Genomic DNA, 144,179 nt, shown 5'->3' on the forward strand with positions numbered 1-144,179 from the left:
GAACTTTGCTTCAGGATGAGAACAGAAATTGCACAGTGGAGGTGCGGCGGCAGCAGGAGGCCCCATTAGCTGAAGTGGTACCTCAGGTTAAGAATAGTTTCAGGTTAAGAATGGACCTCCAGTACGAATTAACTTCTTAACCCGAGGTACCACTGTATAAGCAATTGCATTTATTGTTACTTAATTAATTGTTCTTTGTTTACACATTTATCAAAATGTTTATGCCACTAAACATCAAGATATCCAATTGATGTGCAAAAAAGGAGAAAAATCCATAACATAAAAAGAGCATATCAAAAAGAGAGAGAGCAAATTTGGCAAAAGCTTAAAATTGCAGGAGCACAGCACATTTCAAGAGGAAGGAATTTACGGAGAATTGGTTACATAATATATTAGGCCCTGTTCCATGTAGAGGCCCACCAAGCCCCAAAATTATTGTGAACTCTTTTTTAAATTGACAAATAGATTGAAATGTTAAAATAAATCAAATGTGTGCATGTTCATTCTTCAGTACTTTTTCTCCTCCCGCCCTGTTGCTTTCCTAATATCCATTTAAATTGTAAGGTCCTTGGGGCAGGGACATGTCTGCTTTTGCCAATGTACAGTGACAGCACTCTATAAACACAAAACCATTCAAAAGTTCTAGCTCCATCTTTTGTTGAAGGTACAAACTGTACGTAATAGTTTTCGATATATCTATACAAAGATCACATCCAATACAATATTATTTCTGGCAGCTCATCTGGCAAAACGCCACTTGATACATTGCCAGAAACTTCTCTTAGAGGCTTTCTGCTGAGTTCATGTTCACAGTCTTGTGGATAACTCTTAAATATCTGTGATGTTTTGGACAACTCCACCTGGACATCTGATCAAATATTGTAGTTTACTCTCAGCAGCTTTCAGGAGTCATTTTATTTTCAGACTGCACCCTTGTTTTATGTCCTGTGGGCTGCTCTTTATTTTATTGACTGTGGGTCTTTCTAGCAAATCTGATGGCAGATATGAATTCATAAATTTCCATAGGGAATTTTATTTTATGCAACTCATTTTAGCTATAAAGATCTGTGTTTTGTAGCACTGCAAAGCTAGGAAGGGCATAGGCATCATCAATGCTATGAAAGCCACTCTGACAGTTTTTCCTTCTATTTGTAAATTAATGCAGCACTCTAAACAACAGCAACATTTTTAAAATGAGAATCACAAAAGTTCAAATTTATTTAGGTGAAACCTAATAGGAACCACCAGTGTCCAGTCCTTTACACACCCTTTTACACACTACCGCCACAGAAAGCAGAGCTACAAAAGGAAGCAACAGAGGTGATGGTGAATGCAATGGAGTGTGTAGGCAATAAGAACAGCTGGGGATCACTCACAAGAGTGGCTTCAGAGTCTCTGACACCATACTATCACTTCATGCCCCAAAGCCCCAGGGGTCTTGCAGCACCTGTAGCACAGAAGCAGAGTTGTAATGAGTATTGTGGAGGCTGTCACTGTAATCAGGCTGGTTAGCCATATTTCTAATTGTTATTTTACTTGGAAGCATGTTCCAGTTAATTAAAAAAGAACTGAGAAAATTTGCTAAGGAACAGGCTTTATGTTGGCATGGTTAGTATCAGAACTGTCCATACTTGATTCAGCCACTATATAACTTGTTTTTTTTTAATAAAGAAAAACCTTGACAGCTTCCATCAACAAATCTTTTCTGCTCTATAATGAATTGCATAACCTAATAAAACAACAAGGTCTTGCAGTATCACTGGATGAGCACTGCCGAGAAAGACAGCCTAGAAATATTTTAAATGACCATTGGCTATACTGTCTGGGACTGATTGAGTTAAGAGTCCCAATATCTGGAGGGTCAAAGGTTACACGTCTCTAAGTCCTAGAGCAGGGATAGCCAATGTGGTGCCCTATAAATATTGTTGGGATATAGCTGCTACCATCCCTGACCATTGGCCATGTTGGCTGGGGCTGACGGGAGATAGAGTCTATCAACTTAGGTGACCTTAAAAAAGCCTTACCCTTCAACCCCAATCATGCAGTTCCCTTGGCATCTCGTTACCATGGCGGTACACAAGCAGCAACCCAGTAATTGTTTCTCAGGCTGAGAAATTGGGACCTGTGGTACCTGCTGCTGACATAACTTTGCTGTTGGCTTGGAAGCCAATGTAACAGCAGCAACTCTAATGGGTAGTAATTAAAGGCTAAGTTCTACACACAGTACTTTCTATCCCTAAAGAAAGTATTTGCATGTTATGTTTTTGGCTTGATAATTTCTCAAGTGTAGGCCTTTGTTCACACTCATTAACAAAGGTCTGATGCAATCACCTCAAGTGGAAAACTAGTACCCTTCCATTCTCCAAAGGTTCTTGAAAAACTTTAGTGGCTTTACATTTAATAACTTCTTCATTTTAGAATTATAGCTTCAGTTTACCCCATTCCAAAATCTCATGGTGCCCTACCTTTTTTTCCTTGTTGAATTACATTACAAAAGAAAAATTGAGGAACCATTGTTCAAAAGAATCTCCTGCAGAAACCAGTGATGCTCATAAACCTCTGGCTCTCTAAGAGCATCAATCCATATAATATGGAAAGCTCAAGATCTGCTAAAGATTCCAAGGCCAAAATATATGTGGTTTCCAGAGAGGTTACATGGCCATGTATGAATTGATTATAATAATAACTAGTGAACATGATGACATGCTTCTGCATTGATACATATCTGTGCTGTTTGAAAAACTGCTGTCCTCGTGTGAATTTTGTTGTTTCTATTGCTAATATTATTATTATAAGGAATACTCATAATACAAAGCAGAATCTTGCAGTTCTGATGTGCTTTCTCTTCAATGTGATATTTCTGAAATTCCAGATGGCTTCATTTTCTCCATCTGTGGGCAGACATTTAGTGGATTTGTTTTGGAAGGAGAACCTCACCATTCCAAGCCGATGTGATCTGGACATTTGTAACAGACTCTAAGTCTATATGAGTAGAACGCCACTGCTGATGTAAATAGACCATGAATGAAATAACAGAGAAAGTCAGCATGGAAATCTTTAAATAAAGAACCACTTAGCTGGAAAGGGCCTCAGAGGTAGTCTAGCCTAACCATCTGATCAATGAAATATCTGCAGCGCAGGATGAAAGTGCAGCTTCTCTGACAGATGGCCATCTAGCTGCTGCTTATACCTCCAGCAAAGGGGAGCCCTGCACCTAAGCAAACTGTTCCACTGTTGAGCAGCTCTTACTACTAGTGAGTTTCTCCCAACGCTGAGTAGAAATTCACTTCCTTGCAATTTCCACCCACTAGTTTTCATGCTGTCCTCTGCAGTAACAGAGAACAAGTCTGTTCCATCTTTGGCATGAAAGCTCTTCAGCAATTTGAAGATTTTGCTCAGCACTTCCTGCAAGGTGGTGGCATGGAGCTCCTGAAGTCATGCAACCAGCATGGTATAGTTAACTACTATATCATGCTGGTTGCATGACTTCAGGAGCTTCAGGAGTCCTGGACTAGGACCTGGGAGACCAGAGTCACCCACCTTGGATGAAGCCCACCTTGGATCAGTCACTATCTCTCTGCCTGACCTACTTCACAGGGTAGTTGAAGGGATAAAATGGAGAAGGGAAAAAGTGTGTGTGTCACCTTGAGCTCCTTGGGGGGGAGGTAGGATATGAATGTAATAATGCAGTAAATAAATCTGGCAGCAGCTGCACAATTGCTTTCAGGTACGGGAACAGCAAGAAGGGCAATATATGAAGAGGGTGTATTGGGTGAGGCTAGCACAAGACAGTTCTCAAAAGCTCCACCTGTTGTCATTTATTTGCTGTGTAAATTCTGGGTCTGGAGGGAAATATTATGCTACCCTTAACCGTCTTGCTTCCTTCTCTGCCCACCCACACCCTCAAAAATGAAATTTGACAATGGCTGTCTTGTCTCTTCCTTAATGTTCTCCAGCTCTTTCAATCATTCCTCCTATGACTTTTTCTGGGCCTCTTCCTATCCTTGTCTCCCTGTTCTACAATGTCATTCTTAAAATGTAGTGCCTAGAACGAGACAGAATACTCCAGAATATCACTGTCCTACTTGCTTCTTGCTTCAAGGGTTTTCAAGCGGGCTCCCATGCCTTTAACAGACAGGAAGAAATTCAGTAGGTGAAGCTTTCCCCATCACATCACTTCTATGCTGGCAACAAAAGTTTAACTGCTCAGCTTATGCATCCTATGAAACTGTTAAGGGTTAAGAAATCAAGTAAGGGGAGAAAACGGACAACTTTACTTCTGGGATTTTCAAAATGCTAGCCTGGGTGGTTCTATATACTTTTAAATGTTTGGCATCTTGATTGCCATTTAGGATCGTCTGCAGTGCAAAAACAAGTGTACCCTTCAAGTGCTGGTAGCAGAATGTTCTCTGTGCACAGCATTTGATTCTGGAAATTGTTTTCTAAAAATGTGTGTCCAAGCCAGTCAAAGCTGCTTCCCTCAGTGAACTGGCCAAGGATCATGTTTTTCTCCATCTGTGTAACCACATAACACAAGTATACTTGAACAACATTAGTGTTATTTATTCCAATGAACACAATGATTGCTGTTATTGCTGTAACCCGTAATACGCATGACAACAAGGCAGCACTGCAAGAATACAGGAAGCTCCCTTGTACAGCGTTAGACCATTGGCCCATCTGGCTCAGCAACTACTTATACTGACTGGCAGTGGCTTCCCAGGGGTCTTTCCCAGCCCTACCTCAACCTAGATTGAACTTGGAAACTTATGCATGCAAAACATCTCCTCTAACACTAACTTGCAGCCTTTCTGCCAAGGAATCATAAGCTATAGCACTGGCAAAGTTAAATCCTTATCATCAATCAGCTCACCTTTCTGCATTAATTACAGCTCCTTTGCCTTCCAAAATATGGTCCCTTCTATGCTGTGGTTAGCACAGCATGCCAATTTGGTTTCATTGCTTCATTTTGAGTGGTGTGAAAGGATTCTGCCATATAGATCAGAACACCATCTTCATTCATTCATACTAGAGATGAAGGATTAAGGTATACTATGGTGTATATCAGAGCCTATTCTGCCCAACAGGTATGCATTGGGCAGAGCCGTAGCTATGCGGGGAGGGAGGAGCTGGGGATTTTTAGCCCACGAAGGGTGCCAGCCTATGTGTGTGTGTACACAAATGTGTGTGTTGGGGGGTGCCAAGCTGCATCATTGATCCGGCCAATAGGGCTGGCTTGGGGGCGGGGTTTAGCCGCATTTAAGCGGCTGCGGCAGTGCCCCCGTTGACATCAGGGGAAGCTTCCAGTTGTATTTGCATCAGCAAGCTCCACCCGCTGGTTGTTAACCCTCGAATGACTCCCCACTGAGCAGGGTGGAATCATGTATAGATTGTTTGATCCAGTGCTTAAGCCAATACCACTCACATGCTGTAACCAATAAAGTTGTGGCCTTCTTTAGCCCATTAACCTAAAATACATGTGTTCTTATTTATCTCTAAGCGGGTGGCGGGTCCTCGACTCACAACCAATCAATGCAATACATGTAGATGCCTTTCTTACAAAACCTTTTCAATTTAGAAAAGGCAGCAATTCAGATGCGCTACACATTAACACATTTCAGACATGAGGTTCAGTTGCAATTTCCTTATGGGTGAGAGCATCTCTGTTCCGCTGCCAGCCCTAAAGAACTGACTGCTCCCCATGTCATGCTTCAAGGAACGTATGTGGGACTGCCTCTGAAGGCAGTTTGGAAAATGCAGCTACTGCAAAATGCAGCTGCCAGAGTTTTGATGGGCCTAATGGTACAAAACCATATGACACCAATGCTTAAACAGACACCACTGGCTGCTTATTTGCTACTAAGACCAATTCAACTTGGCTGTGAGTTCTGGAAGACCTGCAACCTGTTCTCTGCTTTGAGGACCTTTTCCCACCTGGCCTGGGAGGCTGCAGCCCTGATTGGCTGTCTCTTAGTGTAGACCCAGGACACTGAGTCTGAGCTTTTGTAGCTGCTGCCTGCCATGAAACACCACTGGCAGGATTGGCAGAAACAACAGCAGATATTTTAATATATTGTAACCTGCTTTGAGATGGCTTCTTAAAAATATAAAGCAGTATAGAAATGAAATTAATAAAAATACACAGCTTAAGGCCTAATTACATGAAGGAACACCTCTTCCTATGATCTGATATCTGTTGGGAAGGCCCGCCTGCTACTTCCAAAGCTTAGTGACTCACCAGAAAGCCTTCTCAACAATAGCACCCGGGTTATGGAGTACACTTCCCCCAAAGAATCAGCTGTTGCCGATTTTTCAGTGCCAGCTAAAGACTAGCAGTTTTCCTCAGGCCTTTCAAACACTAAGGAACTGGCCTGCAAAGTGATATACTGACAGATGGTTGAAGTTTTATTTAACTATACTGAATGGTTTGTTTTGTTTTAATGTTTAACTGTTTTATGCTTTATAGCTGTTATATCCTGCCCATCTTCAAAAGTACCCAGGCTGGATAAATCTCAAACACAAATTGATTAAAATAACAACCATAGTCCATGTTGTATGAATATTAGTCAAAGAAACCTAAGTACCGACTTTCTGGATCAAACCAGGTCCACCATTTTCATTCTAGAAATAGCCAGCCAGATGCAAGGAGGTGATCACAAGTGGGGTATGACAGCAAAACACTTCATTTGTTGGCTGTACCTTCCTGTTCTCATGGAAGCTGGGATAGCTCATTGTTGTAATTATTCCCCATGAATTTCTCTACTTTTTTAAAAAAAGATCATCTAGTGATAGCGAAACCAAATTTGTGATTGTGAATTCAGTACGTTGGATTAAGTGTTGAACACAACACAACCTTCCTGAACCTGCAGCCGGCCAGTTTCATTGGGTGACTCTGAATTCCAGTGTCATGTTTTTAGGCATGTTAGGCAGATGTGTCACAGGTGGCCTTTAAGGGCAAGTCTCCATTTTTCAAAAGATTTTTGAAAACATTTTTTAAAGTCAGCATTTCCCAGGTGATAACTGGTGCATTAAAGAACAAAAATTCTATTGTATTTGCAAGGGGCTACAGAGAAGGTATGTGTATGCAGCGAAACGAAAAGGGGTATAATTTAAAATTTTCACCTGCTGCAACACCCACGTGTGTAAGGCTACCCCAACCAATAACTCGCCCTGCCCAAAAGTGCTATCCATACTTTGTATTATGGCTGGTTTCAGATGCCAGCATGAATGGGTCAGGTTCCTGCATGCATTCCTTGGAACGAGTGGGGCCGACTCCTTTGCATGAGTAATCTTGACCAATCAATCTGTGGTCAACACGTCTTTCTGCAAAGCACCTGTCCTTTTGCCCGTGGCACCCCATGATCCAGATGGCACACAAATTGACCTAAATCTACATCTTTGCGGTAGAAGGCAGAATGTAGGAGCGGAGGGGGAGGGGGAGAGAGAGAATGTGAAATAATGGGTCACAGCGCCTTGCATACTACCAGAAGTGGCTTGTTGTGATGTCCTGTCATGCAGCGCGGTCCCAAAACTGATCCCAAATTTGCAAGGGCCAATTTTCAAACCTTTTCCTGTTTTGATTCCCAGGGTTACGAAGGACCGTTGGGGGATGGCGCTGGGGTCGGGGGGGGGGAGTTCCGCCTGCATTTGAGTAGCGCCAAATCAGGCACAAAATAATCTGGAGAGCCAGCCCAATCCTCTCTCTCTGCAAACCCTCCCGCAGGGTTTCGCCCTGGGGATCGTTGGCCAAGGGAGCCTTCTTCCGGAGACGGGCTTAAGGCGAGCGATTAGAGCCGAGCAATTCGAGCCAAGGGAAAACGAAGCGGCCCACCTCTCGGCGTGCGCCTGCGCGCGCCCAACTCCGGCTCCTATACACACGCACACATGCACCCGCTCCGTCTCTGCTCTGGCGCGGCTGTTGCGGCGCGGAGGGAGGGAGTCGGCGAGCCAGAAGCTGGGCGCGGAGGACACAAAGAAGCGGCTCGCGGGCAGCGGCGCAGGGCTTAGGGACGAGACGGGAGAGAGGCTGCTGCGCTCCTGAATGGAAGCGCCGCTTGCGCCAAGAAGCGCCCTCGGATTTCTTACTCTGCCTGGAAATCGCGGCGGGGAAGAGGAGGAGGCGGCGCAGGAGACCAGGAAGGAGGCAAGCAGGCTCCGCGACTGCTCCAGGGATTGAAATGCTGCCGCCGAAGGGAAGAAGTTGCTTAGCATCCCCCGCGCTGACCTCGCTGCTGTAGCCGGAGGAGAGCGATGCTGCAACGAGGCGCGGCGACCGCGTACCCGGCTGCTCCCCTGCAAGCGGAAGGCGCCCAGGACCCGCAGCAGCCCTCGCGCTTGTGAAGCGGCAGCCGAGGGCGAACCACAAGAGCCCCAGCGGTTCTGGGTCCCTCGTCGGGCTCATCGTCGACGACGACGCGCCGCCGCCGCCAGCGGCGCTTGGGGGCCGGCGTGCTGGAAAGCCTGTGCCCGCCCCGGCTGGGATCCGCGTAGCAGCAGCAGCTTAGTGGATGTGTATGAATGAGTTCTGCACCGAATGGGCGCAAAAAGCGCCCCAGGTCCGCGGGCTCGATCTTCCAGATCAGCAAAACGCCGCTGCACAGCAGGGACGGTGAGCGCAGAGGCAGCGCCTCGGAGGGCGCCCCCAAGACCCAGAGACTAGCCCTGGATGACTGCAAGATGGTGGGTAAAACGCAACGGCTCTCCCCCCACCCCCGTTTCTTTTTGAATGCATTTGGCTTGTTCGTGGTAGGGACCACTCCTCTCCCCCCCAACTTCCCCCCCTTTTTCGCCTTGTCTATTCTGATCACGTGCAGTTGCACTATTTGTAAAAACTGCAGTACGTATTGGAGTTGACACCCTTTTCTCCCCCCCCCCCCCCGGTGAAGTCGTCGCGGCTTAAAAGACAGGCGACATACAGACGACATGGAGAAAGAGGGGAGGCGTACTGGGATCTTGCTGGCGCTCGGGCAAACGTTTCTGTTGATGTCTGGCGGGAAGGGAAGGAGGAAGGAGAATGGGGTTAGGAGCCAGGGTTGGATCGTCGAAGAAACAATCTCCTGTGATGTGGAGGGGATATTGTGGACTCCGTGCATTCAGTGCACCCGAGGCTGCAAAAAACCGGACTAAGCACCTGTAACTTAAGCGCAGGCAAAATCCCAGCCCAGGAGCTAGCTGCGTGTTGTAGGAACTACACAGGAAGCGTGTATTCGTGTGTGCAGCGAGGGGAAGAATATGCTTCCTTGTATCCCGCGCAACTGTGCTAACTGATCTGACACAAATATATGCTGAATTCTGTTTGCAAGCCTCCCAAGACCAGCCCGAAGTGAATCGGGCCAAATCTCAGTGCTAAGGAACTGCTCTGAAAACTCCCCGCAACTGGATAAACAGCTGCTGACTACTGCAATCTCATAAACTAGTTTCCTTTTGAGCAGATCAGAATTGCCCCCCTCGACTGGGTATGGCAAAGCTGCTGCTGCTATTTTTAAAGGAAAGTGTTTTGTGTATGCACAGCCTAAACCTCAGTGCTAGGCTGTTCTAGACCTTATGTTACTGGTGAGGGGGAATGCCCTAGGTTTTTAACTGCCCCCTGTTATATAGCTGTCTTATACTATGCCACTTTGGGTGGGTCTTCTTTTTCCCTGTTTTACTGCATGTAAGGAGAATAATTTTCAACAAAGTGTGTCAAAGCAGACACTGACATCAACTAGAAATGAAGCCTTTCACAAGTGGTTGTAAGGCTGTAATCCTGTATACATGTTACCTGGCAATAAGTTCTGTTGAAAACAGCAGGACTTACTTTTGAGTAAATGTGTAGGGTTGCATGGTAAGCCTTTAGTTTCTCTTAAACCTTGAACTTGTAACAAGTCATGGAAGTTGAAATAGAGTTAGAGAAGGCTTGCTTTTTTGCAGATGAGCAAGGGGAATTTGGGAGCTCTTACCTTGACAGGTGGCCCAAATAGCCTGGACCCATTAGTAGACCTCTTTTGTGTCGGATGTGGACTGTGTTGGTACCAGATACGTTATGTAGCCAAGTAAGAAGCACATTTGTCTTCTGTTTAGAGTACTTAATGCAAATTCCTGGTAGCTCTGTTGAAAGTGTCCAATTCAGATATTTACTGGGCCTGTAGTTATTACTATTATTATGAACACCTCTGTTCAGCGCAAAGGTCTAAGAGGCCTAATTTAAGCTAATGTAGATACATGAGATACATGTAATTAGTACAATTTGCATACACTTTTCAAGATCTATCCTAGTGTCAGTTGGTGGGACAGTTGAATTTACATTGAAGCATTCTTACTCCAATCCTTTGCATGTTTACTAAGAGTAAATGCCATTAAATTCAGTAGGGCTTACTCCCAGATTGTTTCACGATCGTATTCTTAAATTTTTTTATATACTCCATCGTGAAAAACTTGAATTGATCATTGACTTTTCAGTTTATGGATTGAGCTCTGAAACGAAATTAATTTGAACCTACTTTTAGCAGCATCCTTGTTTCAGTCTAGCAGATTTCTTCTTAATCCTTGCACTTTGCAAACTTATTTATGCAACGATGAGGGCTGGTAACTTAAACTTTATTAAAAATGAAAGCTGGAATTCACAGGACTTTGCCAAGGCCCTGGAAGCTTCACAGAAGAGCTTTAGGGGATAGCATTGCCGAATCCTAGCTTGGGCGATCTGTCAAATACATATTTTTGACAGTCCAGTGGATTTTTAGGCTGGAAAGAAAAGACATGGAAGATTAATTTTCACTCCACAACGCTTCTGCACAATAATACCTTGGAGCCTGAACATACTGGGTGGATTATCCCTCTTTATAGTAATTCCTTGTAAAAAAAAATGTAAAAAGCCAAAATTACTACTAGATAATATGAGCTGTCTTTTAGTTATGTGCTAATAGCAGCAATGATTTGTGCAGTAGGAGCAAAACTGTTTTGATACTGCAATTTGAGATTATGGCCCAACATTTGGCTTTCAGATCTAGGTTTTTGATGAAATTAGGATCCATGTTACCATCATGCATTTGGTAGGGATGCAGTTTCCCCCTGTTTTATGGTAAGTTTGAGAATTAAGGTTAAAAGCTGGGCAAACCTGGGAGGATCAATATTGTTATTTCTCTCGCAAGGAGACATTTTGGAAAAATCTGTTCATGCTTTCCCTTGTTTCACATCATAAACAAATGCATTTTATGACCACAAAATAAAATGAAGGTTAATCAAAAGTAAATTAGCACTTGAACAAAATAGTAGTCTTGATAGTGCTCAGCTTGTAATGATTTTCCAGAAGCGTAAAGATGAATTTGCTAGTTGAATGCTGGTTTGAAGTATTTCAGGTGGGGGAGGGATCTGTTTTTCCATCTTGTTTGTTTTGCACAGTCCAAAGAGCTTGCAGGAATACTAAACGGCGAGGGCCTTTTCTAATAGCTCTTATTAGTCAGCAAGTTCAGATTCTTGAGTCTAGTGAAAACTGCGTTGGAGCCAGAAGGAAAATAATTTAACAATAAGTTAGCAATCTCCAGTACAGAAATGAATGGCACATTCCACTCCCTAGATGGGCAGTAAATTGCAAATCAGTGGGGGGAAAGGAGGCAACTATTTCTGGCAACATTATCTTCTTTCGTGATAAAATAATCCCTTGGTTCTGAGAGAAGAGAAGCTGTTATTTATGCTTGCTACAAGATTTAAAAAACACTTTCAAATATTTAGAGCTTGCAGGATATTTTTTTCCTACTGAAAATGTATACTCTTGAGTGTACAGAGGGCAGATCCCACAATATCCTTAGCTGTTTATGACATCATTGAGGCTGAGCCTGGTCCTGTTTAGTATCCAAGAGTGCAGGCTCCTGCTGGGGAAGCCACACACACACACACACACACACACACACACACAAATGTCCTTATCTCTGAAGCACCTTGCATTAGTAAATAGGCATATAATTTATATTCTTATTTTTCAGCTTGTCCAGGATTTCAACACCCAGGTGGCTCTGTACCGTGAACTGGTCATTTCCATTGGGGACGTCTCGGTCAGTTGTCCATCTCTGCGTGCCGAAATGCAAAAAAACCGAACCAAAGGATGTGAGATCGCCTATCAGGCCCACCAAAAGCTATCAGCAATCTCTGGGTAGGAGGCTTCTTCCATTTCTTCCCGTTCCATACATGTAGAAGCTTCTGGGTGGCTGATAATCCTGTGCAAGTCTCAGCAGAGATGATCGAGGGCTGTGGTGCATTTAGGTGGCACAGAATACTTCTGAATTCCTGTTTTGACTCACTGCACACCCTCAGCTTATCTACTGCTTGGCCTTAGTTTCCCCTTGGGACCAGATGAATGTGTAGTCTCTACAGTGGTAAAGGACTACAGCAGTGTTTAAGAGTGTTACAGTGATTTTTTTATGCCTTGATTATGACTGGTCTCCTCATACTTCCAAAATGGCTCCAAACAAGAGGGTGGCAAAGAATGTAGCCAGGGTTTAACCTACTTTTAACATACTCCTTCTCCCGTAGAAACTCTAGATGTTGTGTTTTTGAAGGAGATACTGAAAAATCTATAACAGAATTCTAAGTAGTTCAACAAAGTGTGGTTCCCAGGACTGAGTGGGGGATAGCCTGCTGTGGACTATCCTGGTTCAAAATGCATGTCTGTCTGTCTATCTATCTATAGCTATCTATCTTATCTGTCTATCTATCTATCTATCTATCTGTATCTACCTATCATCTATCATTTCTATCATGTAACTAGTAGGTGGAAATGCTAATTCACTGAGACTGTTAAACTGTGAATTGATGAATGCAAAGAAACATGCTACAGAGAGTGGTGCTAGATCAGTGGTAGCTAACCTGTAGGAAGAATCTGCAACTCCCTTCAGTCCTGACCATTGGCCCTGCTGATTGAAGTTGATGCAGGTTGGGAGTCCAGCAATAGCTGGGTGACCACATTTTAGCCATTCCAGATCATATTTTGTAAATATGAAGCCACAGAAGGAAGTTACTGGACCACAGCTATGCATGTCTCATAAGCCTTTGCTAACCAGACAATGGCATCTCAGCTAATGTAATTTGCTGCCGGGTAGCTGGACTTTTGTGTGTCTTTACAAAGAACGAAAGAAAGAAAGGTAATTGCAGCTGAGACAGCAACTTATACCAGAGAAATTCAATAAGCAATACCCTGTTGAAAACGCCATTTCCCTCTTGCAGGTACAGTTTGCATCTGTAAAATCTTCACTTTTGTTTAAATGCCCACCTTTTATATCTGAGGTGCAAGCAGAATTTGGAACACATTTCATTTACCTTGCCTGTTCGTTTTTATGTATCAAAACATACAGGTACTAATTGCACCTGCAAAAAGGAGGCTAAAAATCTATCCTTTTGAAAGCTTATGCCAGGTAAGTAGTGACTACTCAGTTTGTACATTAGATACATAGAGTTTGATGCCCGTTAGGGTCTTTCTGATAAACATTTTGAAATGCGCTCCCAATTTGCACCGGTACTAATAACTAAATTGTTCTACATGCCTTAGCTTGGCATGAAGGAGGCTGAACATACCCCATCTTGTCACATTCCAGAAGTAAAGAGGAATCAGTGCAACTGCTGTGATATATTTTGGAATGAGGGCAAAATGTTTCTAATTTGCAGCGCCAAATGCCCACAAAATGGCTAGAAGCAAAATATTTGCAGGTCCCATTATTCCACTGTTTTATTATTGTGACAGTTACAGGAAATGCATGGTAGTTGCCATTCAGATATCATGTACACTAGTTCTTAACATCAACTATGACTGGGGAAAGAAGATTAGGTGAAAAGCAAACCACTGTGAACTAAATTGAAAGATCTACCACAACCATTCGGAGAAGCATTATTTGTATTAATTTTATTGTGCTTGTATATTTTCTCAAATCAGACCATGGGCAAATGTCTTTCCTCTTCTGCACTAATTTGGTGTTTGGATTAGCTCTTTAATGTATCAGGGACCATTGGATAGATGAGGGGAAGAACCCCCTTTAGAACTGTTAGCCACACTGGTTAACATTACTGTAGCAACTGCAAATTAGACTTTAAGAAGAATCTGGAGCTAATTAGGCATAAGCAATGGGCAATTGCAGTAGTTTATATAATAACTCATATAGGAAAATAGCTTCCAGGTGTCTTTAATACAGACTTGCCCAACCTGGCGCCCTCCAGAGTGCAACTCCCATCATCACTGGCCATTGGCCAGGCTGACTGGGATTGGTGGGAGTTGCCGTCAAAAACATGGAAGGTATCAGGTTGAGGAAGCCTGATTTAATATCTAGATATATTAGCTGTTTGGAAAATTATTTTTTTTAAAAAAAATAATTTTTGTTAACTGGCCAATCACATCAAATTAAATCACATCACATAAATTCCAAATTACAAAGCCAAATTTTTAAATTTTGTTGGGGGAACCCATACTTCAAGATCTAAAGGGGGATTCAGATCATCTTCTTATTACTGCGTTAATGTCCAAATCAGTCCCAATCAGTCCAAACAAAATTCATAATTCTATCCAGTCTTATCTTGGTGTTTCCACATCATATCTTGTTCATATAATTTCTATTTTTCCTTTACGATCTCTTCTGTTAGTCTCCTTAAGCCGATAAGCAAAATAATAATCCTGTGTGGATTTCCCGTTCCACTAAGTCCAGATGGTTTCCATATATCTCCTTCGTAGATAACATCGCTCTTTCCATCATAAATTTGGCATTTGTCGCTCTTAAGTCCCACCGAGAAGTTGATCCACGATATGTAAACAACTCTATTTCTCTCTTTCTCCTCCCAGACCCAAGAGCTCCAACAATGCCTCCCAAAATGGCGACGGCATTTTTAACTGCGTCATTCCAAAACTCTTAGCTTTCCAGCTTCATCTTGAAACATTGCTTTGGTTCGAAAGTTTATCTCCACACAGCCTTAAATCCACAGCTTAAGTCCTTAGTTTCTGACTCATTAGGGGAGGGGATTCTTGTTAAATCACATAAGAAAAAGGAAGGCAGGTTTTTTTCCCCCCTCCCCCCTCAGTCATACCGTATCTTGACGTATCTTCTCATATTTTATTCTTGTCTTGTTATCAGAGATCTCTTCTGACAGCAGTCTTTACTCCCCTTTTTCCTTGAAGCATGTGCAATTTATCTCGTCCAAATTGTTTCTTTTGAAGATGCTTGCAACTAGCGGCGCGAATCAGGGACGGCGTCCAGGAGTGCCGGAATCCCACAGGAGGGCTTTGTGCCTAGTGCCCCCACCCCCACAAATTTGGGGGTGGTATAGGGCACAGCAGGCAAGGGCCGTCCCCCCACAATCCTGGGGGGGTTAAGGAGGCTAATTACCCCCATCATAGCCTCCAAATTACCTTGTGTGGGTCAGAGAGATGTTATTGTCAGCCATCTTCTGATGCGCCACCTAGTGGCCCCCCTAGCTGTTTGGAAAATTAATTGCAAATTTTCTCTTCTTGAATTAATCTTTTCATGTCTCTGCTGTTTCTCTCAACTATAAAAAGAAATTCAGAAAATGCTATTCAGAAAACCAGTATTTTCCTAGACTGTGGGACCATTCAGAAAAAGGAATGAATTTGTAATGTGGGAAGTGTCAGAACTTGCAACCGTCTACAAAACATGTTATCTGTCCTAGAAGCCTTGCCCTGCAATCTCAGGTGCCTGGGAGCAAGCACTCTGAATATACTGAGAAGCACTCTTTCCCATTATTACCTTGCATACTCATTAGCTGCATTCATGCTCTCATTACAGACACATGCCCTGAAGGAGTGACCCAAAGCAAACTGACCAGCCTGTGCAATGTAGTTGCATTGTGCAGTACTCTGGATAGTGCTACAAATGGACCAACCACAGCAGCTTTAGCTCCTGCTCAGTTCTTGCCATGTCCCCCCATCTCCCGATTCTCAAAGTTTCTTGTATTACTTTGTGGGTAGAACAAAGCAAATTTTGCAACCTCTGCCTGTCGCTAGGTTGCCTGAGTAATTTTGAGCACCCCTGTCATGCTATGTTTCTTCATAGCCATAATGTTTGGATGAAGTTTTCATAGTTTTAGCACCAAGGAGGTAGAAACATACACTGTTATCATCAAACAGACATTATTATCATCACACACAGGCAACAATTCCATTTGCTTCAGTGAGCATTCACTGGAGGCATTTGCAGTCAATTCAGTAAGCAGCAATAAAAAGATGCAAAAAAACAACAACCACCCTTCCTTCAAAAACGTAGATTTTTTAAAAAATAAATAGGCCAGACATTTTGTGGCAAGGAAAAGCAAAGCCACAGAAATCACGAGTAAACACTGACAACAGCCCATTGTACGTATAATATAGGAACATCGGAAACTGCCTTATACTGCCTTCAGACTATTTATCCATCTAGATTGGTGTTATCTACTCTGCCAGTGGTCTTCTAGGGGCTCCAGCAGAGCTCTTTTCCAGAATGTTCTACCCATAATCTTAACTGGAGACACCAGGGATAAAATTTATGACCTTCTGCAAGTTGAGTGTCCTTTGCCGCTTTGCTTGGGTTCCTTTCATATATGTGTGCTTAAGCTCCTTTGGTTTTAACAGGACTTGGAGTTCCAGTCCTAAGCATGTTTACTCAGAAGGAAGTGAGCTTAGTAGGATGTAAAGGTAAAGGTAAAGGGACCCCTGACTGTTAGGTCCAGTTGCGGACGACTGGGGTTGTGGCTCATCTCACTCTACTGGCCGAGGGAGCCGGCGTTTGTCCACAGACATCTTCCGGGTCATGTGGTCAGCATAACTAAGCCGCTTCTGGCAAACCAGAGCAGCGCACGGAAATGTTGTTTACCTTCCTGCCGGAGTGGTACCTATTTATCTACTTGCACTTTGACGTGCTTTCGAACTGCTAGGTGTAGTAATTAGATTTCGGGTTGCAACCTTACACCCCATGCAGTTAAGTCTCATAATGTCCAAAACTTGTTTCGGGCAAGAAAATGTCTTTTTGAGTCATCACTCAAACGTTTAAGAGCTGCATGGGTACTCGTGATTGTGCTCAGAACTTTGGCAAGGCATTTATGAATGTTCTAATTTATGGATAAATTATAAAGTGTGCCGTATTAGCCAGGCTCCACACTGTGGGCCTGGGATGTGTGTTTTGGCAGCTCAACTGAGTGCATCCCATTGCATCACATGGGCATCATGCTCCTAGTAGTGAGAGGGGCATGAAACTACCTAATCCATGACTGATGATCCACACATTGCACTTTGGATTAACACCAGTGTATTGTTACATGCCACACCAATGTTTGAGCAGTGCGAGATTCCAGGTGCGCTTTACCAGGGTCCGTGTTTCCTTTTGGAAAATGAGGCACAGCAGAGACTGTGGTGTCTCTATGATATATGGTTTATATTCACATACAGTGGTACCTCGGATTAAGAACTTATTTCGTTCTGGAGGTCCGTTCTTAACCTGAAACTGTTCTTAACCTGAAGTACCACTTTAGGTAATGGGGCTTCTCACTGCTGCTGCGCTGCCACAGCGCAATTTCTGCTCTCATCCTAAAGCAAAGTTCTTAACCCGAGGTACTATTTCTGGGTTAGCGGAGTCTGTAACCTGAAGCGTCTGTAACCTGAAGTGTCTGTAACCCGAGGTACCACTGTATATACAATCTATGATGGAGGAGTTCACGGCATTGACACTCCAAGTGGTTCTGGCTTCTCCCATAGACATAGCAGCCATGGACTTAAGCAGGCCCCAACCATCACTCTTAAACGTTGCTCTCTAACTCTCTCTAGCCCTCTTTCTATCTCTGTTGCATTGCTCTTAATACCCTACTCTAAGCTTCTGGGTTTTATCTGTTGAGAGAGGGGGAGGGCCCATTCATTTGCATCTCACACTTAGTCCTTTGACCCTGTGTACTCTTAATGGCCCATTCACACAAGCTATTACCTCAAAAAGAAATTAGCCTGACCTAATTAGCTTTTCAAACTTGTTGATTCCCTAGAATTAAAGAGGTGTCTGACATACAACTTAATGTGCACCAATCGATTCTAACACGTGGGAGTCTGACACACAAGTCTTAATTAAATTCGAACACTAGCTTGATCTGGAATTTAGGGTGTTTTGCACCCACAAACTCATAAAAGTATATTCAGTGGGAAGTCCTTTTTCTGAAATGCTTAGGCTCACCTTAAAGAAAGGAGAAAAACCCCAACCACAATAATTATTAGAATAAGTAGAGTCTTCCTGTGTAGTTTGACCACAGTGCTGGTTTTTATTATTTATTTCTATAGCGGTAATTGCCATTTCTGTATAGTTCTCATCAGTTTGCTGCATCTGTCACCCAGTGCCTTGGGCAAAGCAATTGTAGCCCTGGCTGAGCAGCAGTGAAGCATGACAGAGAGGTGTAGCAACTAGCACATCTGCAGCCCTGCTTCTCATTCCAGCTGGGGTGGAAGACGAGCAGGAGGCAAAACCCTGCTATACCAGCCTGGAGCTGGCCTAGTGTTCAGGCCCCATGCTGTCATATGGCAGCAGTGAAGCCAGTTCAATACCAGTGGATCCCAGTCCAGTTTAGTCCCTCCCTTCTTCCCTTGCAAACACAGGTGCACTCCACACACTCGCAATCTTGCAGCAGTGTCTGTTAAGACACCAGAAGCTGGAGACAACCAAGGTCAGCTTCATGCATTATATACAAGCAGGGAGCTTTAAGTGTTTTGGATTTCTTTTTGCAATTCTTGTGCAGTGTCTGAATAGTGGCGGAAATACATTCTGGTTAGAAGCATGAGCTGGATGCCCTTACTGCGCACATTCATTTTGCTGTGGATGAGATGTGCCTGTCCATCATTGGGATGGAACAAGAAGGAACATTGGGATGGAACACAGAAGGAACAAAAAGGAAGAGTCTTTGTGTTGCGCTTCCTCTGCCCCTTGTTTGTGTTTAATGTGCCACACTGCACTAGCTGATCCTGAAGTGACTGAATTAGCGTGACTGTCCTGGAAGATATTCTCATCATAAAACAGCAACACCATTTGCACTCTGTCTTTCAGATAGGAACATAGGAAGCTGTCTTGTACTGAGTCAAACCACAGTCCATCTTGCTTGGTGTTTTCTACAGGGGCTGCCTATCCAAGGTTTCAGCAGAGGGCATTCTTACCCTACCTGAAGATAAATGCCAGAGATTGAATCTAGGACCTTTTGCATGTAAGGCATGCTTGCTCTGCCACCCAGCATGTATACTTCCTTTGAACTCAGGAATTTCCCCTAGAAAAAGAGTTAGAAATTGGATGCCTGGTTTCCTTTCTTGGTTTTGAGGCAGTCATGGTGGTTTTTCGTTTTGTAGGGTTTGCGTTCCTTTGGTAACGGATGAAGTATTGAAAGAAATGAGGACAATATATTTCATTTGTGACAAAACAAATGCCAGAGGTGCAGTATAGAACAGCCTAATAGATGTTGGGTTGAAATAACGACAGACAGGTAGCGAGTGTCATCTGGGAGGCATCTCCTGAGCAAGTCTCAAGGAGCCTCTTTTATTGAATATTACAGCATTGCCACATATGTGCTTATTGCTGATTGGTTAACACAAGTACAAAGCAAAGGTTGCATATAGGCATTAATCACCAATAGATTAAAGGGTGGGAAAGGGAACACAGAATTGGACAGGCGTGAAAACCTCCTTATTAAACTTTTACTAGTGATTGATATAGCATTCATCCGTAGATATGGTCAACTATGCATTAAGAACAAGTCAGGTACGAACTCAATGTGAACTGAACATTCTAGGAATGTTTCAGCTTAGAACGGTTTGCGCAGCATCATATGCAGAAGCGAAGCTTTCCTTCAGATCAGGCCAATGGCCCACCTAGTCCAGCATCCTGTTATCACAGTGACCAACGAGATGCCTGTGGGAAACCTGCAAGCAGGATTCAAACACAAGATTACTCTTCTCCTGTGGTTTCCAACAACTGGCATTTAGAAGCAACAGGATGCCAAGCATAGCCATCATTACTGGGAGCCCTCGATAGTCCTCTCCTCCATGAATATATCCAGTCCCATGGATCACTGCTTCCAATGGAAGTGAATGCCATACTTAAACCATTCTTTGTGCAGAAGCACTATCTGTCCTGAATATTCCAACATTCAGCTTCATTGCCTGCCCATGAGTTCTAATGTTACAAAAGAGAGGGAGAAACCTTTCTCCATCTTCTTTCTCCTTGCCATGCATAATTTTATAAACTTCTATCACATCATCACATGTTTGTCCTTTAGCTAAACTAAAAAGTCCCCAAATTCTGTAGCCTTTCTACACAGGCAAGTCACTGCATGCCTTTGATCATTTTGGCTGCGCTTTCCTGAACTTTTCCCCAACTCTAGTGTATCGCTTTTGGAGATGAGGAAAGACAAATGAATTCCAAATTCCATATATTCATTTGCTGCTCATTTTGAGCAGTTTGTTTTCCTCTATCAATCTGAATATGTCAGGTGAGGATTACTGGGAGATGGGGAGAAAATGAGGGAAAGCGACCATGTGAAAATCCAATCTTCAACTCAAAACACATGTTAACAAAAGTGTTCCACATTCTGATGCGTCTTTTTGCCACACTGAACCTTCCAGTCACAGTGACAAGGAGAGGGATTTGTGGAAGCATATAAAAGATGGAGATGAAGCCTTTGTTTGCCTGTGAATTCTTTGTCCTTAAACACTGATCATTTTCAGATTGCTCTGATGCTCTGTTCCTTGTCTAGTGAAAATCAGTTGTCATACAGTCATCTCTTACCATTCCTTTATGCATTGACAGTGAATTCCACACTGTTTTCCTACCTTGTCCGTTCCCTTGTTCTTGGGTAGCTAGTGGTAGTTTAGAGACATATATCAGTGAGATCAGACAATGTGCTTGACATATTCTTTATTCACCAAAGCATCTAGTCTGTGTGAATGTGTCCCTTCACATTCTATAAAATAGGAGCCCTTTGTACTATGTGTATGAAATTGGGTGGATGGTGATCCATGGTCGATTGTAAAATGCCTAAAAAAGTAATGCCATTTTTGTGGGAAATGTGTAAGTCAGGCCAATGAGGAACAGGTGCATTATGCATTGTAAGCACTGGAAAACAAATGGTAGTAATGAAAACTAATGTGATTTTGATGAATTAATAACTGACCGAAAGAGGTTTTAATAATAAAAGTAAATGGATGTATCCATTACTTAAAATGTTTTCAGCTAGCCAAAATAGCTTGATGTACAGATGTGACAAAGTGATAATTTTTGTCTCAGTGCTATAAAAAGCTTCCCCTGCTAATCTCTGCGTATCACACTGTTTTTAAGGCACAGGAGCAGCTTAGGCCACCATCCAAAGCTTTGGATAGCTATTGTCATTCCAAGTAGGTAGGAGAGGTACGTACTTCCTATGTACTTGAGAAACTGTTAAAGGAGGCACATTTGGGCAAATGTTAAACTCTGGTCGAATGAAGGAATAAGCTTTGGGTGCATTTGACCCTGCACTGCCCTGGCACTATTGCCCTCTTCGCACATACTTTCTGAACACATTTCATCCCATTTTGAATCTTTCCAGCAGTGCAAAGGAAATACTCAAACATAAATTCCTAGTTTTGTCACATATATTTTTGTATCCTTGCTATTATTTTTTATTATATTTTACTGCATCTTATTGCCAGAGGACATTGTGTGCAGGAAATACAGTCAGATTTCTTTATAATAATGCTTCTGCTATATTCAAGGAATTTATGCTCTCCATCTATTTAATGTATAGCGTAATCTAGTTTAATAAACTGTGTTCAGAATCCTTTTCGCTTCTTCTCTGACTCCACCCCTGTCTGCAAGAATACAGCAACTTCAGAAGCAATAAATATATACTACAGATTGGATATAATACGAATGGGTGAAATGCACCCAGTTTTCATTTGAGATTAGCTTGTACGAGAGAACATATATTAAAATGTAGAAAAGTACGTTTATAGCTTAAAGGCTGTATCCAGCATAGTACTAAGTTAAAGTCACTCAGCAGTATACATGCTGCTTTGGTGAAATGTTCTGTGCCAGCAGAATGCTGTGCAAGAGAATGCATTGTTGTTGATTATTTGGTTGTACAGTTGGTTGCACAATCCATTGGTTGCATGTCTGTTGTGCAGTGAGTTTCTGCTAATGCACCTGGAGTGTTGGATTCCTTTGTTGCACAACATTAGCACTCCCCTGTCTACTAGTGCAAGAGTATTGGATACGGGCCTATATGTTTAAAGAAAACAGCATTAAACTTGAGATTTTTACAAGTCAAAGTAACAGATTTCCCCCCAACATAATAATATATCACACTTTATATTCATTATAAGGCGTGTGGTTGGCGCTGTGGGTTAAACCACAGAGCCTAGGACTTGCCGATCAGAAGGTCGGCAGTTCGAATCCCCGCGACAGGGTGAGCTCCCGTTGCTCAGTCCCTGATCCTGCCAACCTAGCAGTTCGAAAGCACGTCAAAGTGCAAGTAGATAAATAGGTACCGCTCCGGCGGGAAGGTAAACAGCGTTTCCTTTTGCCAGAAGCGGCTTAGTCATGCTGGCCACATGACCCGGAAGCTGTATGCCGGCTCCCTCGGCTAATAAAGCGAGATGAGTGCCGCAACCCCAGAGTTGGCCACGACTGGACCTAATGGTCAGGGGTACCTTTACCTTTACCTATATTCATTAAGTGTGATGACCGCTTAGATCAGCTAAGCTATTTTAGAATACCTTTTTATATTATTTTGCCATCTTTTAAAAGTACTCTTTTGTACTATTGGATAATAATAAACACTTTTAAAAATAGATTTATTTTTTTAGACCTCATTGGAGTCTTTAGGAAAAACAACTGCAGAACTGTTCCAATAGATTCTCTAGAGCCCTGGTCTGAGCATATTGCAGAGTTTTAACTTGCAAATCTAAGCATGCTATCTTGGGATTAAGGACTGTTGAAACAAGTGGATTTTATTATGTTTAGGATTTTGTTGCAAGGTTCTGGTTGGTTTGGCTGTTTTTACTAAACAGGAATATGATAATGTGTACGATGGCCAAATTCTCATATCTGTAAAAGCTTCATCTGTTCCACTGAAGTGGTGGATTGTATATGTTTACGATAATATTATCTGCCCGAAGTCTTTCAAATGGGATGGGCCTTAAATTGAATACATATGCTTACAACTAAGCTGTACTGGAAAACTTTGCTTGTCCTACTTAAATGTTGGAATTATTGCATGTCACGTAGTTGAAGTATGCAGGATTACTGCTAAGGAATTTTGACAACCTTTCTTTAAATATTGTGTTGATGGCGTTTCGGTATAGAAAAAGACATTCCCATGTGTTACTGGGGGAACTATTGGGGAAATTCATAATTCTTTGACCCCCTGGCTCCAATAGTTTCTGAATCCAAGTTTTACCAAAGTAGCAGAATTACAGTGATAGTGAAGGATGCTGGATCCATCTCTGGAATCATGGCAAAGAATACAAGTACAGTGGTACCTCGGGTTACATACGCTTCAGGTTACATATGCTTCAGGTTACAGACTCCGCTAACCCAGAAATAATACCTTGGGTTAAGAACTTTGCTTCAGGATGAGAACAGAAATCGCACGGTGGCAGCAGGAGGCCCCATTAGCTAAACTGGTGCTTCAGTAAGAACAGTTTCATGTTAAGAACTGACCTCTGGAACGAATTAAGTACTTAACCTGAGGTACCACTGTATAAACTGTTGTCCTCATATGAACGGGCTCACACCATCAAGCTGAACATGCCCCTGACAGTTCTAGCTAAGTGCATCTCTCTTGCTAGGGTGCCTTTTCAAGCTGTGCCTGGAACACATGCGTCCATTACTTCAATGGAAAAAGTGCCACAATAATGTGCACCAGAAATCAGAAGAGACCACTGTGAAAAAAAGCAAGAGAGTTGGATTTTTAAAGAAACTGGTATCTGACACAATGGCCTGGCCTATTACATAGCAATCTATTTGTCGTATATCAAGTGCCACCCATGTCCACAAATTGCTATTTACCTCTGATGGGCCTATTCTGTCGAGAGTAGATTGGAAATCTCTCCATTTCCCAACTTTTACTTCCACCTTCCTGGGTTCTTAGAAGTTGCCAGTGGCCCAAATGTCAAATATTGCCCCTTAGAGCCCACATGGCCATACCTGATTGGAAGGGTCCTCTCTCTTGTCAATCCAACCCTTGATGAGACGGGAGTTTTAAAAAATGGGACTATATTTCCTAGGGGAAAATGTCATTGCTGAAAATCATGTGCAAGTCTTCTTCATGAGTAAGTTTGAGCCTCTTCTTTTTGGTTGTCTAGTTTACTCTTTAAGGAAGACGCTTTCAAGGATCCCTTGGTCATCAAAAATGTACAGAAATCCAAGCTGACGAACAGTAGTTTTATTAAGATGATGAGCGGAGATACAAGGGATAAGATGAAAGTTAATAAAATGGTTTTTTAATTTAGAAGATTGGATTTTGCTGTATACTTTAGACAAAAGAAGGATTTTTGTTGTTGTGTGCCTGACCGCATTTCTAGCCTAAATACTTAGATCAAGCAGAGGTAGGGAGGAAAACAGATGGAACTTACTCGGTGGTGACTACAGAGTTAGCTCCTTGTTGCCCCCTTCCAGGCTGAATATCTTGGAGTTCCTCACTCAGGAGTTGGGTGAAAGGAGAGGTGATTGCAAATGTAAATTGGGATTTTACAAGCCAGCTGTGGCCTTAAAGCAGCTGGGCAATCGCTACAACCAACACCCTGCTTTCTACAAGTTGAGCAGGAGATGAAGGAAGATGGACAAGTAGCCAAATCCAAGAGTGCTATTGACATGTTGGGTGACCTTGGCAGAATGTTAAGTGACCTCACTGGCCAGCTGGCTGCAGAGAGAGCTGGTATATAATCCCAGCAGACCCCAGGATGTCTTGCAGGTACAAGGACAAACAGATCTCCCTGAATCTCTTTCCTACATTTGCAGCTTGATCAAAGAAGATAAGTTTACCTTGGGATTGTCTTACAAGGCTCTGAAATACTCATATAATGTTTCCACTGGGAGTGGTTTTGCTGCCGAAAATAAATATATATCCATTGTTTTGATTCTACATAAATGCTAAATGGCTTCAGGATACACAAGATGACTGCAGTAAACAAAGGCAAAGGTCAGCATACTTGGCTAAGGGTAGGAACCTCCATATCTGTTAAATGAATGCTTTCATTAGGCCCTCCTTCAAGTGAATGCTTCAGTGATGTTATCGTTGGGATTCCTGCATTACAGGAGGTTGGACTAGATGACCCTTGGGGTCCCTTCCAACTGTACAATTCTAGGATTCTATGAAAATGCAGTAAATGGTGATTTAAGGCACTGTCTGCCACTGGCAAGAAAGAGCAGTGGACTGCACATGAAATCTGATCTGACCAGCCTGTTGAGAAATGACATGTACTGCTTGGCTTCTGGTAACCTGAAGCGTCTGTAACCCGAGGTACCACTGTACATGTATTTATATTCTGCTTTTCATCAGAAAATATCACAAACTAGTTTATTTTAATAAAAGACAATAAAACCCCTCAGAATCCGTAGGATTCCATTCACTCATTAATCACACAAATTCCACACCTAACTCAGCCATACCTCTACCTATTCTCACACACAACACTCTCACCAATTCTTGATCCCAGTAATCCCCTAGGTACATGTACAAAAACATTACAATAATGCATTTTTAATATTATTTTAAAAATTAGAATTGTGGGGTGAAACCCTAGCTGAGTTTTGGAGCGAAAGTGCAGACACAGAAGACCAAAGCTTTGACCTCTGGCATCTTTAGTTTAAAAAGGAGCTGATAGCGGGTGATTTGGCATGAGAGCATAAGAGCCCAGTGGGATAGGCCAGAGCCCAGCCTAGCCCAGCATCCTGCTCCCCAGAGGGACCAGCCAGATGCTTATGGGAAGCTTGCAAGCAGGAACCGTGCCAGTAAGTGTAGTACTTGGCTAGATGAATAATGCCTGACCTAAGGCAGCCTCTTATGCCCCTGTAAAAAGGTCTGAACATGAGGAAGCACTGACTTACTGTCAGTTATATAAAAGCAGTAAGTGCTGCAAAGCAACAGAAAGTACTTAAGTGTGAGAAATGTAAGTGAGAAGGCAGGATTCTGGTGGGCCTACTTGCATGCCATCTTAATGACCCTCAGGGAGTCAACTGTCTTGACATATAACCCATACTTGAAAGAGAAATGATAGTTAGCTGGTTCTAATAATTTAACGAAGGAAAGCTCACCTTTCTCTTTGCTACATGTAGGATGCTGCTTATGTCTGTGTATATTGCTTTGTTTACCTTGTGAATCTAAGATTGTAAAAATTAGGAGTCTTTTAAGGTTTCTTGAATTCCTTCTTAATTGTTGTGTATCAATCAGTTCTTTCGTTGTAGGTTTTGTAGTATATAATTTCTGCCATGCTTTGTATACAAATACCAGTTTCTTTTGCTGTAAATCGGCAATCTAGCATATTCCAAGTGCATCTTGGCTGAAAATATGAGCATGAGCTTTTTATGCACGACAGCAAGTGACTTTTATTTTATTTTTTTTGTCACCTGACAATATCAATCATTATTCAGATGTATTTTTGTCAATCAGTCCAAAATTGGACCTAAACCTTGACTTGTAGGATCACTATCAGATGTTCTTTGAGAGCTGAAATATGAAAAGAGTTTTGCTTGGCCGGTCTTAAGTTGCAGGAGGAAAAGAAAACAACCCAAAAATAGCCATCTGTGGTTTCAGACACTTTTAAGAGTCTTTCCAAGTCTCAAATCTAGGGAAGCAATTAATGAAGTAGAAAACAAGGTCACTTACCTATAACTTGTTCTCAAAATATATATGCTCCGTGGATTCACTTTCACCTCTCAATCCACTGCATCTCTTGAGGGACTTGCTCGGAAGTTGCAGTGCAAGGGTAGAAAGCGCTGGTGCTTCCTTTTTTAAAAATAGATATTTTTTTCTGAACAAGTTGGAGCCTGTTCCTTTGCTCTGCCTGCTTCTCACAGGCATTCTGGTTGATTTAGAGACATGTGCAGTAACATATATTTTTAGGACCCATCTTATTTATGTAAGTTGTTCTAAACTGCTTTTAATATTCTGTTGTAATGTTATGTTGTAACCCACCCTGGGACCTTCGGGTAAAGCTTAATAGGGACTGAAGTGACTGAGTTTAAAAACAAGACCACTTATCCTACAAATTTCTTCCTAGGCAAACAATACTCTCCAGGCTTGTTTTAGCAAAATAAGACTTGGTTAATGACGAGAGAGAGAGAGAGAGAGAGAGAGAGAGAGAGAGAGAGAGAGAGAGATTGCAGCAGATGAATGGAGCCTTAATCTACATGAGCAGTGCTTATTTGAAAATGCTGTTGAATTGCTTTGGACTAGAGAGTGGAGGTTGGGCTACAGCGACCATGTTTAAAGCAAACACAAATGTTCCTTTAAGAATGTGGAAGGAAACCATGCCATTGCATCATTCTTTGCACACTCTGTATTTCCTTTTCCTCTGACCTCACTCCTTACCATTTCGCCCTCAACCACGGCTATATACTTAGGTGTTATACTTGTAACTCAGGATAATACCTTCATGCACCTGATGAAATAGACTGTAGCTTATGACATAATCCATTTGCTAGTCTTTTTAAAGTGCTGCAAGATTCTTTGTACAGTGGTACCTCGGGTTAAGAACTTAATTCGTTCTGGAGGTCCGTTCTTAACCTGAAACCGTTCTTAACCTGAGGTACCACTTTAGCTAATGGGGCCTCCCGCTGCCGCCACACCTCTGCTGTGCAATTTCTGTTCTCATCCTGAAGCAAAGTTCTTAACCTGAGGTACTGTTTCTGGGTTAGCGGAGTCTGTAACCTGAAGCGTCTGTAACCCGAGGTACCACTGTAGTTATTCCTGCAGCATGGCTGCCCTTCCAAAAATAGTTAGAATATTCCCATCTTTCTTCAGGTGGACTGCACAGGGACACTTCACAATGATTCCAATCTCTGATATTACTGGCAGTGCTAGCTTTATACAGACGCCATCTAGCTTGAGTGGTTCAGCTGTGGCTGCACCTGCACATTTAAAACGGTATTATGCCACTTTAAACCTGCAGAATCCTGCAAACTGTAGTTTGTTTAGGGTGTTGTGAGTAGTTAGGGGACTCCTGTATCCGTCACAGAGGTACAGTTCCCAGAGCTGTTTAACAGTCAACCCTTTCCCTAGAGAACTCTGAGAATGGTGGCTCCAGGAGGAGAATAGAGGTCTCCAAACAATTCTCAGCACCCTTAACAAGCTACAGTTCCCAGGATTCTTTAGAGGGGAACCATGATTATTTAAAGTGCTGTGGTACTGCTTTAAATGTACAGTGCAGAGGTGGCCTCAGTTTAGGTTTCTGTCAGGGAGTGAGGAGAAGAATTTTCACGAGTTTCAAACTTGGGGGTGGTAAGGGGTGATTGGACGTGCGGTGGATGGGTGGCACTTTGTCCATACTTGTTCGTTAGGGGCTGACCTTTGTTGCATTTTTATTTTATTCCCTGGCGTGCTGTGCAAAGATAAAGTATTACTTTGGTTAAATGAAGTGCAAGCCAATTGGCAGTCCTTACCTTGATTTCTGGGTGCTCAGACTACTTTACCCAGGAGTCAGGCAGGGAACAGACCTCTCAGGGTCAGTGGCAGAGGGCAGCCTAGCAAGCAGTTTGGCTGGGGAGAATCTCAACCCCCAGGCGAAAACCGTTGGCTGTTCTGATTTCATCCATTTATATCCCACGCTATTCCTAGTGCTTCATGTCAGGCAGCAATTTTCTCCACAGCTATTTCTCTTTGCAATAACCCCATGAAGTGAATTGCTACTGTTCCTATTTTAGAGATGTAGGAAGTATGGTAAGACTGAAAACTAGCAACTTAGCAATGCCTGCGGCAAGAGTTGGGGGCCACATTTCTGTCAAGTCCAATGCCTCCTATGGTTCATTGGCATCTTTGCTGAGAAGACTAGGCCTGTGTTTGTTGCATTGACTATTGCCCAGTAGCACGTTGTTCTAAACAGCAAACTCAAGAGGGTGGTGTCAACAGAAATGGAGCCATTAAAAAACCAGATGAATTTGATTTTATTTACTGTATTTCTATGCTGCTTTTCATTCAAATGAATCTCAAATCAGGTTACAAACAGTAAATAACAATAACATAATGGAACGTAATAGAACATCACAAATACAGCATAAATCATATAAAATAGCTAACAACCAATTAAACAGTTACAGTGTATAAAATACTATTAACAAAGACCTTATTGTTGAATTCTGAGGTGCACCTGTAGGGGGCAGAGTTTGTGTCTACTCACAAAGCATGAACCAGCAGCTGACAGAGTTCTCCACCATAGAAAAATTATGTGCAATATGGATGGAGCCTTTTGTGTATTGTTGACCTTTCCTTGCAACGGAAGTCAGCAACCTTTAGAGTCTAGACCAGCTCTGCTGGCCAGCTAGTAGAGGATTCAATGCAGGTTGTAGGCAAGATTGCATGCATTAACCTTTGCTTGGGTGACTTCAAGGCAATATTTGCACCACCTGCGTGCTAGTCTGTGGCTTGCTTCATAGGCCATAGCTCTCCAGAATACCAAGGAGCCACTTGGGCTCTGCAACACTGGAGAGGACCCCATTAAATTTGGCACAGGCTTATTTCCAACAGTGGAGTTTGTGTAAAGAAACCTGTTCTGCCCATGTGTGGCCCACTGTTTCGATTACAAGTTTTTCAGGTGCCTTAATTATTATTTTTTTAAACCCTGTTACAGCCATAACCTAATCCTAATATGAATATGTGTATTAATCTGTACAGAGAGAGAAAAAAGAGAAGAAATCAAATTTACATAACATATCTACATATCTTAAACAAATTCTTAATAAATTAGCCATAAATCATTTTTAAACATTCAGTATGAAGTTCATTATTATCTACATTGTTTCTAATGGATGTTTGAAAGTTTGAAAACATTGATGAACACGTCTCTCTCCATCTCTTCCTTACACTCTGTCTGTTACAAGTAATTGTCTATTAAAAATGTAATAATACTTACATCCCACCCAGAGGTATTGTGAGAATTACTTAATACTGTAAAACACATTTCAAGCTGTGGAGGGAAGACACAATTAACTGCTAAGTGGCACACTTTTATTATCCTGATTGTTCCTAGATAGGACCAGCAAAGTTGTCCTTTTTATGATAATATTATCCCTAAAGAGGCAAGTGGGATGTATCAATTCAATGTCATGTTAAACAGGGTGTAGGTGTAAAAGAATGAGCTTTAAGTCTCGTCCCAACTTCAAAGCGGTTCAGTGTTTCGCAGAAAGTCTTTTTGTAGCATTGATCTTCCATTTTACGTCGTGAAGTATATAACTGGCAAAACTATGGTCTAGAATCCTATAAATATAAGCAGATAAAGCCAGTTTTCTTTCTTTATTTGTATTCTCAGGTTATCTGAATGTTTCTAGGGAATTTGTCATTGTGTGAACAATAGAATTGGAAGGGGTCCCGGGGTTTTTTTAGGCCAGCCACCACCAACGCAAGAATCTCAACTAGATCATACATAACAGATGACCATCCAACCTCTACTTGAAAACCTCCAAGGAAGGAGAGTCCATCACCTTCAGAAGGAGTCTGCTGAACAATTCTTAATGTCCAAAAGTTAAATCCTGGTGTTTAGTTGGAATCTCCTTTCGTGAATCCATTGGTGCAGGTCCTAGCCTGCATCTTACACAGTGAAACCCTAATCCTGTCTACACAGTTGGGCTTTCTCCTGCATAAGTGGGGTTCAGATTGCAGTCTTTCTGTACAATGCCAAGAATCCTATCCATGGCGCCACACACTTTCCCCTCTGCCCTCCCCCCCCCCCGAGATGTGGCCCCTGAAATGTTGCAGAAGATGGAAGGCTGCCCTTAGCATTGTGACGCAACAAGCCAGCAAGCCTACTAGCTACATTCAGTGGCCAGAAAACAACTACTCTTTGTTTTTTTCAGTCCCTGGCAAGCAGCAATAAAAGGAGGTTTATTGAGCCCTTCGCAAGGTACTGTACACCAGGAGGGGGCAGAAGATTATGTTGGACTACAACTCCCTTCAACCAAAGCCACCATAGCCAGCGATCAGGGATGATGGGAGCTGTAGTCCAACAGCAGTGGAAGAGTATTGCATTGCTTTCCCCTGCAATAAGGAATCAGAACTGAAAAGAAACATTGGTTGTTGTTGGGGGGGGGCCTTGCAAATGGTTCTTTTCCAGCTAAGAGGTAGAATGACTGGAGGCAGCTGCATTTTAGAGAATACAAATCTACTTTTAAACTTAGGACACAGTACATTTTTGGCATTTCTATTTTGTGCCACCCTCAGGCAAGGACAAGATGATATAATTCCCAAAAGCCAGCTCTGTTTACAACTGTGGGCTGGAAGGCCTGTCAGCCTATCACAGTAGTCATTAGCACATTGTGAGTTTGGGCCATGCGTGTTTTTTAATAGACTTTTAACTTCAGTTTGCGCTGACTTTTATCATACCAGAGCAGTGTAATGGAAAATGAACTCCGACAGAGAAATAATGTTTGTTTACTAGCAAAACACTGAGGTCCATAATGTTCATAAGAACATACGTTTCGGAAGCTTTTAAGCTTCTCAGCTCAACCTTGGCTCCTTTTCTAGCTGTAGTATTTTTCAGCGGTGGAAATTAGCAGGTTTTGTTTCTTTGGATCCTCAGGGATTAAAAAAAAACCAATGCCCTGCAATTTTAGAGAAGCAAAAAGCCTTTTCACTCACTCTGATCTTGTTCATCTTGATGCCTTTAAGGTACATTCTCTTAGGCTTTTACTCAAGGGTGGGGAATCCTTGTCAAGTCAAGGTCCACATTTCATTATGAACAGCCTTCTAGGGCGGGTGGCGGCCAGAAGGCAAAGTGAGTGGAACATGGGCATGGGCAAGGGGGGCAGCTGCGCCCCCTAAACCAAGTCAGTAAATAAAAATAAATAAAAAACAGTTTCTACCCAAATGCAATTCTGGTTCTAAACGCAGTATAAGGAGTCTATAGTATATTGTATTTTAAAATGGGGTTTCAGAGTTTTTAGGGGTTTTTGAATGTCTTACGTAGAATTTTCAATTTCATTGTTCTGTATGGGACAATGACAATAAAGATATCGTTAAAAAAAAAACTTTACGAACTGGCCAATCACGTTCCAGATAGCTCAGTTCTCCCCCCCTTTTCCATGCATCCTTTATAAGGACCGAAGAAAAAAGGGAAAGAAATCCATTATGCTGTATATACACAATTATATTTGTCAGTATCTATGTCCCCTCCTAAAAGAAGAGAACAAGTTAGAACAATGTAAGGTAAAGGGACCCCTGACCATTAGGTCCAGTCATGGTCAACTCTGGGGTTGCGGCGCTCATCTCGCTTTATTGGCCGAGGGAGCCGGCGTACAGCTTCTGGGTCATGTGGCCAGCATGACTAAGCTGCTTCTGGCGAACCAGAGCAGCTCACGGAAACACCGTTTACCTTCCCGCTGGAGTGGTACCTATTTGTCTACTTGCACTTTGACGTGCTTTTGAACTGCTAGGTTGGCAGGAGCAGGGACCAAGCAAGGGGAGCTCACCCCGTCGCGGGGATTCGAACCGCCGACCTTCTGATCAGCAAGTCCTAGGCTCTGTGGTTTAACACACAGCGCCACCCGCGTCCCTTCTCCACCCGCGTCCCTACAATGTAGGGTGGGCCAAATCCTCACACAGTTCACAAGTCATGTGTGGCACCTAACAGGGAGCTCATTATACCTTCCGTTTCTGCTGTCTACTAAGGGCTGGAAAAAATTGGGTCGTCCAGAAGCAGATGGGTTCATGTGCTGCAGTTGGCTTGGTGTTCCCCGCATTGTGCATGTTTGACATATGGCAAAAGAAATATTATTTCACTCTTTTTTGTTTTTGTTTCTGTCAAGCTCAAGAGATTGACGCATTCACAAATCCTGCTCAACAAGGTTTTAAAAAGACGTCCAAATTGAAACCCTTTGGATTCTGGCTGCAGTCCACAAACCACTTATTCCATCGTAGGTCCATTGAAATTATTGGGAGTGTTTGAGAGTAAGTGGGTTTTGGCTGTTAGCCCAGGTCTTTAAAGGCATTTGCCTTTTACAGTAACAGCCCATATTTCATCTTCGGTCAGTAAGCAATGGTGGATTTTCTTTTTTATTATTATTATTTTGTGTCATTTTTTTATGGGACGCAGCCCCATAAAGAAGAATATTGAAACACATGTTGCAGATATTAGAAGTAGAAATTAAAATTTTCCTGTGCCCACTGCTAGGGTAAATTCAACCATTTGTTCAGTCACTTTGTGTATACTGTATACCATCTTTCTTTTCTGTGGAACTCAATGCAGCATATAAAATTTTCCCAGGATATCCCCATCTACCCAGGCACAGAACTAGACCGTGGCCTGTTGAGTATTAGCTGCATCATGTACCTTAATACCATGCCTGATGCCTGTTTGTTCTGTTTTGCTCATTTTTGACATTTGAAGATTTTAAGAGTGAGATGTCTTTATATTTAGGGTTCTGTAAGATAACATACTATTGCATGTTGTCGTATATGAGAGTTTGCTGTCATCCATTTCCATATAGCTTGCTTCTTTGACTACCAAAACAGGAAATTGATGTCTTTTGTTAGTAATTGATCCAGGTAGTGTTTCTCCCCAGCAAATTCCCTAGAAATTATTGAAGCATGTGTCACACACATGCTTGACAGATAGTTCCCAGCACATTTTTCCTGATTATCCATCCAATTTTTCTATGCAGCGTAATATTTTTGTGTATTGAAGTTGCATTTAATGACAAGGCTGCATAGATGGGAAATATTATACCAAGCCCTCTTTTTCTCTAGCTTTCCTTTCCTTTGTAAAACAAACAAATAAATCTCTTCAGTGTTTATTTGACTCTCTTGCCATTCAAAAGACGAAGTGGGAGATATAAGAGGAGTGAATTATTGTGGGTTAGTGATACCTGAAAGATATCTCATTCCTTATATACACAATTGATCACCATGTTCTGCAGATAACTATTTTATGAGGTCTGTTCCACATAACGTAGGAATGTAGTGCCTTTAGGAATGTAGTGGCCCCCACCCTTTGGAATTCCTTCCCCTTGAATATAAGGCAGATTCCATTTTGGTTGTGTTTTTGACACCTGCTGAATACTTTTCTCTTAGGACAAGCCTTTTAAATAGAGATCTTTCCTAGTTTGCATATGGTTTCTAGACTTTTAAATACCTTTTCATTGTTCTGTCACTTGTTGTATTACCCCTAACCCCCCCCCCCCCGGGCCGGGGAGGGCTGGGAATAAAAGAATGAATGAATGAATAAACAAATAAATAAATAAAATTATTGTTAGTATTATTATTATTATTATTACTTTGACTAATGATCTAATCTAAGCAGTGAATGTGGGTTTTTCTCCCAAACAGGCTTTTTTTCTCTCTCCAGGGTCATTCCACATAAAATCAACACAAAAAACAAGGGTTTTGTCACCCACCTTCTCGGATTTTGAAGAAATCTGGTGTACACCCTTCCCTTATGGTTGAAAGAAAACACCTTAATTTCCCCCCCTCTATCTCAAATGGTTTTAATTTTATAGCACTTCAAAGTTTCGTGAAATCTGCGCTGTCTGTCCCTGTTGAGACCCTTGGCACATGTACATTAATTTTTTTTCTCCATAACCAATGGTCAGATCTCTTTGAAATTTTACACAGAGCTCAATAAGAGGATGAGAATTTCAGGAAAAAATACACCAGCACTCAAAAGATTTTATAAATGCCTAAAAAGTGCATTATAAAAGTCCTGACAGAGAGAAGATTATCTCATCCCATTGCATTGTTTCTGATGATTTAAAGCATGATGTTAATATGGTATACAAAACTTTCCTATGGATTGTAGGAAAGTTGTATCCAGTAGCCACTTTTTTCCCACAATGTCCAAAAAACGTAAAATTATCGTTAAAAGGAATAAAAAAACCATAAATTTCATTCTTTGTCAAGAAAGAGCATGTCTTTGCAATAATTTTCAACATCAGAAACTTTTGGTTGCATCATGACCACACGCTGAAAATTGAGGTTTTCTAAACCTAGGTTTTCCATCAAAAAAAGTACATTTATAAAAAAAAATAGGCATTTATAAAATATTTGAGCGCTGGTGTATTCCCCCCCCCCCCCCGAAATCCTCATCCTCTTATTGAGCTCTGTGTAAAATTTCAAAGAGATCTGATCGTTGGTTATGGAGGGGGGAAAAAATGTACATGTGCCAAGGGTCTCAAGAGGGACAGACAACACACATTTCACAAAACTTTGAAGTGCTATAAAATTAAAACCGTTTGAGATAGAGGGAAAAAAATTAAGGGGGTTTCTTTCAACCGTAAGGGAAGGGTGTACACCAAGTTTCATCCAAATCCGAGACGGTGGGTGACATGACTACGTTGCCAATGACATGGAATGACCCTTCATGCAAAATTAAAATGGGTTTTGTATAATGTCAGCTCTTCATTGGTGATTTTTAAATTTATTTTTATTTTTATTAACAGTATTTATATGCAGTCCAATAAAAAAGTTTTCTGGCCAGCTTATAATAATAATAAAAACATTAAAATGTTGTTATAAGCCTTAAGAACAAGAAAAATTCTAACACAGCATACAACTTAGCAATAGAGAATAAAGCTGGTATGATGATGATGATGATGATGATGATGATGATAATAATAATAATAATAATAATAATAATAATAATAATAGATTCATCTGACTGGGTTGTCCCAGCCACTCTGGGTGCCTTCCAACAAATCAAAACATCAAACACAGTAAATACGTAATACATTAAAAGCTTCTAAATGTCTTCTAAATGTCTACTAAAAGTCAAAGAAAAATTGTATCTTTAAAAGGTATGAGAAGATTTTTAAAAAATGTTTGTCTGGCCCCAACCAGAGCACAAAGAAGGCGCTGGGTAAGCCCTTTTTTGGGACAACATCCCACACCATCAGAAAGGTTCTCTTATCCCTGTATTCACAGTCTGCACCCCACTTCCTTAGGGCACTTGGAGGATTAAGGGCCTTTGAGAATATTTTCAAGGTCTAAGTAGATATTCGTGAAAAAAGGATTTTTTTCAAGTTAACATTGACCCGTCAGTATTTTATTTTTACTATACACCTATCGCACCACTTCCTCTCTTAACTAGACAAACACAAAGGGAATTGTTTTGGGGGGTTTTGCACTGGGGGAGCCTTGAAGCATTAGAGAGAGTAAATGGTGCTGCTTGGCCATAATGGACCAGCTTTGCAATGGTGGTACAGCACCTATATACCGCAGGATTTGCCCTTAAATTCTCTGTAGCCTTTTTTTGCTCTCCTATAATATTTGCTCCCTCTCCCTCTCCCCACCTCTCTCTCTCTGCTATTCTTATCTTGAACAACTTTTCTGGTTGAGCAATATTTTCCAGCAAGCAAACATGTGAGCAAGAGTTCAGACTTTGCCATTTTGTGTTAAGTGATGTGTTCAAGGTGGTTGAAAAAAGCATCTTACGTTAGCAGAAGAAAAAGAGTTCGGATTTTTCTGTAGGCGACAGAAAAGTTGGTACTCTCAGGTTCATGCAAGCACAGGCATCCACTATCCTAGTACAGGCCACTTCTGGTGGTGAGCTTAGATATTGTTCTACTGTTAAAAGGACTTTTGCTTGAAGTTACCTTCAAAGGAGAACAAACTAAGGCAGCTTTTAATTGGGCTTAGGTGATTAAAAATTAAAATATGTTATAAAGGTAAAGATAAAGGGACCCCTGACCATTAGGACCAGTCGTGACCGACTCTGGGGTTGCAGCGCTCATCTTGCTTTATTGGCCGAGGGAGCCGGCATACAGCTTCCGGGTCATGTGGGCAGTATGACTAAGCCGCTTCTGGTGAACCAGAGCAGCGCACGGAAACACCGTTTACCTTCCCGCCGAAGCTGTACCTATTTATCTACTTGCACTTTGACGTGCTTTCGAACTGCTAGGTTGGCAGGAGCAGGGACCGAGCAACGGGAGCTCACCCTGTCGCAGGGATTCGAACCATTGACCTTCTGATCGGCAAGTCGTATGCTCTGTGGTTTAACCCACAGCGCCACCCGCCATATTATTTGAAGCCTGGCATGCTGGAGTTACCCAAAGTGTGCAGTCTTTGTCCCTCCCTCGTTTCCCTGTCACCTTTTTATGTGTTGGATCCTGAGAACTCTGAAAAGAAGGAAGCTTGTGGGTGGTTCCTCTCCTGTTATCCCATTGTCACTTTTAAAAGACCCCTTGGAAGTTTGGGGGACCCACCTAAGCAACAAGGGTTCTGAGGGCGCTAGGAAAGGTGGAAGGGGTCAAAATTGGTCAGAGAGGATGCTTGTAATTGCTGCCCAGTTCTGAATTGAGCTGTGAGTACAGTTTACCTCGTACAGTGGTACCTCGGGTTACATACGCTTCAGGTTACATATGCTTCAGGTTACACACTCCGCTAACCCAGAAATAGTGCTTCAGGTTAAGAACTTTGCTTCAGGATGAGAACAGAAATCCGGCTCCGGCGGCACGGCGGCAGCAGAAGGCCCCATTAGCTAAAGTGGTGCTTCAGGTTAAGAACAGTTTCAGGTTAAGAACGGACCTCCGGAATGAATTAAGTACTTAACCCGAGGTACCACTGTACTACCTATTTCTTCCACCTGATATCCCGATAACTGGAATACCATTTAAAATTGACAAGCATCACAGCAGTGAGGATGCTCTCAGGAAGGAAGGAATGGAAGGAAGGAGAAGTACCAATCAAAGAGGAATGGCAGACCAAGCTAATGGAATATGCAGAAATGGCAAGACTGACAGGAAAGATCAAAAACCAGGGAGACCAAGTATTCCTAAAAGATTGGAATAGCTTCTTAATATACTTAAAAGACCACTGTAGACAGTTAAAATCATGGGCAGGGATACAATGACACGGGTAATGTGAAATGAATTTTGGTAGCTATGATTTTTTAATAGGTGGATAATCGTAAAAGATGCAGGGGAAAAAAGAAAAAGATCATTTTGGGGGAAATTGAACCCATGGAGGGAGGGGAGGAGGCCTGAAGTTTCGAAAGAACCTTTTTATTTTTATGTTTTTGAATCGTTATACTTATTGTGCATAAATTTATGTAAAACCAATAATTCGGGGGGGGGGAATAAAGTTGACAAGCATCATCATTCAGTTTATTAAGATTAATCATAACATCCACAGCTGCCTGATGAGCACACAATTGAATATTCATTTTTCAAAATTTACAAAAAGTACACCCCAGTTTTCAACTTAGCCAGTTTCCAGAGTTATATTTAAAATGTCAAAATACAGCAATAAATAAAAACTGAACAACAATCCAAAGATTAAAACAACATAAACAAAAACAGCAGATCTACTGAACAGCAGATAAAACTCAAACAAATGAAAAACAGAAAATAAAACCAGCAGGCACGAATGAAATGTCATGCCCCACTTTGTTTCAGAATCAAATTTCTGTCTTCCTATGTGAGTAGGAACCAGGGACTGATGTAATATCCGGGGTCGAATATGTGCATCATTTCTGAAACACCCTTCATACGGAAAACTAGAGGGTCATAGAATATTAGAGCTGGAAGGGTCATTTAGGCCAACTCCTGGCTTAATGAATGAATCTTGTAACTACAGTATAGCGTCTCTTGGTAGCTGTAGCAAAGGAGAGTCCACTAACTCTGTCTGCAACAGCTTGTGCCATTAGGAAGCTTCCCCCAACATTTATATTTTCTGTGGTGGCTCCACACTTGTGGAATTCTCTCACCTTCGTTACATATCTTTAGGTTCCAGGCAAAAACATTCCACTTCTCCCAGGCCTTCGGCTAATAATAATAATAATAATAATAATAATAATAATAATTTATTTATACCCCGCCCATCTGGCTGAGTTTCCCCATCCACTCTGGGCGGCTTCCAATCAAGTGTTAAAAACAATACAGCATTAAATATTAAAAACGTCCCTAAACAATTAATTAAACAATCTGTAGCCTTTTAAACTTGCAGGGGTTATTGTTTTTGTTTGTTACTATGTTATGTATTTTGTGTTTTTATGTTTTAAACAGCCCTGTGATCCTCAGATGAAGGGTGGTAAATAAATAATAATAATAATAATAATAATAATAATAATACTTGAAATTTGCTTTCTTGAAATTTCCACCCATTGCTTCTAATTCTGCCTCCGGAACAACAGAGAACAAATCTGCACCATCTTTTGCTTGACAGCCCTTCAGCTATTTGAGCACAGTTATCAGGTGTCCCCTTAATTGTCTCTGGACCAAGAGCATACCCAGCAGTATAGGCAGATGCAAGATTAGAAGGCAGTTCTTGCTTTTGTTTAAGAACATTAGTCTCTGACCATATCCAGCCGTGTACAACTAATCATGTGCAATAATGAATGGGAAATAAATGTCTCCATTTGCATCCATTCAGCTCTCTGGAGTCCAGCTATCTATAGCAATGTGAATTTGAAAGTGCGTTCAGAAGTGCATTGGCATCTGCACTGCCCAGTTCTACAGAAGTCCATTTCTATTTGTTGCTCTCCCATGCTAGATAGGGATGACTATATTATTTGCCATTTTTCTTCCCCTGATCAGATATTAATGAAGGCAGTTTTTCTTATTACATATTAATGAATGCTATGAAATGAGAGCTCTTTTTTAAGGGAAACTTGCATGAAAAGCATAACTTACTTATTGTAAGTTCCTTCTAGCAATAAACTTTACAAAGGCAGGTTACAACTTGCCCCAAGTTTGCCCCTAGGCAGTAAAACTGTGCTGTTGATAGTTATATAGCTTCACCTAGTTCCAAAATGCTTGCTCCCTTATATAGCCATTACTTGAGACTTTGGCATTTATAAGCAATGGTATTACAGAAAGCTTACTTTCATGACAGTTAATAGCTAAAGGCAAGTTCCAAAGAAGCATGAAGGAAGAACTGTGTGGAGCTTTTCTTTATTCTTTTTGCTGTTTGTTTTTTGCTGCAGCGGTTCTCACTACTAGAGACACAAGTCTTTTAGTAGCTTTCATCTTCGGAGGTTGGAAATGCCACATTAAAAAGAAAACACAACAATTCCTTTGCATGCAGTTTCACACAATTTCTGGCTGAAGTGATTTCAAAAAACAAAATTGCACATCTATCACAAACAATTTAAAAGAAAATACAGGCCGCACAAGCTAAAATGCTGTGTATTTTAGCTTGATGCCCATACGCAGGGCTTTGGGTTTTTTTCCTCATTTTTACAAATCCCAGGACAGAGATATCACAAATAGTATTACTGACCTCAGATGGAATCTTCTTGGGCATTCTTTGTGGGACATACTCAGTTCTTGCCAGACATCAATGTATTGGAGGGGAAGATGGTTAATGGTGAAAATGTGATCTCTTGGAAAGTTTTACTGCTATTATTTTATTTACTGATGATTGCTTCAGAACTCTGAGGCTTCCTTGTCCATATAGGATGTTTTATCGCACTCTTGAGCAGCGTTATCATGCATCATTGTAGGAAATATGACCAAAAGATGGAAGTTTTTCAAAGGGTGTTTTTTTTGTGTGCAGCTAAACACAAAATGTAGAGTTGGGGGGAATTAATGGAGTTGGAAAGCTGATAATGTGCAGTTGGGAAAATGAGAAAGTTGACACATTAAGTATATGTGTATATTAAACAATTAAATGACAGTCAGTGTCAGGGACAGCATGTTCACAAATTATATAAAAGTAGAATGTGTTCCTGCAGTTTCTTTTTGGTCAGAACCTCCTTCACCTTACATCCTTGTAAATACCTGTAGAATGCTTTGGTATCTATTAGTTACTGAACTAAGCTAGATTAATAAATGAAGCATTGCTGTGCAGTAGATAATAACTGGTGACTTCTATGGAGAAAGCTTCAGTGATACAAGGTTTAAGGAAGGAGCAAAGCATGCTGGGCAGCTGAGGTTGGTGGGGCAGTGCCCCATTTGCTCTTTGGATCAGCCCCCACTGCCCTGAAGACACCTGTGTAGACAGCATAGTATGTACCAGAATCTGGGAAGTAGAAGAAGAACCTCTAAAAGCTAAAACATCCTGCCTGAAACATATGCTGCTATCTAATCTCTTAAAATTAGAGACATTTGGGTTCATCCAGATTCTGGAGCATTGATTTTGGACATCCAGTGTGGCCAAACTGTCTCCTAAAACAACCGACTGGGTTGATCTTTCCCCAACGAGAAAAATACCATCATAAAGCTGTTCACTGCAATCCACCACTTCCTTTCAGGATCTGGGGCTCCTGCTGCTTGCTTTTCAGAGACATTAGAAAAGGTAACTAGAGCATCGGAGCTTTGAATGAATTTGGGGTCTGGCCCTGGTCTTTGCTCACATTTGGGTGATGATACTTTCCATGAAGTGTTATTGGGGTTGGGGGTTGGGGAATAACTGCACCAGGGCCTTCCCCCAAACCACCACCCATTCTTCCTAATATTGACTTTAAATTAGAATATTAGGGGGGGAAATTATCTGGATTTCCCCTAGCATAAGCCTGTTCAACTCCAGATTTATATTGACCAGATTACGACTAGCCATCTGAAACTGAAAGTTTTACATCAAGAAGCAAGTATGAAAATCTTGCACTTTAAAGACTGGCGTTCATGGCATATGCTTTCTGGTGCCTAAAAAACAGAAGACTTTTTTGTGAATTAGTGAAGACTGGTAAGATTATTGGGGTTTTCTAGCATTTTAAGCAACTTCAGAAAAGTAATGTGATTTAACAAGCGAATATCCCAGCCACATGCCACAAATAATTTAAATTAACACTTCCATTTATGGTCTCATATTTATTGATTATAACTATATATGCTCTCCGGCTTGCTATTGTCTTTTTTTTTTAATGATATTTATTGGAAAAAAGGTTTGTTTTTTTAAAAAAAAAATTACACACACACAAAGAAAAAACAAAACAGAAAAATAAAAATAAAAATAAAACCATCATTCTCAGATTCCCCACTTTCAATACCTTCTTTCTTTGACCTCCTCCTCCTCCCTTTTCTTGTATCCTGGTTAATAATAATCACAGCAAATCCTTTCCTTAATTCATAATATTCTGTCATTACATTACCTTAATCTATTTTCATCTTATCATATAGAAACCTTAAAGTTTAAAGCTTAAATCTTATTTTTACCAACTTCTCCTAACCATAACATTCTTACCTAATTCTTTAGACATTTTTACAAGAGCCAAGTAATTTCATTTCAACATTTTTCTAACATTCATTAATTTTATAGAACAATCCTAATTATAAAAAAAAAACAACAACAATCCAATCTTCATCCAGCGTCCCTTCCTCCTGGTCCCGGGCTTTGTCAGTCCTCTTTAACCTATTAATCTAGCACATTAACCTGGTAATCTTATATCCGAGGCCCTTAAGTCTCTTCCATGTCCCTTCCGCAGCTCTTCTTCATATTTTCCTTTCATTCGTGGGAACTCCAGCTTGGTAATGTTTTGGACCCTTTTCAACACATCAGCCCCTTTTCCATAGACCAGACTGGACTCCATATGGTATTTAAAAACATGTTCCAGATTCCCTCCAAAATTGAGAGCCCCCACAGCTCCAGACATCTGACGGCCCATTGCCAGACTCGAAAAATCCAAATCTCCCTGTAAAGGGGGGGTCTATCCAGCCCCCCATTTCCAAACCTAACCAAACTTTATCTTTCCAAGTCTGGTTTTTTCCAAGTTCATTTGTCAACTCCAAAAATTTATGTTCCTGCTGGGCCGCTGCTCCCTCCGTCTCTGGCGCCCAAGATTCAGCAACATCCTCTTCTTTCAGTTGTTCTGTCATGGCACACTCCTGTTTTAGTTCCTGGGTGGGCTCCATGTAATTTCCCACTACCTGTTCAAGGGTTCTGGCCGCATTATTCATTAAATCCATCTTCTGGCTTAACTGATCCAATAGGGCATTTATTTTGCAGAAAGCACCCAACAGTGCTTCTGAAGACATTGTCCTGCAAGGTCACAAATCCTTTCCCACGGTTGTAATCTGAGACAGCTGCAAGCTCCCAGGAATTAGTTACAATTTCACAGTCCCCCTCTAGGGGGAAAGCTTCTAGTTCTTTCTTTTGATAACAACAGCAACAAAGTTTCTTTTTTAGGATATTTTGTCCATATTTGTTCTTTTAAAATGCGAAAGGAAACAATGGAATCACTATGTTTCTCTTCTCTTAACTATCTGTCAGAAACATTTGTTTCTGGTCAATGAGCTTCAAACATCAATTCTGACACCCCGCTCCAGGATCAGGACAGTGGAAAATTACTTTGCTTTAAACTCACTTCTGCAGGTTTAAACAGCCCAAAAAAAGATCCCCCTTCTTCTCCTGTTGCTGAAGGGGGGTTCAGCGATTTTAAATGATGAAAGCCAATCCTTTAAAAGTGATTTTCAAAGCTCTAGTTTACGTTGTCTTTGCTTTGTTCTGGCTACAAGGAAACGGAAGGCTGACTTCCTGTTTAGACCTTCCCGTTTCAGTACCAAATTAGGGTAAATTTTAAGTCCAAATTCCTTTCTATTTCGCCAGTTCTTAATTCAAGTCCGATTATTCAATGTTTCAGTACTCACGGGTGGTTATTTTAGATGCCAAATTGTCCCAGGAAAAAGGCAGCGCTCTCCGGTAACGGCTATACGGCTTCGCTCCGCAGAAAAAACAATTGACTCACAGCACCGCGTCACTTCCCCCTCGTCGCTTCGGAGCCCGTTAGTGGGTTCCTTTGCGGGTTGGGGGGGCGCTAAGGGTGCCCACCGAGTCCCACGGTCACAGGCTTCATCCGCCTGTGATTTCCAGAAGGGTCCCCGCTTCGCTGCAGCGGAAAAGACTCGTTTCATGCGGAGCTGGTCCCTCCAATTCAGAGGGAGTCCGCCATTACCAATGGCGCCACCCCAGAAGTCCTTCGGCTTGCTATTGTCAAGGGTGCCATACTGTGCTGTCATATCCTACTTAATCATGTTTCATCGCTAAGGGATCATTGTATGCATAAGTAAGCATTAGCATGGAGAGCATAACTTCTGGGAATAGATATCAGCTTTTATTATGAGTTCGTCACCTGACTCAGAGAGGGCAAAGCACTGCAAGTCAAAAATGCAAGTGCCAAAGAAACGTGAAGAGAGAGACTGTGTACAAGTGTCGATATGCTAATGCTAGAAGCCCCCGAGACAAGATTTATGAACTGGAGAGCTCGGTCTTAGAGGATGGCATTAATCTGGTACGCATAACTGAAACCTGGTGTAACAGAGAGAACCAGTGGGACATGTGAGACACTGCCAGTGCACCTACATGGCCCTGGCCTTTCCTGTGCCCCACACCATCCCAGTAAGCAGCAAAAACACCACTGTTGGCAGGGCAGCAGCACAACACTGTACCATCTACTCCTGCTTGCTCCCTTTCTGTTCTTTTAGCATGCTAGTTGTACCAGTTTCAAAGGATGGCTCTGCTATTTTGGAACTGGCTATCCATGTGGCGGAATTCTTCGGTGGGGATAATGTGAATTGATTAATTGGGTCGAAAGCCAGAAATTAAGAATATAGCAAACATTTTCAAAGCAGTACAATTAAGGGAGCGAAACTTCAAGGTTGTCAAGGGAACTGGTTGTCTTGCATGAGGGTATAGTTGAGTGACCAATCTCCTGAATAGTTTTTTCAATTCCCTAAGAAATCTGAATACATGGTTAAAATTAATTTTGGCCCTTTAATTATATAGCCAGTTAATGTACTGAACATACCGGTATTGCAAACAAAGTGTTGCAGTTTTCTGAGTAGGGGGGAAATAAAAATAATTAAATGTTGTGCTTATCATCCTGGGATTTTAAAAATTCATCCCAATTGTATTCCTGCTTTTCTTTCTATAGTATGTGAAACTGTTTTTGATATACTGTTAACAAATATGAGATCTGTATATCTCTTGGGTCAAATACACCTTAATGTTATTGACCCAATCTTGACAGGACATGGCAGCATCTCTATCTCCTGTACTCCTTCTGAGGTGAATCATTCAGTCTCTGAGATAGATTCCTGACCTTCAAAGTTTGGCTTAGTCTGTGTGCCTCTTGTTCCCCTAGTGGCTCACAATGTTGTCACAGCATGATGACGAACCACTACAAATATTAGAGAGAGAGAAAATAGCTCAGAAAAACCCAAGCCAGTGGTAGAAGCAGCAAAAATTAAAAGCAAAAATTTATTCTCTCTCATTCTCTACCCCCCCCCCCAAAAAAAGAGAAAAGTTGAGGAACAGGAATACATCAAAGCGGGGAAAACCTGTTTGCATGAAAAAGAAATTATGCTAGTGGTGGAAATATGTGCTGATTTATTTTTTTAAAAAAACCCTGAAAATTAGTCAAGATTCAGACTTCAGATATGTTCGTGTATAAGATACCATTGGACCCATTGCTTTTTCTTTAGACTATGCAGGTGGTTTCATCAGACAGGAACATAAGGAATTGGCTTTATATATAGTGTTGGCAGGAAGAATTTTGTTTGGGGGGAAGGAGTTTGGCAACTGTTAATGCAGAGGAGATTAAAAATGATGGAGATTGCCTCAGTGGCCACATTGAATTGAGCAGATTTAAAGAGAAAGGAAAAAGACAAGATAAATTTGCAACAATTTGACAGCTGTTTATGGAATATAACAAAGATTTGGGCATAATCACTATATTGTGGTCTTACAATGTTTTGAAATCCGGTTTTTATAGCGAATTTTATAGTGAAGAACGAGTTCAACTTATTTTGCCGCTTTTATCAAAATTTATACCCCTACAACATTATTTGGAATCCTCCCCCGAAATTCTACGAAAATACCTTCTGGAAGATTCCTCAAGCTCAATATCATATGAGGTGGCCAAATTTTGCACTTTAGCAATCAGGAAGCGTAAATCTCTTCTGTTGAATGGCACACTGCAAAGTTCCCTTGTGTAATCTTTTTTTTCCCCCTTCTGATGTTGTTGTTGATCTCTTTTTGTTTGATCTTGTGATGTTTAGTGTTACTGGCTTTTGCCGCAATAAAACTTGAAACTTGAAAACTTGAAACTTGAAATCCGGTTTCAGGATGATGGTTAAATTATTTTCTAACCTGTTCTCAGATTAGAATATATAGATATTTGTCTCTTTTTTCCTCCTTTTCACTTTCACTATTTCCATTATAAATATAATGTAAGTGCAGTGCAGTCATCTTGTAATTATAATTCTGCATGTATTCTACTTAAACTTAACTTTAAAAAAATAAATGCAATTATAAGCATTGTTTTTAATTTAAAAAATGGTGATGGTGATAGTAATAAATCCCGCAACAAAACTTGAGGCTTATCCCTCTTCCCTGTCATCTTTTTTTTCCCTGTGATTGGTTCCTTTAATACCCCTTTGTTTACAAATAAAATTTGGTTCTGTATTGATAAATGACATGTTAGAAAGGGAAAGGTTAATTGCACCATTTTTATTTACTGTCCGAAAAATAGCTTCCCTTAGTCTTGGGGCAACTGATGAAATCCTAAGGTCTTATTGGGGTTCACTCTGGGTCCAGAACCACTAGAAGTAGCCAACTTCATACCTTCTTCACATTGTCATGAGGCTATTGTGGTATAGCGTGGACAAGGCCTAGTCACCATAGCAACCATTTCTCTGTCTTTCCCCTCAGTTCAGAATCTAGAGGTCCGGGCTGAAAAATTCTCTGTTCTCCATTGCAACCAGAAATAGGGACGCTGTTTATGAGCCGTAGATTTGAACCAATTCCATTCCATTGCTCTATGGGCCTTTGTTTCAGTGTTCCTGAACTCAAACCGCACACACCCAAAACAAAATAATAATAATAATAATAATAACTTGGTGCAAATTTTTTTAAAACTCACACAGCTTGGTTTTCCAGTTTTAATCCCAATCTGTCTACAAGCAATATAATGATAGGTTAAATTAGTTACTTATAAAGCAACTACGTAATATATAGTATTTTAGAAATAATACATACGCTGGTTGGTAACAGCCCCAGTGACATGAGATTTTTCTACAATCAAGCAGTATATAAATTTTATGAAATAAATATTTTATTTCCAGGGATAGAATCCTGTGTCTGTATATTCCTTTCTGTTTTATGGGTTAAGCTGGTTGGTGGTCAAATAACAATGCTGAAAAGGTAATGGTTGGTATTAGAGCTCCCTCTGTGGGGTTTATATGTAATTGCTTAGTAGCTTGTTTGTCAATGTAGATGTGTTCTAGATATTAATATTTGCTATTCCGGTTATTATTAGCTAGTGTCATTAATTCTGAATATCTTAAAAGTACTGCACATCCGAAGAAAGATAACTGAGTTTCTTAGCGCTAACAATGTATGTTAAATTGATAACTTTGATAGCATAGAACACAGATTGACTTTCATAGTACTGATTGTAAGAGATTTATTTTGTGATTTTGGACTTTCACTTTAAGGTGTATTCAAGTAGGAAAAATTATGGATATGTAGCTTAAAAATGGTAGCCAATGGAGAAGTTGTTCTTGTAGTAACATGCACTAACTATGGGTTGCTGACTGAGCCAAAATGAGTAGGGGACCTTAGAGGAAATGAGTAGGAATGGGGGTGAAATTTGATTCAGTACACATTTAAAGTTGAATTTATCAATTAGACACTTTCCAAAGCAATGTGAATACCGAAACACAGCCATCTTTCAAAATTTGCACTTAACCGAATTCTGTGAAGCAGTTCTCCGACCAGTGCTTACAAAAATGCATTATATTAGGAGAGGTTGCTTGCATAAATGTGTGCATTGGTCAAAACTGCAGACAAAAATGTGTTTACTATGAGAAATTCACGCTAAAATACTGAAGAATTTCCATGAGGGCTTTTTATAATGAAATTGACAAATCACTGCAGAAATGAGGAGAATTGAATTTAAGAATGGAAAAATGAGATGCTTCCAACCCTAGAAATGAATATGTGCAAATGGGCATTCAGATTTTGGCTACTTGAGGGTGGCTACATCAGGATATTGGAGCCAAACATATTAGCCCCATGGCTTCTATTGGCATCTGGACTTCTGGTAACTTAACTAGGGAACCCTAGGTTGGAAATGGCATCAGCCACATCTGAGACCATTTGTAAGTGATGTTTCTAAAAATCTTAAGCAATAATAACTCGGGCTCACTCTGAAACACCATATTTCACACCTAATTGGAATTACCCTGTGTCACACAGGAACAGACACATGAGTGAATTCTTAACACTGTATTATCTGGCTTGGTGCTTGTGAAGGGTGGATCTTTTACACATACAAAAGATAGTGATTTAGCCCCTTATTTGCTCTCAGGATCTTCTCAAACACCTGTGATTTTGATACAGAATTGTTTAATGTTCAGAGCTTTGCTGCACACTTACTGTTTTGATTATTTTTATCACATTTCTTCATCTAAAAAAGTAACACAGAAGCATTAGAGCTCCACTTTATATAGGATAAAACATTGCTATCAGTGATAAACATCTTTAGAGAAGATCAAACCTATCCATTCTTAAGGAAATCAGCCCTGAGTGCTCACTGGAAGGACAGACCCTGAAGCTGAGGCTCCAAAACTTTGGCGACCTCATGAGAAGAGAAGACTCCCTGGAAAAGACCCTGATGTTGAGAAAGATTGAGGGCACAAGGAGAAGGGGAAGACAGAGGACAAGGTGGTTGGACAGTGTACTCTAAGCTACTAACATGAGTTTGACCAAACTGCGGGAGGCAGTGGAAGGCAGGAGTGCCTGGCATGCTCTGGTCCATGGGGTCACGAAGAGTCGGACACGACTAAACAACAACAACAAATTGGTCACAGAAAAATTCTACTAAGCATTACAGTACTTATGATTGCTGTTGCTAGTAATTACTGTAGTGTCTTGTCACAGTGACAGTCAGATGCACAAATCAATACACTGTTAAAAAAAAAGGTCATTCATATGAGGTATAATAAATGATTACTGGTGGAAATCTTTTGAAGGCCTTTTTAAAAAAAAACAAACCAGGAAATATTCTGTGCCATAAGTTCATTAGTAACAATAAATAAACACCAAGTTTGATCATTTCAGCTTATTATTATTATACTAAATACAAGAAAAATTAGATCACTCTAGGTAAAGGTAAAGGGACCCCTGACCATTAGGTCCAGTCGTGGCCAACTCTGGGGTTGCGGCGCTCATCTCGCTTTATTGGCCGAGGGAGCCGGAGGTAACCAATGTGGTGCCCTCCAGATGTTTTGTTGGACTACAACTCCTATCATCCCTGACCATTGACCATAATGGATACGGGTAATGGGACTTGTAGTCCAACAACATCTGAAGGGCACCACGTTTCCCAGTGCAAACTGAAAATTATTGAAAACATTTACAGAAAAAGTGTATTTCCCTAGGCCTTAATTTTTCAACATTTCTCATAAATTCCTAGTATTTTATAAAATATATTTTGTACCTATCATTCTTTTTGGGTAAAAGGCCCCAGCACTTTTAAAAGAAAAAACAAAAGACCTGCCTCTCTTGACCTCATGGTCCACTCTAACTGCAAACTTGGCATAAGAACACCTCTGTGAGGACTCTGCTGGCATTAAAAAGAGAGTTCTGAAACATCGTGCAAGGAATGAATCTTTACAACCACCAGGGATGCTGAAGAACATCTTAGTACAAGTTATATTCCGAACAGGATCTTTTGCCCTCATGAGTGTGATTTCAAAAGAAATCAATGAGGATAACAGCCATGCATTTGAGAACGGAAGTCAGCTGTAATCTAAGAAGAAGGGTTACAAAAATAGCACATTAACAGGGCATTGCAGCATTAGAGCAGCCAGTCAGCATCTGATCGTGTCTCTAGGGTTGTTGGTTGGAGTAAAAGGGTGAGAGGGTAGAGCCAAAGGAGAAATTGTGATCTTTAAAATCAGTAATTACTCTGAACTTGTGTGGCATCTGCTGCTATAAATAGTGTTTAATCCAAGGCTGGAATTACTTTTGACAGGAATCAGAAATTATAGTACTTAAGTTAAATCTTTCCCCTTTTTAGTCCAGTTTTTATCTTTGTGCAGTACTGCATGCAGTTTGAAAATATTTTAAGGTACTGTATTTGACCAGGTTAAATAAAACATTAGGAAAAATGACATTTTATTCACACATTTGTTTTGCAAGTCCCTCAGAATTCATTGATCATCCAGGGGTGATTGACTCTTTTTAGACTTAGGGACAGAACCTAAATCTTGCGAGAAAATTCATACCATGCCTCTTCTTCTCTCCTCTCCCCCCGCCCCATATGATTTTTCGTGGTATATTTAGGGCTACAAGCTGAGCTGGTCCTGTCTGCAATTTTAATTTCAGATCAGTATTACAAAATTATTGGTATGTTTTAAACAGATTATATATATGTATATAGTTTTAATTCTATCAATGTTTAATTGTATTTCAATGATGGATTGCTCTACGTTTTAGCAGTTCTTGTATTTATCTGTAAGGCACGTTGTGTCCCGCCAGAGAAAAAGGCAAAGTATAAATACATAATAACAACAACAACAACAATATTATAATCTGTATTGTTAAATCATACACCTTAAAATATGTCTATAGCATTACAAGGTTTGTATATAATTCTTCAAAAATAGACCATTTTTAAAAACTGTCTAGAATGTCTAAACTGTGGAGACAGATAAATTATGGAAATAACATTTTCTGTTTGATTTTTTTATATATTGTTGCAGCCCAGAAGATGGTGAGATTCATCCTGAGATCTGTAGACTATATATTCAGTTGCAGTGTTGCTTAGAAATGTATACGACAGAGATGCTAAAATCCATATGCCTACTAGGATCACTTCAGCTTCATCGAAAAGGTATTCACCTACATCATAAATGCTCTTGATCTTGCTTCATGCACTTCAGTTGTCATTGGCTATGTGTTAAACAGGACTTTTGCCATGCAGCTTCATCTGTTATTCTCCAACCAGCCTGCCCATGAGATGTTAGAACGCTTTTATGCCTCATTCTGGACGACTGTGTCCGCGCCAAAATGCGTCTAGAATTCTTGAAAACTTAGCCAACACTGTTGATTTCAGTGGAATATGCACATGGATTAGTTGCTTCCACTGAAATAGAAAGAATCAATATATTGATCATAACCATAAGTCATTACAAGATAAAATTTAGATAAGTAGCAAAAAAAAGTTATTATAAAAACCACCTTCCATATTTATTAAATATTTGTTTGTTTGTTACATTTAGATCCTGCCTTTCATCCAAAGAGCTCAAGGTCATGATCACCCCACCCTCACATCCTATTCCTTCTTCTTTAACTCCTCCATACGCATAGTTAAAATTTATAGTTTTGCAGGAATTTAGAACCAAAAATCCCATATCCAAGAACAACACTATTTCCATTGGCCCATAATCATTAAATGAGATGCAATGACTTTCTTTTAGGACTGTAGTTCCTCTTTGGTTTTTCCACCTAAATAGACCTCGGGTGAATTGATTGGGAACCTATGGTCCTCTTGTTGCATTCCAGCTCCCATCAGCTCCAGCACACATGACCAGTGCTTAGGAATGATAGGGGTTGTTTTCTCTGGATTGTTGTTTGCCTTGATTTATAGCTAAAGGGTGGGTTTTCCCTAGGAAAAGAGTGGGGCAAGGGGAAAACCTCTCATGCCCATGCTTTTCAGGCATGGGACAATCATGCCTATGGATGAGCCCTAATCCCCCTAGTCCAGAGGTTCTCAACCTGTGGGTCCCCAGATGTTGTTGGACTACAACTCCCATCATCCCTGAGCTCTGGCCTTGCTAGCTAAGGATGATGGGAGTTGTAGTCCAACAACATCTGGGGACCCACAGGTTGAGAACCGCTGCGGCCTAGTCCCTTCATCCTCTTCAAATCTTTCATACGTATCAGTGGGCTGCACACTGAGCTTGCATATGTCTGTCTGGCATAGATTATGGTATGTTACAACATATCTAGCAGGTTGCATTTCATCAATATATTTCACAGCTGCTGCATCTTCTATGCCTAGCACTACTGCTTTTGGTGTAGCTCTGAATGCGTGGCCATATAGCCAAACTGGCTCTATGTACAGTTTTCCAAGGACAAGTCTACTGAGCTAGCTTAGTTGATGCGTGTTAGCTTTTTCATGGAAGTTTTCATGAGAACCAGAAAGGGCTGAACAAATGTTAGCATTTGTGAATAAGTATTCCCCAAGTCTGGTCTCTTCTGGAGGAGGGGAGGGGGAAAGACTGTACTTATAGGTGTTTAGCAAAAGCAGGCTGTTCTGTTCAGCACTTTTGCTAACTTCATCTTCCTCATGGGTATAGAACAACTCTGCAGAATCAAAGCCTGGGGCTCTTTGTTGCTTTTTATATCTTTTGTAAAGTTCAGCTAGTTACCCAAGTTCAGACTACTCCTGGAGGGAGCTGACCTACAGGAGGAAAAGTAGGCTGCTTGTAGAGTGGAAAAAATCTCAAGAACAAAAATAGCTGCTCCGCAGAAATACATCGAGCTGTTTCTAATCCAGATGTGCCCTTCTCTTGCAAACACGATGCTTTCCTCCCACACACTAATTGGGCAGAAGACAACGTTAGCATGCCTTGTGCTGGGCACATCTACTGTGGAGCCATATAAGAAATGCATCTCCGCTCATCTGTTCCCTGTTAATTCATGCCAGTAAACAATACTAGGAAATGTGGGGACGTACTTTCCATCAATAGGACCTGTTCTTACAGCTGTCATTATTTATAAAGCACATTTATATAAGCGGTGAATGCTTTTAATGCACAAATGCTGTTGGGTTTTTATAATATTTTCACAATAAGCCCTCATATCTGTAGTAGCTTGCTGCTCTAAATGCCCAGTCATAATTTGGGGAGCTGCTGCAGTGTAATGTGAGTTGGGAAGCCCCATCTGGTTCAAATATTTACTTCAACCATGAACTTGCTAGGTAGCTTTAGGCAAGGCAGCGTTTCCTCAGCTTTCTTCTACCCTCTCCCCAATCTGTAGCATGGCAACAAAGATATATTTTGCAGCATTGTTGTCAGGATTACTAAGGATACATTTGAAGTGTTTGGCACAGTCAGGAAAAGTGTTACATAACTGCAAATTTTATTAGAAAATATTCATAGGGAACAAAGGAAGGTAGCCTACACCAGGTCAGGTGGTTTTTCCTTTTAGCCCAGCGCAGTTAGGCTGAAAAGTATCCAAAATGACAAAGCCAGACAGTGCTTAACTATGGGTTAACTATAGCCTCCAAGTAGGAATAGAGGTGAGTGGTCTTTATCTGGAAAATGTGATGCAAATTGATCTCCTCAGGAGATCATCCGTTCATAACCTGGGCCCATGTGAAAGAGGCCCTCACCACTCAAATTAGATTCACTGGCTAACATTGTGCAGTTGCAATGATGATGATGATGATGATGATGGTGATGATGATGATAATTTGTTTGTTTGTTTGTTTGTTTATACCCCGCCCAGCCCAGAGTTTCCCCAGCCACTCTGGGCAGCTCCCAATCGAGTGTTAACAACAATACAGCATTAAATATTAAAAACTTCCCTAAACAGGGCTTCCCTCAGATGTGTTTTAAAAATAAGGTGGTGGCGAAGTAAATTTTCTTCACTACTGTTGCCACCACAGAGCAGACCCTAAAGTGGTTTCTAACTAAAGCTGGAATGAAATATTTTGTCTAGCTTTTTCCAGTATTTTTAAGGGGTGAAGCAAAACACCCCTTCCAGTGTTGATTTGGTCTTTTTAGAGCAGGTAAAATTATTTCATAGGGAAGTCTCACCCTTCAAATAACAGGTAGCTGAGGGTGGTTCCTTTCCCTTTTAGCTGTTTCAAGGTGCAGCTTGATTGACCACAGCCATCCAGTAGTATCCATGGGGACAGAACTTCCCTGGGAATGATGCAACATTATGATGTAGCATTGCTCTCTGGAACATTCTTGCGGAGAAAAGATGGCTTCCCCCATGGACATCTAGTCAGGGCGATTGAACCCTAATAAAGCACAGCTACAGGGTTCTATATTTTCAGGAATTCTTCCTTGCTCCCTTTTAGGCAGCAACTTAATATATGGAAAGGTTTTTTTAGTTGAAATATGGCTAGGAAAAGTTGTTATTCAAATATTCTTTCACTTAGGCTAAATATTTCTATAACTAATCTAATTTTTAAGTAAGTTGCTGAGTACCACACATATGTGATTGCAGAAGTGTTGAGTGCATCTATTGGATGGTGCATGAAAAATCTCAAGTCCAAACCCGCCCTCCAGCCTGCCATTTTATTTGCAGTTCTTTTTTAGAGCTGAGCACTTTCCCCACTAAAAAAAAATTAGCCATGAACCATAGAGACCCTTAGAATTGTTAAAACAACCGGAATAACTCTTAAGGAACTGCTTTTTTCACCCACTGCTATTCACAGACTATGTACTCTTCTTTTCTTCATATATTTTTTATTGCAAACATAGCACGAAAAGCGGGTGAGGAAAGAAACAAAGTAAACGCCCATTAACAATAAAATAATCCACTGAGAAAGATCAAAATAATCTCAGCAATCCTAATTTAAATAAACACACTAATATAAACAGTCCATATGTTCTAATATGAATCCAAGCGAGATTGACGATTTTAAAATAGACGTTGAAATGTAGAAAGGGCAGTAAGAACTTCAAACCACTGAGTAATGGATGGTGGGTGTTTGTCCTTTCAGCCTTGAGCTATAAGTCTCTATGCAGTCATAAAGACTCACAGGATCCACTTTTTTTATACCCTTACACTCCAGTGCTAAGCACACTAACTTTGGTTATTTATTTTATTTCAAATACATCTAAAACTATTTTATTTCCCTGTATGAATTCGTTGTATTTCTATATCACCTTTCTGCCAAGAGATCAAGTTGATTTACATATTTTAAAATACCAAAGCAAGCATGTCATCAGAGTTTTCTCAGATCCTTTAAGTGGCCCTTTTAGGAGCTGACAGCCTCCCTTTAATATTTATTGTCTACTTTTATTTCTCAAAGGAAACCAACAGCAGGCATGGGGGGAGGGGAACAGGTCAGTGGAACAATATCAGAACAGTCAATGTAACCGCGGTTTGAACAATAAATTAAAAATAATTCCACAGTTATACCAAATGAACATCAAAACAGTGCCACAAATTCAAAATGCCTATGGAAATTCAGGATGACATGCATTAAATGGCAATTCAGTTCAGGAATAACATAGTTTAAAATCCAAAAACATAGCCTCCTCTCAGTGGGGCTATTTCTTTGTACCAAGGTAATGCCAGTACACATATCCAGTAAACACAGTAACCTGACTTGCAAAGCCTAAAATGGATTGGGCTACTGTCAGGAATGCAGCCCAGGATTGGAGGAGGAGTGCACAGAAACCTAGGCAATGCTACCAGTTATCAAAATACAGTATAATTTCATTTCTTCAAAAGCTGTCAGTCATGCAACACATTCACACATGCTCTGCAGTGATACAGTTACCAAGATATTTGCTCTAACTAGATGGCCAGTCTAGAAGCACAGAGAGATGTATGAAGTGGGTGCCTGTTATTATTATTATTATTATTATTATTATTATTATTTATAAATCCAGAGGTCTCAGCTTACCAATGTAACTTCATATGTTGTTTGGGGTGCTGCAGAGGTCTTCAACCAAAAGTGGCTCTGGGCCCAAATTTCCTATATGGTGCTTAATCTGTTGCTACTTGACTAGTGAACTGATGTGCTGAATGCAGATATCTTTGGAATTGCAAGGAGTTCTCTCAATATATGACCTAAGGTCATAATCTCTGACCTCTAGAGGGCAAATGGGCATAGCTGTCCTGAAACCTTACGCTCTTCTTCCAAGGGCTGCTCTCAGTAAACAATGTCCTGCTTATCTGTTCAGCAAGCTGTTTTTTCTCTGTGGCATGCTCACACTCTAAGCATTTCGTAATTCATCTCATCCCTACAATAAATTCTTAATCACAATGTAATTGATTATATTAACAATAATAATATTATAAAGGTATATGAATATCTGCAAAATCTATAGCCACATTTGGCAAAATAATATCTGGCTTACTGCGTTGTGGGACAGCATTGTCTAGATAAGTCCTTAGGCATGTCTTCCACAATCCTTGAAAAAATTGGTTGGCCTAACAGTTAGATACAAGATACAAGATACTGCCACATCCTGAAACCTCTTCCCTGTGTGTACCTCATAAAAAGAAGCAGAGAGAAGACTAATGTGAAAATTAATCCTAACCATCAACAGGTGAACCAATGACCAGGAAAATCTTGAGAGCTGTCTGGAAGCTTATTGTTAGCCATGCCTCATGACAAATTTGGGAATTTACAAGGTGTTGGCCTTCTGTGCACAGATGCCACTTCAGAGTTACCCTTTGTCTGGGGCTGAGCTGCTGCACTGGAAAATGTGGAACGACTGCCTGGAGGCAATCAAGTGCTTCTCATGTGGAAATTGCTGAATGCCAGAGTTTATTACTTTGTCCTCATTGTGAGTGTGCAACTAGCACTTGTGCTGTCTAAAAGAATTCATTATTTTGCAACAGTGCACTCAGTTGTCTCTTATATTCAAACAAATTTTTGATTTAATTCAATTAGAAGAGATCCTGAGCAAGGAACCCTCTACACTATTAAAGGCTCCCTTTTGCTTTATTTTTTTACATTTGTGTAGTTGGCCCATCACTTTCCACCTTACCCCTTTGACTCAGACCACTTGTGTTAGCCTGAGTGAGTTACCTTGTATGTTAAATGAATTATTTCCAAAGCATGGCATTTTACCTAAACGAGGCCAAAAAAATCAATGTGAGACATGCTCTAAGGAATTCATATAATCAAACAGGTAGTTTAAAAAATGAAACATCTGTGACTCTGCTACAGTGCTTCCCTGATGGAAATTCAAAATGATATCGAAATGGTGCACTGAGGACACTCCAAAATAAAACCAGTGCTACACGGCATTTGCCAGACCCAGTTCAGAAACCTCCCAAACTGAAACTCATTGCACATTTGTTGTTTAGCATTTTGTGTGCAACATATAGCGAAACATCTTAGAACATAAAAGTTTTTGATAGTTAATATTTTAACTTTCAAGGGTTAAAATATTAAACTAGGGTGTGTTTCTCGCCTAATTTTCAGCTAAGTAAGCATAAAAGGAATAAATTGGTTAAATAATGTGTTCTGGTTCCCTCACTCTTAATTTCAAAATGTACAAGTGCTATAAGAAACAAAAATTAAGTTGGAAGGGAGATCTTTAGATGTGCTGAGGAGGAGATGTTGAAATGTACTCACCTGTTTTCATAGAGAGAAACGTGGACCCTGAAAATGACTTTCAATGTTGTGGTGACTAAAATTGGTGTAAATGTTGCCTGATGCTCCAGGTTTATTCTGCACTGCTGTGTTTTATTTAATTATTGTTTTTTATGTACTATATTTTATTGTATTTATATTATGTTGGAAACTACCCCAAGTTCACTGTGTGATGAATGGCAGTCTAGAAATCATATATATACATAGTAAGAGATTTCATAGCAGAAATATCAATAATGACTCAAAAAGTTTGTAGTGTGCTGTACAGCAATTGCATTTAATTATGTCTGACAGACAAATTAGTTAAGGAGATCATTACAAAATGCTTTGTGATAAGAATGGGGCTGCATGAGGGAAGAGGCATCATTGACAAATAATTTCATGCTATAAATAGAGTTCATAAGCAAAGATAGCCTTGGAAATGTGTGCATAACAATAGGTGATGGAACCATAGAAACAAGAGGGGTGGCTGAAGAGAAGCTGGACTTCTTTGGGAAGAGTAACATAATAGAAATTTAAGAAATAAGAAATAAAGTTGCCAGGAGGTATCAGGCTGCGTACCTCACTAGTTGTTCACTTTCCTTTACTTAATAGAAGGGGAATGAACTCTGCTGAATATGTAAACCCACGCAAAATTTCATTATTTATATAGGTCACACAGAATTGAACTTTCCATAGTACAGAATTTTTATTTATTTACCTTATTTCATTAGTTCATAGTATACATAGCACTCAAGTCCAGCAATTATTTCAAGAATGAGAGATGCTGGGTGTGGGGAAACGTGGTTATGAGGTTTTTTGTAATTATAGTTTGTTTTGATTTTGACCATTTGAAAGGGATAGAGACTTGTGCAGCACCCAAGATCATAGACAGTAAAGTAGAGGAGAGTTCAGAAGTCCCTATTTTAGAAGACACATCATCTTCACCCACAGACATCCAACAACATTTATGGCAGGTTTCCACGGATATTGAAAATACTGAAAGGTATGTTTTCTATTTATTATTCTTAATTTGATCCCATTAAACACTGAGGCATGTGTGGAAGTAGACCTTTGTTTCCACATCCCTTCATGGAACTTCACAAAAAGCTTGCTGGAATAAAAATTGCCTCTGAATGAGCAGCCATTCTCCTTCTTAATCTTTATTACTGATCACAGTGGAAGAGCATACTTGAATAAAATTGGAGACTTACAGTGGTCTTTTTTATTATAACTCCATCACTTGTCCATTAGACATTTGCAAAAATTATTCAGTCCAACATTCTGATTTTTATTTTATTTTTATCCTTTTTGTTCAGACGTAGTACTATTCTTGGAATCCTGAAAAGCAGAAGTAGCTTTTATCTAAGCTTAAGCAATGTCTGTTCTATTTGAACAGTTCTGTGCTTCATTTCTACAGGGATATGAGAGAAATGAAAAACCTTTTAAGCAAACTCAGGGAGACTATGCCTTTGCCACTGAAAAATCAAGGTAAGCCTTTCTTTTCTGCATCTGATAATTGGATAGTTAAGTGATCAGACTTGGTTTCTTCTGGTAACGTTAAACAAACTCCTAATATTCTATATAGAGAAAAGGTTTGACAATGTAACGTTCCTCTAAATTTTTAAACATTTCTTGAGAGAAGTGTGGCTTAGCTTCTTAGCCTTTACCCCAGTTGAAATAAAGTTTGCGCTCATATACATCCCTTTATTCTTACCTCTTTCTTTCCATTCATAATTTCCCTCTATGGCCTCCCTACTGTTGAAATTTAAATTGCATGCCAAGGAAGATTGGAAAATGTTTGTGGATTATTTAAAAACTCAGTGTAAACATGTTAAGAGGCAAATAGGATTTGACTGAGAGCAGCAGTGGAAACGTCAGTGGAATTTTGTTGTTGTTGCTTGTTTGTTTTTGTTTTTTTGTAGAAGCAAAGGCATGGAGTAACTATAATATGCAGCACAAATTGAAATTTTGGGGGAACCATGGAGGGAGAGAGGGAAAGTCCTAGGTTGACTGATTTATTGTAAAACCCAAAATGTTGTTTAATTATTATTTATTTTTTTAAAATATGTAGAAATAAAATTAATAAACCGCCCTGAGACCTCCGCCTATATGGCGGTGTAAATTCAAGTAAAAGTATGGGGTAGAAATAAATAATTATTAACTAGGTAATTATTAGCAACTTAAGGAATTGAGAGCTGGACAACGCTGAATTATGAAGGGGCATAATGTTCAACTAGCTGTGCCTAGAGGAGTTACTTCTCTACTAAAACATAATAAAAATGATGGATAATAAATTCAAATATTTCTGTGGAGTTTAAATGGAGGTTGCCAGCAAAACTCACATTAAAGTACAGTATGATAGCCCTCACTGCTATCTGCCACTCAGTGATTAGATGTAATCTCCCATTCATCTGGGTCCTTTTTCACACCTTATAAAATGAATTTAAGCACTGGTTTGAGAATAAATTTGACGATTTTCTGTCCTTGAGCCAATTTCAAATTATACATTTTTCTTCATGGAGGAATACTTGCAGTGAGCTGTTGAAGCTCATGTATGTGCAGGGCTGGCCCAAGACATTTCAGTGCCAGAGGCAAAACCCCTAAACAGCATTCCTGTCTCCCACCATTTAGCAGTGTTTAAGAACATAATGGGACGCGGGTGGCGCTGTGGGTTAAACCACAGAGCCTAGGACTTGCCGATCAGAAGGTCAGCGGTTCGAATCCCCGCGACAGGGTGAGCTCCCATTGCTCGGTCCCTGCTCCTGCCAACCTAGCAGTTCGAAAGCACATCAAAGTGCAAGTAGATAAATAGGTACCACTCTGGTGGGAAGGTAAACGGCGTTTCTGTGCACTGCTCTGGTTTGCCAGAAGTGGCTTAGTCATGCTGGTCACATGACCCGGAAGCTGTACGCCGGCTCTCTCAGCCAATAAAGCGAGATGAGCGCCGCAACCCCAGTCGATCACGACTGGACCTAATGGTCAGGGATCCCTTTACCTTTACCTTTAAGAACATAAGAGCCTGCTGGATCAGGCCAATGGCCCATCTAATCTAGCATACTGTTATTACAGTAGTCAACCAGTTACCTATGGGATGCCCACAGGTAGGACCTAAATGCAATAGGGCTCTCCTACCTGTGATTCCTAGCGACCGTATTCAGAGACATAACACCTCCAACCATGAAGCAGGAACACAGCCATCATGGCTAGTAGCCATTGAGAGCCTTATCCTCCGTGAATTTATCTTATCCTCTTTTAAAAGCTATTAAAGTTAGTGGCCATCGCTGCCTCTTGTGGAAGTGAATTCCATAGTTTCACCGGGCGTTGTTTAAAAGACGTACAGTCATACCTTGGAAGTCGAACACCAGTGTGGTGTAGTGGTTAAAAGTGGTAGTCTCGTAATCTGGTGAACCGGGTTCGCATCTCCGCTCCTCCACATGCAGTTGCTGGGTGACCTTGGGCTTGTCATACTTCTTTGAAGTTTCTCAGCCTCACTCACCTCACAGAGTGTTTGTTGGGGAGGAAGGGAAAAGAGAATATTAGCCGCTTTGAGACTCTTTAGGAGAGTGATAAAGCGGAATATCAAATCCAAACTCTTCTTCTTCTTCGGCTCCCGAACGCCGCAAACCCGGAAGTGAGTGTTCCGGTTTGCGAACGTTCTTTGGAACCCAAACATCTGTTGTGGCTTCCAATTGGCTGCAGTAGCTTCCGTTCTGCTTCCAAGGTACCACTGTATTTTCTTTTGTCCTGAATCTTCCAATGTTCTGCTTCGTGTAGTGTATCTGAGTTTTATCATTATAAGAGAGGGAGAATTTTTTTTATTACAGTTCAGCAGGAGGTTCCCCCATGCAGAACCATTAAAATTCCTGCATAGCTTCCATTCTTTTCAATGAAACTTGTGCAGGAGAACTTCGCAGATGATTGAGCCTCATGATTTCTATCTGTTTGAATCCCACTCTACCAGTCCTACTGGCAACCAGGATCCATCATTTGAAGCAGCTGCCTCACTTTACCTCATTGTAAAGTAAAGCAGTGGTTATGGTAACTCAGAAGCCCACATTTACTTGGTGCGGTGACCCATCAGTTTATTGTCATGTGCATTTTGGACTTTACATCTTCGGCAGTTGTTGGTTCCATGCATTTTAACTGCAGGTTTGCCTGTTTTATGACTGCTACTTGAGGCATTCAAGCCAAAATTTACATAACCCCCCTATTAGTATGGAATTTGATGAAAGATGCCATGTGCTGGTGCATTAGAGGTGAGCTGTAATAGGCACTCAAAACAACTTCCAGTATAAATGCCTCACCAGATCTGCCGCAGCTATCAGAGCAGTTCCCAAGTGCTAAGACGTAAGACTGAAGCTTTTCTGATATTTGGTTACAAGTGTCAACATGATGTTATAATAAGCCAACAAATCAAAAAGTGGTAAGAAGTATTCATCATGCCAGTTCATCATGAAAACTATTATCTAGGGTTTCTTTACAAAGCCCACCACCCCCTTGCAGATCGTGACCCACAGGCTGCAACTCTGAAGTAACACACAGAAAACATGTCCTTCAGAATATATGGTTTGCTGCTGCTCCGCTTAATTCTATCTTTTGTTTTTTTAAATCGCAGATGACAGCAGCCTCCTAAACTTGACTTCAACTCCTTATCCATTAGTGCGAAGACGGAAGCGGAGGTTCTTCGGATTGTGCTGTCTTGTCTCGAGCTAGATGATCCAGTACAGAAATGCACAGATGACCACAGCCAATACAATTTGACCTTTAGCGGGATGAACCTTAATGCTCTAAGTGGTAGTGTGTGTTTTCTACACGACTAATTATTTCTTCCCTCCTTTTCAAGAGTTTTACAATTTGTTGCTGATAAGAACCAAATCAGGAAACCGATTTAACATTATGAAGAATATTTTTAAGTTTTTTTAATGGCATACTGCATGCCTGATTTAAACCATTCTATGATTAGATGCAAATATTATAATTATGAAATAAAACATTCAGATTTTTTTATTTCGTGTACAAACCACCACAGCCAATTGTGTACAGTACAATAGTAGGACTGTAGCTCTTGCTAGTATGATGTTAAAACTATTTGAACATATTCTATTAAGCAATCCTAATCCATAGAAAACTATTTAGAACAGCAAAACTGTGCTTAAGTTCTAAAAAGCTAAAATAAAAAGAGCCAATATCATAAGAGAACTTGCACAAACTCTCCTATTGCTTTTTATGCTCTCATTCATATTTAGTCTTCCACTCTATATCTCAACTTATACAAGAACTTCATAATACAATATCTTAATTTCTATTACACAAGCAACATAACATCAATATGTTGATCCTGTAAATATGAGATAGTTATATCTACATATGTACAATGCATAGAAATAGCTAATTTACTTTTTAAACCCCCCACAGATGTATCTATTTCAGCTTTGGGAAGAAAGGCTAAAAATTTAAAAGATGGTGTAGGAAACTATAAAATCCACAGATGTAAAGCAAATTATCCTATTTTGTCTCCATTAAAGGTTGAAGCATGGTGTCTGAACATCAATTTAGTGTTACTGCTTTTAGGGCATGCCAGAAGTAGCTCTAACTGTAAAATATTAAACATTTTACATTGTTAATAAATATTTTTTAGTTAAACTAAAACATGTCTTTTGGGTAATAATTTTACGGCTAAATACCATGTATGGTTGCCTCTACCCATCTTGCCTGCTTTGTTTAGAAGAATTTGAATCATTGGTCTCCTTCACATGTAATACTAAACCATGGCTTACCACTATGGCACAAGTTAGAATGAGTCTGACCAAAGCCTCAGACTTCCAAATTCCATGTTCCCACATGGCTGGGGTAAGGATTTCTGCCATGTTTATTTTCAGTTTCCATAAATCCTGCCCTATTGTTATGTACAAACTGGGGTGTGTTTGTGGTCTAAAATAAACTCTTGTAAGTTTCAAAAGCAGCAAATTCAACCCATGGATTATGAAGCTGGTTTCTCAGTTTGTTTAAAAAGACCATCTCTGGAGCATGAACAAACCAGGACTCATCGAAACTAAAAATAAGTGTGGCAGAAGTCCTTCTCCTGGCCAAGATGGAGGAGTGTTGTAGCTCATGCAGTAAGTAGTGCGAAACCATGTTTCCATGTTATCTGCAAATCCGCACACGGTCTGGCCTGTACTTGAGATCCCTGCATTGCAGAAGGTTGGACTAGATGACCCTCTACTGACCTTGCTCTTCCACTTCATCTGTGCAAAACAGTAGAATGAAGGTGCAATTTGTAGCAAATGTGTGCTTAGAGGTGGACTGCTTAGAGGCTGACCACGGGTCAGCAACATTTTTTGAGGCCGGTCTGGTCCATTCCCCAGCAGACCTCTCAGTGGGCATGTGCTCAGTGCATGTGCTCAAGCTATTTCTGGCGCTCTTCCGGGTCGGAAGAGCACCAGAAATAGTGTGTGCACATGTGCACGTGCGCTTCTCTGTCCCAGAAGTGCACCAGAAGTAGCATGACACACATGTACAGGCGCTCTGGGTGAGGAGCACCTATGCGCATATGCTATTTCCAGCGCTCTTCTGACCTGGAAGTCAGTCCCTGCAGTGAGAAAAAATGGTGCCACGAAAAAAAAGCACAGAATCCCCACACTGATCCACGGTACGGCCATGGGCCGGTTCCAGGAAGGTCATGGGCCAGAACCGGCCCATGGGCCTTAGGTTGCCAACCTCTGGCTTAATCCATCTGCCTGCCGCTTTCCCACTGCAGTCTAGGCTGCAGTCCTACTTTTTCATAAATGTAGCAAGTATGTCTCTTAAATAATTGCTGAGGAAGATGTTTAAAGGACAAAACCAGCATTCAAGGAGGAACGTTCAGCAAAGCTTTCTTGCCTTCTACATTGTGAATTGCCCCCTTGTTCCTTGGCTTTGAAGCTGAAATATTGATAGCCACGTTCCCAGACTTGAGCTTGTTTCTGAACACCTAGTTTAAGCTAGTGAAAGGGATACATAATGCCATACTGTATTATTTTATCTGTTTCTTGGAGTTTTAGGCACCAATCCAATTGCTTAAGGTGGAGCAAAAATAACAGACCAATATATCAAATGCTACCACCAAGTAGCAAAAAAGTGGACTAAAGTGTAAATGATGTCCAAATCTTTACATCAAATGTTGCTTGCAAATTACTGCACAGACTCTAGGGGGGAAAATAATCTAAAAAATAATGTTGATTCTCACTACACCGTCAAGGCAAATCTATGTACTTCTCAGAGGATTGGATTATTAGTCTAGTGATGCCTTCTACACAAAGAGGGAAACTTCCTCCTAATGAAGAGCAAAGTGAGAGTTGTTTATCAACACTCAGCACAGCAATGTGTGGAACAGAGCTTGTATATTGTTTAGCAGCACAATTGTATGCCTGTTTACTCAGAAATAAGGCCCACTGTATTCAATTGAGCTTGCTTCCCTAGTATTATTTTATCTTTCTTATCCAGAGTGGATTACAAATGGAAACAAATCTAGATGCATCCTACAGGTACTACTAAAACAAAACAAAACAGATGATTCTGACCATCTCAACACTGGCACTAAATTAGTCCAACCAAATCCTTGGTAAATAACCAGGTCTTCAGCTTGTGCAAAAAGGTTAAAAGAGTAGTGTCAGCCATATTTCAGAGGGGAGTGAGTTCCAAAGCTGGGTGCTACCACCAAGTAGCAAAAAAGTGGACTACAGTATGAATGATATCCCAATCTTCACTTCAAATGTTGCTTGCAAATGACTGCACAATCCCGGGGGCGGGGATGAGAGGGTGCAAGATGACCGTGTCCTTTTTACACTTACTGGCCACCTCATGAGAAGAGAAGACTCCCTGGAAAAGACCCTGATTGATGTTGGGAAAGATTGAGGGCACAAGGAGAAGGGGACGACAGAGGACGAGATGGTTGGACAGTGTTCTCGAAGCTACCAGCATGAGTTTGACCAAACTGTGGGAGGCAGTGGAAGACAGGAGTACCTGGCGTGCTCTGGTCCAGGGGTGTCAAACTCAAATTCATCGGGGGCCGCATCAGCAGTTTGGTCACCCTCAAAGGGCCGGTTGTATCTGTAGGACTATGTAAAGGACATGTAAAGTGGAGGTTTCCTGTGTAGAACGGCCGGCGCCGCTAGAGGGCAGACGTTCTCTGGCTTGTAGGCTGCCGCGCATGCGCTGAAGAGGTGGCTTTCTTGTGTAAAAAAAAAAGCGAGAATAAAAAGTGAAGGCTGGTGGCCGGCGGCGGCTACACGGGCCACATGACGAGGTCTGGCGGGCCGGATTCGGCCCGCGGGCCTTGTGTTTGACACCTGTGCTCTGGTCCATGGGGTCATGAAGAGTCTGAGACAACTAAACGACTAAATAACAACAAGACAGAGATGACGGTTATAGCAGCTTGGTTCACAATTACCACTGTTTGAATGGCAGTTTTGCCTCCCGTGTCAAAGCAACTTGGAGGGGGGGGATGTCCATCAAGACTGGGTTAACCCCTTTCTCCCTGCACACTGAAGTCCAGAGCCTTACCACCCGCACCCCCCCATTTGTTCATACAATGCTGAACAACATGTTTCATATAACATGCAATTTGGCCCTTAGGTAATTTTTCTACCTAAAAACGCGTATAATAAAAGGGCAGTCCTTTTTGCCTCAAGTATTGCAAAAATTACTATACTAGCTGGGGGGAAAATGTTATTGTACATCAGTGAATTGAATGCACATTATTATTGTGCAGGCAGAAAATAGAATTGACACATGACAGAAGAATATATTAGTAGAAGGGAATCTAGTTTTTTATGTTGAATGAATGGATCTCAATATGAATTCTGAAGAGCAGAAATGACTCAGAAGGCAGATGGGATGAGAAAATATAGGAAATTAATTTAATTTTAAAATTGTCCTCTCTTTCAAGAAAAATCTCCAAAACAGAATAGTTTTAACTTGTCATTTTTCTGTATTCTGCACCAAAAAAGGTAATTACACTATAATAGACACAGAGAACATAAGACTTTAACTAAAAATTGGAGTTTTTAAGTACAATATATTTTATTGGAGGATACTAGTTATGTGCTTTTGAGTTGAATGTAGGTTATTCATAAGATATAAATTTTCAGAACAAAAGCAGTAGGATAGATTCTTCATAATTTGGGATTTGGCATCCTTTCTCATCTGACTAGAATACAGGAAATAAAAGGTAAAGATTAAATTGAGTTATAATGCAGGATGATTCAAGAAATAATTCTCAATGGCTTTTAAAAGTGTATCTAGTGCAAGAATTGCCAATACATTGACACATTGCAAATTTTAATAGAGTGCTGTGGTGACTGTCCCCTCTAACTGCCTCCCTAGATAGAAAGAAAAAAATACATTTTATTAACTTTTCCATAGAGTTGGGATAAAAGATATAAAACTAAAATTAAAGCTAATCCTTTTGAATGTGCATGATTTTACCCAGTATTTCCCCAAAATCATCAGCAAATTAAAGCTTACAGTGGAAGATCATACAGTAAAAATCACAGATCTGATACTAGCACAAAACCAATGGTTCAAGGCACAGATTCTCATGATTTTTACACAGGATGATAAAAACATAAATCACAGAACATATCTGTGGACAACCTATCGTTTGATGGTGCTTTGTGAGAGCTTTCAAGTGGAACGCCACAGGGTTTTGCCCTGAGTCCAGTATTTTTATTAATGGTTTTTAAGTTATAGAGTGGAAGAAATCTGTAAAAGAAGAAGTTTGCAGATTGCACAAAATTGGTTTTGATACACAACACCAGAAGGCGGGAATGACATTCAAAATGGCCATGATAAAATGGGAAACTGGGTTGAAATGAAATATTAAAATCAACGGGGGGTGCGGGGAATAGCAAAGTTCTGTATTGAGGCTACATGAAAGAATGCACACAGGTATATGGGTGAAGTGTAGTACGTGTGAAGTTTGGCTCCTATGGAAACAGGCACGCGGTGGTGCACCTGTTGAATTTCTGCCGTCTCTTTGCGAACCGCAATACGGAGCACGTGCAGAGAGAGACTGCAATGAGGAATCAGCCCAGGGCGAAGGCGAATCCTCGCCGGCCTTCTTGCCGCCACCGCCATGAGCAACAGCCTCAGGGGTTTGCGCGGGCTTCTTCGCCCTCAGCCGCTCCTCCATGGAGGCCTTCGCCTGCCCCATGAGACGACCAGATATGCTGCTCTACTGCTGCGGCGAAACGGGCAACTGACCAGTCCCGTTCCCTGAGGCGCCTCCGGTAAAGGGGAAGAAGGGAACGCGGAGGAAACGCCGGGAAGAGACCGGGGCTGTTGCCGGAGGGGAAAGCAGGGACCGAAGGGACGTTAACAGGGAGCCTCTGGCGGGGGGAGCTGCGAGGGAAATTGTGGGGCGACGGAGAACAAAGGGGTTTTAAAGTGGGGGAGGGGGGCTAGGCGAAATCATGGAGGATATGGCTAGCCGTGGCCTAGTAGCCGCAAGGGCGAGGCTTTGAATGCCCATGGCGGGAAACCGAGGGAGGGGAAGAGGGCTCTTGGGGCCCGGTCGGTCCCGCTTGCGGGTTTTCCTCAGGCATGTAAATGACCTTAGATGGGCCATTGGCCTGATCCAGCGGGGTTGCCTTATGAGAGAGAAGCAGAGATCTCTCTTCCAGTCAGTACCCTTTTTTGGCCTGGCCTCTTTAGGCCTGGATGGAGCTGGTAATGCCAAGTTTTCAGGTTCAATCCTCGTATGGGACAGCTGTGCCTATTCCTCCATTGCAGGACTAGATGGCCCTCTGGGTCATGGGCGTAGCCAGGATTTTTGTTGGGGGGGGCAGAACCAGATTTGTATTGATTTAGATTGATGGGGGGGCTGTCTTGGCTACACCCAGCGGCGGAGCTAGCCGCTCGGGCACCCAGAGTGGCGCACATGCCATGCACCTGGGGGCAGGGCGATCCTCTCGGCAGCGATTGTGCCCAGGGGGTGTGATCCGGCGCGGCGGCGATCCGCCCAGGGGTTTTTTTGTCACACATCCCCCCCCCCTCAGGGATGACACCCAGGGCTAACAGCCCCCACTGCCCCGTCTTCCTATGCCCCTGGCTACACCTATGCTCTGGGTCCCTCTCATTTGCAATTGCTTCCCTAAATAATAATAATATATTATTATTATTTATATCCTGCCCATCTGGCTGGGTTTCCCCAGCCACTCTGGGCGGCTTCCAACAAAATATTAAAATACAGTGGTCTGTTAAACATTAAAAGCTTCCTGAAACTGGGCTGCCTTCAGATGTCTTCTTAAAGTCTGGTAGTTGTTCTTCTCTTTGACATCTGGTGGGGGGTGCTACTACCGAGAAGGCCCTATGCCTGGTTCCCTGTAACTTGGCTTCTCACAGTGAGGGAACCTCTAGAAGGCCCTCGGCACTGAACTACAGCAGGTTACTGCACATAATTATACAGACCATGAAATCCAATTTAAAGGCATTATAAACAGGTGGTCAAGAAGCAGAGCAGAATCAGATAAAGCAGCTGGCAAGGAAGTGGGGTGAAGTCTTTCCCCTGGTGGGCGAGATTTATTAATGCTTTCCAGGAGGGGTGCTCGTGCTTTTGTTCTTCGATTGAATTTATGTTTTATTAGTCGCCTGTTAACCTAGTCCTCTCCTAGCAGCATACAGTGATTTAGGGAGCAATGCCAACTCCGAACGGTAGTGAGGTGGAATAAATTTGCAGAGCCACCACTTCAGGGTAGAAGACGGTGGTGGGGACACTGAAAATGTCATCTGTTGCTGTGCTTACTCCAGGCTACTACAGTAAACCCACAACTTACGTGGGGGTTACGTTCAGGGGATATCGCCTAAAGTCAAAATTGTGTATAGTCCTGTACAATAGCAGGCAGGATTGGCCAAAGTCTTTTTTCCAGACTTCTAACCTCTTTCCAATGTTTTATTTTATTTTTTGCCAGGTGCAAAAAGCTGAATGTGCACAAGTTAAATGCACACAAGTTGCAAGTGTACTGTATAGCAGAGGCTTGGATTGGGGCCACCACAATAACTGGATACACTCCAGAAAATCCTTAGCTTGTCCTGCCCCCTGTATGCACTGTGTGGGGCGAGAGGGGGCATAGCTTCTTCCATCACAGTGTAGTAGTGGTTAATTATAGAGTTAAATATTGTCTCTCATTATTAAGGGTTGGCGATAGGGCTGTTTAGCTTGCTCATATGGTTATTTTCATTGTGGTTTTTTTATTTTCATTTTCCTATCCAGTTTGTAAGCCTCTTGTTCTGGGCTTACAAAGTGAGTAGCACTGTCTTATATTAAATAAGAAATTAACAATTGGCATGCCTGTGTTATGAGGCAGTTTCTGATGTTTCTATGCAGTGGGAAAACATGTGCTGTCTGAAGTGGGAAAAGGTGTTTTTACAGGTTTTTACAGGTAAGCAGCATACCAATTCTGTTAAAGAAACTATACAGTGGTGCCCCGCAAGACGAATGCCTCGCAAGACAGAAACCTCGCTAGACGAAAGAGTTTTCCGTTTTGGAGGTGCTTCGCAAAACGAATCTCCTATGGGCTTGCTTCGCAAGAAGAAATAAGTCTAGGAAAGACTTTTAATGAGAAAATTGGTTTGTAGGAGGACAAAATATAATGAAATATGAAATAATTTATGGATTATGTTATTTTCACGAAAACATACTTTGTGAAAATAAACAACTGAAGCCAAAATGTTTATTTTATTTAGGATTTTAAAATTTTGAGCTGCCTGGAGACAGAGTGGAATATAACTGCAATAAATATTATCATATCATATTTGGGTCACATTGTTCCTTTAGGACATTCCTGTTTTGGAAGTGCGGAAACAGCTTATAGACTGCAAATTGAGGAAATGCTCACTATGTGTCATAAGACAGTAGAACATTGGTAGCTAATTTTATTAAATAGAGTATCTAATGGTGTGAAAAAAATAATATTTTATATTGATTCCACAACATTTAATGTCCCTGTATAGTCAGTATTTGTGCTTCTTTTTGTCATTTAACATAAATATAAATTATTATTCTTTTGTATTTCAGTATAGGAGCATTGGTTGAACTGGGGATTGCTGCGCTGGTTTGCCTTGCCTTCATCATTAATGTCTTTGTGTTTTTGTTTTTGTTACTTTTTGCAAAGCCAAGGAGATTAGATACTGGTATAAAAATGCAACATCTGTAGATTCTTTCTGCTCAAGAATGTAGGCATTGAGCCCTCTTGACGTTACAAATAACTTCTAACAGTTCCGTAATTATAAAGGACACAGAATGTTTAGTTGGAGTGAAAATTAATTATAACTTGCAGAAGTGTATGTGACTGTTTTCTTAAAGACAGAACATTTCACACTGCTTATTTTTACTTGTAGTCTTATACAAACACAGAATGCTGTTTTCTCATGTTTAACTCAGAAAGCATTTGTGTTAGACAAGATGGAACAATATTTGTGTGGCCAAACTCTTGTAACAAAAGCTTTATAATACTTAGATAGCACTTTAGAACTTTTGTTGCATCTCACATACATTATCCTCCTTACAACAATCCTGCAAAATAGACTGGCATTTATTTTTATCTTACCCTTTCTCCAGTGAGCTCCTTTCTCTTTTATCTTCACCTAAACCAGTAGGTTAGATGGACTGTATGGGACTCGCTCAAGGTCATCCACTAAGCTTCATGACCAAGTGCGGATTTGAACCAATTTTCATAGTCCAGCCACTACATCCATATCATGGAAAAGTTCTGAGGATGAACTATAAAAGCACACCTCAGGCCACCTACTTTATTAATGGTTGAGGTACAGTCTGAACCAGAACTTTGTGGCTCATAGCTCACACTACAACTGCTAGAGGCATGAAATGTTAAATAAAAAATACATTCTGCTCCCACAGAAACAATTTCTTTTTCTTGGCCTTTTCCTCACTTTTAGACTCAAGCCATTAATCTTTCTTAGTTGGTAGAAAATACAAAGGCAATAATAATGCATCAACTGGCTTTGGCAGATACAGTGCAGAAAAAGGACATCTTATCCTAGCATATGTCAGAAAACAGAACAAAAGATTAGGAACTAAACAATGCATTTTAAACATGTCAAAATCAAATATATTAGTTAAGCCAAGATTAGGCCCAGTATAATTTTCTAAGCTTTCAGTACAACGTCTTCTTTCACTGGCTTCAAATATATCATACACGTTCACTACTATTGAAGCAGAATCGATATCTTAAATGCACTCTTAAATCCTAGTTCAGCCCTCCAAGAACAAAGCAGCCTTCCCCTGGGCCTCCCCTTCCTCATCTGGCATGGCTGCAAGTAGGTGTTTGGAAGCCTGTTTCCATTTTCTAACTGTGGTTTGTGATGTTTTCAGAATCCAGATTAACTGCAGTTAGTCTTAAATCTGGCTGCATATGCAACATACAATTAAAGCTCATTCAAAGCACATTATTTTTCCCAAAGCGTCCTGGGAACAGTAGTTTTTTTAGGCTGCTTGAAGCAGTAGCTCTTCAAGCAATAAGAGCATCCAGGCTTCTTTGTAGGAAATAATGTGCTTAAAATGTATGGTGTCTATGCAGCCCATGATTAATGGAAACTGTTGTGTATTGATTCGATACATGATGTCCAATCACAGAACATTTCAGGATTTAGGCTTCTGCCATTGGCTCTTGAACTCTGAATCGTAATTTGCAGTTTGGAAGTTTAGACAGCCAGTCACGTTGGGTGTGGGAGTGGCCCAGGCTTTCAGGTGCTTTGCCCCTGTTTCCCAGTTATGTAGTTCAATAAAGAATCTTCTTGTTATCGCTACGTCTTGCCCACCTACACTTCACAAAGAAGTCAACTAAACCAAAGCTGTGGAGCTATCTTGTTTTCACTAAGCACAGTAAAGGGTTCACACAAAGCACTTAAAACTAAAAGTGCAGGGGAAGCATGAAAGCCAAACACAGCCATTATCACTTTAATGCAAATTATATAAATCAAATATGTGAACACTTTGAGTTCAAAATCCTGTTAAAGTTTGAAACTATTCTCATCCTTGTGTTTTATTTCCTGCTAAAATTACTTTTTTTGCTAAGTGTCCCCCTCATCCCCCGCCTCAAAAAAGTATTAATTTCCTCTCCGTATTTTGTTCCAATTAAGACAATGCCATCAAGGGAAAAAACCCAACTGCTCAAATGTAGCTTGGAATTCAGCTGAACAAAAATATATTTAACCTGAAGAATTAATTCAGGAAAGGTTTCAGGGATCCAAGCAAGCCAATCTTGTTAAGATGTAACAACCAAATGACTTCTATAAGTAGCATAATCATTTGTAATGACTAAGATATTGTGGAATTTATTTTCCAGAGAGGTAGATGTTTATCTGCTACTGTAACTAAAACAAGAAAACATTGTAGTACCTTAAATATATTGTGCTATAAGCCTCCACAGATTAGAATCTCCAAGCAATGCCATAAAATTTTTCATTATAGTATGTGTGTTATTGATTGTATATTCATATGTACTGTATTTATAACTTGGCCATAGTAGCTGGATTTTATTTTTTATCACCCATTCACTACTATTGAAGCACAATCAGTTTATGTATAAAACTTCTCCCAGTAGCAATTTACATGGTTGAATAATTGGCAGTATGGACTACCACCATTATTCAATTCTGTAGAGCTAAACTGTTGAATATATTAATCTAAGGCAATCCTGCTTATGCTGACCTGGCAGAAATCCCTACTGAAATTATGGGGATTTAGTTCAGAGTAAACCCGCATAAGATGGTACTGCACAATACTTAGTCTTAAACAGAGCTACAAGTTGACCTCAGCTTAATCAAAAAGTCAAGGTTTTAGTTGATTTATCAGTGGGGCAAGTTTTAATCACCAAGGCTGAAATTGAAGGGACCCTGGTTTATTTTTTGAAGGCATTTTGGCTGTTGTGCATTCCTATAATTGAACATGGAGGAGGGAATCAAAATTTAAAGATGGTTTTTCTGTCTAACAGTGTTTAACCTTTTTTATTATTAAACTGTAAATAATCTTCCAACTTCCTCAATTTACTTTATGGAAATTTAACACTTAATTTTTTAAAAGCTAATATATTAAAACTAAGGACAACTGTAGTTTTGATAGAGAATACATGTGCAGTACTATGCTAAATATGGAAATAAACGATACTCAGTTCAAATGAGCTTACTTTCTAGTAAGTATGTTTAGGCTTTCAGCCCCAACCTTTCTGCCTTCCTTTCACTGGCAAGCAAATACTTTTTTGTTCAAATAGAGTAGACCTTTGTCCACTAACTGGCTGCTGTTGGTCTTCTAAGGGCGGGTGGTATTCTCTTTTTTTGCTGTTAAATGTTTTTCCATGTTTTCCCATTATGTTTTTAATGGGGCTACTTATTTTTTAATATATATATATACAGTGGTACCTCTGGATGCGAATGGGATCCGTTCTGAAGCCCCATTCACAAGCTGAAGAGAACGCTACCCGCATCTGCACGTGCGCGGGTCGCGATTTGCCGCTTCTGCGCCTGATGTCATTTTGAGCGCCTGCGCATGCACAAGGGGTGAAACCCAGAAGTAACGCGTTCCGTTACTTCCAGGTTGCTGCGGAGCACAACCCAAAAACACTCAATCTGAAGCAACTTTAACCTGTGGTATGACTGTATTTATATTTATAATGTGGCTTAGTTGTATCCGATTTAATTTATGATGTGAGCCACCTTGGGTCCTACAATGGGAGATAGTGGGATATAAAATATATGGATAGCTCCATTGGCTAGAGCGTGGTGCTGAGAATACCCAAGGTTGCAGGTTGGATCCCCGCAAAGGACAGCTGCATATTCCTTAAGGTCCCTTCCAACTCTATGATTCTATGAGAAATAAGAACAATGATCAAGCAGTGTTACCCAGAGAAGCATAGAGATTTTCCACATTGGCTGTGCAACTGTTTGAAAGTTGCTTGAGAGGTTTTGTTTCAGCCTTTGTTTGACTGACATGCAAGACAATATCATGCTGATGAAGCGCCTTTGTAGAGAATGAGTTAACAGTTCAGTAGCCCATAAATTTTGCTTACATTTGCACTTAATACAAATGCATCCTGCTGGAAACTTACTCTGAAATATGATTTGGCACCTGCCTTCTATCTACTCTTAAATTAACGCCATCACCAGATTCCTTGTCAACAGTTTGACAACTAAATTGTTTTTCAGTTGCTCCCTAAAGCATTAAAAATGTTAAGTTTTGTATTTGTTTATGGGCATGATCCTGACAAAGTTCAGCATTTTCACTTTCGGTCTTTCACATCTTCCTGTTGAAATCAGTGGGACTTAATATTGCTAACTTGACCATGTTTTCTGCTTTTATATAACAGGTCATATTGTTATACCCTTGAATCCTTTTATTTATCTAAGAGTATATGTAACCACCACTACCCCTAAAATTCTTAGAAAGTTTTAATTTGTTGGGTATCTTATATTGGGCTGACTCTGTAGGACTTCAGTGTACACCAGACATTAAAGTTGTGCATTGGGTTGGAACAGCATCCTGTTTTGAGCTGAACTAAATTAGGGGGGGGGGGAGCAGAGACATCACCTTGCTGACAAAGGTCCTTATAGATAAAGCTATGGTTTTCCCAGTAGTGATGTATGGAAGTGAGAGTTGGAACATAAAGGCGGCTGATCGCTGAAGAATTGATGCTTTTAAATTATGGTACTGGAGGAGAGACTCGAGAGTCTCATGGACTGCAAAAAGATCAAACCTATCCATTCTGAAGGAAATCAGCCCTGGGTGCTCACTGGAAGGACAGATCCTGAAGCTGAGGCTCCAATACTTTGGCTACCACACGAGAAGAGAAGACTCCCTGGGAAAGACCCTGATGTTGGGGGAAATGGAGGGCACAAGGAGAAGGGGACGACAGAGGATGAGATGGTTGGACAGTGTACTCTAAGCTACTAACATGAGTTTGACCAAACTGCGGGAGGCAGTGGAAGGCAGGAATGGTCCATGGGGTTACTAAGAGTCGGACACGACAAAACGACAACAAAAATTAGAAAAATGGTGAAATACTTCTTCCTTCATGTGTATGACTTGTAATTTATTCAGTGGAACCTGACTCAGGCTTGGATTGGATTCAGATGTAATCATGCAGAGAGCAGGCCCACTGAAATCCATGGGGCTTGTTAGCCATGACTAATGCAAGTTCTATAAATTTAAACAGGTCTACTCTATGAATGACTAAGTGTGGCTCTGACTCCTATTTCCTGATCATAGAATCACTATTGGCTTACTGTACCATTCATGTTTAATGCCATATTAGTAATCACAGAAGCTGCTTCCTTTAATGACAGGTTAGTACTCATATAGCACTATTCTCCATACTGTATACTGCTAACCAGAAACTGTGCTATATGACGTTTACTTGCTGGTTAATAAATACATTAATAAGTGCACTACTCATGACTGAGTAAAGATTTAACCAACTAAAAGAAAGCCTTCCTGATCAAATTAGCTTTGAACTTCTTGTGTTGTGTTTTTACTGCAACAAGTGCTGCGGAGTATTCATTTAAATACAGTTGTCGTTAATGACCCACAAGCCACTTTTCCATGTGTACTATTGATTTGCTGCAATAGCAGCAAATGTTGCTGCAACATGGAGAAAGACAAATCAGCCTCACAGAATCATTTGATAGCTTTTATCCCAGATCAGATGCATTAGGGTGGGGTAGCCAATGTGGTGCCCCCCCCCCCCGCTCCATAAGTTATTGGACTAACTCCCAGCAGCCCAAACCAGTGGTCAGGGATGATGGAGCTGTAATCCAACATCTGGAGGGCACCACATTCCCTACCCCTGCATTAGAAAAACAAACACTGGTATGTACTTAATAGCATACCTTCTAATAGGAATGGAGAGCATGGCTTTTACATTTTATCTTACGTAATTCCATTCGTGAGTGATTCCTGTATTACTACACAAACATAGGTCTTGATCCAAAGATGCACCCACAGTTTATATGCACACTTGAGCTCTCCTAAACCACAGGGTGCAATGTACAAGAGGCTTTGACAAAAAAATTCCTCTGTTTATGCTGATTCTTTTAGGTGTATTTCTATATTATGTGGAGAGGGTTGCAGTTCAGGAATGACAATCCTATATTGCTTAATGACTTGTGTCTAATTTGAAATGTTTATAACATTCATAAGAATGCTTTAATTTCCTTACAAGTTCTTGCAGAAGTTTGAGGGCATTGATGAATGTTACAAAACTTTCAAAACTAACCATAATGTCCCACAGATAAACTCAAATATTTTCAATTGATTGTAAAACATTGAACAATAAGGAAGTAAAACTAGTTACTTGTCCAATATGATGTTCAGATAAAACAGTTGTAATGCTTAGGGGGAAATAAATCTCTCTGAATTTCCAAAAAACAAAAACAAAAAAACCTTTAATGTAAGGTGAAATATTTATAAATAACAGGCTTTTTCAATAAAAATATACATATTTTAACTGGGCATCATTATACTCCTAATCAGGACTGAACTACATCCCTAGGTTTGGTCCTCAGTCACTGCTGGAAGAGTCTGAGCTATCAGAAGATGAAGAATCTTTCTCCTTTTTTCTCTTCTTTTTCCCCTTTTTGTGATGTTTTCTTTTCTTGGATTTACTCTTTTTCTCCTTCTTTTCCTTTTTGTGGGATTTCTGCTTTTTCGATTTAGGCTCATCCTCTTCTGTGGCACTTGAGGAACAAGACCTTTAAACACAAGAACATTGATTTGTTCAGTTATACACCAATGCCCTATAGTGAAATATTGGAATCTGAGAGATCGCTAACTAAAAAGAATTAACTTGGCTAAATACACCAAAGAGGGACTTTTCTCCTAAGCTCTATTGTTCTAAACACCGGAGGACCCTGAACACTAGGGCTGGGCAATATTGGGTTCTCAACATTACAGCCAAACATCACAGTTTGGCAATAAACCATGATGTTGAAAGAAGCTGCGTTGGCCCCAGCCTGCGAGATGCCAGGTGAAACTGCCGCAGCTCTCATTGTGGGAGCTGAGGTGCTTTCACTCCAGTGCCTCATGCGCTATGGCCAATACAGCTGGCCCCAGCCTGCTGCTCAGATGGGGGGTAAAAAGGCTCCTGCACCCAGCTGAGCAAGCCCCAATGTCCCTGCTGGTTAGATGGACATTGGGGCACCTTTGTGAGCCTCCCTTCGCAGGAGCAGGGGGTGGGCAAGCTACCTCGCCCCCCACTGCCAGAAGACAGACCAGGCGGCGGTAGCCAAGCACAAAGAGCCTGTCAGGCTCCGTGCTTTTGATCTCTTTCCTTGTGGGGTGGTCGTTCACCCCAGGAGGAAAGACGCAGCCACCCTCCCGACAAAGTCCACAAGGTGCCTTGCGGAGCGGGGCTGCCTGAGGCTGCTGGTGAGTGCTGGGCTTGGCAAAAGCATCAGAGAACTCCTGCACCATCTGGCTGCCTTGGACTAGGAGGGTGAGCTCCATCTTTCCTCTGAAAAGATGCAGCCAGGCAGTAGCCAAGCTAAGCTGTCTCCACCCAGAGCCCACACCTGGCTGCCGGCTTGCCCAAGCTGGAGGTGAAGTGGGGGCTCCTTTAAACTTCTCCATTGAGGGACGTGCAGCAGAGGGCAATGGCAGTTTCACTCAGTGGTATATCGCTGGTGAAACCGCCACTGCTCCTGAGTCCCTCTGCCTCCATCTCGCGACGGCAGCTTGTTTTTTCCTGGAGACAGTGGGACACAGGAATGGCAGCGGTTTTACCAGCTGAGTGAAGCTGTCTTTGCGGTCTGCCTCTCATACTGATCCTAGGCAATATATTGATATGTCTGTGCTGTCTGAGAGGAAACCTGCGGGAAAACCTTGGGAGAGCATAAAAGGTTTTTTCCGGAGATACTCCTCCAATGACCAGTGAAAACCAGTGAGAAAAGGGGCCATCTGCACTGCATGAAGCAAGGTTTCAATGAGCAAAGGAATGGAGGGTGCCTCTTCTGGTGGATCTGCCTGGCAAAGCATTCCACAACCATCAGCCATTAGAAGCAGGTCCAGCGTCACCATCCCAGCTGATGTCTGGAACATCCGAATGGCTTGGGACATTGATACAATAAACCCAAGTGCTCTCTCGCACTTTGCAGAACCTGACTCCCTGGTATACTTAAGGCGAGGAAACAAACTGGAAGGCAGCTCAAACACGAGTAGAGGAAAACTCCAGTAGAATGCAATTGAACACTGATAGGGCTCATCATCATACCTAACTAGTGGCAGTGAAGGCAGCAAAGAAGGCCTACTTTGCTGCCTCGATTGCATCCTCACTCCACCCAATACATGCTTTTACTTGTAGAGATTCATGCAGGATTTAGTAGCAACAGCAATTCATCTTTGAAAAGAAATTAAATTTCTGTTTCTATTGTAAAAAAACTTTTTAACATACAAAATCTTGGATTAGAAAAAAGCCCAAATGGTTTTCCACCCATCTTTAAATGGTGTCATTACATGCAGAGATTCAGATTTGAAGACAATCTGAGCACAATATGTTTCAAGCTTCTCCCTGTTACGCAGAGCCAAAGCTTTCAAAATTATACCTTTTCCTTGCTTTCTTTAATTTTGATTTTTCTTTGCCTTTCTTTTTGGTCTTTTTCTTTTCTTCTTCCGCAGAAGTTCCTGTGAGTTAACAAAGTAAGATGTTACCCTTCCAAAAAAGATATAATACATTACTTTAATTGTTATAACCCTTTAAGTGGTAAGAACATAAGAACAGTTTGCTGGATCAGGCTAATGGCCCATCTAGTCCAGCATCCTGTTCTCACAGTGGTCAGCCAGATTCCTATGGGAAACCTGCAAACAAGAATCAAGTCCAAAGCACTCTCCCCTCCTGTGGTTTCTAGCAACAGGTGTTCAGAAGCATTACTGCCTCCAGCTGTGGAGGAAGAACATAGGTATTGTTGCTAGTACTGAGCACCTTATTATCCATGAACACGTCCACTTATGTAAGCAAAGATAATCCAGGCAAAGCTTTCAGGATAATTAAAACTAACAAATCCATGTACAATCAGGAATGGGTGATAAAACAGTAAGTAATCTTAAAACGCAATAAATGGCCGTTGCAAATTAAGCAGTGAGATTAACAATTACTAAAACCTTGAGTTAAATAACTCTAACCTGAAGTCACAGTGCAAAGAAGGTTGTCACTAGGAGAATCTTAGAGGCAAGGGCATTCCATAAACGGGGCACCACTACAGAGAAGGTCCTCTCTTGCGTTACCAAGGATGGAGAGCTAAGGGGAGCCTTCCCAGAAGATCTCAAAACGTTATTTACACCTAGAACTGGGCAGCTTTCAGTTCTGCATGACTGCAAAATTCAAAAAGGATCACTCTTTTGCTTGGTTGCTATTCTAGTAACACATAAGCAACCAGATACTTAGGTAGGGTGGAAGACTGTTCTAAGAGAAGGAAGACAGGAGATAATAGATATATTACACAAAGACACACTGTTTTTAAAAAAGCACCTTACCCTTTTTTTCTGGAATGGCCTGCAGCTTTCCCAGCTCCTCTTCTTCGCTGTCCTCACTGCTTGTGCTGCTGACATCTAAAACTATGTCTCTTTTAGGGTCCACCCGAAGAAAGTTTCGGCATTCAAATGTCAGGTGACCAGCTGTAAATAAATAAGGAATGGGGGGGGGGGGAGGAAAAGCCAACAAAATAATTAGCAAGAGGTTGCTGGGATTGTATTATACTTTTCCTGCCACTATGTGTAACAAACATTTTATTCTTAAAAAGCAATGCGAATGATAATGTTGTTCCAATGACTTTTGTCAGAAACATAGCCTGGCTAAGGTCCCAACCCATCAGCATTCTAGGCTGGGGGCACATATTGCTTGGTTAGCCATATTTTACTAGGATTCTTGCCACGCTACGCAATGTCTGTTTGCACCATTTACTGATCCAGATTCTCAGCTTTCATTTAAAGGAAAAAGCAAGGGTATCCAACAGAATGACCTCTGCAGGCTTAATGGAACTCTCCCCACACTTGCTGGCACCACCCAATTTTTCCAATACAAATGTAAGTGCTATTATACCAATATTGGTGGGATGAAGGGTGGTTCTGTGGCTGAAAGTGCATGGGTTGTATAAATCCTGCGTCGTAGCCCAATGCTGTTATACTCATATAGCTGAGAGGGGCTGAGAATTGTGTAGCGGTAGCCCGCTGTTATTCTCTAACCTACTGGCATGTTGGATTTGGGGGGGGGGTGTTTGTGCAGGGGTTTGGAAAATAGATCTGGGGTGTGTGTGAAGTTGACTGTTGCAGCTGTGCCTGGGGGAGGAATGATTAATGCCTTAAAGGGGTCAGGAGAAGAGAAATGGGGGCTTTTGTGGGTGGGTGGATTTTAATTGCAAAAACTCCCAAAAGGAAAGGGCTAATCACTCCTCCTTCCTTAGTGCTGCTTCTGCAAAACTATGCAGCTCTGTGCCGCATTTCCACAAACAAACCTAAAACAACTGTGTAGTTTGAGTTAAAATTATTAACAATAACTGTGTTTTAAAATACTACAGTAGAAGTCTGATCAGCAGTGAACAAAATGCTTTGCATGCTTAAAATATTTTTTCCCCTCTTGCATTAGCACTATCAAATCCCCCAGTCTATAGATTTTCTCCCACCCTGTGTGGGCTTTCAACTGTCACGAAATGTGACTCTAAGCAGTGAAGTGTGTATGCATGCAATGCATGCTATAATGCGCACATAAAGATAGCATTCCACCACTCAGTTCTAAAAATTTCATGAGGAAAGCCTCTGGGCATAGTCATCTTTGTGTGTTATGTATGCATGTGCATGAATTCATCTTTTTGGGCATAGCCCCCTCAGGTGAACTTACAATGTAAAACAAAACCAAAAACCAAACCCATAATACATCCAGCAGTAACAAATCATTTAAGAGCATAGGCCAGTTGTAGTTCCAGGCAGGAGCTCACTATTACTGACAAATACTTGCAATGCTTGGTAAGAGATCCAATTTCTGAGGAAAAATGGGTTTCTTTCATGAAATGGATCTTTTCATAAGACAGCTTTTCTGGCAGGCAGGCTGATGATGGGTAACACTGGTTGAAGAAGAGTTGTTTAACAAAAAGATACACAAGTACAGCTTTAAGCACACATAAACCATGGAAAAAAATATCACCCTAATATGAATCTGAGACATTTTAACAGCCTCTCCCCTTCCCTATTTTGATATTACTTTCAGCAATTTGTGTAACAATTCAGTGTGTGTGTGTGTGTGTGTGTGTGTGTGTGTGTGTGTTCCTTCCTTCTGTTCACAATTCTCAGGATCCGAATCAGTGTCTTATGCTGTAGATTAAATATGCTCCTACTCAATTACTATACACTGATAATGGCATTGCCTGAGTACAACAAACTAGTGATGTTTGTGGTAAATATTAGGAAATACTTAATTATATCTTCATTTTTGTAGATACTTACGATAGCCACATTTCTTGCACCCTGCTCTGATGTTATCTTTATTTCCACCTGGAAAGGCAAAATATATTGCATATTAGTTTGAAATAGATAAATGTGGAATATAAAGGGTAACAATTGATCTGCCATACACATCAGTATTGACAACGTTCTCATATACAGAATATCAATAATTGTATCAGCCACATTTGTTGTTTAGTCCGACTCTTCGTGACCCCATGGTCCAGAGCACGCCAGCCACATACTATTACCAAGATGTATGTTACACTGCATAACTTAGCATAACTTACCCTTGCAGCCAGAGAAGTTCCCAAAGTGTGACAAAGGCATTATGATAGCTAACATGCCTTTTGCATCAAGCCCTTTCCTTCCAGTTTTGCAAGGCTGGATGCTTAGCCAAATTAAGATGCCATTTCCCCCTTATGAAGAAGAGTTTGGATTTGATATCCTGCTTTATCACTACCCTAAGGAGTCTCAAAGCGGCTAACAATCTCCTTTCCCTTCCGCCCCCACAACAAACACTCTGTGAGGTGAGTGGGGCTGAGAGACTTCAGAGAAGTGTGACTGGCCCAAGGTCACCCAGCAGCTGCATGTGGAGGAGCGGGAAAGCGAACCCGGCTCACCAAATTACGAGTCCACTGCTCTTAACCACTACACCACAGTGGCTCTCTTACAAGCTATCAGTCCTACCTTCAGTGGGCCAAATATGATCATGTTTACATACATTATCATTTCCTGGCATAGATGGACTAATGGCAGCCATATATGAGGCTGGTGAACCTGGTGGGTTCTGCTTGACCAAGAACTGCCATAAGATTCAAGGAAACCTGAGTTAAAGTTAACAGCTAAGCCTCTGTACCCCTGCCTGAAATTGCTGTTCCTAAGGTTGCAAAGGCTATATTAGCACACATTCAACAAGCTTCTTTATGCATGTAGATGAAGATTATTCTAATGGGGGGGGGGGAGAGAATTGCTTGGAATATATCAGGATTTCATATTCCTTTTTGTTTTCACTTTTAAAGATTAGTAATATTGTGGAGGTTAACCAGAGGGCAGCAGCTCAAAATAATATAATGGTGAACATCAGCTAATTAACATACAAACTAAGCAACACTCTAGTTTGCATGAAAAAGCTCCGCTGAATGAATTCATTTCCACAGAAACTGCAGGGGCCAAAATAAAATTAACAGAATTGTACTGATGGTGGTAGGTACATAAATAGCCCATTACTTAAAAGATAATTCAATTCAAAACTCTCCCCATGTTTATATCTAATGAGCTGATTAAGGTTTTGCAGATCATTTTGAATAACCATTGCAATAGCAAAACAAAACATCTACTGGGATATTTATTTATTTTATTTTAAAAAATCTAATTACTGTACAAACTAGATTCTGAGGTTTAGCAACTCCACTCAGCTTATCCATACTATTCAATTATTACTGCATGCAACAGAAAAGGCAGATTTAAAAGTAAACTTTCACCTTGGAAATATGATTAATAATCTTTATACAGTAAATGGATTTCTACCTGGGATAAAAATGGATCAAATGTCCATTATCTCTAATTATCCTATTGTATCACTTATAGGAAAAAACAGATCTTATTCTCTTGAAAGAAGGCATTGCATAGGATTCGTACTGTAAGCTGCTTTGTGGAGGATTTCCTCCAAAGCAGGCCATGAATCCCGCAAATAACTAAATAAATAAATACAGAAAATACAGGGGTAGCCTATAGCAACCTCCAGGTGTTACTGAACTCTAGCTTGCATCATCCCTGGTCACTGGCTATGCTGATCAGTATTGGAGGTGAACAACATCTAGAGGCTCCATGTTGGTCCCTTGTGAGATAATATTTATAGTGGTTGTTGAACTTATTTATATCAACTTAAGCCAAACTGTAGGATATTAATATGGACTTCCAACTTGGGACAACAGTTTGTTACATCATACTCCACGCTCAAAGAAGATTGCTTTGTTGTTATATTATACACTTTTGCTTAGTTTAGTATGTGCAACATTTCTGAAGGAAAGAAACTAAAACAGTGGAAATGTCAAAACAAATGTACTATCAAATCCTGGCATAAATATGGGACTTTCTCATCATTCACAATTGTCATGCCCATAAGACTTTCTAAGGAATGAGATAAACAGAACTTTTCAAACTTGGTATGTAATTCTGGCAGAGGGACCATTCAGCTTTACTTGATATATCCCACAAAGTTTTGACATAATAATTATTTGTATTGCATTTTTACACAGCATTGTAACATGAACTGTATTTTGGGCTTGTAAACTTGGTTTTTCTTCTCCTCTGTTTCATTGTTTATATATTTTTGGTGGGGAGATATCAATAAAAAGTCTAAACCAAGTGTGAGGAACCTGTGGACCTCCAGATGTTGTTTGACTACAACTCCCATCATCCCTGAAGGCACTACTTCTTACTTCTGGTTAAAAAAAAATAGATTTTCCATCTCAACTATATATTCTAGGAAAGGGGAATAAATGTTCTTTCTTTCCTAAAGGAAGTTCTATAAGCAAATGTGTTTTTTAAATCTATATTTCACATAGCCTTTGGAAAGCATTACTGATTTCAGAATCTGCACAAGTTTATAAGAAGCAAGGATTCCTGCAGCCCCCTTTTTAAAACCTTGCACAGTTCTAAAATCCATTGTGTCACTGTTTATTCAAGTACTCCACCCACTTAATAAGAATAAACTAATTATATTATGCTTTGATAATATGCTATTATCAAAATCATCATTATATTGTTATGGTGCCTTTTTGGTAAACAGTGCCACCACGGGGAGAAACATGCAACCCATTAGCACTTCCGACCAGAAGTGGATTGACATGCTGTCCGCACTTGGGTTCCGGACAATTGTGGTACAAATTTGATGCAGCAGCTGCAGACCTGCTTATTTAAAACTGGGTCTGCCCCCATCACATATAAATATGAAGCCCAATGTTTAAAGCAAAAAGGCATGTGAGTAGTTCTAAAGACTTCTCTGTCCACAGGTGCCTTCCCACCAGCCTCTTCCTTGATGTCACTCCCCAACCCCTCCTGATTGGACCCTAACACCAAAAGCAAGCCCAGCTTGGAGAAAAGCCGGGGGGGGGGGAGAGGGGCAGAGACAAGAACCAATGGGTCAATAATAGCAGACATATTCCAACAACCACTAACCCAAGCATGACCCCTCTTGCTAACTTTCTTATCTACATGCACTTGAATGCTCAAAGTAAATAAATGCAGGTGGTAGTAATATTTATTCTTCCTTGTCTAAGTCAGGGGAGTGCCAAAGACTGATTTCTCAGTTATGTGTGGGTCAAATAAAGGGAAAAAAATATTTGCAGAAGTTTGCCTCAAAGGGCTTCAGTAAAAACTTTTAATTTTTCCTCATATCAATTCCTAGAAAGTTATTAGGACTGAATGTATTTGCTGACAGCTCAAAAACCATTTGAAGGCAGTTTACATGTGTGTTCTTAAAATCAACACTCAACTAATCCAAGGTGTCACCTGTCCCCTCTCCTGTCGACCAGGTTTCGGTGCTGGAAACGGCAGCAGGGCTAAGTGCTCTTGAGCTCAGGTCCTGCTTGTGGCTTTTCCATAGGCAACTGGAAGGCCACTGTGAGAACAGGATGCTGGCCACTAGCCTGATCCAGCAGGACACAGGACACTTGATGTTTCCTGGACACAGCAGCATCAGAGAAGTTCAGCTAGACTAGGAGCAGGCATTTGCCTCTTTCCTCTCATATGGCACAACTTTACATGGCCAGAGTGGTCCAACAGAAGTGGCCTGCTGTATACAGCAATAGGAAGCTGCCTTATCCCAAGTCAGTTTATTTCTCCATCTTGTCTAGTATTGTGTACTCTGACTGGCAAAGGCTCTCCTGAATCTCCATATTACAATTGTAGGAATCCACCCCTCCCAACTCTAATGAAATTATTATCTTTTAAGTCATATTTTCTCTCCCCCTTTTTTATTAAAAATGAATCACAAATTCAGTAGAAAAGGGGAGGCATGCAGGAACAGGAAAGTAGCGGGAGAGACATTTTACAGTTTATCATGATATGAATATTGTCACCTAAGTTGTTGTTTTTTTTCAGTAACAGCAGCAGAACACTGCTCGTACCTCTTTTAACACTTGGAGATCAGATTAGATTTTTGGTGAACAATGGGCACTGTGAAACTACACATTAAAAAACAAACAAACATCACAACCGCAAGAAGTATACAGACACCGTATTCCAATTCCTATTGTTTCTTTTAGCTAAGCCCAGTAAATTTACACAGCTGAAACCTTCCATTGAAGTTGTTGCGTGTGTAAAGAATGCAGAGCAAAACAAGACTGTTCAGTTTAAGAAAGTTCCGCATTTTAGCACACATTCCCGCCCCGACAGAGCAAGAGTCACAGCACAACTCTTACAAACTCCACTGAGTTCGGCAGGATTTAATCCCCAAACTGCAATCCCGACCACTTACTTCAGAGCAAATCCCACTGAATTCAGTAGGGTCTACTTCTGAGTAGGCATGCACAGCACTGCAGATACTCCCCGGGACTCCCTCCCACTCGAGAGCACGTTGGGCTCTTCCCTTCGTCCTCGGTTTGAGCGGCAGGAGATGCAGCACCGGTGACTTTCCACACGGCCACGATCTCGCGCGTGGCCCTTCCGCTCCCCACCCCGTGTGAGCCGCTCACCTGGCAACGCCATGCAGCCCCCGACCGAGACGCCACGATGCCCCGCTCTTGGCCGGACGAGGTAGCAATGGCAGCGCTTCCCCGCCGGAAAACTTTGACCCGAGCACGAGCGGCGCGTACCATCAGGCAGAGAAGAGGGGTGGAGGAAGGAGAAAGAGGGGCCGTATTGCCAGGGAGACGAGTGAAGGAACTGCAGATAGGGAATCCATTTCTAATTCCCGGAGAAAAAGCTTGAAAGTTGACAGGAGAGGCCCTTCGCTGATCCCCGGACGAAGGTGTCCCAGGCCACGCAACTGTCGCAGAAACCCTTCAGTAGTGCGATAGTCCTCTTCCTATGAGCCGCTCCTAGCCAAAGGAGGCGGGCTGCCTAGTTGATTGGCAGCGCTTCTGGCCCTTGTCAATCGGAATGAAAGTAGCCCAGTAGCTAAAGAAGAAGAAAAAACACGTAAAGGACTTTTCTTTATTTCCACGCATACTGTAAGAGTTTTTCCATCTCCACGGTTCTAGGGCGGATAGGAACAGTTGCGGTGCCGCTACCCGGCCGGAAGACTTTGTACCGGTCACAGCGGGTTGTACCACTATCCCAGATCTGCGGGGGGATGCCCCTCCCCTGCTTTGAGAGGAAACAGCACAGGTCCATTCGTGGAGCGGATGCTTTAGCTCAGAGGCTTTTGAAATAGGTTTGTGTGGGTGGGAGGATTTTTGTTTGGCCTTCGAGGGTGAGGATGGGAAGCTTGGCTTCTTTTCAGCGCTGTTCCCCCCCTTGGGTAGAAGTGGTAGTTCCCGGCTTCCAACATGGCGGGAGCTTCGCCCTGGATTCCCGTTTAACGGAGTTCCGTGTGTCCGCCTTCTCCCGGGTCCGGGGACCGCCGCGCAGTGAGCCCGCTGCGCCCAAGCCCACACCATGAGTAACATCTACATCCAGGAACCGCCGACGAATGGCAAGGTTAGGGAGGGGGTAACACGAGCAATCATTCTCTCATACTGAAATTTTGGTAAATTCTAACCACTTGGATGCAACCCGTGAGGATAAATTTAATGTAATCTATGATATTTTTGTTTATCTATGTGGTCCAGATTGTCCTCAGTGCACACATTTCCTAGCGTTCCAGATTAAGGAGCGTTTACTTCTCTGAGTAATTGGAGAAGTCAAAATGGAAATTATTGGAAAAGTGAAAATGGGCTTTGTTCTGTGCTTGGTGGGCTCAAAGGACTCAGACACTACCCTCCTTTTTTAATGTTGTTTATCAAGGAATCCTGGCTTGTCTGGAGCATTAATAGAGCTGGAAGTGAAGAGATACTCTGTTCCCAACCTCTGACCAAAATGTAGCTTTGGGAATTAGAGACTCCCTGTGGTTGCCACTCCAAACACCAGGCCAGCTCAGCCCCAAAGCTGAGTAGCTGCTGTCCTTGGAAAGGGTCTTCTGATGAAGATGCTATACAGATGGTACCACACTCTCCCTAATACTCGCTAAAATGTATAAAGGCAGGTCGCCAACATGCTGGAGATGTAAAAAGGATATAAGGTCATATTTCCATAGGTGGTGGAACTGTGTAGTTATCCAGGAATTTTGGAATAACATCTATAGTGAACTTAAAAAACTATTTAAATTTACATTTAAAAAAAGACCAGAGATCTTCCTATTAGGAATACTATCAATAGAATTAAAAATATGTATAAGATCATTGTTTATGTACGCAATCACGGCAGCGAGAATAATAGTGGCAAGAAACTGGAAAAATGAAACCTTACCAACGATAATAGTGTGGCAAACTCTTATGATAGAATACCTGCAACTAGCAAAACTGACGGGAAGAGTTAGAGGAGTGTCAAACCAGAAAGTATATGGAGAATGGAAAATATTTAGAGAATATCGAAAATCGTACTGTACAAACAATAATATACTTTCAGAACTAGATTGATGCTTGTAAACAAAAAGTGTGTTAGATATCATATCAGATTATATATTTATTTAAAAAATGAAATAACATAAACCTATGCAAGAAAATATAGACAATATAAGCAGTATAATGAGAATGATTGGAAGTTTTACATTTTAACTTGTTATTTAATTGTAATGTATTTTCTTTATTCTTTTTTCTATTTTTATTGCTTTTACTTTGTATGATTTGTCATCTATGTATTTCTGTCTATGTGCGAAATCAACAAAGATTAATATTTTAAAAAAGGAAAGGGTCTTCTGGTGGTGAAGGTAGCCTCACGATGGGAGATAATCAGTGACTGGCTGCTGATGTTGTAGCAGGTGGAGAAAATGAAAGGATCAGGTGCACTTTTAGTATGAGGGACTGTTGATTAGTGGAAGAAGTTGAGCAATGGTGGGCAGCTGTCGTTTGGAATAATTCTGGCATTATCCATTGCTCCTGCGTACACTGCTCAGCAAACTTGACATGGATTTATATAGTTTTAAAGAAAACTGAGCAGCATGTGTGTGCTTAGACCCCTTAGTGTGGAGTTTGGGAGGGGGTTACTTTGAATTGGAAAACCTTTTTCTAGATAATGTTGCATGAAATGTTCTGTCCCCTTAATCAACGGGGATCTAGTTTAGCATGTTACACTTATATTTGGTAAACAGATTTTTTAAAAGCATGCCTTGTTAATGTGCTATATCAATATCTCTTTTTTTCTTTAAGCCATAATAATTTGAACTGAAATATTTGATATGGTGTAGGAAGGCTACACAGCACCTCCTTCCGAGTAGACATGCACAGGATCACACTGTTAATAGAATGTTCAATGCTATCGTCAAACAAATTTGAAGACTTCCTTGATTTTTTAAAAAATATATGTTTTACAGTTTGTTAACACAATTTAAAACTTAATATGCTAATTCTAGCATACTAAATAACCTGTGCATTTATGTTTACTATATATATGAATGGATGCTTGCCAGAGACAGTTGATTAGCGTTGCATCCTAACACACCCATTATATTACCACTTCGTTTTTTGTAACGCTGGAATAGGGTTGGTTGAAGGGAGGGCAAGGGTGGGAGAGCTCCAAGTTGCTAGTAATGGTATTTGTATGTGTGCTCTCATCTGTGTGGTGTCAGTTTCACCAACCCAGAGCTTGCCTGACCGCACCTCTCCCCATTCCTGTGAATAGAGTGCCACCCCTACCGTAAGGGCACTGTCGCCACTCCTTGTAAAAGAATCTTTTACCTGTACACAAAACTTACTCATTTTCTTGTTTCTAAGACAATCCTCTGAGGCAAGATGTATTTCTGGTGGCAGCCAGGAAAGTAGTTAAGTCTGCAGAATGCAAACCATACTTTCTAGGAGTACATACTGTATATATTTGTAAAATAGACATATGCTCTTCTACAGGTTTTATTGAAAACGACAGCTGGAGATATTGATATTGAGTTATGGTCAAAGGAAGCCCCCAAAGCATGTCGGAACTTTATTCAGCTTTGCATGGAAGGTAATGATTAAGACAGAAAATACCTAATTACGTTGTGCATGCAATTTAAGGCACCAGACATCTACAGGAACGCCTAGTCCTTAAAGTGGTGTGTGTGTGTGTGTGGACCATTAAATAACCTATTTGTAGTCTGTTGCCGTTTTCCACTATTTACCATGATGGGAACTAGTCTAGGGCCTCCCTTGGCTTGCAAGTTTCTCCTATGGCATGACCATGAGGAGGACTTTAATTAACGACAGCTTGTCAGATCATCTGAACCCAACAGTTTTCTGTTAACTGTGGTTTGTTTAATGCTGATGGTTTCAACAAAGCATAGTTAATGTAAACCACAGTTTAGGTTCTGAGTGTAACAGCACACTGTGGTTAATTGAAATCAGAAGCAAAAACTTCCAATCTCCTTGTGGCTTGCTGGAAGAGGCAATGTGAATGGTGAGCATGCAAAGTGGAGGTTGACAGGCTGGGCTCATTCGTTGCACAATAAACCACAGTTTATCGTGATGCCCAAATGCAGCCACTGTCATATTGATTGGTAGCCAAGAGTCATAATTAGAAAAAGAGACAAAAACAGTATTTTAAGATTCGAAAACAGTATTTTAAGATAACAGCAGGCATCTGCTGTGTCACTCCCCAGAGTCGAGTGTCTCTGCCTCATGTAGCTGGACACATTTGCTCCTCTCCTCCAAACTGCATTACAAGTAAAATGAAAATCCATCTTTCATCTAAGCACTCTGCAGTTGTAACACCACTTAACAGAAGTGGACCCATTTCTCTTGCATGGAGCAGGTTTGGATAAACAACAGGAGAAACACTTAATGCTTCTTTGATCTCCAAAATTACATGCAAGTAAAAGACAACCTCAGTTTTCCCTTAAGTCACCTGATAAGCTCAGGGGGTTTAGAGAGGATTCTTTTTAGTTTTAAGGAGGATCAGAGAACCCCGGGAATCACCTCCGTTGTTTCTTATCCAGACTTCCATGCAACTGAAGCAAGACTCTGCCTCTCTCTCAAGTTCTCTGAGATTAGCAGAGGACTTGTGGGGAGGTTGGGGTTTCCCTCACTTGGGATGCAGTTTGGAGAAGGGGTAAAGCAGCAGTCAAGTCACCTGCACTTTCCTTCCTTCTCTCCTTTCTGCTGCAGTATGAACTAACCTCAGACTCTTCCCAAAGTCCTGTGTGCATGTGCTAGAGAAAGTGGGGAGAGCTGGTAGTGAGGACTAAGAGAGGCTGGCTAGTAAACCAAGCCAATACAGTAGTACCTCGGTTTACGAACAGTCCTGTTAATGAACTATTCGGTTTACGAACTCCGCAAAACCAGAAGTAGTGTTCTGGTTTGCGAACTTTACCTCAGTCTACGAATGGAAGCCGAATGGTGGAAGGGCACCAGTGGTGGGAGGCCTCATTAGGGAAAGCGCGCCTTGGTTTAAGAACGGATTTGGTTTAAGAACGGACTTCCGGAACGGATTAAATTCATAAACCGAGGTACAACTGTATTTGTGGACAACAGAATTTATTAACAGTATTAAAGATAATCCTTTTAAATTCCATACTGAACTAAGTGGTTTTGGTAGTTTGGGTTTTAGCTTCTTCAAAATTAGCAGATGCTGCTAATTTTAAGAGGAGAGATATTTTGAAGGAATAAAATTTTGGCGAGAAACCAGAATGCTGTTTATAATGAAAGGTATACAGTCCATGCTAGCCACTCTAATGCCGGTTTTCTTTTCAGGTTATTACAACAACACAATATTTCACAGGGTTGTACCTGAGTTTATAGTGCAAGGAGGAGATCCAACTGGTACTGGGTCAGGAGGAGAATCTATCTATGGGGCCCCTTTCAAGGTAAACCTCTGTTTTCAATGGGTTTTATTGTCCACTTATTCCACTGCTGTTGAATTTTGGTTAAAATGGATTAAGATTTAATAAATGTCCCAGCTACAGTTAGCTGCCTACCCCATGCACACATAGCTTGCAGTAGGCCCCGTTGCACTTGGTGGGATTTGTAAAAGTGTGTAGGATTGCATAGTTAATCACTTTTAATTCCCTTTATTTCTTTGTGAGATAATTTGAGCACATGAGATTTGAGTCCTATTGAAACTGGCAGGACTAAAATGACTAACCTGTGGCTAGATCTGGGTCAAAGTTTGGGGTTATTTAGGGTCACTTTTGTGAGGAAAGCAACCTAATAATAATAATTATTATTATTATTCTTGCTCCTGTCCGTTTTTAGAACTCTGCATATAAAATGGCATTCTAAACAATTGTAGTGAAATATAGGCTGTTCATAGAATGAAAGGATGGGACTTAATTGCCAAGCTTGGAAGGAAGAACAGATCCTCATCTTACAGGTTTTCCTGTCCATAAGTACAAATAACCATGAGAAAGCTTTAAAAAAGTTTCCAAAAGAAACAAATAATTATGTTGTGCTTTTAAAATTAAGCACTGCTCCTCCTGCTTGCTAGCTCGGATAGACCCTCTTGAACTTGTTACTTCAGATGTAACTTTCAATATTTGCATTCTTCCAAAAGACATCACATTTATCTATAACACAACTCCTTAAAATTGGGACAATTTTTTTTTTTGTGTTAATTAATGATTTCTAGTTTTTCCATGGAAGATAAGCTGTTGTCGATAATGAAAGTGATTATTGCTTTGGGATTTGGCTGCAAACAGTGTTTTTGATGTCGTATTCCAGAGGTGCATCTACGGACAAGCTTTGGAATGAACAAGAGCAGATTAAACTTGTGCACTAATTGCTCTTCCTCTTTAATTTGCAGGATGAATTCCACTCACGGTTGCGCTTTATTCGGCGGGGACTGGTTGCCATGGCAAACGCCGGGCCTCACGATAATGGCAGCCAGTTCTTCTTTACTTTGGCTCGGGCAGATGAACTTAACAACAAGCACACCATCTTTGGAAAGGTCTGAAAGACTTCTCTCCCAAGCCCCGTTCTTTGTCTGCCTGAATTTGGTTGTGGGGGCAACCTTGGCGAAGAAAATCCACCAAGAGCTGTCAGAACTCATCAAATGCAGTCTCTGATGAGCGGGAGGGCTAGGTGTTTGGATACCCTCATCACAATACCGTATTTTTTGCTCTATAAGATGCACCAGACCACAAGACGCACCTAGTTTTTGGAGGAGGAAAACAAGAAAAAAAAAATTCTGAATTTCAGAAGCCAGAACAGCAAGAGGGGTTGCTGCGCAGTGAAAGCAGCAATCCCTCTTGCTGTTCTGGCTTCTGGGATAGCTGCGCAGCCTGCATTCACTCCATAAGACGCACACACACTTCCCCTTACTTTTTAGGAGGGAAAAAGTGAGTCTTATAGAGCAAAAAATACAGTAATTTTATTTGTACACTTTGTTTCCATAGTTAAAGCCATGTTCAAGGCAGCTGACAGCATGAAAAGATTTACATAACAAAAGCAGTCATAAGCAAAAAATAAAACACATCTAGAAGATACACATCCAGATTGAACAATGTCCACATAAATCATACGATATAAAAATTAATATACTCAAAATGAATATCAACAACAGCAACAAACCCCTGTAAACAATATTCCAACCCCAGAGTGTTCAGTAGCCTCAGCTTTTGTAGCTGGAGTCAGTCAGGGCCCCACCCTCCCAGGCCATGTGGGAAAAGGCCTGCAAGGCAGGGAACAGAGCCTCCCGTTAAATGCATTTGTTTTGGCTTAGCCCTAGCTTATCTATCTCTTATGTCAGGCGTTGGGATACCCGTATGTTTGTAAACTCTGCACATTTTCCTATTGCATTTCTCACTGTGGAAAAAGGCTACATTGATCTAAAGTGTAAATTCATTTATGTGCTGTCAAACTGATAATGACTTTTTAACAGAAAACATACAAGCTTTCTAAAACTATCCAGAATGTACTTTGAGAAGAATTTAAGCTTTAAAAAACCCTCTTCTAATTTGGCAGATTACTGGAGATACCATATATAACATGTTACGACTTACAGAGGTTGAAACAGATGCAGATGAAAGACCACTCAACCCACATAAAATAAAAAGTACTGAGGTATGTTTAATATTGTATAAAATGGATTGAAATATATATTTCATTGCCTTAAAACCATTACAATTAAATGTAATTTATTCGTATCTTTGTTTATCTCAAAGCAGTGATCAGAATGAGTATTTTATACAGTTATTTTAGCCTATTAATATGCATCTGTGTCTGCCATTTGTAATATCATTTTAAAAGTCATATTTTTAATACCTGCAGTTTTGGAATTGACTATGTGTGGTATTCAGCTATGTTTTAATTAGAGCAGACCTATTGAAATTGATGAACTGTCCCTAAGTGATATGATTTATGGAGAGTGTAAAACCCACACAGAGGATGTTTGTTTCCAACCCGCTTGTGAAGATTATCAGAGATCGCAAAGAAAGGATTATATGATGATAACAACAAGAAGATGAAGAAAGTAATAAAGAGACTATCTGGACAGAACTGGATAAAACTGTTTAACTAAAGCAACAACATAAGTGATGCTTGGACCCCTGTTCGGAGCTTGAAGTATGGGTACCCCCAACAAAATTTAAAAATTTGGCTGTATAATTTGGAAATAATGTGATTTGGAAATAATGTGATTTGATTGGCCTGTTAATAAATATTATTATAAAAAAAGAAAAAAAAGAAATTGATGAACATGATTAAGTTGGGTCTATCAATTTCAATATGTCTACTCTGAGTAAAATTTAGGTTGATATTGAACTACGTCAGTTGCTAAAGGTTGTAAGACTGACACATATTTGGGTTTTTTGCAGCTTTTGCTAAGGCCAAAGGAGCTTGTATAACCATAAAATACTTAAAATTACACAAAGCGTAAAAGGCAATAATTAAGAAATCTATTTCAGCACAATTCCACAAAAAATCCATAGGTTGCTAATGCAGACTGTAGCCCATGGCAGTGTGGCTCATTTTTACTACCAAAGGCAATACAGAATACTGTACTTTTCCGTGTATTTTGGGGGACTCAAATATAAGAAAATGGGAGATGGCACAAAGTTGTTGAGTTTCTCTTGCAGAGGGTTCCCAAGATTTTCTGTTGAGATTTTCTGGGGGGAGGGGGATGCTGAAAATCACTCACCCAATCTGCCTGTAGTCTCTCCCCTCACCGGCAGAAGCTGCCATTCACCCGCCCAATTGCTGCAGCGTCAGCCAATCAGCACCACCCATTGATGAAGCTAGCAATAACACGCACAATAGCCGCTAACAGCCAGGGCAGCAACCAATCAAATGTTCACCCTATTCGCTACCCTTGTATAAGATGACCCCCATTTTTTAGCACAATTTTTAAAGAAAAAAAGTAGTCTTATACACGGTAAAGTACGGTAGATGAATGCCATCAGAGAGATTTAAATTCCGACCTCATTCAGGGAGTCGTACAAGAATTATGGAACAATTAGTAAAGGTTCTACAGAGCAGGGCCTGAACTGATGATAACAGTGGGTTCAGGGTCCTAGACTGTGAAGGGTTTGGGAACATGCCTTCTCCTCTCCCTCATGTCACAGCGTTCTGCAGCTGATCCAGTGTGAGATTTCCTCAGGCTCGTTCCAGCTCATGCATGTTATGCTAAACCATGGTGCAAACTGGGTCTTGGTGCGTGTTGGTTTTGTACATTGTAACTCTTGGCAGTTGTAATTCTTCGCTGTCTGTTTTACTGCAGCGATTGGATGGTTTTAAAATCAGGATTACTTATCACAATGGGAAGTTCTAAAAGGGGGTTTCTGAAATATTTTTCTTCTAGGTTTTATTTAATCCTTTTGATGACATAATTCCGAGAACCAGTAAAAAGCTGACGAATGAGAAACCAGCTGAAGAAGCGAAGAAAGCAAAATCCAAGGGCACAAAGTAATTATAGCCTATGATGGCTCCACTATCTCAATATTAACATGGTGAACAAAAACTAAGATCTATTTATATATCGCCACTGAATGATCAAACCCTTATTTATACCCTGTGAAGTTAAAGCAATAAAGCTCTATACATTTTAGTCCTTTTGAATGGGATATTTTGTTCAAAAGTATTCTGAAATGTCATTTCCAGGAAAATAATCTGTATAAGATAATACTGTTTTCCCCCCTTTTGTTTTTTTGTTTTTAAGGAATTTTAGCTTGCTTTCATTTGGAGAAGAAGCTGAAGAGGAAGAAGTAGAAGTCAACAGAGTTAGCCAGGTATAGATACAGGCTAACAATATATTTTTGTGACGCTTCTTTGCTTGTTTATATTTGTGAATAACTTACTTTCCTCTCGGAACCTTCACCTTACAGAGCAGGGGTGGGGAGCCTTTTCGCTTCTGTAGGCCAGATACTTCTCAAACCCAGCCTTGTGGGCCAGATTTGACGGGTGGGCAAGACTGTCCACATAACAGTTCACCTGACCTGACCATGACATCAGGTATTGGGTGCTTTGAAGTCCAGGCACTGGGACTTCAGAGCACCATGCAGGGCTTGCAGATTACTACCCATCACTCAAAGCCTTCTTCCTGCAGTTCCTCCACACACAACCAGTTCAGGATGCTTTGGGTCTGCAGGCATCAGCTCCATGTGCAAGTTCCCCTGTGGATGATGAACAGTTGAGCCAAAGCCTGCTTCCTTTGCCCCATGAGGAGCACACTTTAAGATACATTGCCTGCCACATGTCTTTTTTTTTTTTAAAAAATAATATTTATTAAAAGTTTAAAGATTACAGAAAGAAGAAAAGAAAAGTTAAACAAAACAAATCAATGTATTACAATACATAGAAAAGAAGCAACAAAAAACAATACAGCAAAACAAACAAAAAAGCAAAAACAATTAAAAACACATCCAATATTTCCATATCTTTATCTTTCATTTACTTGTTTCATCGACCTCCTCACACCTCCCTTTTTGTATTCTAGTTCAATTAGCTATTTCAGCAAATCCTTTCCATCTTTCTCAATTTTTGTTCTATAATTTATCTTAACACAATCTAACCTTAATTTTTCCACTTTGGCCCATTAACAATCTATTTTTACTTAATTCTTTATAACATTTCTACTAAAGCCATGTAACTTCATTCCAGCATCCTTCTAACATTCATTAATTTTACAGTATTTCTGTAGATAGACTTTAAATTTTTTCCAATCCTCTTCCACCGACTCTTCTCCCTGGTCTCGGATTCTGCCAGTCATTTCCGCCAATTCCATGTAGTCCATCAACTTCATCTGCCATTCTTCCCGGGTGGGTAGATCTTGTGTCTTCCAATACTTTGCGATGAGTATTCTTGCTGCTGTTGTAGCATACATAAAGAAAGTTCTATCCTTCTTTGGCACCAATTGGCCAATGCCCAAATGCCCAGGAGAAAGGCCTCTGGTTTCTTCAAGAAAGTATATTTAAATACCTTTTTCATTTCATTATAAATCATCTCCCAGAAGGTCTTAATCCTTGGGCATGTCCACCAAAGGTGAAAGAATGTACCTTCATTTTCTTTACATTTCCAACATTTATTATCGGGCAAATGATAGATTTTTGCAAGCTTGACTGGTGTCATGTACCACCTGTAGATCATTTTCATTAGATTCTCTCTTAAGGCATTACATGCCGTAAACTTCATACCTGTGGTCCACAACTGTTCCCAGTCAGCCATCATAATGTTATGTCCAACATCTTGTGCCCATTTAATCATAGCTGGTTTCACCGTTTCATCCTGAGTGTTCCGTTTCAACAGCAAGTTATACATTCTTGACAAGGTCTTAATTTTAGGATCTAGCAGTTCTGTTTCCAATTTTGATTTTTCCACCTGGAAGCCAATTTTTTTGTCCAAATTATATTCCTCCATTATCTGATAATAATGAAGCCAATCTTGCACTCTATTTTTTAGTTTTTCAAAACTCTGCAGTTTTAATCTGTCTCCCTCTTGTTCCAAAATTTCCCAATATTTCGGCCATTTGGCCTCCATATTGAGCTTTTTCTGGACCTTCGCTTCCATTGGTGACAACCACCTTGGGGTTTTATTTTCAAGCAAGTCCTTATATCTTATCCAGACATTAAACAGTGCTTTTCTGACAATATGGTTTTTAAACGCTTTATGTGCTTTGACCTTGTCATACCACAAATATGCATGCCACCCAAAGACATTGTTAAAACCTTCTAGATCCAACACATCTCTACCTGCCCCATATCTACTGTTACATATGACATCAAGCGTGGGGCAGGTGGGGTGGTTCGGGGAAAACTGTCTCTCAGGCCTACTTTGAACCCCTGGCAGGCCACGTTTGGCCTGCAAGCTGAAGGTTCCCCACCCCTTTGGTAGAGCTTTGTGAACCAACATATCACACTTGATACAAGACACTGCCAAGTTCAGCTAAAACATGAATATGGAGATGGATGTGATTACCATGCATCCTTATAAATGTATTATTGCAATACTTTCCTGCTAGAGAATTGGTCCTTCACAACTGGCTCTTGATTGGTTTTCTGCCTCAATGCAAAGTGCTGATTATACTGAATATGACCCCCCCATAAGCACTGCGTTGTCTAGTACCTGATACCTGCAAACCACTTTTTTCTACATGATCACATTTATATATTTAGTTCAGGGATGGGGAATTTGTTTTACTCAAGGTGTTGTAGTCCCAGTTCCCATCACCCCTGACTCTTAGCTGTACTGACTGAGGTTGATTGGAGCTAGTGTCCATCTACATCTGTAAGGCTACAGGGTTGTGCATCTCTGCCTTAGCTCATGTAGGGCAACTTTGTTTTATGTCCCCCTCTGTCTGAGGTGGTGACTTAAGTGTGGTAAGACCTTCTTGGTGGTGGCAGCAAGATTGTGGAACTTGCTCCCCAGCAGAGGAAGGGAGTTTACATTGCTAGTTTACTGCAGTTTTTTAAGCAGCACATCACAATTGTGTCATTTCAGGGCACATTTGCAATGAACAATATTGGAAATTTATTTAACTGCAGTCATTCTGTTTTGATTTTAGTCTTTTGTAGTTTGGTTATGGTACAATTTTTATTAATTGTTATAAGCCCTCTTAGGATAAGAACAAATGTGTTTTACAGGAGAGTGATGCTATATTTTTTCAGTTAGTTTGTGTGAGGTTAAAACAGTGATTCCTCTCCCCCTGACCCCTTTCCACCCCCCTACTCATTGTTCTGCATCTCATCATCATGTTCTTCTTTTTTAGAATATGAAAGGAAAAAGCAAAAGCAGTCACGACTTGCTGAAAGACGATCCGCATCTGAGCTCAGTACCTGCCATTGAAAGGTTAATATACTACTTGCTAATCAGCAGCTATGTCAACTTGGGGGAGACTGGATCTCTTTACCGTAAACTCACAACTACCTGTCCACTTGCCTAACTCTTGCTTTTTAGATCTAGGGGGCTATCCCTAGACCGTTTTTCTGCCCCTGCTTTGTACGCTAGGTACATATGTAGATGTGTGGAACTCAGTGTTGTTGTTTTTTTTTAAAGGTTTGCATCTCTACCTGTGTACTTTTAAATTCAATTTTTATTTCATTGAGCTAATTCAAGTAACGTTAGAGAAGAATCTACTTACATAAGTTGCATTTCCTTTCAGTGAAAAAGCAGATGACAGTGATATCTCGGATGAGGTGAGTAGCATTTCTACTTCAATAGGGAGCCCATTTTGCTGTGAAGTTGTAATATTCTCAGGAAAGTCACACACTGAAGCTTATACATGTTGCCACCAGGACAGTGGTTCTGGGTGTGGATGATTCCTTTAGGTCAAAACAAGCACCTTGTGTTGACGTCTGCTGCTTTGAGTCCATGCAAAGTACACAGCACAAAAATGGTTTAAGCTAAAATTACCCAGTGGAGAAGAACTGTATACAGATGCTCAAAGTTTACACATAGTGAAGAATAGGGGCTGTGCTGTCCCATCCCTCTAATGTTTTGCCACTCACTCTGATGAGATGGGCCTCCAGGTGTCCTTTTTATTGTGCATTCATGTTAATTTCTGCTCATTCTAGTTGTTGTTTAGTTGTGTCTGACTCTTCGTGACCCCATGGACCAGAGCACACCAGGCATTCCTGTCTTCCACTGCCTCCCGCAGTTTAGTCAAACTCATGCTGGTAGCTTCGAGAACACTATCCAGCCATCTCGTCCTCTGTCGTCCCCTTCTCCTTGTGCCCTCAATCTTTCCCAACGTCAGGGTCTTTTCCAGGGAGTCTTCTCTTCTCATGAGGTGGCCAAAGTATTGGAGCCTAAGCTCATTATATTAGCAGGGCTTTAAATACTGTTCACCCCTTCAAAAGTTACAAGGCGGGCATACAGCTTCGTTTCCAGTTGGTGCATGTCATAGAATAATAGAATTGTAGAGTTTGAAAGGACCCTGGGGGTCATCCAGTCCAACCCCGGGCAATGCAGGAATCTCAACTAAAGCATCCAATACAGATGTCCTGTAGCTTCCTACTGAAAACCTGTTAACTTTTCATATCACAGATTTTTTGGGGTTGTTGGTGTTCTTTTGTCTGGCTTTTGTTTTGTTTTAGCATAAGAGTGCCCCTCCAGACAGTGATAACATTGGGGAAGCATTGCGGAACAACTAATAAAGCCGAATGCTCTGCATACAAGTTCTCTATAAATTCATTACTAACGCGCCAATGACATGTTACATAAATGACCATCAAAAACCAAATACTGGTCCGGAGAGGCCTCTGTGTATGTAGGTCCTTCACATCTAGATCTTGTGGTGTATAGGTCCTGTGGATTTGGCCTTTGAGCATTGGGCTCCCCTTTTGCATACGGGCTGCAGGCATAAATTATACCTCACAGATGTTGAGTGGGATGGTGCACGAATACAATCCCGCTCTCCAACTTTGTATATACTGTAATCTAGATGTCTGCACAGTGCTGAGGAATAAGATGAGATTATAGTGATGTAGAAAATGAAAGAAAAAGGCTGCTTTGAACCAGCTTGGTTTGAGTATTGGTTCAAGTATGGTGGAGAACAGGAAACCATATTCTGTCACATTTTAAAAAACTGGAGTGTAGTGATTCTACTAGATCCTAGGAGACCAGGGCTCAAATCCCCACTGCTCCATGAAGCTCACTGGGTGACCTTTAGCCAATCCCTATCTCTCAGCCTAACCTACCTCACAGGGTTATTGGGAGAATAAAATGGGGAGATGGTGAAACCATGTACTCATTTGCTACCTCTAGCCCCTTGGAGAAAAGATAGAATAACAACAACAACAATAATGAATAATAACAATAATAACAATAGTAGTAGTAATAATAATAATAATAATAATAATAATAATAATAATAATAATATAGAACAGGAGTTTTAACTACTTCTTGAGAAGAGCTTAAAATGATTAGAAATCTCTTTTCTTCATGTAAGTATCACATTGTTTTAGACAGTTGTGTTCTCCAATGTCTATTGTCTTTGAAATACTCTTCCTCTGATGAACTGAAGTTGTCATGTGTATGAAGAGCAGTGAATGGATATTTTATCAAACCAGCCTATTTGCTTGGCAGGAAGAGGGTGCATATGGTGAGGAAGATGAAGAAATTGATAGTGATGAGAAGCATCAAATGAAAGAACGCATTGTGAAGAAGTTAAAGAAAGATGCTGATCTAACAGCTCAAAAACCAACTAAAGAGAAGGAAATGGAGAAGAAAAGTAGCCGCAGGTGGGTAATGCATTATTTTGAGCTTGAGTGTAGTAAAATAACATTTTCAAATATTCCACCATTGACACTCAAATAAAATGCTGAGTAAATTGATCTTAAGTTTGTTCCTCAGATGATTTTTTTGGTTAACATTTTTAGAGGAGCATCTCTTCATATTTTCATTCTTCTCTCTGGCCCTGCCATAGAAAGCTTTTGAGTAGCTGCATATATGTATACTGTGAGTGATATTGCTGAAGTAGCCAAACCAGTGTCAAGCCTGCACAAAAAAAGGATATATCAGCAGGCTTGTGGGAACACTGCAGTTTGCAGAAGTACAAAAACTACTCAGGAGAAGAAACACAGCCCAGGGTGAGAGGCAATAATGACCCCAGTGAGGACTGAGCATGCTCATTGGCCGTGGAATGCTGATCGTTGCAGTGGGGAACGGGTGGAAATCTAGAGTGGGAGAGGAAAAATGAAATGGAAAGGCTGGAATTCTGAACAGAGAGCACGCCACACTACAACACTTGTTTGCAGATCTCATTTGCAAGCATACATTTTTATTTTTCTAGATAGTTGTTACTATGAAGTAATAAGCAAAACCTGGGTGTTTCTGACCTCAGTAGCAAAGTGCTTATTAACCTTGTGTGTGTAAAGAGTATTATCATAATGTCATTTGCTTGGCTTATGGTTTATCATATATTATAAGCTATTAGCTGATTATAGAAGTCGGCCCAGATCCATGAGTTAGCGCCACAGCAAAGAAACTTCCAGGATATACCTTCGATGTGCCATTTGCCGTGTAGTTGACACAAGGTATCTTATTGGTAGAACTGGTTAGGGTGGTGCTTTTTAATTAGTAATGGTTACCATCTTCGTGTGCTTAGTGTGCAAAGCTTTTGGGCAGATTGAATGGGCCCACCTGGGAACCAGCTGTGTTAGTGCAAGAGTCCATGCCTGGCATGTGGTAATACTAACCTGTTGGACATGGGTGCTTATAGATGTAATCCACATACCTTGCCCTGGAAGGCAGAGGAGTGTTTGCAGAAGTCTGTTTATTTCTCTGTCTGTTGAGAAACCTTCACAACGTTAAAGCATATACAGTGGTACCTCGGGTTAAGTACTTAATTCGTTCCGGAGGTCCGTTCTTAACCTGAAACTGTTCTTAACCTGAAGCACCACTTTAGCTAATGGGGCCTCCTGCTGCCGCCGTGCCGCCGGAGCACGATTTCTGTTCTCATCCTGAAGCAAAGTTCTTAACCCGAGGTACTATTTCTGGGTTAGTGGAGTCTGTAACCTGAAGCGTATGTAACCTGAAGTGTATGTAACCCGAGGTACCACTGTACTAAGCAGAAATGTACAGCACGCACAGGCCCAAGCTCTTCTCGCACAACCATAACACTTAGCACAGTTCACCAAATAATCAAAATGTTTCTTACTTATGACATTTCCTACTAGTGATTTCTCTTGGCAAAATTTTGTGAAGGGCAGGTAACACCCTTTTTTGACATCTTTGAATTGTTATGAGTTTTTGATTAAATACCTCTCTTACTCAAGGAATATCACAGTGTTTTCTTTTTGTTTGTTACAGCTTTGCTAAGATCTTTCACGTTGTTCTGGTGAACCCAGACCATAGCCTCTAGCTATTGACTAGATAATAAATACTAACTTGTACACTTCCATAGTAATCACAGGTGCAATATGCTTTTCACAGCATTGCACATCCACCATTTTTATACAGCTGTACTTGAGACAGTGCTCTGTTTCTAACTTTTGTTTTTTGGTGAGTGTTTTTATTTTAAAAAAGAACTTACAGCCTACCTAATTTTAAAAAGAAATTCAAAGTGGCTAACAGATCCCAAATCTCACAATCCCTGTATCTGACCCAGTCAGAAAACCAGCATGATTAGCACAACCCTATATCAATTACAATAATTACTTCCTAAAGGGCTACTAAAACAAGAACATCAGCAATACTGTATACCAGAAAAATGATCAGCCAAAAAACCTTTTTAAACTGCCATGGTTTTAAAAGCCACCTGAAACAATACACGTGAGCCCAGGGCCAAGCTGGGGCAGGCTAGGAAAATTTTGGACTAGGAAAAATATGCAGTGATTGAGTTTGGGTAAAAAATAAAAAATAAATCCAAGTACATGTGACTGGAATGTCATGTGTAGTTTTGCCATAAGAGCAATTTTGTTTTTGTTTTTTAAACACTATTTTGACATCTGCTAGTTCTTTTAGACCATATGTGATCTATTTAAATGTGCTCTCGGTTCCAATTTGGCTTTAATACTTAAGGTATCTGTTGCATGGCCACACAGTTTATTAAGATACGTTGTATTGTACGTACCTCAGTCATTTTCTCTTTCTAAGTTTACCCAGTCTATTTTAGTTGTTATTTTTGTTGTTGTTAATTTAGTATAGTTCTTCCTAGGTGTTTAATTTCAGCATTTGGTATGCTACAGCCTAAATACCACTTCTTTAAATCTTTTGAAAATCTATGTTTCTAATCTCAAAAGTATGGTGTGATAAAAGCAATTGCTGCAGTTCTTAATGTCACTTCTTAGATATTAGCAGCGAGTTCTGTTTCATTTGAAAACTGTATTAGCCCCCTAAGCAGTGGCAATCCAATTACGTATGCACTGGAGGGTGTGTATATGGAATCAAAGATATAAAAATCAAAGTACTCATAATTTACAGCGAAGCAGTAGCTTTTCTACTAAAAGTAAAATCATAGGCTGAGAGTCAAAATATTTATCCATTCCTTCTAAATTTCCTTTTAATAATTTTTTTAAGTCACTTTTTTCCTGGACATGTTTCATCAGCAGACAAACTTTTAAAATAGAAGAAATATACATTTTAATATTTCTGTATTCTCCTGTTCTAACATGGCATTCACAATGGTCTTCTATTCAATAAGATGATCGTGTCCTGTCCCCTCATCTCCTTATTAGTTTCAGCAGAATTTCTGCCTCCGAACTCCCAGTCCTTTCACTAGGCTCAGAGGCAGGGAGTTATGAATTCAACAGGGATCTGTTGATTCCACCAAAACAAAAATTTAATGTGTTTTGCCAAACAGTTTGACCACTCTTTAAATCAAATGAATAAGCTCTGAAGAATCTCCTTCTGGCTGCTTAGGACCTGTTTTTAAAGTAGCAGCACTCAAATCTTCCTCTAAAACATTTCACTTATTTGTATCTAATTTATTAATGTGCCCTCCTTTCCACAGTGCCTTCGTTAAATATTGTGGGTTAGTCAAATAAGCCACAGTTATCAGCTTATATAATTAATTATGCAAGCCACTGAAGTATCTGTTATGCTTGGCAAAGCCTGTCACATCGTACTACAGACTTCATTTGGTAATTGGAAACTGAACTTCATGTCATCTTATTTCAAGATGACTCTTGCTTTATACAGATGTGCTGGAAGCTGGCGATACAGCACATTCCCCAGAGAGAGTTTCAAGGATGCTGATTCAAGCATGCGTTGATCAAAGCATGCAGTGAATCATAGGTCTGGGGTGTCAACAGCCACAGAATGGAATCCATGGTGTATGACTTCAGTGGGAGGTTCAGGGAATGTTTTGTCAAACATCTGATAGCTATCAAATTTTTCATTTCATCTGAAAGTTAGATCAGCAAGTGTTGAAATGTTAAGTACTTTATTTGGAATAGCAGCTTATATTTAAGATGGCACTTAACAGCAAGCCTGGTGCAATGGTCAGACCCTGTGCAAATCAAATGCACAAAATAAAACAACTGCTGTTTGCTTCTGGCTGTTCACGAGGGAGCCGTTCTACACTGCTAAGAATTGTGAGTTTCAGGGCAACTGCTTGTTTCGGTCTGGTACAGAAAAGACATACAGTGGTACCTCAGTTTACGAACTTAATCTGTTCCTGAAGTTTGTTCTTAAACGGAAACCGTTCTTAAACCGAGGTGTGCTTTCCCTAATGAGGCCTTCTGCCACCAGTGCCCTTCCACTGTTCGGCTTCTGTTCTTAGACTGAGGTAAAGTTTGCAAACCGCGACACTTCTTCTGGTTTTGCGGAGTTCGTAAACCAAATAGTTCGTAAACAGGGTTGTTCTTAAACCGAGGTATCACTGTACTCCATGTCTTACATTGAAGGTCTCATAAATAGGTGAACTATTTATTTTCTGTTTGAAGCACCTTGGAAGCAGCAAACACCAAGAATTGGATGCTCACTTCAGTACGATCTTCATGAGACACTTGTGCTTCGGTTTGCCACCCATCCTAGTACACAAATCTATTTTCTTCTTGGTTATCCACTCCAAGTACAAAATTTAACACGAGAAACCACCCTAATTCTGATGTGTCAGCACTGGAGTTTTGGGGATTGTTTGGGCACAGTGCTAAGCCCTCTACCATGGATAAACAAATGTACCTGCATATGTGTTGCGGTATGCAATGCAAGTTGCCCTACTTTCCTCCTCTTCCATTCTTCCGGCAGGGAAACAAATCCTAAAGTTTTCTAGCGTTTATGTCTGAATTAGCACTTGTGGTTTGTTGCACTTCAGTCAAGGCAGATCGGAAGCAGGGCCGGATTTAGGTTTGATGAGGCCCCAAGCTACTGAAGGTAATGGGGCCCTTTATATGTCCAGCTGTCCTTTGTCAACAACAAATTGTCGCTGTTTTTGTGTTGAATGTATGCTATATGGTAATTTATGGACCTAATAGGTATCTAAAGCCATTTTATTTGTTTTTTATCTTATATTTTGGAAATGTACATCCAGTTTTCTTCCTTTATTTTTTTGGGGGGCCCCAAGAGAGTGGGGCCCTAAGCTATAGCTTGTTTAGCTTATACATAAATCCAGCACTGATCAGAAGCTATGGTTTGTTCCCAGTTGCATGCGTTTGAGAGAAATAAACCACAAGTGCTGGTTCAGATGTACTGCTAAACTAGCCCCTCCATGGTTTGTTTCTGCATTGGAGGAAATGGGGAACTGGTGGCGGAGAAGCACTTAAGCTGCATGCACAAGGACACAGTTCATGCACAGACTTACTTAACCATGGTTTGTGGCTTAGCATTGTGCCCAAGTGTGGCCTTTGTAAAGAGTCTTGAGTACAATAGGTATCGAGTGTTGGACTGGAATTGGGGAAATCTGGGTTTGTAGCTACTCAGCCATGAAGCTTGCTAGGTGACCTTGGAACAGTTGCCACTGCTCAGCAGAACCTACTACATTGGGATATTGTGATGATAAAAGGGCAGGGTGGAAAACCCCTGCAAAGTAAAGGAAGACATAAGCCTCAAGTTGGTGCTAGAATGTAGTCGTCGATCTTGTAATGTTTGCCAGTGCATTTCAGCAAAAGTCTTTCCAGGGATCATTAAAGCAAATCCCACACTGTCCTCTTTTAATCGATCATTAAAAGTTTCATTCAAGCCTTTGCCCTGTAGGTGGAGCTCACATGCCACAAATTTATGGCTTGATTCTTCTGCTGTTTGTTGATATGGCAGTCCCTAAGCTCAGCTGAAGTATGTAAGAGCAGGGAGGTGGTGATTGCTAACAACAGATGATAAAATAAAGGCTTTACAGTTTATGACAATATTTTGTAAGACTGTGGCCAGCCTACACAATATTGTGTTTCTTCAAAGGTTTGTAAAGTAGGATTGCAACATTTTAATTGGTCCATTAATAGGCAGGGACCAGTTTTCTTAAAAGGCCCTCACTCATTTTAAAGTCACAGTTTTTGTTTGTTTTTAGGCTATTTTGGTTTGAGCAATGCATTAAGAAATAAAAATAAAAATGCATTTCTTTTTTTAAGCATTGACTGTCTCCTTAGCTTTTGTTATTTCACACACTTACTTCAGCATCTCTGAAAGGTTTAGTGAAAGATCATTTATTTATATTTTGTTTAAAGTTAATTAAAAGCAGCATGGAGCAGTTGTGTCTTCGCTGGGATACATTCACTATCCCTTGCCCCTCTGTTGCTTCTAGGCAACACACTCTGACTGAAAAATAAATGAATGTTGCTCTGTCCCCCTCTACCACTGTTCAGTGGCAGCAGCTGGTGAATACTATGTTCTGTCCCCCTCCAACATCTGCCAAGTTCCATGGAAATTTATCTTTCCAAACAAATTTTCCTTTGGAAATCTTTATTCAGAGCCAAGTCCACACATGGAGAGAACTGTGCATGCACAGTGCAATCCAATATATGTCTACTCATAAGTAAGCACCACTGAGTTCAGTGAAAACTTATGCCTGTGTGAATGTGTACAGGGTTGCAGTCAAAAGGGTTAGATGGTTTTTTTCTCTCAGCCTTTGCAGGGCTGAAAGACAAGCAGATTGTAAGGTCAAAAGTAACTTGCTTATAGAGTTTACACAAAGAGCCCCATACTTTAAACCTGTGTTTTCTCCAGTGTAGGAATGGGATTTAAAGAATTAATGAATTCAGGTTCTAGAAACTGGAAAATGTTGCAATTCTAAATGCACAGCTTATATATATGCGTATGTGTGTTTAAAATATCTCTGTAGTGAACACCATTTAATTCACATTTCAATCTTGTTTAAGAAATGAATGGATATCTGATTCAGTGACTAATTAGCTAATCAAATTATATCTGTGATCTAAGCGCTTCTATAAGACAACCTTTAAAACTGCATTCTTTAATTGGTTCATGGAGGCGTTTTTTGGAAACTGAAAGCATGAATCACAGTAAACAAATGATGCAGATGTGGGGGAGGGAGAATTCTCCACCCCCCCCAAGTATCATTTCACTGTTTGAATACAACTATGTCTTGCGGTGCTAAAACATACTGCTTTTAGGGAACCCAATTTATTATAGGTAGAGTCTCTTGTAAAAATCTTCCCATAAAAGGTAACATCATTTTGATTCTGAGCTTCTGCTATTGCTGTTGTTGTTATTATTTATTTTCATGCAACTGTATATCTAATTGTGGTTCCACAACTACGTAAGCAGAATAGATAACACAAATATTCCAATATAGTGGCACAAGTTAATCAGACTTATGACGTTGTTCAGGATAGTAGAAAGCCAACTACTACTCTTTAAGCAGAGGCTTGACAACCATATGTCAGGAGTGCTCTGATGGTGTTTCCTGCTTGGCAGGGGGTTGGACTCGATGGCCCTTGTGGTCTCTTCCAACTCTATGATTCTATGATACTATGACTTACGTTAAAAAAGGAAAAAATGTATTGGTCGATAAAACAAGCAGAAATTATTATTTAAAGGCCTTTGAAAGAGTAAAGTATTTGATGGCTTTTTTAAAAATGCAGAGAAAGAAGGACATAGCACAGCAGATTTCTGCAAATGTGGAATCTCTGCTTCAAAAGCCCGGCCATGGGTTTCTTGTCAGTCTGATCCCCCAAGTTTTAGAAATTCCCTGTTGTTAAAGGTGAAGTTGATAATGGTGAAAATCTGTGTGCTTTCACATCACCCTGTTCCTTCCCCTGCAACTGTTTTCAAAGAGTTGTAAGGAGCACTTGCTCACTGAAACAGTCTGATTCAAACAGACTCACAAAATGAGTTGCTGGAAGTCAAAACATGGCGTATACTTGAAGCCTATTGGAATGCGCCATTGCTTTTCCATCTGTTATTGCTAAATGGTAAATTTGAGGTGAATTGATGATTCCTCCCCCTCCCCCAAATATTCCAATGCCTGTTTAAAATATTGTAAAGATCAGGTCGCTAGATAATTCCTAGAGAAAGTAGGTTGAGTGTGTACATTTGGGGAGATACCTACAGGATCTCTCAGTAGTAAAATTCACCAGCTTATTCTTGATCTCACCATCATCAAGAAAGGGTAGCGAGTGTTGGAGGGGAAGCAATGCCATAAGCAACCATAACTATGCCAAGTGCAAACCATATCTTGTGCACTTCCCCCCATTGCTATTTGATCAAACAAAAAATGCAATTTACAGGGCAGTCATGTTTTTTATTGGTAATCATGATATTCATAAACTGTTGCAATAAATATACAATAAATTACACAATGAACATTATACTGTTTGTTTAACACCAACAGCTGGGGCAAATATTGCGCCCAGTTGTGGGATATGGGTTGCACCACCCGAGCTAAGCTGCCAATGGGAAGGGAAGTATCATATCTGAACAGCATCAAGGGAGGCTATGTCAACAAATCACCATCAACAAAGCGTTTGGGTTCTGTTTTTGTTTTGTTTTTTAAAAAAGTTCTCATGTTGCTCTTCTGCACTGTTAATTTCCAGTAGTCATTAATGAATGAATACATTTTTCCCCTTCTACGTTCGATAAAGCATGAACATAAACGGAAAAATGACGGGACTAGCATATTTAATCTTGTTAGCAGGGATTATCCTGCGTAACCCAATTTGTATTTTGCCTCACTCATGTTGGTGGGCTGATTATATTTATAAAATATGACAGTGTTTTCCCCAGTTTACTCTGTGTGAAGTCACTAGCTGTGCTTTCAAAATGTTTATTATTTCAATTTCTTTCAAAATTTGAAACGTGGCCATTACTGCATCTGTATGTGGTATTTGCTGTTGTCATGTATAACCTTCTCTTTCTGGAAGCTCAGCGGGCTAATTGGTCAGCAATTTCAGTCTTTTTTCTTAATGGGTGGTTATGAATTGTTAGGCAGCTATGGCATAAAGATGATATCCCGGTTCATACATTCACTGAGCCTATACCCTGTTTTTGTGGAGATGGAGCCCTTTGTTCCAACAATATATTTTGTTGATTAGTGTTCCCTGTGACTACTTGATCACATATGAATCTCATACTCTCCAACATTTCTCCGATGAAAATAGGGACATCCCATTTCATAATGACAATTTTACTATTTATACCCCACACAACTTACTGGGTTGTCCCAGCCGCTCTGGGCAGCTTCCAACATATATAAAAACATAATTACACATTAAACATTAAAAAAACTCCCCTGCCTTCAGATTTATTCTAAAGGTTGTAAAGTTACTTATCTCCTTGGCTCAGCGGTCAGATAACTCCATACCCTCCCACATAGGGACATCCTAAGGAAAAGTGGGACATTCCGGGATCAAGAAACCAGGACAGCTTCTCTAAATCAGGGACGTCCCTGGAAAATAGGGACACTTTGAGGGTCTTTAATCTTCCCCGTCAAGAAACAGTTTGTTTAAAGTGCCTGAGATAGGATTATAGGTAGCTGCAGTGCTTTTTTTTCCTAAAAAAATGTTTATAGGCACTCTCATTTTCCTACTCATCTTGAAATACTGCCCCTCAATGAGGCCAAACTTAGAGTCACAAAATTTTTAGGGGTATGCGTCCCCCCAGAAGAAAGCGCTGGGTAGCTGCCTTACACTGAGTCAGGGCTGGGTCCATTTAGCTCACCAAATAATCTTTTTTATTTTTTTAAATGGTCTGTTGTCTTCTGTTTGTTTGTTTGACTGGCTGACTTCTTCAAATTATATTTTTGCAAATGCTAAAAGACCAGTTTTGTTTGCGTTTAGATCCATTTTAGACTTTTGTTTATCCATGTGGGAACATCCAAATGAGACAGCAACCTCACTAATGAAGCAACAACATTTGAAAGGAATTGTGCAGTGTAATCCTGTACATATTTACTCAGAAATAAACCCCACTGTATTCAGTAGAGCTTACTTCCAGGCAAACGCATATAGTACTACATCCAGATTTTCACTTTTGTTGTACAGTATTTGAGGCTGGAAACCCCATTACGTTTCACTTACCCTGTTCCTGAAGATATGTACTCCTTTGAAAACAAGGCATCTAGGACTAATTAGATTTAGGTCACATTCACAGTGTACATTTGAAGCACATAGCTTCCCACAAAGAATTCAGGGTACTTTGGGTTGTAAAGGGTGCTGGGAATTATAGCTATGTTAAGCATAAACTCTCCTGTCAACCTAGCAGTTCGAAAGGATGTCAAAGTGCAAGTAGATAAATCGGTATCGCTCTGGCGGGAAGGTAAATGGTGTTTCCGTGCGCTGCTCTGGTTCACCGGAAGCGGCTTAGTCAAGCTGGCCACATGACTGGGAAGCTGTACGCCGGCTCCCTCGGCCAATAAAGCGAGATGAGCGCCGCAACCCCAGAGTCGGTCACGACTGGACCTAACGGTCAGGGGTCCCTTTACCTTTACCTTTAAGCATAAACTACTTTAAATTAGAGTTGCCATATTTCAAAATGTGAAAATCCGGACACAAAAGTTGTTGAGCTTTTTATTTTTAATTGATCTCAAATAATCTTTGGAAAAAATAGTTTTGAGCTATTTTTGAGGAAAATAAAACTACACTTCCGACATGGGTTGCCATACGTCTGGCTTTTCTTGGACATTTAGGCGATTCCCACTCAGGCACTGTTTAAGAGGGCTGAAATTCTGGACGTATGGCAGCCCTGTTTAAATGCTATGTATTGATACGGCCTTAGAGATTCTGAGCAGTTATCAGCAAAGAGTCTTGTAGCACCTAAAGGCTAACAAGATTTTATTATGGAATAAGCTTTCATGAGTACGTTTCATCTGGTGTGAGATATAATGCTATCAGATATGAAACTAGTCATATAAAACTTACTGCTCTAACCCAGCAGCACAGGTCTGTGGGCCCAGTGGGTTGGGTTTTTTTTTTTTTTTTTTTTTGCTATTTCCTCTAAGGTAGAGTTGAGGTTGGGACACCTTGGGTGCATGTGTGCCTGATTTGAAGAACTGGAATTTTTACGTTCTTCAAACATCTTTCGTTCATCCTTAGTCTGTGGCTTATTTAGTGGTGCCAAGCAGAGCATAATAGCTTTTAAACACTGTCCAACACCATCTCCTTTCCCTTACTAATATTTAGGTGCAAGTTGTTCTCTGAGCACCATGTAGATACTTTTTGAACCTCCCCCCTGTACGCTGTTTAGGAAAAATGACTTTGGCAATTGCATCCACCATTTTGGCTTTAGGTATGATCCCCAGTAGATAACATAAGTTGCGGGCTTGCTGTATTTTAAACGCAGGATATTATGCATATCCTGCATTGAAATTTTCTCCAGAAATGTATGTTATTAATATTGTAACACTGGAGGAGCCTTGCTGGATCAGAGCAGTTTTCTATTATCTCAGTGGCCACACAGATGTCTATGGAAGGTCCACGTGAGTTCAATAGGCCAGTCTCACTCATGGACCATGGCAAAATTATCTGTTTTGCAGCTCTGAAATAGTAGTTTTTCTCTTCATTGTTTCTAGATTGCTTGGGATCCTCTGTGTTTCATTGCTCATAGAAATTTTGTTTTATTACCTATAAAGTACTGCGTTGTGCATTTACACTTTGGGGTAATCTGTAAGTTAGCTCTCTTTGTTTGGTGTTGAAGGTGAGATTTAACTAATCTTTAAGCTCTGAATTAGTTGCCTGAGAAGATTGAGATTGTGGTACTCTGTATTAACCAGTGGGCTGTTATTTATACTGTGGTGCGTTGTGAGGGAGAATCAGGCTTTGCTCTGGGCCATGCTTCCTGTGTTGTCCTCCAGAATCAATTAGATGCAGTATTCATTATCGTATTGTGATGGCACCAAGGGGCTGAAGGGCACATTGTTTTGCTAGCCACTGTACAAATACAGGACAGGAGGATAATCCCCAGCCTAAAGCACTGACAAATAAGATGGACAAAAGGAGAAAGGGGAAAAGATTAACATACAACTAGAGTAAATAAAAAGAGGGGATGCTGGGGTTTTTGAGTTCCAGATTCTCGTAGGCTCTTCCCCTACCCTTTCTGTTTAACCCTTTACATTCATTATTTCAGTGTCCATGTAATTTATTTTGAGAATTGCAGCCCAGAGCTCTCAGATGGACTAATGAGATATCAAAATTCTTGGGGAACATTTTAGATGTAAAACCATAAAAACGGCTTTCCGAATATGCTACTTGTACGTTTAAACAGCAAAGCATCTATAAGGCCTGGGCAAATAACAAGCTCTGTTTTTGTTGTCACTTTAATTGTATTCTTTTGGTCACCACCCACATCACTTACCTTATTAAGCAGCGAATGATAGCTATTTATTCTTTATGGTTGCAATCCAAGCTACGCAACTAGTTCTAGGAGGTGGGGGGTGGCGGCTTTGGAATTCTGCTTCTTAAATAGTAACGCTTCCTGCCACATGGGAAGCCAATTTTGAAACTGAGGGCAGTTCTCAAAAAAGTTTGATATACAAAGAATAAGCCCTACTGTATCAGACCCAAAATCTTGCATCTTGTTTCCTAAGGAAACCGACTGGATGCCACTAGGAAGTCCACAAATGGAGCCTTAAAGCAGAAGTACTTCCTGCTATTGCTTCCCAATAAATGTTCCATATAGCAGTCCACCCTTTGCACTGTTTAGGGGGGTAGTGAATTGGGTGCCCAGCCCTTCCATTGGCTTCCATCTGCAGAGTAAAGCCAACACGAGCCACTCTGGGGTTAGGACTTTACACTAGGTGTCACTGATAGCCTTAGTTTCCATGAATTTTCATAGTTTCATATCCTTTTAAGACTGTCTAATCTGGTATCCATTGCTTCCTCTTATGACCGTGAAATAAAGTACTGTACATGTTTTGTGAAGAAGTGCTTCCTCTTCTCTATCTACTTTCTGCAAATACTTCTAGTTTCCTGATCATTCTGGCTACCCTTTTCTACATCTTACGGAGCTGTAGATGGGGCAACAAGAAATGTAGCCAATAGGTGGTAGTCCAATAAGTTTTATTTAGAGTAGAACCCATTGAACTTGATTGGCCTAAAAACCTTGTTATGTCCATTAATTTCAGTGGGCCTACTCTTGAGTAAAACATAGTTGCATACCATCCAGTTTTACAAATCTGACCACATCATAGTTACTCTGAGGGCAATGTAACACAGTCAGTTTTATTTTCAGCTTGTTTTCTAATAGTCCCTCAGAAAAAGTAAACAAATCTTCATTGGGTGTGCTGATGGTAGTTTTTTGGAAAACCATCAAATGTTTGGATTGAGCCAAAGATGAGTAGTTTTTTTGCTGTTGTCTCAAGACTATAGCATGACCTGGAGAAGAGTTTGAAATGCAGTGTTTCTCTTGATCAAAGCTTTTGAGACCAGCTAAGGTGATGTGGTTAGGTTTTTATGATGTTGGTTTATAGGAACTACAGTTTTGATTCTATTGTTTTTAATGTTACAAGGCACCTGAGGCCTGTCAAAACATGGGGCAAAAATTGATGGCGTAAACAAAAACAAGGTTCATATGTTTGCTCACATCACTCTTTTCATCATAAGGTTGGAAAGATTTTGCATCTGTTCGTTGGAGAAATAGACATCAGTATTCTGTCAGGCTGAAAGTAGCTCAGAATGTTTGTGTCTGACTCATAAGTAGAAACAGGTAAAAACTTGGGGATTACCATTGCGGTTGACCTCAAGGCACATGGTGCCGTTCTGCTACTGAAGTTGAGTGAGTCAGGCTCTGAGCATTGCCTAGAGGAGAGACAACGTGAAAACCACATGTAGGTCATTCTGTGCTCTTTAAAGGAAGAGCAGGGTACAAGCGGATTCAATAAAGGAAGTATCTGTGCTGCATTACAAATATTTAGCCATCTAACTGCTTTCCTGCAAGCTTATTTTCCCCCGCTTTAGTTGCTCCAGGACCTTTCTAGCATGTCGTAATGATGCTGCCATTAAGCTCACATTTTTGTTAGCAGTTTTGGTTTGATTATGGTGTGTGGAAGGAACACCTGTGTTTTACTGCGTGGTGAAGCATACTTCATTACAAAAAGGGAACAGTTGTGATGTTTGCTTTACCCTCCAAAACTCATCCACTTCCCCTTGTTACGGCTCTAGGGTCTGCTACACATTAACTTGAGTGCCTTATGTTCCTGAACATCTGGGAGAGTAGGAGTGACCGGGGGTGGGGGGTGGGCAGCAGAAGTGAGTTGACTTCCGATGGTCAAAGTTGCTCTTTAGACATGCTATACCTTTTCAGCGGCTGAGTCAGTTCCCTTTGAAATATCACATTGTTCCAGGAATCCTTTATTTCAAAAACATACTGTACAAGTTTTGAAGAAATATCTCCTCTTGGCCCCCATTTAGCTGCTTGCTAAACTACATGACTATACTTTGTCCATGAATATTAACTTAATTGCATGATTTATTCTTTCACAGTACTGTACATTTGTCTGTCTCTCCCCCCTTCCCCCATTATTGGGCAGTGGGGAATCTCAGCCATGCTCTTCATGTAGAGTGCATGATTGACAGGACCTTGAAAAGAGACTATAGTATATTAAACACAAGCACAGATTGTTTAGGCGCAAAAACTGTATCCCAGCATTGAGATTTTTATTGGCTCAGCTTCAAAGCATGTTAATAGGTATAGTCTTGGCCTGAGACAAAGGCTTGATTGTTACAGTGGTATATTTCATCCTGCTGCTACTTGGCAAAAGCCAGTGCACTTTTAAAGTGAAATTTGTGCGTGCACTTGTCTAGTCACCTGGAAAAAAAGGATACTTAGCTTACCCGTGAAAATGCAGCTAGTATGGTAGAAGGTGAGAATGTGTAATCCTTATTATGCAGTAGATTGTTAATGCCATATGGAGGGAAAATATATCATTTCAAAGCACTACAATGCTCTTGATTGTTTAGCTGTACATTCAGTTTCTTTAGTATATCTGGAAGGATTTAGTAAAGGGTCCTTGCGTGCATTTCTTAAGTGCCAAACTTTTATCCTCCTCCTTGCTCCTGTTTCAGTGGAGTTGAGTTAACATGGAAGTATGCACTTTGGGGTTTTTTGCACCTTTAGCTATGGGTAGAAGCACAGAAATGTGGAGAGGGCTTTTTTATTTGGTTAATCTTTGTATCTGTGCCAAGATGCAAAGCGCTGTATATTCATTCGAACCATCAGAAGCATAGGACTGTTTTAATGAGTTGCCTCCGTCCCTTAGTTTTGCTCTTAATGCTTTTTGAATGCACAGCAGATTTAGTATGATAAATAACCTAAATATATTTGTGCTTTGGTTGTCAGCACCGTTGTTTGAGGGGGGTTATATCAGTTCCTAGTCAGGCACATAAATTTAAGCAGGATGAAATATAGGCAGAACTAGTGGCCAGCTCTAGCTGAAAATATAAGGAAGGTGGTATTGGCTATAATCCAATAGTGGGCATTAGTCAGTGTTTGAGGCATAAATGGAGAACCTGTGGCTCTCCAGATATTGTTACTCAAACTTTCATCATCCCAACCAGCATGGTTGTCAGGGCTGGTTCAGATGCAGATAAGTACACAATATGCAGAATTTGGCAGTGTAGTTAATTCTTTATTCAAGAAAACGGCATACAGCTCAGCAATACTTTCCAACAGGACTTGCCCCTATAGAGCAGTTGCCAGGACAGTCCTTGCCCTCTACTTCCTCTAGGTCTCCTTCTCTCCTGGATGTTTCCCAAACACCCTCAAACTACGTCAGGGCACCTGTAATCTCTCTTCTGCTGTATGCATCACCCTGCGTGTCCTTGAAGTCAAGGGGGGAGGGGAACTTGTTGCAAACTCCTGGGATTCTCCTGTAGTCTTTTGTCTGAGCTGCTCCCTGTCACAGGCTGTCCTTGCTCACCAAAGCCCGTTGCTTCTTCAGCATCCAACCACTCCTCCCGCCTCCCCCCTTCTCCCTCTGACCTCAGTGTCCCACCAACAATCCCTGGACTCTGAGCCTTTCTCCTCTGTGGCTTCCCTTGGGGGTCCCCCAGCTGGTACCTCACATCACTCCTCATCATCTAGCTAGTCCCTGACAATGGCCCAACGGCCAGGGATTATGGGAGTTGAAGTCCAACATCATCTGTAGGCCCACAGTTGATCACCCCTGATTTAAGAGGTGCTGGTTGGAGTACAGGATCTCTGGCTCAAGGTCAGAGTTGAGCCAGTAGTTAGATATTGCACCAAGGTAGTGCAGCAGTAGCTCCATATATATTTTAGTGATAGGGAAAATTGTGTCCGCACATCAGTGCTTCTCCCATCCCCTGAACTAGATGTCAGCAAGGTGAAAAGTGGTTGGAATGTGGCTGCTAAGGGCACACACCTCAAAAGAACTCAGTATAGCAAATGGTCAAAGCCTCTGACCCATATTTGAAAGAACAGGGTAAAGCAGGAGCTGAGCTTGCTCAGCAGCATTTGATCAGGAATTCTTTCTTTCTTTCTTTCTTTCTTTCTTTCTTTCTTTCTTTCTTTCTTTCTAGCACCCTTTCTAATGCTTTTGAGATCTCTAGATGCTACCTCTTCATTTTCTTCCATTTGCACCTTTCCCATGAAGCTTTTGGCACAACTTAGATTGTAACTAAGCCGAAGTATGTGCAACCTTATGGAATTCTGTTTTCGCCCCTGTTTACTGCTTTGCTTCTATTTCCTTTCCTTTCCTCCATATCTCTGGGGTCAGATCATACCTAGTAAGCACCTTGGGGTAGGGTCCTGTCCTCTTGCAGTAAATAAATAACAAGTTCAAATAGCCCAGACATGTGCTTTTCCTCTCTGCCTAGGCTGGTAATTTTTTAATACTCCCCACCCCCACCCCTTTCTTGATCCAGGAAGCTTGAAAGTGACCAAGTATTTCTAGCTGCTCTCAGACTCTGAGTCGCTGCCAGGTTGAAATAGCTTTGAATGGGAATTGCTCAGCCAAATAGCCCAAAGGAAACCCATGTAACAGGGCAACTTCAGTTATTATTTTGAGAACAGGAAATAACCATTAGGTGCAAGAGTTCCAAAGAGTGCAGGTTAGACTTGGCACTAGGCAATTGACCACAGCCAAATGCTGTACAAAGACAAATTTCTGTTTTAAGCCAGCTTTCATGTGAGTGACAGAGATAAAAGTTTTAAGCAAAACTAAGCTCACACCAGGTCACACTATTTCTCCATCTAGAACAGCCTTTCTCAACTTCGGGTCCCTAGATGTTGTTGGACTACAACTCCCATCATTCCTAGCAAGCATGGCCATTTGTAAGGGATGATGGGAGTTGGAGTTGGAGTTCAAGAACATCTGGGGACCCATGGTTGAGAAAAGCTTATCTAGGCTGGCAGCAGCTTTCTGCTTATTCCAGCATCCCCAAGTTTTTTTTTATAATTATTTAAATTTGGGGTGTTCTGCATGCAGAGCATGCAGTCTGCCACTGAGCTATGATCCTGTCTAATTTGCCACAATCTGGCATTAATTAATTAATAATTAATCTGGCAAATTGACTGGCGGATGGAATGTTCAGGCAACCTTCAAGAACATTAGCTAGCCTGCATACAAGCTCAGGCACACAACTCACATCCAGGTGATTCCCCATTTATGTGGGGGTTACATTCTAGCCCCACCCCCCGGTGCTCATAAGTGAAATGCACTTAAATGGGGAACACCCCGCTGTGCCTCCAGCTCAACAAACCACCGTTAAGAGAAACTTCTGATGTCACAATAAGGTGTTCAAGTCTGCACCAGTGAAGGATAGGTGCGCAAGAAGTAAGTACCTCAGCCCAAGGCTCATCCTTATAATATGTCATACCTTGGTTTTCAGACAGCTTAGTTCTTGAACGTTTTGGCTCCCGAACCACGCAAACCCGGAAGTGAGTGTTCCGGTTTGCGAACTATTTTTGGAACCCAAATGTCCAGCGGGGCTTCCGCAGCTTCCAATTGGCTGCAGAAGCTTCCTGCAGCCAATCAGAAGCCACACTTTGATTTCCGAACATTTTGGAAGTCAAACGGACTTCCGGAACGGATTCCATTCAACTTCCAAGGTATGACTGTACTATACAACACATAAGCAAAAATTTAAGAAGAATAAAATCAGTCTTCAAAATTATGATGGAATAAAAAGGATTTCAAAGCCCAACAGGAAGAAAGTGGTCTTGGCAGATTACCCAGCCACAGTCATGGTGCCATGAGAGAGAAGGCCTCATTTCTGGTACACAGCAAGATGGGCTAGAGAACAGGTTCTCCATCCTCAATCTTAGTGCTGTGATAGATCCCATGGATTCATTAACCTGGCCCTTGACTCCATCAAACGTCATCACTATCCATGCAACAGGATAGTTTCATGACAAGTTTGGAAGAACAGTTATTCTTCTCCACCATTTCTGAATGTGAATACTCTTTCTATTATTGCCCCTTTGTCATTTTATTCTCCGGGCTTGCTTTGCAGGGCAAATTTGTAGGCACTTGCTGTTTTTGATTTAGATGCCCTGGTACCAAATGAGTTAAATCACACTGTTTTGACAACTCTCCAAATTAAAGAATAGCAAAGCATTCCGCAGTCACAGTTGGATAATTTTACAACAAAATCACTTTTTAATGAGAAGTATATCAGCAGTACAGAGCTTTTGAAGTTCTTCTTAGGATTGAACTGATAAGCAGCCATACTGAGCTCATGAATGGAAAAGCATCATTTTCCGAAGAAAACTCTTGTTAAAACTGGAAGTCGCAGTTACGTCATTGCTTGGTTAATTGACTGCACCTGTCATTTGCTAACTGCCATAATCCAATAGTCTCTAAACCACTTGTTGAAAGGTCAGAAGGATCAGGAAAGAGCTCAGTTTACTGAGGGAAAATTATTAGATGTTCTAGCTTGGCTGCCCGTTGTGCTTGTTAGGTTCAAACTGTAATTCTTAAATCATAATGTCTGCTTCCCATACAAAGGCATTGCAAATAATAAAGGTTAAGTTAGTTAATATTGGTCCCCCCTCCCATTCATAGTTTATTTAGTACTCTTACACTTTACATTTTAAATGTTAATTTTTCTCTCTTTTTTAAATTTTGATTTGAATTATTTTGAAGGCAGGGAAACAGGGTTGGTCCTCAGCATAAAACCAGTGAATGACTCTTCTTGTTGCTCTACTGGCTGAGTAGCTGATGCTACTGAGCACATTGAGCGTTACTAGCCATCAGAATATATATTTCTAGACTGGATGGACAAATAGTCCAGTCTAGTATATGGCAACTTCTTACTTTATCAGAAAAGAATTATTATAAATAATGTATGGCTTCTTTACTTCAGTCTATGAAGTTGATAGTATTCATGGAACAGGGGTAGGGAGCTGCTAGGTTCTCACAAGACCATTCTGTCATATATTACATTGAATGTGGAGTTGGTAAAGCTCAAAGGCATGTTTGCAGGCACCACTGATCATTCCTGCCTGCAAAGCCCCTTTCAAAGCACACGGCAAAGTAGGCAATCGGCTGATGGTCAGGTCTTCAGAAGCCGAATTCAAAGCACAGTGGAAAATAGTGGGCGCCTAACATCATTATATGGGACGTGGGTGGCGCTGTGGTCTAAACCACTGAGCCTAGGGCTAGCCAATCAGAAGGTCGGCGGTTCAAATCCCTGCAGCAGGGTGAGCTCCTGTTGCTCGGTCCCAGCTCCTGCCAACCTAGCATTTCGAAAGCACACCAAAAGTGTAAGTAGATAAATAGGTACCGCTCCAGCAGGAAGGTAAACGGCGTTTCCATGCGCTGCTCTGGTTTTGCCAGAAGCGGCTTAATTATGCTGGCCACATGACCTGGAAAAACTGTCTGTGGACAAACATAGGCTCCCTTGGCCAGTAAAGCAAGATGAGCACTGCAACCCCAGAGTGGTTCATGACTGGATTTAACTGTCAGGGGTCCTTTACCTTTAACCTTATGAGATGGTGATATAAGGTCCTTTACTGTTTTAATGCCTTCTGTTTATTTTATATTTCTTTCTCTTTGCTACTGATTTGCTAATACTTAACAACTGGCATGCTCTCCCTTTCCTGCATGCCGAAGAATGTTTACTAGCAGAAGTTCTGCCATTTAAAGCTGGGGATGGTCTGGACCAGGCATCCCCAAACTCAGCCCTCCAGCTGTTTTGGGACTACAATTCCCATCATCCCTGACCATTGGTCCTGTTAGCTAGGCATGATGGGAGTTGTCCCAAAACAGCTGGAGGGCTCTGGACACAGACAGACTTATAGATTTCATCTTCTGCATTTTCCTATCTCATGTGCTTGCTCTTTTATGAACCATGCCTGTTTTTTAAAATTTGTATGCCTTCACTGTCAGAGTGAGTATGATAGCAATCTAGGACAGGATTTTTTTAGTGGTGGCATCACCATTATTGAATTTTCTCCCCGTGGAGGTCCACTAGGATTGATAGATCTTTAGTTCAGGGAGGCAGCTGACACTTTTGCATCAAAATCAAAAGTAACATAGCAATCGGTTATGGTATAGTGCATATTCTTGCTTTTAAATGTGTTGCAAGTCTCTTGGAAGCCTTTGAGTAACAAGCTGCTGACAAGTCTAATAAATAATGAATCAAGCCACAAATCTTTAATCGGTTTAGTAATCAATTTAACATTGCATCTAGGCTCTAGGCCTGATTTGATTTTGTTTACATGATAAATTATTGTTTCTATTCTTGTGTGTGATAGCTTGATTTTATTTTGTGTGTTAATAATCCTGAACTGCTGAGAATCCTTTGGGAAAGCTTTACATGATAAATACAGGATTTATATAAATGCAGGATTACTATCATGCAGAAGGCTCTAATACTCAGACAATCAAAGATAGGATTGGCCTAAGGGAGCTTTTTAAGTTGCAACTACTGTTTTCCCCCCTGCAGAGTTCTGAAGGTTAAGTAGCTGATTTGATGTGACTGTAATTAATAAATGTATTGGCAAACATTTGTTTCTCTGTGTCACTGTGCTCATTCAGGGTATTTATTTACAGATTCACTGTTCCAATCCCTTTGGCTCACTGAATTGTTTTTTCTTTAACGATTGCTGAAATGATAGTTCCTGTCTGTTGGCAGAGAAGAACAATTTTGAATGGTGGCTATTGTTCTCTCAGTGCTGGACCCCTCTAGCTACAGAATCAGCAAGATTGCCTGCTAAGACAAAGTGTCAATGTTGTCTCCTGATCATGGGAATAGCTTGCTGCTAAATTATAGTTATAAGAAAAGCCGGACGGGGGAACCTTGTTATGTTATCCTTTGTGAATTCCACATCTAAAAGCGTAAAGTGGCTTCATGCTTCCCTTAAAAACTTCTCACAAATGTCACTGATTCTAAATACTGTATGCATTATATTCTCATTGCCCTTTGTTAAACATGATGAGCAGCATGTATCACAACAGAGGAAAGTCTTTGCATCCGTTTAACCTAGAGGCAGGAGATTTCTAGAATTTATTCTTCCAAGACATTCTGCCACTAACTTGAAAGTCACCATTATTCAACAAAGGAGCTAAACTCTGTTTACATTTCTAGGCGGCTTTCAAAGACATGACATAAAGGTGGCATGGGTAAAGTCTTGATGGAACAGCTGAATGTCATGAAATGTGACCTAATAAAAGTTCACACCTCTTGCTTAGGAAACCATTTGGCATGGGGGGGGTGAGTCATTTTTTTGGGGGGGGGGTGTGAATCTACAGTGTAATAGTTGGACTGTAAATCTAGGATTGGGGAGACGTAGGTTTAAATCCATACTCAGCCATGAAATGCAGTGGGTGATCTCGGGCCAGTCACCATCTCAGCCTAGCTTATCTTATAGGTTTGTTGTGAAGATAAAATGGGATGAGTGGGAGAGCAATGTTATTCCTTAGAGGAAGTGTAGGATATAAATCTAATAAGTAAATATGACTTGTTTGTGTTAAGCTATCAACGTATTACAGCCATACCTCGGAAGTCAAACAGAATCCATTCCAGAAGTACATCGACTTCCAAAGCGTGGCTTCCAATTGGCTGCAGGAAGCTCCTGCAGCCAATCGGAAGCTGCGGAAGCCCCGTTGGGTGTTTGGCTTCCGAAAGGATGCCCGAAAACTGGAACACTCACTTCCGGTTTTCAATCGTTTGGGAGCTGAAATGTTCGACTCCCAAGGCGTTCAGGAGCCAAAATACGACTGTACACGGGCTCACCTGGACACAGCAATAATGTGTCTTTCCCATAAGTTGTTAAATGGCCCTTTGGTGTGCAAGAAACGTCTAAGAATTGGGGCAGGATAAGTCAGTAAAGAAATCCAATTTGTACTGAACCAAGAGAATTCATCTGTGTGTCTCCTGGTCTGCCATCTAAGAAGAACTTTCTGTAAGGAACATGTGCAGTGTAGCTTTTGAAAACTCAGCAGCCTCATAATGGATTTTCCTCTGAATGAAATGACCCTGCTAGGGTGTCCTTAGTATGAAAATATTCATCGGAAAAGGGTTAAGTGCCTACTACTTTTTTCCCCACAGGAAATCATGTTCTCTTTACCCTCAAGCCTAGCCAGGCTATTATGACACATGGTAGTTCCGCCCTCAACTATATCGTAATCCAGTGCTGCATTCGTTGTGTTGCTTGTTATTGTTGTCATGGTTAAAGTATGATTGTTGCCTAAAGAAAGAATCACTTAATTGTGTGTGTGGCCAAGATTCCTCATTTTCTGAGTTTAAGTACTGTACAGCGTAGAGTTAATATGGGAAATAACATTTACAGATACGTTGGTACATTAATATATGTTGTTTCAAAATCAGAAGTACATGTTTTTGCTTAAGGATTTATTCTTCTGAGTTCATATCATACCCTACGTTTGTTATCCAATAGGCATTTCCTAGATTGCCCTAAATTTACTCACTCTTGAGTTCTTGAAGACGTAAAATGAGCATATTTGCACAATAGCTTTGTGGTCCTGTGGCTTAAAAGGAGCCTTACACATATGCTAATTGTTGCATCAACTAATACATAAATGCACATGCCAGACTTTTGTCATTCAGTAAAAAGAGTTGACATATTTCCTGTAGACCTAGCTTTGACATACGTATGAACCAACTGCTATGATGCGGAAAAGAGGGCAGAACAGAGTCCCTCTTCTCGTTATTTTATTGTGCTAAGTCGTCAAATTGTCACAAAACAAACATTGTGGGTTTCCAGCCATACAAGCAAGACCAAGCATGTCCTTTTGTCCTTAACCTCTGTCTTTAAAACTTCCTGCTGTGGCCATGAACACAGATCACAGGGGGCTAAAAATTGTATGTGGAGCGATGTGGAGAAAAAAGTATGAAAGAGGAAATATATCCTGAGTTTGAAGGAGAAAAGTATCATTCATATATTTTTAGTTATTTAGTTAAAATTATTCTACTCAAGTTCTGACATCAACTATGTTTCTGAAACTTAATTCAACTAAGTTTGTAATTAGACCTCTAAATTGTCTATATGCTTGTTTTTAAAGAACATGGTGTATGTGATTGTTATCTTTAATCAGATAAAGATAAGGCATTTCACTCTAAACAGAAGGAACATAAACCACCCTTGGGATATTGATGTCATATTCAATAGCTGGAGAAAAGGTTTTCTAAAACTGTGTTGATACAGATTTACAGGTGCAAGTTCTATTGATTTTTCAACTTAAAAAAATATATATTTGTGAGTGAGTCACAGATACACTTTCTTATTCACAAATCTTGTAAAATGTGAGGGCATTTTGGGTCATACTTCTCTCTTTTTTCAAATACTGATGGTAAGATAAGCCACCATATTTGGCAGTGAATTCAGAAACAAATTTTATCTGCCGTACCTGATTGATTGCCTTTGCCACTGAAAAAAATGCACTTTTCCTCTCATGCCTTCAGGCACAAAGTTAGAAATTCCCACTCCGAATCTTCTATGAGGAGTCCTGTCCTCACTACAGGCAGGGTTCTGTCTCCATAGGGTTATACAGTGGTACCTCGGGTTACATACGCTTCAGGTTACATACACTTCAGGTTACAGACTCCGTTAACCCAGAAATATTGCTTCAGGCTAAGAACTTTGCTTCAGGATGAGAACAGAAATCGTGCTCCGGCGGCACGGCAGCAGCAGGAGGCCCCATTAGCTAAAGTGGTGCTTAAGGTTAAGGACAGTTTCAGGTTAAGTACGGACCTCCGGAATGAATTGAATACTTAACCCGAGGTACCACTGTATAGGCTATAGCAGAGCTTTCCAAACTGTGTGTTGTGACACGTTAGTGTGCCAGCTGCAGTGTGTCGGTGTGTCACACGAATGCTCTCAGCGCTGCTCCTGGAGCTAGAAATGGTTAGTTTAACCTCTGGTTTGCTAGTACAGTCGTTACTTGGAAGTCAAACAGAATCATCTGTGTGATCATCAAAGAATTTAGATGTCTGTTAAAGGAATGGTAGATATGATACCAAACGGTTCAAACAATTTTTTGAGAAATTTCTTAGTTGTCATGCCAGAGCTGCCTGGATTCAGTAAATGTACTTAATTGAAAATCAGGACCAGGTTTCCAAGTCTCAGTGGACTACTTTTTTTCATCAGGGAATAATTAATGTTTTCCCTTATTCTAAAGTTGTAAAATTTAAAAGATGGAGTGTGTAGTTCGTGAATATTTTTATGACAACTAATTCATTCTAATCAGTCTGTGATCAGCAAACTATATTCCTTTATTTTTCATGTTAAGTACATAAATAGATTTCTCGACATTCATAACTTGATTGGTGGATTTGTACTTTTAAAGGCAGCCAGAATTTCTGACCTTTTTATGCAAACTTACAACTTTATATTTTTTTTTAAAAAACACTCAATTTAAGTTAACTTCTACAGTTTTAATTATAAGTATTCAAGTACTTCCAAGTATGTACTGTAAGTAATGGAAAGAAAGAGTCAAATGCTAAGTTTGGGATAGTTCAAAGATGTTCAGCAGTACAAGACGTTTTCATTTTTTTTTTTTACTTTACCACTTTTCTTAAAAGATCTGTGCATGAATCAATATAAAACGAAGCAAAAACAATGGTACTTTTAACAGTATAAAACGAGATATGGCAGACAATTTTAAAAGCCTAAATCCAACTGTGAGTTTGCCTTTCCCTGCCAAACATCTAAACAGCAATATAAATATTGCAGCAAGAGACAATGGAACAGCAATTATGCACTAAATACAAGAGACTTGGCAGAACATAAATGTTCTTAAACAGCTGCCTGAAGCTGTATAAGGAGCTTCAATTTATACCTGCGGAAGCTAATATGGAGGAGGGGGAATAACCGGGGGGGAGGGGGCGGAGGTTGCAGCATCTCTCCCACAATGCTATGGCCCCAACCCAAATCCCCTGCCACACACATATACAGCTGCATCTTATCAAAGAAAAATGTTGCAAGATCTATCCCACAACATGTCTTGTTTGGCCCCACCGTCTGGGAGACCTCACTATTTCCCTCTTTCTCTCCTTTTCTGCAAAAAGCAGCAGAGGTCTGCTAAGATGAACCAAGCTAAGATCATGTCATTAGCCCATCTAGTCCAGCATCACGTTCTCACAGTGGCCAACCAGTTCTGCATGCCAGACCTGAGTTCAATAGCACTCTCCCCACTTGTGAATCCCAGCAACCGATAAACAGAGGCATTCTTCCTCCAACAGCGGAGGTGCAGCACAGCCTTTCATAGCCCTGCCCTCCGTGAATTTGTCCGATCCTTTTTTTAGAGCCAGGTTGGTGGCCATTACAGCATCTTGTGGGAATGAATTTTGCAGTTTAATTGTGCACTGTGGGGGGTTGGGATATATATATTTTCAATGGTCTTTCCTAAATCTTCCAACACTCATCTTCAGTGAATGGCCCCTGGTTCTGAACACGTCAGAAAAAAAATTACAGAGGTACCTTGGTTGTCGAATGTAATCCGTTCTGGAAGACCGTTCAAATTCCGAAAACATTCGACAACTGAAGCACAGTGGGCGGTTGGCAAATTCCATTGAGAAAATGGAGAAACGCGCCTTGGAAGCCATTTGACTTCCGAGGCGCGTTCAAAAATGGAAGCATTCACTGTGGCTTTTCGGCGTTTGGGTTCCAAATTGTTTGGCTTCCGAGACGTTCGAAAACCGAGGTTCCACTGTATTTCTATCCACTTTCTCCCTACAATGCACAATGTTATGCACCTCTCTCATTACTCCCATTTCTCGCCTTTCGTCTAACCTAAAAAGATCCAAATGCTTTAACTGTTCTTCATAGGGTAATTCCTCCAGCTCCTTGATTATTTTGATTATTTCTAGCTCCACAATCCCCTTCTCAAGAGGAGCTTACTAGACTTGTGCACAGGTTTCCAAGTTCAGTCACACCACAGGTAAAGGTAAAGGGACCCCTGACCATTAGGTCCAGTCGTGGCCGACTCTGGGGTTGTGGCGCTCATCTCGCTTTATTGGCCGAGGGAGCCGGTGTACAGCTTCCGGGTCATGTGGCCATCATGACTAAGCTGCTTCTTGCGAACCAGAGCAGTGCATGGAAACACCGTTTACCTTCCCGTCGGAGCGGTACCTATTTATCTACTTGCACTTTGATGTGCTTTCGAACTGCTAGGTTGGCAGGAGCTGGGACCGAGAAACGGGAGCTCACCCCGTCGCGGGGATTCAAACCACCGACCTTCTGATCGGCAAGTCCTAGGTTCTGTGGTTTCACTCACAGCGCCACCCTTGGTGGTCAGTCACACCATAGATGTGTTCAATAATACTGGCAGTTTTGTTTTCGGTCCTAGCGATCCCTAGCCTTGAAGGATATGTGGGTTTTCTTTCTTTCTTGTTTAGTTTTCCATTTACATACCTCACCTTTAGAATCCTGTTTGCTTGAGACAGAGCCTCTGTGGCTCCCATTTTTCCATGCTGACTGGGCCTGATGGGATTTGGCTGCCAGGCTGGGGAAGTGCTGTATGGAACTCTTGACTCTCAAAAATGACTTTCTTGTAACATAATACATACTATAGAATGCGGTAATTAAAGTATATTCAGAAATAAGATCTGTCAGTCACTTAACCCTGGTGTTCCGGACAGACTGTGAACTCTACTTTCATATTTAAAATGTCTGGCTCTGATATTGTATAGCTTTTAAGAACAGTGCATACATTTGTCATTGTTGATATTAACTGTTTGTTCAGGGTGAGATACGGAAGTTTAAACTTAGTGCCCCATCTGTGCCACTGGCTAAGTGCTGCTGTTATCTTGTAAGAGTTCTTAAAGGTCCTTTGGCCTCTTGGATGAATAAAGGACCAAAAGACAAGTCAGACAGATAGCTAGTTGAGCTTTCATCTGAATTTAGTTACACGCTTCCTAGGAACAGTTTATATATTTCCATGTGTGGCAAAATGCTACTTAGAACTGTTGAAAAAGCAGTTTTAAGTTGCTTTGGCATTAGGTTGTGTGGGTTATGTGGTAAATAAAACTACGATAAATAAAAATGTTATTTAAAATTTTATTTAAAAAAACCACACACACACATGTGTATATACACACAGAGAGAGAGTATTCTATTTTAGCTTTATTACACTTTAAGAGGATAGTAAATGATAAAATTATTAAATATGGTATGCAAAAATAATCAGCATTTCATTATACACAGGGATTTTTTTCTGCTGGAACTCACCCGAACTCAGTTCCAGCATCTCTCAGGTGGGCACCATTGCTATTATAAGAGAACAAGAGAGGCGTTCATGGTGAGTTCCAGCACCTCTTTTTCTAAAAAAAAAATAATAGCACTGATTATACAAATGGTATCACTCCTGCTATAAGAAAAAAACTGCTTCTTTTCCCTTATGGGGTACTCCCCTTTTGTAGGTTCTCTGTCGGTAGGAGAAAATAACAGAGGCCAGCCAGAGAATATTGAGAAGCAAAGCAGCTAGTAAGCCTGATCTTTATTAAACTGTTGCAACAGGATCCTCACTCACCACATACCGGAGGGAGGAGGAACCCAGAACAATGGTGTGCAAGCCCTTATATAGACTGTTGGAATTGCCTACCCTGGAGCCCAAGACCATCCCCCAATACATCATACATACATCACAGAAGGGGCGGCCTACAGCAGGATCCTATCTGGAAGGAAACCTGTTGATGGGTTTACCTGGAGAGCCTAGCCATTCTTTTGTGATGGTAAATACAGTGGTACCTCAGGTTACATACACTTCAGGTTACATACGCTTCAGGTTACAGACTCCGCTAACCCAGAAATAGTGCTTCAGGTTAAGAACTTTGCTTCAGGATGAGAACAGAAATTGTGCTCCGGCGGTGCAGCGGCAGCAGGAGGCCCCATTAGCTAAAGTGGTGCTTCAGGTTAAGTACAGTTTCAGGTTAAGAACAGACCCCCGGAACGAATTAAGTACTTAACCCGAGGTACCACTGTACAGTACTTAATTCCTGAGCCCAGGTCACAGGCTCACCCTATTCATACACAGATATGTCCTTAAGACAGGATTTGTGAGCAAAGAGACACTGAGGGGGTTCCCATTTCCTTCCTCCTTGCAGAGAAATATTTGAGGTCACTGAAAGAGTCAAAATGGCTTTAGGACTAACTTCCTATACTGTTTCAGACATGTGGTTTATATATTTATGTATGTGTTTGCTTGGTACATTTTTGAACATTTATTTTATAACTTAGACCTTATAATTCTCATAACACTCCTGTTATACTCCAAAGGCTTGCTGGAACGAGTAGGCTTTAAACTAGTTACGCTCTGAATGAGCATAGCTAGGAGGCAATATGATCTCTTTCCTGGAAAAGGGTGATCAGGGCAGTTTCAATGCCGTATCTCGCCATGAAACCAGACTGAAAGCAGTCCATGTAATCTGTATCATCCAAGACCACTTGCAGTTGGTCCGACGCTACTCTCTCAATCACCTTGCCTAGGAAAACTGCTATGGTAGTTGCCTATAGAGCAGTATGGGCAATGTATGGCCCTCCAGATGTTGTTGGACTATAACTACTATCATCACTGACCATTGGCCTTGAGTTGATGGAAGCTGGAGTCCAACAACATCTGTGCCCCTGCTACTGCCCCAGCTGCAAAGAATACATAAAGTGCTCTATATGTCAGAGATGGGGAACCAGTGGCTTTCCCAATGTTGTTTGACTACAGCACCCATCAGTGCTATCCACTGTTGGAAATGGCGAGAGATGGTCCAGCAATATCTGGAGTGCCACAAGTTCCCCATTTATGCCTCTCATTTGCTATGGAATTAGTTGCTACAGCAATCACCGGGGGAAGCTTTGATTATTGTATAATAGATTATTTATAGAAAAACCTCTTAAAATACTTTATTTTCTGATAAATTGTGCTGAGCTGCAACTCTCAAGATTATTCTAGGTGAACGTACTGAAATAGGATGCAGTGGTTGGAAGCCAAGTGTTCCTCACCATTGAGTCCTGGCTTCTTTCACAGCTGTGCTATGTGCTGCATTTAGTTTAATACGTAATATTGGAACACTTTGTAATGGTACACACCCACACAAGCACATCCCTTGATTACTCAGTGGTTGATGACTTGCAGCTGAATGCATGAACTGGCTGGTATCAGAAGGACACAGTGACAGGTTATTGATCATATATTGAATATATGCCGGGTTTGATTAATGAGAAATTGTCATCCTAATTACTGTATTTTGAGGAAATTACTTGTATTACCTGCCCTGGAGGCAGAATTTCTGTGTTTTTGTGAAAAGAATATAGTATGTTCCTGGAAAAGAAGTATTAATTTAAGCAATGATATCATGCTGTCAAAACACTATATCATGCAGTGGCATGTATAGAGGTACAGGTGTGGCTACTTATTTTTTAATGCATAGTTTGTTGGGTTTTTTTTAAAAAAGGCACACTGCAACAATACAAAGAATGTATGTGAACAATAATGGAAAAGCAAAACATAGCAGCAAAACATGTTGATTCAAAATACCAGTAGGAAAAGCAGACCCATGTAATCAAAGCAAAGAAGAAAAGAAGAAATAAGAATGAATAAAAAACAAATGAAGAGAAACAGAGAGTTAGAAAGGGAGAGCCCACATGGCATACAACTTCTGCAGACAGCTCTAAGTAGGAGTTGCAGATGTCCCAGAATTTATTCTCTTTGCACCTGATAAAAAAGTAGCTCTTTAATATGCTGCAAGGAAGAAAGGTCCTCTAATCAATGAATGGCTGGGGGAGCCGTTTGATCTAGTGTTGTAAGACCAGTCACTTGGCTACCAGTAAAGTGGGCAGTGTTCAACTATGGTGTCCCTCAAGATACCATGAACATCTGAAAATTTTTGAGATTTCCCTAGGTCCAAGTTAATATGAATAAGAACTTTTGCCTCAAGTAGGACCACTACAGGGCAAGACCAGATCATATGTTTCAATGCTGTCCCTGCCTCACAACAACGCCAACACACACCAGTAGATATAACACCCATGGGGAGTCAGTGTGCCCTAAAACAAGCTTATGTTGGATAAGACTTAGCCTAAAATTCAGGGAATGAAAGGACTGCCTTTTAAAAGTTCTCTGGTCTGTGTTAATTTGTAACCAAAGTTTATCAGATCACTGAAATCTTTAAAGATGGGTATGAAGCTCTATCGCCTTCATGGATCACTGCCTTGCCATGGCGAAGGGGCTTGAATAACTCAGAGAAGCTATGAGCTATGCCATGCAGGGCCACCCAAGATGGACAGGTCATAGTGGAGAGTTTTGACCAAACGTGATCCACCTGGAGCAGGAACCGGCAAGCCACTCCAGTATCCCTGCCAAGAAAACTCCATGGACAAAGGCAACAGGCATATAAAAGTTATGACGCTGGAAGATGAGCCCCTCAGGTCGGAAGGCGTCCAACATGCTACTGAGGAAGAGCGGAGGACAAGTACAAGTAGATCCAGAGCTGATGAAGCGGCTGGGCCAAAGCCGAAAGGACGCTCAGTTGCGGATATGCCTGGAAGCGAAAGGAAAGTCCAATCCTGTAAAGAAAAATATTGCATAGGAACCTGGAATGTAAGAACCATGAACCTGGGTAAGTTGGATGTGGTCAAAAATGAGATGGCAAGAATAAATATTGACATCCTGGGCATCAGTGAACTAAAATGGACGGGAATGGGCGAATTCAGTTCGGATGACCATCATATCTACTACTGTGGGCAAGAATCCTGTAAAAGAAATGGAGTGGCCCTCATAGTCAACAAAAGAGTGGTGAAAGCTGTACTGGGATGCAATCTCAAAAATGATAGATTGATCTCAATACGAATCCAAGGCAGACCTTTTAACATCACAGTAATCCAAGTTTATGCACCAACCACTGGTGCTGAAGAAACTGAAATTGACCAATTCTATGAAGACTTACAACACCTTATAGAAATGACACCAAAGAAGGATGTTCTTCCCATTATAGGGGATTGGAATGCTAAAGTAGGGAGTCAAGAGATAAAAGGAACAACTGGCAAGTTTGGCCTTGGAATTCAAAACGAAGCAGGGCAAAGGCTAATAGAGTTCTGCAAAGAGAACAAGCTTGTCATCACAAACACTCTTTTCCAACAACACAAGAGACGACTGTACACATGGACATCACCAGATGGGCAGCATCGAAATCAGATTGATTATATTCTCTGCAGCCAAAGATGGAGAAGCTCTATACAGTCAGCAAAAACAAGACCTGGAGCTGACTGTGGCTCAGATCATCAGCTTCTATAGCAAAATTCAAGCTTAAACTGAAGAAAGTAGGAAAAACCACTGGGCCAGTAAGATACAATCTAAGTCAAATCCCTTATGAATACACAGTGGAAGTGAGGAACAGGTTTAAGGATTTAGATTTGGTGGACAGAGTGCCTGAAGAACTATGGATGGAGGCTCGTAACATTATACAGGAGGCAGCAACTAAAACCATCCCAATGAAAAGGAAATGCAAGAAAGCAAAGTGGCTGTCCAACGAGGCCTTACAAATAGCGGGGGAGAGAAGGCAAGCAAAATGCGAGGGAGATAGTGAAAGATACAGGAAATTGAATGCAGAATTCCAAAAAATAGCAAGGAGAGACAAGAAGGCCTTCTTAAACGAGCAATGCAAAGAAATAGAGGAAAACAATAGAATGGGAAAAACCAGAGATCTGTTCAAGAAAATTGGAGATATGAAAGGAACATTTCGTACAAAGATTACCATAATAAAAGACAAAAGTGGAAAGGACCTAACAGAAGCAGAAGACATCAAGAAGAGGTGGCAAGAATACACAGAGGAGTTATACCAGATAGATTTGGATGTCTCGTACACCCCAGGTAGTGTGGTTGCTGACCTTGAGCCAGACATCCTGGAGAGTGAAGTCAAATGGGCCTTAGAAAGCACTGCTAATAACAAGGCCAGTGGAAGTGATGATATTCCAGCTGAACTATTTAAAATTTTAAACGATGATGCTGTCAAGGTGCTACACTCAATACGCCAGCAAATTTGGAAAACGCAGCAGTGGCCAGAGGATTGGAGAAGATCAGTCTACATCCCAATCCCTAAGAAGGGCAGTGCCAAAGAATGCTCCAACTACCGCACAATTGCACTCATTTCACACGCTAGCAAGGTTATGCTTAAAATTCTACAAGGCAGGCTTAAGCAGTATGTGGACCGAGAACTCCCAGAAGTGCAAGCTGGATTTCGAAGAGGCAGAGGAACCAGAGACCAAATTTCAAACATGCGCTGGATTATGGAGAAAGCTAGAGAGTTCCAGAAAGACATCTACTTCTGCTTCATTGACTATGCAAAAGCCTTTGACTGTGTCGATCACAGCAAACTATGGCAAGTTTTTAAAGAAATGGGAGTGCCAGATCACCTCATCTGTCTCCTGAGAAATCTCTATGTGGGACAAGAAGCTACAGTTAGAACTGGATATGGAACAACTGATTGGTTCAAAATTGGGAAAGGAGTACGGCAAGGCTGTATATTGTCTCCCTGCTTATTTAACTTATATGCAGAATTTATCATGTGAAAGGCTGGGCTGGATGAATCCCAAGCCGGAATTAAGATCGCCGGAAGAAATATCAACAACCTCAGATATGCAGATGACACAACCTTGATGGCAGAAAGTGAGGAGGAATTAAAGAACCTTTTAATGAGGGTGAAAGAGGAGAGCGCAAAATATGGTCTGAAGCTCAACATCAAAAAAATGAAGATCATGGCCACTGGTCCCATCACCTCCTGGCAAATAGAAGGGGAAGAAATGGAGGCAGTGAGAGATTTTACTTTTTTGGGCTCCATGATAACTGCAGATGGAGACAGCAGTCACAAAATTAAAAGACGCCTGCTCCTTGGCAGAAAGGCGATGGCAAACCTAGACAGCATCTTAAAAAGCAGAGACATCACCTTGCCAACAAAGGTCCGTATAGTTAAAGCCATGGTTTTCCCAGTAGTGATGTATGGAAGTGAGAGCTGGACCATAAAGAAGGCTGATTGCCGAAGAATTGATGCTTTTGAATTATGGTGCTGGAGGAGACTCTTGAGAGTCCCATGGACTGCAAGAAGATCAAACCTATCCATTCTTAAGGAAATCAGCCCTGAGTGCTCACTGGAAGGACAGATCGTGAAGCTGAGGCTCCAGTACTTTGACCACCTCATGAGAAGAGAAGACTCCCTGGAAAAGACCCTGATGTTGGGAAAGATGGAGGGCACAAGGAGAAGGGGACGACAGAGGACGAGATGGTTGGACAGTGTTCTCGAAGCTACAAACATGAGCCTGACCAAACTGCGGGAGGCAGTAGAAGACAGGAGTGCCTGGCGTGCTCTGGTCCATGGGGTCACGAAGAGTCGGACACGACTAAACGACTAAACAACAACATGAAGCTCTATAGGCAGGAAAATAAATGAAGTCTCAGTTTTTCCGTTTGATAGGAAGTCCATTATCCTGAATGATATCAGGAAATGTTTTAGTGAAAAATAGATGTGAGCTAATGTAATTAGTTCTACTGCACATGACAAAGCACTTCCATTTTTATTTTGTTTAAATATTTCTGCCAATTGAGGCAGCAGAAATATAAAACCAAATGTATCATTAGACATGAAGACAAATGCCTCAGTCTTGATTAGACTTTTCCAAACACTGGTGTAAGATTCCCCTCCCCCGGGTTTTAAGGCAAGTCTGTTAATTTCTCTTTTTTGAGTAGGCACTTAAGGTACTTTTAATTCTAAGGCGTTTCAGAGAGGTCATATTTTTCTTACTTAAGTAAATGTCTTTTCACAGTGCATCATTTTGTCAACAATCAGTCCCTCTTTTAGGGAAATTGTAGCTTGGTGAGGGGAATAGGGGGTCTCCTAATGACTCTCAGCACCTTCTCAGCACAACAGTTCCCAGGATTCATTGCGGGAAGCCATGCCTATTTAAAGTGGCATGATATTGCTTTAAAAGTATAGCGAGGGTAAGACTTTACTCCCTTTGCCTTTCCCTCAATTGTCACCTAGTGGCAGCCATGACATCAGGCAACCCAAGCTGTTTCCATCCCAGCTGGTCATTATAATGACCATAACTTCAAGAATGGGTTCCTGTACTTGCTTTTTCCTTTCCTCTCTTTTTCCTAGTGTGTCATGCCTTGGTAAGCCTGAGGGCAGGGACTGTCTTCCTCTAATCTTGTAAACTGTTCTAGGAGCCTTTGGAGCTGAAGGGCAGGGTCAAAATGCGTAAGATAAATAATTGTGAACATTACAGAATTCCTTAAGTTTTTCCATTGATCCTTTTGACGGAAGCAAAACTTGGATAAGCTCTGTACCCCTTGAACTTCTCACCTTTTGGGAAAGTAGGTTGACTGTATTATTATAATTTTGTATATTTTGTGTCTGGGATCCATTCATATATGCCACAGCTGCTTGCCCAATCCCACTGGGAGGTTTGAACTATCCCCAAGGATTCTGGCCTTCCTGCAGTCTTGGGATTTATTCCCTTTTATTAGAGGTGTTCAGGGACGTGGGTGGCGCTGTGGGTTAAACCACAGAGCCTAGGACTTGCCGATCAGAAGGTCGGCGGTTCGAATCCCCGCCACAGGGTGAGCTCCCGTTGCTCGGTCCCTGTTCCTGCCAACCTAGCAGCTCGAAAGCACGTCAAAGTGCAAGTAGATAAATAGGTACCACTCCGGCAGGAAGGTAAACGGCGTTTCCGTGCGCTGCTCTGGTTCACCAAAAGCAACTTAGTCATGCTGGCCACATGACCCGGAAGCTGTACACCGGCTCCCTTGGCCAATAAAGTGAGATGAGCACCGCAACCCCAGAGTCGGTCACGACTGGACCTAATGGTCAGGGGTCCTTTTACCTTTACCTTTATTAGAGGTGTTCTGGGATCCTGGAACTAAGATGGTAGCAGCTGTTAAAGTTGGTTCTACAGTTCTGGGGGTCCTTGGAAACTCCCTATTGAATCTTTTACAATGGTGCCACATTCACTTATAAGCTGTCTGACATAAGCTGATAACAGCAAGGTTGTATACCTGCATCCTGAACCAATTATCTGATATGGGCATGAGGAAGTAGGTGCACTCTTGGAGCTCCCCAGCCCAAATCAACTTTCAAAGGTGGTAACTGATCTGCACACTCTTATTTTGCATACATAGATTGGCTCCCTCCTTTGAAATGAATAGGACATTGCAACAGCTCTGTATGTGTGCAAAATGCACGTGGAACTTTGGATAGGGTGCTTTTTTAAAAAGTATGCCTCTGGGGAACAAAATACTATTATTTTGCTGTTGGTCTGGTAAATGCTTGTGCACATTTTGTTGGTGAAAACTCCTTCATTCCCTCACACACATCCCTCAGACGTTGAGATCTCTTACATAATTTGCAGTGTCCCGTTGTAAAAGGTACATTTGCCATCTACACCAAAGTTACTACGGCTCCCCATCACCTCCCCCTCCCCAATTACAGAAATTCTTTTCTCTCACTAGAGACTTACGAAATGTCTGCTTAGTTTTCAAGAAAAGGAAGAAAGCGGCCTGGCAGAGAGATCAGTGGCTATATTTTAGTAGAGCTCTTGACTAATTCTGCTGTTTTATGTCCTGCTGCACACATTGAACTGCTCTTGGGCAGGGGGAGGGAAGGAATCTGAAATACTACTTTTTTTTAAGTGCTAGTCATAACAGGACTTTCAGCTTTGCCATTCCTCTAAAATACAGGGATAAGAGGTTTTCCTGTATGGCAGCCCACAGACTTCTATTTCAGACTCCCTGGAAGTGGCTGCTCAAACCATTTGCCCAACAGGCTCACTACCCACTGGGTATATATATATATATATATATATTTAAATTGTGTTTGTGCTTCAGAAAGCATTCCATATTAACATCTATGACATTAGACAGCATTTTGTCCAAAGTAGACATAGCCATGTTTATTGTGGGTCTGGTGCAATCACAAGACAGGTTTTACAGCAAATATCCATTAAACAAAGGCCTAGTATTCACACAAGGAGATGAGGTGATAAACCTATGTCTGGACTGCACCACTTCAGACAGCGGGTGTCTCCCTGATGTGGTTGCTTTAACATAGTGTAGCAAAAAGCTAGTACAAAAAGGGAGACGGCTGTCCTGCGGGATGCCACCTTTTCCACTGTGCATGAAAATCGTGCTCAAGGTTAAGGCCACATCCTCACTATACAGCTAAAGCTATATAATACCACTTTAAACAGTCATGATTTCCACCAAAAGAGTCCTGGGAGCTGTAATTTGTTAAGACTGCCAAGAGTTGTTAGGAGACTCCTAATCGCAGAGCTTCAGTTCCCAGAGTGGATTAACAATCAGTCCCTCTTCTCAGGAAACTCAGGGCAATGCAGTTCTGGGGGGGATAATAGGAGTCTCCTAACAACTCTTGAGGGACGCAGGTGGCGCTGTGGGTTAAACCACAGAGCCTAGGACTTGCCAATCAGAAGGTCGACGGTTCGAATCCCCACGACGGGGTGAGCTCCCGTTGCTCGGTCCCTGCTCCTGCCAACCTAGCAGTTTGAAAGCACGTCAAAGTGCAAGTAGATAAATAGGTACCACTCCGGCGGGAAGGTAAACGGCGTTTCAATGCGCTGCTCTGGTTCGCCAGAAGCAGCTTAGTCATGCTGGCCACATGACCTGGAAGCTGTACGCCGGCTCCCTCGGCCAATAAAGCAAGATGAGTGCCGCAACCCCAGAGTCGGTCACCACTGGACCTGATGGTCAGGGGTCCCTTTACCTTTACCTTTAACAACTCTTGGCACCTTTAACAAACTACAGCAGGGGTCAACAAACTTACTGTGCCTCGGGCCGGTGTGTCCAGTGCCGATCACATGGAGGGCGGGGAAGCGCGTGCCCATACACATGCACACACACTATTTCCGGTGCACTTCTGGGTTGGACGAAATAGCTTGTGTGCATCTGGCCTCCTCCGACCCGGATGTGCACCGGAAATAATGCTTGTGCATGCGCAAATAACGCTTGCACATGCGCACAAGGTATTTCCTGTGCTGCTCCGACCCGGAAGTGGGCAGCCACACAACGCTGCACTGGTAAGAGCAGGCGGCGGCGGGGTCGCCGCGGGCCAGATAAACGAGTCCCTCAGGCCTTATCCGGCCCACGGGCCTTAGTTTGGGGACCCCTGGTCCATAGGATTCTTTGAGGGAAGCCATAAGTATTAAAGTGTTATAGTGCTCTAAATGTGTAGTACTGATGTGACCTAACATAAGAAAAGTCCTGCTGGATCAGGCCAGTAGCCTATCTAGTCCAACATCCTATTCTGACAGGAACCAGTCGGATGCCCCTAGGAAACTCACAAGCTGAGCGCAACAGCTCTCTTCCCAGTTGTGAATCCCAGTTGCTGATACACAGAACCAAATGCTGGTAAGGAAACTGAATGATTAGTCTAGGACAGGGGTCAGCAACCTTTTTCAGCCGTGGGCTGGTCCACTGTCCCTCAGACCATGTGGTGGGCTGGACTATATTGGGGGGGGGGGGTCAACGAATTCCTATGCCCCACAAATAACGCAGAGATGCATTTTAAATAAAAGCACACATTCTACTCAGGTAAAAACACGCTGATTCCCGGATTGTCCATAGGCTGGATTGAGAAGGCAGTTGGGCCAGATCCGGGCCCCGGGCCTTAGGTTGCCTACCCCTGCTCTAGGAAGTAGGAAGGCCCATGTGGAAGCAAGCTGACTCAAGTAAATGGGCTGGATTGAGATTTGCTCAGAACAATAATTATTCCTCCATATGAGGAAAATGGCATTTCGTTATCTCTAAGGTACATGCAGAAGAAGAGTAGATCCGCGATGGCGCACAGTGAAGTATTCGGGCAGGGAGTGTGTGTGGAATTTGGAGGCTAAAAATTACTTAAAGAGAAACGAATGATATGTGGAGACAGTCCAGGCATGGAAGAAGATTGATATACTGGCCCCCTCGGGAGATCAGTATTCTGGTGTGGGACATAAACATTTTAGGACACTAGTTCCTTCACTCAATTTTTGTTGGCTTTTGTTGTTGTTGTTATTCTAGTTGACATGCTTACAAATGGTCAAATCTGAAGCTTATTTTTCTGTAATAATCAATAATATCCTATTTTGTGGGGGTGGGGGGTGATTATTTCTTTTGCAAATCCTTGTACCTATACTTTTGCGGTTTGTACCGCCTGGCTTTGTGTGTGTGTTTTAATTTTAGTATAAGAACTCTACCAGACCTACTGTGAGTACTCTCAAGTGTTTTATTAAATTGCAAGGGTGTAGCCTTTGGCAGTACTTAATATTTGCAGTGGTCACTCATTACCTATACTGAAATATTTGTAACAGTGAATTAAAATAGAATTTCTTCAGGTAATATTTATCCTGCACCAGGATTTTCCCTCCAGATTAAATGCCAACAATAATAACTCCCTTTCTTCTGTGTTTTATTCCAGATGTATTTATTTTAAACCAAATTCTATTATGGCTCTGGACTGTTGATGAATTCTGAAATTACATACGCATAGCTTAAAGACGTGACTTGATGCCAAAACCTTTTCTCTAGAGGGCAGTTCACTCTCATGGTCCTGGCCCCCTGGGACGAGAATACTACAGACCTTTTAGAGTTTGTGTGGTTTTGATCCAATTTGCATGTCTGAAACATTCTTGGTCTATTTCCTAGTCCAGGGCCTGTAGTCCTTACCAGTTTGATCCTGGATTTTATTAGTCACAAGCTGTCAATAGGATGGTCTCTGGAACCTTCTATTAGGTAAATAGTTTTGCTGTACTTCTCCAACCTGGTGCCCTCCAGATGTTTGGGGCTATATACGCTAGGATCGCTAGCCATTGGCCATGCTGGATAAGGCTAATGACAGTTGTAGTCCAAAATACCTGGAAAGCACCATGTTTGGGGAGGCTCCTCTTGCACTGTTTTTGAGATCCAATTGCCTTTGCATTCAGCTCTAAAATAGAGTTGCAGAAATTTCCCTGAGGAAAATCTGCTTCTTGATTCACTTCTGGGGAACCCAGTGTTTGTTTTCTCACATAAATTCTAAGCTGAAATTTATTAGGAACTAGCTTAGACATCTGGGGTGGCAATTGCAGGGAGCACATTTGCCTCCCTCCACCCCAATACAGTTTCTGTGGTCTCCTATTTGTATATTCAAGTCTCCATTGCCTTCTGTGGAGAAGGGAAGGCTCTGTAATCTGGAACACCCCTGAGGCAAGGGAACATACTTGCTTCTTGCTGGCCTATTGTCCTCAAAGGCTATAGAGGTGGGAAGGCCATGTGAGCCCCACTTCCACATAAGTGAACAGACTAGTCCCTTTTCTCATACATGTCAACATACTCTACTGACATGTATGGGCAGATTTGATTAAAGCCTGACCTGAATTGCAGGATTCAGGCCAGGCAAAGTGTTGTTTGCTGGGTCAGGCTATTATAGTCTCATACAGAAGGATTTTAGCCAGCGGCCCTACGTCTTGTAAATTTGAGATGCATACATAGAGTCATGGAACTTGAGAATTGGAAAGGATCCCAAAGGTTACCTAGTCCAATTTTCTTGAATGCAGGAACCTCAACGAAAGCATCCATGACAGGTGGCCATCAAACCTCTGCTTAAAAACCTCCAATGAAGGAGAGTCCACCACCTCCTGAGAAAGTTCATTCCACTGTTGAATAGCTCTTACTGTCAGAAAGTTCTTCCTGATGTTTAGTCAGCATCTCCTTTGTTGTAACTTGAATCCATCTTCCATGTGAAAGCCCTTAAGATATTTGAATATGGCTATCACATCTCCTCAGTATCCTCTTTACTAGGCAAAACATACCCAGTTCCCTCAACTGTTCCTCATAAGACTTGATTTCCAGACGCTTTATCATATTGGTCTCCCTCTGCAAACATCCCAACTTATCACTATCCTTCTTGAGCTATGGTGCCCAGAAGTGGACACAGTACTCCAGGTTGGGGTCACAGGGTTGCTGTGAGGATAAATGAGAAGTAGAACAATGTACAGTAATCCCTCGTCTTATGTGTTGGTTCAGTTCCAAGGGCTACATGTATACATGAAAATCAAATATAAGCGAACATCTGGAGCTGCCCCATGGCTAGTGGATGAGGGGGAGAGAGAGAGCATTCCTAGTACTCCCACAGCTGGTTCATTGAGTGGGTTTGTCTGAGAGATTAAAAGCTCTTTTCACACTGGGTCTGCTTTGGTTACTTGCTGGGCAAAGTCCATTTGCTGCACTGGCTCTAGCAGATTAGGGACACATGCAGGATCTCATGGGAACTCTGATTGCCCTGGCAAGCAACTCTCCACCTTGCTTGTGACTTGACTTGTGCAGTTTAAACTAGCTCACCTTTAACTTCCTAAGGCTGAAACTACGCAAGTCAAAAACACTTAAGAAGAGAGATTACAGTGGTACCTCAGGTTAAGAACTTAATTCGTTCTGGAGGTCTGTTCTTAACCTGAAACTGTTCTTAACCTGAAGCACCACTTTAACTAATGGGGCCTCCCGCTGCCGCTGCACCACCGCCGCATGATTTCTGTTCTTATCCTGAAGCAAAGTTCTTAACCCGAGGTACTATTTCTGGGTTAGCAGAGTCTGTAACCTGAAGTGTCTGTAACCTGAGGTACCACTGTACTGTAGGCTGCTTTGAGCTCCTTAGAGGAAAGGCAGGATAAAAATGCATTAAGTAATATTGCTAGTTGTTGTTGTTGTTAATAATTGAATTCAGTGAGACTTCAAAATAGCTTTAGATTCGTTTTGCTTACCTGATCCGTCTGAACTCAGTTCTGTGCGTGCATACTTGGAAGTAAGTCATGTATGTACAATGGGGCTTACTTCCAGGGGAGTGTGCACTGGATTGGTTGTCTGTTGGTTAAATCTGAATTTAAGTGGAGTTCCTACTTTCCAAATGCCTGATGTCTGGGCTGCTAATTTTTGGAATTGTTAAATATATGTCCTTGAGGCATTTGCTGCAGTTTCATTCAAGTGGCTTTATGAACTGATCCTGCTTTATTTATTTATTGTAAAGATGGCAGTAATTTTATCCTGCCACAGATGAACAACTTGCGTACAAAAACTTCCAGTAACAAAATACAGTGTAAGGTTCTGACTGCTCTATTTTTATATTCTTAAAACATCACGGCAATTTCTCTTGCATGAACTTCAGAAGTCCCATGCTTAATTTTGAATGAATGTTCAAAATCTAGCCAAAACATTTAGGTTGAGAAATTGGGCTGAAATATTTCCCATGTGATTTGCAATACTTCCTAGCATTGGTTCAGTTCCGGAATATAAAGGATTGGCACACACACTTTCCCCCGCCCCCACCTTTTTTTGCATTTTTTTTTTTTGCAAGAGAGGAAGAAGAACTGTGCACCTGTGAATTATCTTTATTTTTTCTGTAGACCCCAGTAGGTGTAATGGGCATAATCATGTCCATGCCTAGGATTTGATTTTTGTAGGATTTTAACGTGCTGAACTGTGCTGGATTGCATTTCGTGGGCATAGCCAAGAGAAAATTAGGTATGTATAAGTCCCACTGAAGGGGGGAAAAAGAATTTTGATTTTTGCACAGTGTATCCAGGGCTCTGCTTATACTGTTCATCAGTTGTATGCTCAGTGTACTTTACTTTGAGCCAAAAGTTAGATACAGCCAAATGTTGTGTCTCATCCAGCATCTTGATGCTTCAAGGTTGGGGGGCAGGGAGCAGTTACACCTCTCTTGCTCGTGCCTCAGCAAAGTCTGAAGGTCTTGAGAGAATTCCCCAGAGTTTTTACTGTTAAAAACCTTTACAGGGAACATGTTTATTATGGTACTTAACATATTAAATATCATATAAGAGATCAAAATTAAGAAAGCAGGAAACCGAAGCTGGATACCATAATCTTCTTAATTATAATTGCATTCATATGTTACAAAACATCTGGAAGAGAATGCTGGAAGTTCTGTTTGGTACATTCGGAACCCCTTGGACTAAATTCTCAAAAGTGAGTGGAAACAAAAGGAGACATTAGAAATGCATCCTATGTAATTAGAAATACATTTAGTAAGAAGAGTATTCTGTTAATCCGCTCAATTTGCTTCCTGCATCCAAAGCTTAGAAATTAATCTGAAAGAATTTTTTGAGGACGGGTGAAACATCATTGTACATTCTTGTCATCAGCTAATATCTCAATGCACAGAAAGCTTTTTTTTAAAAAAAAATCAGTTTAGGTTGGGGAAATGACATCATAAAAAGATATTCTTCTGCTGCAGCCAATGGGACATGCAGCCATTAAATCAGGGGTCAGCAAACATTTTCAGCAGGGGGCCGGTCCACTGTCCCTCAGACCTGGTGGGGGGCCAGACTATATTGGGGGCGGGGGAATGAATGAATTCCTGTGCCCCACAAATAACCCAGAGATGCATTTTAAATAAAAGCACACATTCTACTCATGTAAAAACACGCTGATTTCCGGACCGTCCGCGGGCCGGATTCAGAAGGCGACTGGGCCAGATCTGGCCCCCAGGCCTTAGCTTGCCTACCCATGCATTAAATGTTAACATGGTTATATTTCAGT

At 41.1% G+C, this 144,179-nt stretch overlaps 3 protein-coding genes across 5 annotated transcripts in view; 2 read left to right on the forward strand and 1 right to left on the reverse strand.

The window, feature by feature from the left end:
• The first annotated feature begins 7,644 nt into the window (after positions 1-7,644).
• On the forward strand, positions 7,645-63,004 carry RGS7BP (regulator of G protein signaling 7 binding protein). Of its 2 annotated transcripts, XM_083576299.1 has the most exons (6): positions 7,645-8,679; positions 11,958-12,124; positions 50,778-50,908; positions 58,211-58,358; positions 58,773-58,843; positions 61,971-63,004. In XM_083576299.1, exons 1-6 carry the CDS (start codon positions 8,518-8,520, stop codon positions 62,066-62,068), a joined length of 777 nt encoding a protein of 258 aa, XP_083432425.1. In that variant the 5' UTR covers positions 7,645-8,517; the 3' UTR covers positions 62,069-63,004. The 2 variants fall into 2 exon arrangements, with proteins under 2 accessions (XP_083432425.1, XP_083432426.1); XM_083576300.1 differs by lacking the exons at positions 7,645-8,679; positions 11,958-12,124 and adding an exon at positions 13,322-13,382.
• Positions 63,005-76,761: 13,757 nt separating this feature from the next.
• On the reverse strand, positions 76,762-87,038 carry SREK1IP1 (SREK1 interacting protein 1). Its single transcript, XM_083576336.1, has 5 exons — positions 86,531-87,038; positions 81,834-81,881; positions 79,872-80,012; positions 78,944-79,022; positions 76,762-77,095 (listed from the first exon to the last, which is right to left on the reverse strand). Exons 1-5 carry the CDS (start codon positions 86,541-86,543, stop codon positions 76,906-76,908), a joined length of 471 nt encoding a protein of 156 aa, XP_083432462.1. The 5' UTR covers positions 86,544-87,038; the 3' UTR covers positions 76,762-76,905.
• Positions 87,039-87,298: 260 nt separating this feature from the next.
• Positions 87,299-144,179, forward strand: part of CWC27 (CWC27 spliceosome associated cyclophilin) — a 121,485-nt gene continuing 64,604 nt past the window's right edge. For both annotated transcript variants that reach the window (XM_083576199.1, XM_083576200.1), the window contains exons 1-10: positions 87,299-87,476; positions 89,876-89,972; positions 91,694-91,806; positions 92,742-92,885; positions 93,902-94,000; positions 95,736-95,839; positions 96,093-96,162; positions 99,138-99,217; positions 99,531-99,564; positions 101,456-101,610. In XM_083576199.1, the coding sequence (XP_083432325.1) occupies positions 87,435-87,476; positions 89,876-89,972; positions 91,694-91,806; positions 92,742-92,885; positions 93,902-94,000; positions 95,736-95,839; positions 96,093-96,162; positions 99,138-99,217; positions 99,531-99,564; positions 101,456-101,610 (938 nt within the window). In that variant the 5' untranslated portion in view covers positions 87,299-87,434. The remainder of the gene's footprint in view (positions 87,477-89,875; positions 89,973-91,693; positions 91,807-92,741; positions 92,886-93,901; positions 94,001-95,735; positions 95,840-96,092; positions 96,163-99,137; positions 99,218-99,530; positions 99,565-101,455; positions 101,611-144,179) is intronic.

The sequence above is a fragment of the Podarcis filfolensis genome (assembly GCF_964270895.1).
Source record: "Podarcis filfolensis genome assembly, chromosome: 11".
NCBI lineage: Eukaryota > Metazoa > Chordata > Lepidosauria > Squamata > Lacertidae > Podarcis > Podarcis filfolensis.

Bases quoted from the DNA above. Each gene is read 5' to 3' on its own strand.
- SREK1IP1 (XM_083576336.1), bottom strand. The intron at 79,023-79,871 runs GTAAGGTGCTTT...GTTAACTCACAG, and splicing joins GGCCATTCCAGAAAAAAAGG to GAACTTCTGCGGAAGAAGAA. The intron at 77,096-78,943 runs GTATAATTTTGA...TTGTGTTTAAAG, and splicing joins TTAAAGAAAGCAAGGAAAAG to GTCTTGTTCCTCAAGTGCCA.
- RGS7BP (XM_083576299.1), top strand. From the start codon at position 8,518: ATGAGTTCTGCACCGAATGGGCGCAAAAAGCGCCCCAGGTCCGCGGGC. The intron at 8,680-11,957 runs GTGGGTAAAACG...CTTATTTTTCAG, and splicing joins CCCTGGATGACTGCAAGATG to CTTGTCCAGGATTTCAACAC. The intron at 50,909-58,210 runs GTATTCACCTAC...ACCATTTGAAAG, and splicing joins ACTTCAGCTTCATCGAAAAG to GGATAGAGACTTGTGCAGCA.